General features: G+C 44.4%; 1 non-coding gene across 1 annotated transcript; it reads right to left on the bottom strand.

Moving 5' to 3' along the window:
- Nucleotides 1–137117: 137117 nt before the first annotated feature.
- On the bottom strand, nucleotides 137118–137219 carry LOC121292870. Its single transcript, XR_005946362.1, has one exon. It is a non-coding gene; the product is annotated as a U6 spliceosomal RNA (small nuclear RNA).
- Nucleotides 137220–144179: the final 6960 nt, after the last annotated feature.

Raw genomic sequence — 144179 nt, 5'->3', positions numbered from 1 at the left:
TCCCTGGATTTGGGATGGAGTAACTGGGAGGCTAAAGCAATGGCCCAAAGTTTTGTCCCTCTCTATTTCTAGGGGTGCAAACCTGCTTCTGGGACAATTCCATTTAATAAGTAAACTTATTTAATAAAAGTTCCCTATAAGTGGCAATGATTTTGCCACTCAGTAACTCAGTGCAATGATATGACTTCCCTGCCCTGCCTTACTCACTCCCTAATATTCCTGGCCCCATGTTTTCAGCTCCATCCATAGCCCCAATCCAAGCTCCAACCCCATGTTCTATTTAGCTGAGGTCAAATCTGACACTATCTTCTGAAAGCTGCCATTGGTACAGTGAATATTGCTGATCAGTGGGGATGTAGATCCATTTTAAGGGTAGTGTCCACCAAAGTTCCCTTTAAGATTTTGTTGATCTACACAACCCATTTTATCCAGTGCACAGTCTCTGTATAATGTATTACACAGCTGTGTAGGTGCATTATTTATTACAAAACAAGGCTTGCACAGTGGCTGGCTGCTGCACATCCGTGAAGGTTAGTGAAAACTTTGGTATCGAGCCTAACTTTCTGGCCAGGAAAAGAAGATTGCCTAATTTTAGACTCCAGAAGCACCAAAAATGGTATGACAGCACGATGGGGAAATATTTTTATTAATTCTAAAAGGGTTCATGACTGCAGGTTGAACAGATGGCCCTAAAACAGCAGGAGTGATACATATTTATCTCATTTCCGTGTTTATCTCCTTTTTTTACACTGATGATAAACTCATAACAATCACCTTTGCAAAACATTTATAATTTAAATGAAATGCTTGTGCTTAGAGCTGTAACTGCCAAAATTTTACATTGATGACTGTACAATTACCATTTATAGGGACATTTTTTCCTAGTCACTTATTTATGGTATTTTCTCTGCAGTCCCATGTTGATTTCCTAAAGAATTTAACTTTGCTGTGTTCAATGAGCCAAGATGGTTCTAAGCGTAAACTGCGGGTACATGTAAGATTTAAATTTCACACAAAGACAAATAGAATTCTTAAATATTCAAGTAGCTTGTTCCAACTACCATTCCTACTTTTAACTACAAATGGACATGCTGCATTTCCTTTTCTGATGCTGCCTGCAAACTGAGCCTGTTATTTTGGCTGCAGGCATCGCGTCTAAGTGGCCACCGGGTGAAATTGTCACTAAATTATCATGAGTCTTTATATTTCAGTCAGGCTTAAGAACTGTCATGGTTGAAAGTCCTTTACATGCAGCAGATGGTGGGTGCGTTGTAAAACGTGTGCAGCCAAGAGAGTAATGATGAATCTCTTTTTGCAGAACTGCTGGTCTGAAAGACAGAACCAATTCCTCAGGTGATGCTGAAGTGAATGGTATGGCTTGAATAAATCCCTGCCATATCATCACATTATATCATGCCCAGTTGCTTTAGGTTTTATTAATGGATAAAAAAAAACATGAACAGCACTATTGAAAGAAATAGGTAAAAATAAACATTTTTTTTTAAAATCGTTCAATACAGAGTGAAAATGTATATGTCAGAACTCATTGGTCTGTACAGGATAGATGATTGTATTTGTTCCAGTATTCAAAGCTATTGAATTCAGGTACGCTTACAATGTGACTACAGCTAAATTTCCCAAACAGATCAATATTTTATTTATATCTTTCTTTATTAGAAGTATAATTGTAAAACTGTATCGCTAAATCTTACCTTTTAACAGCTTCTACTAATATGGTTTCCAACCCTTAAATTTCCTTGCTTACCATCCGATGCAAGTTTGGCTTTAAAGTATAAATGGTTGTGTGAATTAATAACCTACCACAGCAATATAATTTCTATTAAACTTTAACATCTGGTAAAGCAAACATTTGAAACATTTAAAGTTAGATATATATTTCATGTTCTTTGTAATCAGTTCAACATTCTAATATTTATCTACTGAAAGCAGCATGGCACCTTTCAGCGATTGAATATGTCCTTCATATCCTCATGTCCTTGGCTTACCTTCAAAATCTTCAGGATTGTTTCTTGTTGACTTCCTCCCAACTCCATGTGGTGCTGAGCCCAGCATTTATTTTGTCAGCAATTCTTTCGCCAGGTCCTCCTAATGGGCAAATCAATAGTTGGTCAGGAGTACAATGCCTGCAATGGAGAAACAACCAGACACAGCTAGATGCCATCCCTTGGTCCCAGTTTCTGGCAGAGCTCCCATCCACCCCAAACATGCTGCATGGTGACAATGGCAGGGGGCCGTGGGGAGGGGGTTGGGGCACCAGTTCCTGAGGCCAAGAATTTCCTCAACTCTTTCCAGAGAACAGCTGGCACACTAAGAAGAATCATTTATACCAACACTGGGAAGCGTGTAAATGGGGACACACTGTGGGTCCAAGCCTGGATCCCAAAAATATCTGGCAGCATTTCTTATATATTAGACCCTTTCAAAGGGTTACGGATGAGCTGCTGGCTGCTTAAGCAGCTAACAATGGAATCATTTTTCACATACTTCTTTTGAGGTTATCAAAGATAGACCCAAATGACTGTTGGTCATATTGGATGATTTCTCCTTCACTCACGCATTCCTTGACACTTGCACTGCTGACACAGTTCAAATGTATTTCAAGGCCTATAACTTCCCACAGTTCTGGTTCTTCTCCTCTTCCAGAACAACATTACACTTTCATTTTGCTCCTCTAAGACAAGTAACAAGGTATGAACATCAACCATTAACTTGCTTCAATTGACAGCACTCTCCTCTCTGAGTCAGGATCCCAAGATGTATAATATAGGATGACATTTCAGTATAATGCCAGGGTAATGCTGAAATATCAGAAGTTTTTGGATAAGAGGTTGATATGCAGTCCTGTCTGCCTGTTCAGGTGGCCACAACAGATGCCAATGCAAAATGCTAAGAAGTGCAAAGAGTTCTAATGATGTGATCAGCATAATTTGCTCAACTGGGTGACATGGTGATGTAGTGGTAATATCACTGGGCTAGTGTTCTAGAAGTGCAGGCATGAGTTCAAATCTCACTTTGACAGCTGGTGAAATTTAAATGCAATTAGTTTATAAATCTGGAATTAAAAGGTACTCTTTGTATTACTGTACTAATTTGGATATTTCCAGAGTCTGCTGAGGTAAGGAAAACACAAACTTTTATTGGAACGTCTCTAATAGTGACTATGGGCGGGATTTTCTGCACCCGCCCACTGCTGGGATCTTCTGGTACCGCCACAAGTCAATGGACTTCTGGCTGGGGTGCTCCTTTGCCAGTGGTGGGTCCCGCGCGCGATGGGGCCAGAAAATCCCGCCCTATATCTCAACCACGAGGCTGCACAAGAGAGAGATCAAGATCATGTGACATTGCATCACTTCCTGCGATGATCTACACTGTGGCTAATTAGCATGCTACACAGTTAGAATTAACCCCTTATACTACAACTCCCCCAAGTGTCTGACTGTAACCCATTAAACTACAATTCTCAGTAATGGTGACCATGAAACCATCATCAATTGTCCTAAAAAAAGCCGGTTCGCTAACGTCCTTTAGGAAGGGAGATCTGTATCCTTACCCATTCTGGTCTATATGTGACTCCACAGGCTCTTAACTGCCTTATGAAACGACCTAGCAAGCTACCCAGTTGTGGAAAATAGGGATGGGCAACAAATGCTGGCCTGGCCAACTGACATTCACATCCGAGGAAAGAATTTTAAAAAAATTAACACCACAGAAAAAAAGTTAGTGTAAAACAGGCTATAGCAAGATATCAGCTTTTTCATGGAGGTCTCCCTCCTTGCCTTGTCCCACACTTGATGTGGAGTGGTGCCCCTCAAGCTGTGAATAACCAATTGTTTCTCTCTAATGGAAACAGTTACCTATGGCCCTTTCTGGGCAATAGCTAATTACCAAAGATTTAAAGTTGAGGATTTACTAATCTGATTCACTGGGGAAGAATTTCCACATGCTTTTCCTAATCTCCTACCATAACTTTGGCAGAAGAACTACAGAAACCCTGGGGTCAAGGCACCAACAGCCCTCTTTAACCTCCTGAGCTATTTCTCAAGGGATTCCAGCACTTGTCAGCTGAAATTATGTTTCAATAATTGTGGTAAATTGCCACTGCATTATGTTGCTATGTTAGAAATATTGATTTCTATTCCATTTTGGTGGTGTAATTGAAACCAGAAATTCTCTGATAATTATGTGTCCATACTACTGCCTGGTTAAGCCAGCTCCAATATATCTGTTTCTTCCTCACATCAAGTGGCATCTCCTACTCATTAACCAATCCAAGAAATCTCGAACGAGCTGGATAGAAAATGCTGGAAACATTCAGCAAGTCTGGCAGCAACTGTGGAAAGAACATGCAAGCTAACATTTCATGTATGAACCCTTTATCAGAACTCTTGCTGGTGATTTCACTCTGCGTTGATCAACTACCATTCAGATCACATATCCACTGTGGTCACATCTTCAATCCTCTTTCAGCACAATATAGAATCAAAGCATTCCGATCTTCTGCAGGCTCTTAAATGAGGCTGTGAAAATATTTGTTCTTTCGGTTCCCCAAAGATAAAACCTTGTTCATGTATGTGACAGGATTAACAAATAGCCATCTCCTACTGTAAGTAGCTCCACCCTTGCCTAAAACCACTCTCCAGCATCTCTTCTATTATAAAAATTAAGACCAAGAAGATCAGCTTCATTTTTTGTGCCCAAAACTCCTTTTCTCTCATCAGAGCTTAATGCTATATAAAGTCCAGTTCTTGTCCAGGACTTTGATATTTGCTCTTGTGGCTGGGGAGGCTGTTTTAGAATCTTTCTCTCTTTCCACATTTATTGCACACACATCCAATTATGCCTGTCAGTCCAATTCTCTCCACCACAGTGTTTTCCCTTGCTAACAGAAACTTTGTCTTTCATGCTCAGTTAATCGAGTGCTTTCAGTTCCCCTGAGGCAGCAGTAAGGCAAGAAGAGGCAGCCTGTGTGTGACTGCCAGGCGAGGAGCTGAGACAGTTCTAATTGTGAGAGTTGGCACATTGAATGGGCCAGCTTCAGCCTATGGGGGGGATTTTATGGAGCCCACAAGAGCTGGACACGCGGTGTGCTGGGTGACCCAGTTAGACGGGATGCAAAATTTTGATTTCCTGACAGTGGGTTGAGATGCAGAGATAGAGGCCTGGATTTTCACCGAGTCAGGATGACTCAGGAGCCCTTTAAGAATGGCAGCTGGGCCCCACTTTCGGCCTGAGAATCCCGAGGCTTCTGATTTTCGGCGGTGCCTTTAAAGGGTATGGACAGGTTCCTGACCTGGCCAGCTCTATTGTGGAGCTGGGCATGCTGTAGCCTTCCACAATTTTCATGGAGTCAGGCCAGGTTTACAATGAGTCATAGCTCACGCACCTTAGAGGTATTGTGATCCCTAATTTGCATGAAGGGGCTTTTTAAAAGCTAAGTTCAAAAGATCCTCCCCTTTTCCCCATGCCAAGGTATGACCCCCACCCACCCCCTAGGGCATACCTTGGCAAGGGGGCATGGAGAGCCACATGAGAGTATAGGGGGTGAGGGGTGAGGGCTGGAGGGCCTTTCCGTTTTTATTTTAACTGGGAGGAAGCCCCACAGCACCAAGGCGGGCCTTTCAAACAGCTCACCTCTGCACCCGGGAGCTCCTTTTTCGTTGGCTGGCCTGGCTGCAGCCTGCACCCAACCCCCACAATGAAAATCCCGTCCTTGGGGGTGGTTTCTCCTGAGGCAGGCGGGCCAAAAGGGAAATTTTCCCATCTCCCACTACCCGCTTTGAGGGTAAAAATCCAGGTCAAAGTCAGCAGTGTGTCAAGCCTCAGGCTGGCCTGTGGTGGGCTCATAGTTGTAAGATATTTGCATGCCATGAATATTCATTAGTGTAAAACTATTTTTAACAAAGCCCTATCACCATGATTAAGCCAGCAGCGCATGAGAATATAGTGGCACCTGGTTCATGTTTGTTTAAAGGCAGAGTGAGCAGGAGACTGGCAGCTTGCAGGGGGGTTCAGGGCCAGCAAAGGCGAGTCAGTGGTTGGTAGGGTGTAGTGTGGAGTGGGGTCAGGGGCATGGAGGGGTGGAAGAGGGATATAAGGGAGGACAGAGGGTGGGATCGGTGGCATGGAGCAGTGAAGTGAGAAGGGCCTGGCACCAGGAGTGTGGTGGGGGGAGTGGTGGTGGGGACATCCAATCAAGGCAAGAAAATGAAAGGCTGAAAGGGCAGTGTCAGTACTGTTCAAATGTGCATCCATCTCAAGATGTTGGCTGACAGAATCCTTACAGGACTTTGAGTTCATCTAAAGCTTTCCAATTATCCCCCTCTGAGAGTGACCTTGGACATTGTCCTTTACAATGCATGGATGGGAAGGCCAACTGAGCCTGCAAGTTCAACCATGTCCCACATAGTGGAAAATGCAACACTGGACACTAACACTAAAGGATGAACAAAAAAAAACACAGCATTATTTTTTCCATAATAAAAGAAATGTATCTAACTCCCTTGTAACCATGAATTCGTGCCAACCATGAGGCGTGCCAGTAATTTAGCCCTCTGACTAAGCTAGTCTCAACAAATAATGATGATGCACACATGAATAAAGTGAAACCAATGTAATGTGAAATATTTACATGTGAAATTTAATTTTGAAGAACGTTCTTGGTGCTCTGAAGATTTACGTTAATGGGCTGGAAAGCTAGTTGTGATCGTGGTGCAGAGCCTCCCTGTTTGTCCAGGAGGCTGTTTTGTAGCTCACCTGTACCTGCTGCTGCATTGTCAGCTGGCAGCAGGTTTCACCATTGAAAAACATCCCCCACCACTGAATTGTATTTCCCCTGCATGATGCTGGCACTTAAAATTTTCATTGTAATCACCTGGGAAATGGAAAAAGGCAAGAGACCATAAACGGCACGCAGTTCTGATTCTGCTGTTGGGAACAACGTGTCAATGATAAAATCCTGGCCTATATAATGAGGAACTGCCATGGTCCTTTCTGCTTTCAGGCTCCTATACTGTTGGGAAAGATGAAGGCGGGAGAGTGAGGACACTGGAAGCTGTGGGCGTGGAGACTTCTTGGGAAAGAGTGCTAACATTCGACAGTTTATTCAAACATTCACTTTCTCCATGCCTCTCTGCCACTCTCCAATCTACTGTTAATCTGGGTGTTGTCAGACTCCATGGAAGAATTGGCAGGATGCCCAGCGTGTGTCTGAGTCACCTGCTTCTCTGGACGATCATTTCAATGAGCCTGCCCACAGAGGCTGCCAGGGCACAGTCGAAACCCTGTATTGCAGCAGTCTAAACATTCATTCGCAGAATGCAAAATTAAAATAAAAACAAAAAACTGCGGATGTTGGAAATCCAAAACAAAAACAGAATTAACTGGAAAAACTCAGCAGGTCTGGCAGCATCGGCAGAGAAGAAAAGAGTTGACGTTTCGAGTCCTCATGACCCTTCAACAGAACTAGGTGAATCCAAGGAAGGGGTGAAATATAAGCTGGTTTAAGGTGTGTGTGTGTGTTGGGGAGGTGGGGGGGGGGGGGGGGGGGGGGGGGGGGGGGGTTGGGTGGGGGGAGAGAAGTGGAGGGGGGTGTGGTTGTAGGGACAAGCAAGCAGTGATAGAAGCAGATCATCAAAAGATGAAAGATGTCACAGACAACAGAACAAAAGAGCACAGAGGTGTTCAAGTTGGTGATATTATCTAAACAAATGTGCTAATTAGGAATGGATGGTAGGGCACTCAAGGTATAGCTCTTGTGGGGGTGGGGGGAGCATAAAAGATTTAAAAATATTTTAAAATAATGGAAATAGGTGGGAAAAGAAAAATCTATATAATTTATTGGAAAAAACAAAAGGAAGGGGGAAGAGACAGAAAGGGGGTGGGGATGGAGGAGGGAGTTCAAGGCCTAAAGTTGTTGAATTCAATATTCAGTCCGGAAGGCTGTAAAGTGCCTAGTCGGAAGATGAGGTGTTATTCCTCCAGTTTGCGTTGGACTTCACTGGAACAATGCAACAAGCCAAGGACAGACATGTGGGCAAGAGAGCAGGGTGGAGTGTTAAAATGGCAAGCGACAGGGAGGTTTGGGTCGTTCTTGCGAACAGACCGCAGGTGTTCTGCAAAGCGGTCGCCCAGTTTGCGTTTGGTCTCTCCAATGTAGAGGAGACCACATTGGGAGCAACGAATACAGTAGACTAAGTTGGGAGAAATGCAAGTGAAATGCTGCTTCACTTGAAAGGAATGTTTGGGCCCTTGGACGGTGAGGAGAGAGGAAGTGAAGGGGCAGGTGTTACATCTTTTGCGTGGACATGGGGTGGTGCCATAGGTGGGGGTTGAGGAGTAGGGGGTGATGGAGGAGTGGACCAGGGTGTCCCGGAGGGAACAATCCCTATGGAATGCCGACAGGGGGGGTGAAGGGAAGATGTGTTTGGTGGTGGCATCATGCTGGAGTTGGTGGAAATGGCGAAGGATGATATTTTGAATGAGGAGGCTGGTGGGGTGATAAGTGAGGACAAGGGGGACCCTATCATGTTTCTGGGAGGGAGGAGAAGGCGTAAGGGCGGATGTGCGGGAAATGGGCCGGACACAGTTGAGGGCCCTGTCAAAGACCATGGGTGGAAAACCTCGGTTACAGAAGAAGGAGGACATGTCAGAGGAACTGTTTTTGAAGGTAGCATCATCGCAACAGATGCGACGGAGGCAAAGGAACTGAGAGAATAGGATGGAGCCCTTACAGGAAGCGGGGTGTGAGGAGCTGTAGTCGAGGTAGCTGTGGGAGTCGGTAGGCTTGTAATGGATATTGGTGGACAGTCTATCACCAGAGATTGAGACAGAGGTCAAGGAAGGTAAGGGAAGTGTCAGAGATGGACCACGTGAAAATGATGGAGGATGGAGATTGGAAACAAAATTAATAAAATTTTCCAAGTCCCGACGAGAGCATGAAGCAGCACCGAAGTAATCATCGATGTACCGGAGAAAGAGTTGTGGAAGGGGGCCGGAGTAGGACTGGAACAAGGAATGCTCCACATACCCCATAAAGAGACAGGCATAGCTGGGGCTCATTTGGGTACCCATAGCCACACCTTTTATTTTGAGGAAGTGAGAGGAGTTGAAGGAGAAATTGTTCCAGTGAAGCCCAACGCAATATTGAATTCAACAACTTTAGGTCTTGTACTCCCTCTTCCATCCCCACCCCCTTTCTGTCTCTTCCCCCTTCCTTTTGTTTTTTTCCAATAAATTATATAGATTTTTCTTTTCCCACTTATTTCCATTATTTTAAAATATTTTAAAATCTTTTATGCTCCTCCCACCCCCACTAGAGGTATACCTTGAGTGCCCTACCATCTATTCTTAATTAGCACATTCGTTTAAATAATATCACCAACTTCAACACCTATGTGTTCTTTTGTTCTGTTGTCTGTGACATCTTTTGATGATCTGCTTCTATCACTGCTTGCTTGTCCCTACAACCACACCACCCCCTCTGCTTCTCTCTCCCCACCCAACACCCCCCACCCCTTCCCCCCCCCCACCACACACACACACACACACACACCCACACCTTAAACCAGCTTATATTTCACCCCTTCCTTGGATTCACCTAGTTCTGTTGAAGGGTCATGAGGACTCGAAATGTCAAGTCTTTTCTTCTCTGCCGATGCTGCCAGACCTGCTGAGTTTTTCCAGGTAATTCTGGGTTTGTTTTACAAAGCTAAGATGCCCGGTCTATGAGGAGCTGTACAGAAGATGACTGTCCAGCTGCCACTCACTCCAAAATATATCAGCAATCAGCAATCCAAACAAGAAGGGATGTGAGCTTCCTCACACTTGGTAGCGTGTTTCAAACGTTGGCAAATACATCAAATATTGATTTCCAACAATCCGTAATGTTCGTAAAAAGTTCAAAAGCAGAGATCGCATAGTCTCCGGATCCCTCAACCAACATCATTAAGAAAGTGCAGATTATTTGATCATTTATCTCTTTGCTGTTTGTCAGATCTTGTTGAGCACAAATTGGCTGCTCTGTTTCCCTTTCATGGCCTTCATGACCTTCCTTCATATTCGGGAACTTATGTTGCTTCCTGGAATTATTGCTCCATGGCTTTATCATCCAGGAATGAAGGAAAACATGATTTCAGTCTCAGAGCTTGATGACTTCTAACGCATGCTTGCATTAGTTGTATAATCATTGCTCCCGATTTAAGTGACATAACTGTGGTTGTGTAATACCTTTGAATATAAGATCAGCTCCTCAGCTGTCTATTTTCTATTTTCATCTTTTTCACAAGTAGTTTCAATAAAGCTGCATCTAATTACCAGCTGAAAATGTTTATTATGCATTGCTATGCACCTAAAAGTTGACAATTATTGCCTAAGTTCAGCAAACTTATATTCATGAGATTTATTTCCACTTGATGCCTAGCGACACATAAGAAGCCATATTCTTTTTGGCTGTCATCAATTAGCAGAAGTGCCAGAGGGGAGGTGAGAAGATTTTTTTTGAACAGAGCAAGTTGTTATGATCTGAGTTGCACTGCCTGACAGAGTGGTGATGGCAGATTCAACAGTAACCTTCAAAAGGCAATTGGCTAAAAACTCAAAGGGAAGAAAATTGCAAGGCTAAAGAGCAGGAAAGTGGGACTAACTGGTGAGCTCTTTCAAAGAGTAGACACAGGCACAAATGGGGCAAATGGCCACCTTCCATGCTGTCTCTTTCTATTCCATGTAATAAACAGAGGCATTGTTGGTATTTTCTCAGCCCTGCCGTAAATATTTGTGGTAACTGAGGATATAGTTCCTCCCTTCTGTCAAGGGCAGGGGCGGGCACGTGATTACTGCAAGGGCTCCAACAAATGAGCTTGTAGCGCAGGCAATCCTGGGGAGGCCGGAGCTTCCTGATGAGGGTCTTGCTCGAGCTTAAAAGCATCTGTAAATCTCTCTGTAATAAAGTTAACTGTTTCTTTATGAAACCTGTCTGCTCTGTCGAGTCATCACAATTGCTGACAAGGGTAAAACCAGCTCTGACCCTACACCTCACCCTGTCACTGTGAGTACCTTGAATTTTGAAAAAAAAAGCTACTCACTAGTCACGCTACTGTTTGGCAGAATTGACCCACGTGATGTGACAATGGAAGACTGGAGCAAGTATGTAGTGTGCCTCAGATTTTATGTCATAGCAAATAAGATGATCGGAGAGGAAAAGCAGAAAGCGATCCCCTTAGGTGTATGTGGCAGTAAAATACAACCTCATTCATAACCTGACAGCCCTTAGCACACCAAATTCCAACTCCTTTAATAAATTAGTGGACCTTGTGAAAACACACTTCCAGCCGAAGCCATCTGTAATAATGCAGCATTTTAAACTTAATTCAAGAGTTAGGGCCCCATGAAACTCTCAAGCAGCTAACAGGACACTGTGCCTTCAGGGACACATTAAACAATTTGCTGCGGGATCGATTGGTTTGTGGAGATAAGGACAATGCCATACAGCGCCATTTACTCACCGAGGTCAACACCAAGTTTAAGCGTGTCCTAGAAATCTCCCTCACCATGGAAAGTGCTGCGAGAGACTCACAGGCTTTGCAACACAATGGAAAATGATGCCATACTTCATGTTGGGTGGGGACCTGCCACTGAGCATGGCATGAAAGCCAGGCCTGCAGAATCGAAGCACGATTGAATGTCCACTGTGAGAAACATTAAAAAGCCTAGCAGAAACGCTTCACCAGCAACTTCAAAACAAAATTGTTATAGATGTGGGGGGGGGGACCACGGATCAGATACTTGTAAATCCAAAGAGGCAGAATGCCATTACTGTCGTAAGAAGGGTCACGTGGTTAGGCAATGCCGGACAAAGTTGAAGCAGACTGCAAAACAGCAAACAAACATGATAGGAGGAATGAGTGCAACAACTGCTGAAGCTGCTGCTCCTGATGTTTACTCCTTATATAATGTGACTGCTGTGAAGACTGAACCTATTACTGTAACACTACAAGTTAATGGGAAGCCACTGAAAATGGAAGTGGACACGGGTACCTCAACCATGGTGGTGGGGGAGCACACTTTCAGATGCCTTAATAAAGGAAGGCAGACAATAAACCTGGAGTGGATAACCGCTAAATTAAGAAAGTACACATGAGAATTCATTCAGATAAAGGGCATCGCCACAGTCCCAGTTTCTCACAAGCAACAGACAGCCCTGTAATAATTGTGAAAGGAGAAGGACCAAGTCTTTTAGGCTGAGGCTGGCTACAGAAGATCAAACTCAACTGGTCTGAGATATTTCACCTAAAACCAGATGGAGTTCCAGAACCTCTAAGAAAACACAACAAGGGTTCTCGGGGTAAGCTAGGAAAAAGGAAGGAGCTTCGCATGTTACACGGATCCCTCAGGTCCTCAGGTCAAAGTTTGTTCCTCTGGAAAATTATGAAAAGAATTTGAGGCCACTCTGAGCAAACTGAACAAACAGTTGGCAGGGGAGACTCAGCAATGTTTATTAGTCTAGAAAGAGATTGAAGAGACTGAAGAACCAGCTGAATGAAACAAAAGAGGCCTTGAAAGGAAAAGTCATGGAACTTTCCAAGATGCGAGTGGATAATGAAGCCATGAGTAGCACAATTACAGAGCTGAAGCAAGCTAAGAATTCACAGCAGAGAGACCTGGCCAACTGTGAAACCAAAGTGGAGGACAAGGACAAGCTCCACTACTGACAAAGAAAAGACAGAAGTAAGACTGGAAATGTAAATCTGACACTGAGGCTCAAGGAACTAAAATGGAAAGCATTGAATGCCTCATATATACTGAGAAACATTGAGTCATTAAAAAATGAAATGACTGAGATTGTGAAACTGTGGAAATAAAAGCTCCATTTTTGAAATATCACTGTCTCGTCGAACCAGGTTAATAACAAGTTTAACCATGACATGCAGTGTAAAGCTCACACTTTCAGTGTAAGTGACATGCTATACGTACGGAATTTTGGCAGTGAATTCTGTTGGGCTCCTGGAGCCATTGTCTGAGAGACTGGTCCACTATCTTACCAAGTACAAGTGGGAGATAAAATAGACCAAAAGCACAAAGGTCACATTCTTGCCAGAGAGACAGTCCAACAATGAACTGATTCACCTGCGATTAACATTGAACTGTCAATCCTGAGGTGTCTGCTCGACCTAGGATGGACATGCCAAATGCCTCTGAAGAGCTGTCAAATCCTGAACTGCCACATTCTGATGGTGTGTCTCACACTGCAGTTCCAGACCCTGTCGATCCCATTCAGGAACCTCCAGTGATAGAGCTACACTGTTGTAGCCATATGAGAAGAGCACCTCAGAGACTTGATTTATAATCATCTGAAATTGTATATTTGTTTGTAGGATTGTTCAAATGTTTTCCTGTAAATAGGAATTGTAAAAAACTAAAGGGGGAGGAAATGTGGTACTTGGGTGTATCGTCCCTAGCTTCCCTCAATCAGGGGTGACGTGATGTATTGTGGGGTTCCAATCAACACTCAGCTAACTTGGCTTGAACTCAAGGCACTATTGTTTTCCTTGTTTTAGTTAACTTTTTTTGGGTGAAAAAAAAGGTACCAGAGGGCCTTAGCAGTTAATGGATTTTGGAGGAAAGGAATAGGGGCCGATGTGAGTAAGACAATCACTTAGGCTGAACAAAAAGTCATTGGCATTGAGAGGAGGAATGGTGATGTGCTTCTGGAGATAATTATCATAACTGTGTCCAAATCATGGGAACACTAGGAAATCATGATTCATCGGCCCTACGGTTGGGGTGGGGGCTGGGGGGCGGTGGGGGGGGTGTATGGGTTTTGGAGGGGGGTTGGTGGTACATGGGTTATTGCAAGATGTGGACAAAGCCATTTCCTTTCTATGCACACAGCAATGACTCTGGGGTTGCTCTAGGATGAACACTGCTCTGGGCAACTGCATGCACTGGAAGTACATGATATGATGTGATCAAACTGAGGGGACACAGGTTACAAAGCTGGTAATTCAGTGCCAGTCCATTCACCCAAAGCCTAGAGCCACCTGACAGGTAGAGTTAGGGTATCCCATTTTGAGACCTGGGCCCACCAACAGGTTTGTGGTTGTTCCCACTGATACGATCCTCGACAATAACTTTCTTTTTTTAAAATTTATTCTTTCATGGGATGTGGGTGTCACTGGCAAGGCCAGCATTTGTTGCCCATCCCTAATTGCCCTTGAACTCAGAGGCTTGCTTGACCATTTCAGAGGGTATTTAAGAGTCAACCACATTACTGTAGATCTGGAACCACTTGTAGGCCAGACAAGGTAAAGATGTCAGATTTCCTTCCCTCAAGACATTAGTAAGCCCTTTACAACTATTGATGATAGTTTCATGGTCACCATTACTGAGACTAGCTTTCAAATCCAAATTTTTTTCGGAATTGAAAATTGAATTTGAAATTTGTTGTGGTGGGATGTGACCCCATGTCTCCGGAGCATTAAGCCTGGGCCTCTGGATTACCAGTCCAGTGGCATTACAGCCTCCGCTGCTAAGATTTACAAGACTGTCCCAGTCAGAGTCTTTCCCAGTCTTGCTTTGTCATTCAGGCCCCATTTGATGTGCAGGTGACCCCTGAGGAGCCTCTTCCAAGGTACAGTTATTTTCCCTTATAAGGGCATTAACACGTATGCAGTTCACTTGGCCTGCCCTGCTGGGCCTATAATACCAGACCCTCTATCTAAGATGCAGCCCGTACAATTCCTGCTTCCTTCATGATACTCCGTAGGCCATTCTACAGAATCCTTACATTACCTATGCTGCTTTCTACACTTAGAATATTAATCCTAGCCAAACCTCCCTGTCCTGACAGGATGCCATTCTGTACCAAATTGCACTTCCTTGATTACGCTCAGTACTACATTTGCTTTTAGTTAAGGGTGAAGGTGTGCTGGGTGTGGTGTTTTACATGATGGGACATTTTGGCGTCCTCATTTCCCATAGCCTATCCATTTTTTTCCCAAAAAGACTTGAAAAGCTGTTGTAGAATTTGCTTGTACAATCTTTCATCTTTTCCCTCATGCATGCAAGCATTCCAAGGGTGGTCAAATTTAGAAGGATTTGGTAAGTCTCATAATGTAAGTCATTGTGAAGGGAATAGCTATAAACCCATTTGTTGGCTAAATTGTCAGCCTGGATTATGTGGTCAAGTCTTTGGAATTGAACCCACAACCTTGACTCAGAGGCAAGAGTGTCATTACAGAGTCCAGGCAAAACCTAATAACTTAAGAGCTTGTTAATTGTTTAATGCTTTGTAACCAATATGAAAAACTCTTTCGAGCAGACTAAGAATATCTGCTGATATTAGAAGCAGAAAATACAAGGCTGAAATAGTATTAAAGGCAACGCTAAATCATTTAATGGGACCAATCCCACATGAATCCTGGTGAAACTGATGTAGATTAAATGTGAAAATTTTCTGCAGAGGTACCAACCTGCCACTAAGCATTCTTGTAATGGTACAGTGTTCCTTTGGCACAGGTCACTGAATTTTGAGGCAGAAATTCAGAATTTCCTCCTAACTACCAAAGATCATTTTGCACGCCTCAGAACACCTACAGCTCCCACTTTACTCAAATCAACGATTATTCAACTTCTTATACAAAAATTAAACAGTTATCTCTTCAGTCATGCTTCCTAAGCATTCCCCATACTTGAGGCTTGAGGAATTATTGAAGCCATGTTTGACCTTAGTCAATTATTTGAGATTACTTATTGCAATTTTGTTTTATTTCATTTGACATGATAGTTAATAATTTTCCTTATCTGTTTTTGTGCAATGAAGGACCAAAAAGATGATATAATTGACAATCAGTATCGCCAAACATTTTAGATTTGCTGACCTAGGTGGTGTAACTCAGCTTGCAATGCATCAATAAGAGGCAGGTATCCGGTTCTAATTCAAAAACTATCCAAAGCTGCCCAGCTTTCCAAATTTGGAACCATGCCTCTTGACGAATGAACACAGATCAACACGGATTCAAGATCCAGATGAAGATATAACAATGAGCAGGAAGAAAATAATGAGGATGGATGGAAAAAAATCAAAGTTACATTACATGGGCTAAAATGTATAATGACATCAGGAGTTTGTGGATGTGCTGCATTGAATTTTCCTCTTCTAATTCAGCAAGTCTTCATTTTAATCTTTCACATTTCACAGAAGGTGATTTTCTGTTGCCCATGTTTGACATTCACAAACGCTCATTTCTAGAGTATACAAGAATCTATCTATTACGTTTGGAAAGTGCCATTCAGGTTGCCTTGTCCTCCTGAGGGAAGTTATCAGCCTCCTCAGTTCTTTTTTCTGATAAGAGTCCTAACAATGGAGATGGATGTGTAAATGGCATCGCTGCTCTAGATGTTCTGGCTTTATCATAAGCACAGCATTGAAGATACAACAAGCATCCCCACGATAGTACAAAAGCAGGGAGCAAAAGAGAGGGAGAAACTTAGCAATCAGAATTTGCTAGATTAGGGACAAAAGCTAACAAATCCCTTGGATCTTATAAGATTATTAAGTTACTAAACAGAATACTAATTGTTAAAATCTAACTATTATTAGAGACTAGCACATGACTTTATTAGATACCCTTCTTTGTCGTGTAATAAAGTGGGACAGCTTAGAAACAGAGCACAGCATAGAAGAGATGCCAAGGTAGTGGGACCATGGGAAAATTACATAAAATTCTATGTAAAAAAAGAGCTTCCTTTCAGCAAAAAACCAGGACTTTGAGGCTTCCTATGGGAATTGCTTGTGAATGTAAAAAGATAAAATTGGAATGTCTTGTCCCTAATAGGAGATACAACCTTGGGGCCTTGAGATAAGAGACAGTTGAAAAAAGATAGGTGTGAAAAACATTGGGTAATGGTATGATGCTCACGTGAAAGAATCTTATTTGGTCAAGAAAAGTACAATCACCATGGAACTGAAGATGATTGGGGAGAGGGAGGGGTTAATTAGATAAAAGCCAGGATAAAAGAGATGCTGAATTTGGCCAGAATCTTCAATTCTGGGGTGTTGTGATACAATGGTTCATAAAGCTGAGTTATTTAAAAATCCCAGAGGGAAACTTTAAACAACTGTCATAACCTATATTTTTAAGCAGTATGTTTGAAATGCAGCTCTAAATTCGGGAATCAGATCACCAGTTCTCGAGAGGTTTTTATATCTTTGTTTCATGCCATCGCAAACCCAGTTTGCAATCACCCGCTCCACCGATCAATGGCAGGCCACATTTCCTGCCACTGCACATCAGAAGCCTAATTTCAATACTATACCATCTTATTAAATGCCCTGCTCACCAGAACCATCGACACACACTGAATCATCCAGGCAATCACGTATGTTTCAAAACTGTACATATGTGACACGCATCTGGCAAGCTGCACTTCGCTTAGGACTTTGAAGTTTGTTTGCCTACCTTGCTTCGTGCAGCATTCGCAGTCAGCATTGCCAGGCTTCGCATACAAACATATGAACAATGAGCAGGAGGAGGCTATTTGGCCCCTTGGGCCTGCTCTGCCATGTAATAAGATCATGGCTGATCTGATAGTAACCTGAAATCTGCATCCTGCCTATTCCCAATAACCTATCGCCCCCTTGCTTACCAAGAACCTATCCATCTCTGTCTTAAAAATATACAAAGACTCTGCTTCCACCGCCTTTTCAGGAAGAGAGTTCCAAAGACTCACGACCCTCTGAGAGAAAAAATTTCGCTTCATCTCTGTTTCAAATGGGCGACCTCTTATTTTTAAACAGTGGCTCCGAGTTCTAGATTCTTCCACAAGAGGAAAAATCCTCTCCACATCCATCCTGTCAAGACCCCTCAGGATCTTATATGTTTCAACCAAGTCACCTCTTACTCCCCTAAACTCCAGCGGATACAAGCCCAACTTTTCTTCATAAGACAATCCACCCATTCCAGGTATTAGCCTGGTAAACCTCTGAACTGCTTATTTACATCCTTCTTTAAATAAGGTGACCAATATTATAGAGAGTACTCCACCAGACTAGCTATAAGGCGGGGGTGGCTTTTCAATGGCTGCAGGGCTAGGGCTTGCTAGGGCAAGGGGGGGGACGTGGCCTGAGGCAAGGGAAGAGACTGTAGGGCGTGGGCTATACTGGGGAAGAGGGGTATCCCAAGGTGTATGTGGTGCACATGTTGATCTGTGCAAATGGCCTTAAGGTGGTGAGAGCTCAGGAGGAAGTCTTCAGGGGAGATGAGGCCAGATGGAGATGTGATGGTGTGTGTGAGAGAGTGAGTGGTGATGTCCCTTGAGCTGGCATTGAGCGAGATGCCAGTGAATGTGTGATAGATAGCCTTGTGAGTTTGGAGAGATAAGATACCGCCTTACCCTGGCGGTATGGATGAGATCATTCATCCTCTTTCTGCACTGGATGGCCAACCTCTTGTATGCAGCAATGGCACTGACCACCTCTGCCACCACCTCCCAAACTGGAGTGGTGAGCAGATGAGCCTCCTGCGGCCAGAGCCGGGGTAGATGACATTGCAGCGGGCTTCCACAGCACACAGAAGGCATCCCAGGGATGTGTCATTGTATCAGGAGGGCTGCCCTCTTCTTAGCTTTTGGGGCCATGCCTTCACCGGAGCAGTACTGGGCTGCAAGCATTGAGAAGTGTGCACATGGCTGTTTAAATATGGTGCAAGGAGGCAGCGAGGTAGCAGCATGGCTGGCAAATCGGAGGCTGCCCACCAGAAAGACGACCTGTCTCCTGGAGCTGCATAATTAATGAGGCAGAAATGGGATGATACAGCACCAAAAACCACCATTGTGGCCAATGGGTATAATGAATTTTTTCCTGCCCGGTCCCCAACTTTGTGCAAATCCTGCCTCGATATGATGGCGGGCGCAGCAGTGAGAGTGATTTCCACTGGAGGGGAGGGCAGCTGACAACACATGGTCTCGCACTGTTCAACATGTTACATGTACACCTGCGAGGATCTCGCTGATTCTTGTAGAGGGGCAGGCTGGAACTCATGGGGGGAAAGGTCTGGGTGCCATATTTAAAGGACACCCAGATTACCATTTGCTCAGTGCAGGCCAGGGGCATCAGCGTGCAAGATTCTGCCGAGACCAGAATGTTACAGAGAAGACAACGCTTGGCCCCACGGTTTAGCGCAGCTTCCGGGCACATTCTCCTCAAGGAAAGGCAGGAGGCGCTGTTTCCCAGGGATGGCAGCAAGAGGTCCTTCCACTTGACCATGGGGCCTTTGGGGGAACTGCCCAGCAATGCAGAAAAAGGATGAATGATCTGCTGAGCTTCACCAACATAAGTGGCACCTTCTACTCACTGCATAGTGGTACTCATAAGGGCATCCGAATGGCCTAGTCCTGCTCCTATCTTCCTAACTTCCTATCAGGCAGTGTAATTGCGCCGGTGCACATGGATTCGGACAGGAGTTTTGGTTACAGGACTTAGCAGCAGATGGGACACACTCTGAATGTATGGAAGCCACTTCATGCTCTCAATGTTCTATCAGTTGCAGGACATCCTGCATGTTAATCGCCTACAAGGGAGGGTTCAGGATCTGGCATGGGTATGCATGCTCCTAAACTGCTTATGCATCCATTGGGACGACATCAATCCTTCTGCCTTTCTGCAGGAGAAGAACTCGCATAACATGAGGGAATGGGCCGAGACCACCGGTGGCTTGCCCAACATCCTCCCTCCTGTCGAGGATGAGGCCAGCAAGCTAGCTGGGGAGGGGCAGGACCATGCCTATGCTGAAGGCAAGGTAGGACAGATAGCAGAGGCAAAGACAGCCAAGTTCCCTGACCCTCAGAGGACTGCTGGAGGCCACATGAACACCAGGCAGATGATGAGCTTCTAGACTTGGCCATAAGAGGCATGCTGAAGATGCAGAGACAGGCAGAGAACATCAGGTAGAGTTGCCAGAAGTCATGCAGAGACTGGACCGGAGGCTGGAGGAGTCTGTTCACGTACTGTCTGGTGTCACGGCTCTGGCATGCCAGCACCTGACTGCCTTCATGGAAAGTATGGTAGCTGCCTTGGAGGCCCAGGTTCAACAGAACAAAAAGTCAGACCTGTACTCCATTGCTCTAGCCATGGGCGCAGTGCAGCAGTGGCTAGGTGAAAGGAGAAGGGGCACCTGAACCTCCTTCCAGGTGCCCTTTCTCCTCAAGGAGTCAGGGAAATGTGATTGGGCACCCACAGGGAGGAGGAGCGCCAGTCAGGGACCCTGGGGGCTTCAGCTCAGGATACTCCAAGGATGCCCTGCCATTCCACCTCCCCTATGCCAGTGACCCCCATCATCTCCAGCAGGGCAAGCCGAGGAGGGTGTACCCGCACCAGAGCAGGAGACCCATAGCAGGCTGGGATCATCTAGGCTTCGGGCCACCAACAGACACCTGCCAAAGTCATCACAATCAACAGGGCATAGCAGTCAGCAGACTGCTTCCACTGTTGGGGCTGCACCTAGATGTATTAATAGAAAAAGAAAGATAAAGAAGTTTTGAAGGCACACAGATGGCATGGGCGTACAACCATTCTACATGCTTTTGTCAGTTGTAAATGTACATTCGCTTACACAGTTTGGAAGTGGCCTGGATCCCATCTTGCTGCCAATTACTTCAAAGGTTGTTGGCATTTAAGGATGTGGAATTTAGGCCCCCATCAGAGTCTGAAAATGAACTCCTTTAGATTCAGTTCTCCCGCATTATCAACTTAGTGATTATTCAATAATCCTATATGTGCATGTTTAAGCACTGGCCATTATTTGTGAAGGTGCGCCCTGGGCAGGCATCATGTAAGACATTACTTGCAGGTCACCATATTCTGACCTCTGAAAATGATGTCGGCACAGTGTTCAGCGAGGCGTAGCATCTCCTGCTGCGGTTGACCTGATACGAGATGTAGGCGGATGCACAGAGTACTCAGGGGGAGTTAAACATGCTGTGTGAGTGGCAAGCAACACTGTAGATGCAGTTTCAGGGTTGAAAGAGTGAAGCTCTAGCTATCTTTGTGACAATAGAAAACCAGAAGTATCCCTACATGTTTGGAGAAAGATGTGTTGAGCACGTCCAACCATTACTGGCTGTCCATTTTGAGCTAACATGCTGGTGAAGACTGCCAAGAAGGAGACAGCAGGAAAGTTAGCCTTGACTGCAAGAGGAATTGAATGTAGGATTAAAGAGGTGTGTGTGCAGTTCACTGAAGCCTTGTGAGACCTCACATGGAGATTTTTTTGGCCTGCTTGTCTTCTCCTCAAGTATTGCAGTGGGCCTCACATAAAAGGTTTGCAACCAAAGTGCACCAAACTTCATTGAAGAACCAGGGTAATAGTCTATGAGGGGAGAGAGAACAGAATGGGCCTGTGTGCTGGACCCTGCCAAGGACTGTGAGGCTATCCATGTGAAGCATCAGCAACTCTAACAGACTCTGCAGGGTCCATGCAGGAAAGGTGTTTGCCTTGGCTGGGGTATCCAGAATGATGAATCACAGTCTCACACTAATACAAAGGCCATCTAGGACTGAAACCTTTAGAAGTCCTACAATTGGAGGGTTCGGAGGGCCGCTACTCAACAACCCATAGAGCAGGTGAGGCACTATCAGTGAGTGGACTCCAAAGTAACCTCGAACATTTCAGCATAATAAAAATGTCAAGGGATATGGGTTTATTGTGGGCAAGTGGCGATCTGGGGGTAGGAATACGATCTTCCCAGATAAATCTGCATGGAGGAGCAACCTTGATGGGCCAAACAGTGTTCTCATGCTGCCCCTCCCTGTGGACCCACCTATCTGGTTCTGTCTGAAAGGGCTCTCTGCCAGGTTTGCCCCACCTTGGGAGCAGGTGTGAGGATGTCATGAGTGCATCCCTGCCGAGGTTAGGTTTGGTATTGTTTCCAAGTTTCCAGGCACACGGACTTGGTGAGGGCACGGGAAAAATCTCATTTCTTCTTTAAGATGGGGGAGGTTGGAATGCTTTGCAGCTTCTAATGCATGCATTTAGTGCCAGGGCTCAGAATATCAGCACAGTATGGCGCATGCAAAATTTAAACCACTGGAAGGGCAGACGTTAAGGTAGAGTAATTTAATTCAGCTATCATGAATCAAGGTTCACTAGAGCAAAGTATAATGTCTGTTATCAAAAAGGAGCTGGGACCAACGAGTCAGCAGAGGATAGAAAACCAAATAGTAAAGGAAGTGTCTCACAGCTTACTCTGCCTGCAACCTGTTAGCTTTCAGATTTATATGGGTCTCTCCGCCACATCGTACCCTTGCAGTGGCCTCTGCATGTGCCTCAGCGACATCCTGGCCCTCGGTATCACCATCCCCTTCACTGTCCACATCACCAGGGGAGACATCTTGGTCCTCCATGTCTCCCTCAGCCAAGACGTCCCCACTTTGTCGTGCAAGGCTGTGCAGGGTGCAGCAGATAACAATGATCCAGGACACTATCTGTGGTGAGCATTAAAGAGCCCCACCTGACTGATCCAAATATCTGAACCTCATCTTTAGGAAGCCTATCATTTATTCAATCAAAGACCTTGTGGAGGCCTGTGCGGTATTGTACATCTCCTCAGCGGCACACTGAAGATGGCAAACTGGCATCATCAACCAGGTCTTCTAGGAATATTCCTTGTCCCCATGGAGCTAGCTCTGGAACTGCAAGGTCCTTCAAAGTCCTGTGGCACTTGAGGGTGGTTCAGAATATAGGCATCATGAGAGGTCCCTGGGAACTGAGCACAAATGTGCAGGATTTGTATTCTGTGATCACATATCAGCTGCATGTTCAAAGAGTGGAAACGTTGCCAATCAATGAATGTAACTGGCTGTTGCCAGGGAGCTCTCAAGGCCACATGCGTGCAGTCAATAGCCACTTGCACTTGCGGAGAACATATGATTGCTGCAAAACCCAACGCTCTTGCAGCCTGGCTTTTGGGATCCAGGCGGAATTGAACAAAATCGGTGTGCTCTCCCGAACAGAGCTTCTGTCAACTCCCGGATGCACTTGTGTGTTGCTAACTGAGAGATACTGCTCAGGTCCCCAGTGCAGTCCTAGAAGCAACCACTAGCAAAGAAGCTTAAGACAGCTGTGATCTTTAATGCCACTGGCATGGGACTGCCTCCAAGTCCTTGCGGCCATAGGTCATTGTGGAGAAGCTGGGAGATTGGAGTGCTTTGCAGATTCTAATGCATGCATTTTGTGCCAGGGCTCAGTGTATCAATACAATATGGCGCATGCAAAGTTTAAACCACCAGAAGGGCAGAAGTTAAGGTAGAGTAGGCCCCAGCTCCTTTTTGATAACAGACATTATACTTTGCTCTAATGAGCAAACACATTCTGGGATGTCCTAAAGTACCACTGGCATTGCCCTTTGCTCATCTGTAGATAGGTGCACCGTCTGCAATATACCCTTGGTTGAGCCAGTGCTCGGTGTTGCACTGGCCCCTGATTACCAGCATCATGATCTTCTTGAGATCTCACTGCCTCTTGCGCTCAGACCATTGCTCCTCCTGGCACTCTCTCAATCTGCACCACTCCCTCCTCCTCCTCATCTAGACGAGAGCCAGTAAAAGGCCTGGAGCCTGCATCATCTAAGCCTGAGTGGATCTGTGAACAGGTTGCTGAAACCAATCTAATGTGCGTATTCTTTGCAGACTTGCCTCCATCTCAGAGCCAACAAATCAGTGCTAATCCCTGTGCCTGGCTCCTGTCTAGACCTGGTATCGCCACCCACCCCTTCCAGGTGAAGGACATCCTGGCGGAACAGAGATGAGTGTTCCTCCCTTTGATACATGATTGTGCATGAAGACATTGCTCTTTCACTGGGGTGATAACAGCCATGTGTGAGAACCCTCCCTCAGACACTATTCAGTTTGCCTCCATTACCCACGAGACTCAGCAGCCTGGTGACTATTCACCTGGGAGGATGGAGGTTTGGGGTCACGAATTGGCTGCTGTCCACCAGCAATGCCCCTTGGAGGCATCCATCTCCCTCCCTCCCTTCATCCCTGCCTCTGACAGCAGCCAAAGGCAAATGGCACAGAAAGAATGGGAGCTGCACATCTTGCTGGGATCTCGATGTTATGAGTCAGGGAGAAAACCTGCTGCAATGAGGGCTTAACCATAGAAAGGAGAACAAAAGCGAGCATGGTTCTTGTCCAGTTGCCTCATCATCATCAGGGTGTTCCTTTAGTCCGCCAATTGTGTTCACCTTGAACTCCACCCACCTGAAAAGACCCTCCTCTCGCTTTGAGGATTCACATGTACAGAGCATTTGTGTTTTGAGGAAGACCCTTGAAAAAATGGTGTGTGTCACTTTCTAGTCATGCTCCAACACCTTATACCCTCCCACTGTCGCCCACCAAATTCCCCCCATCACCCTTGACCAACCAAATTCCTCTCCCCTCTGTCACCCTTGAATCTCCTCCCATTAGCCTTGCACATATAACTATCATCCTCCACATGCCTTCTCTCCACTCTGAGCGTATTCCTGTTACCGTCCCCATACCCACCCTAACCCCTCACATTTTCTGAGCCACTTGTTTTGTGCATTACCGTGACCTCACCCCACCATGAAAGCTTCAGCTACCCAACTATTACCTGGACCTACTACCCTGCTACATTCCACTCCCTGCTCTCACTGTGATTGTTCCTTCCGCCACCCAGTACCTTCAGTTCAAACTCAGGACCCCACCATAGCCAGCAATGACCCTACCCTCTAAGGCCACCATCTCTACCATCATCCCTGCCTGGAAAAGCCCTCTCCCACCCAACCACAGTACCCCAGACCCAACAAGCAAGGCCCTTCACTCTACCCACATCCCTACACGCTTGCATGCTCTCACTGCCTCCCAGCTTTCCCCGGGCAGTCTGTCTTCCCTCCTTGGACAGCTTCCCTCCTCAGGTAGCCTCCCAGCCTTAGCCTGCCTCCTATGTCCAGCCTCCACTGAACCCTTGAACCTTTCCCCATTGGTCAAGCCTCCCATATCCAGCCTTCGTGCAGCTGGCCTACCAGTGCCCAATCTAAATCAAGGGGCTGACATTTGTCCCCAGGAAGGCCAAAGCAGCAGCTACTCACCTCAAAGTCGTGGAAGAAGTCAACCTCACCAGGTGTACAGCCTAATTCTAATTTCTTGCTAGTGGGGCTCTTAATTTGGAGGGAGAACTTAATTCTGGTGAGCGGGCCATGTATGACATGCTGAAGCATGCAAAAGAACTTCCTGACATTGTTCATCAGGAATCTCAACCTGCCTTTAAAGTCCCGAGAACAGAATTACAGACATTCGTCCCGCTATCGGGAAACTGATTTTTGGAATCACGCCAAATTAAGATCCTCTGCCCGCCAAGCCTGCCGCTTCTGGCAGACCGAACAATTCCACCCTCTGTCTCATGTGGCCGAGAAAACTAGAAATGAGTAAAGAAGACAAGAGACAAAGGAAAGAAAGAGAGAGAGAGAGAGAAGCTTGAAGACCAAAAAACCAAAAGCTGCAAGAAGAGAGGTCATCATGCGCTCACCGTCCATTCATAACTCAGGCAGTGCATATTCTGCGTTACACCGTAAATCATTGCCTGTGTTTAATGCCCTCGTATACCTGAAAACTTAGGCCTGAATTTTCAGCTCGATGGGCAGGCGCGATCGGTGAGCCTGGGAGCAGTCAGGGAATGGACCGCCGACCACGATCAGCCCCCGAGAGCAATTTCATGCTGGCTCACCAATTAACAGCCAGCGAGCCTGAAAGGCGCACTGAAATGCTCAGTGCTGCCGAGGTGAGGGTGGGAGGAGGGCGAGCACTGAAGTAAGCGCAGGCATGGGGGAACACTCACAGAAAGCTCTCTAAATGCAGGGAGCTGCCTCAGGGAGCTGAAGAATTCAAATCCATTAAAAACTGATATTAAAATCCAGAAAAAAATGCCCATGCATCAGAAACAGTCACCTGAGCATATGCAACATGAACATCATGTGCAAACAATTTTTTTAAATTAATATCGGAAACTTCATCCCACCCTTGGATGATGTTTCCTCAAATGGCAAAGTCCGCCTGCTGATTCTCTCACCAGCCAATCAGGCAACGAAAAGTCATAGTTGATTAACACGTCAATGGCCTTAACAGGCCTCTTAATTGTTGACAGGTGTGCTGGCAACTCTCCCATGCGCCCGCCACCTGAAATAGTGTGCGAGTGCACAATGACATCAGGACGCTCGCCCAAAATCATCACGCGCTATTTCACGCTCAAGCATGTTGGGCACACATCCGCGCACCAAGCAAAGAATTCTGCCCTGAATAAACTTGTTCTGACATTATCTCTTTATCAGGCAGATTCAACATGAGTTTTTTGATAGCAAAATTGTTTATGACAATTTTATTAGAGTTCTTTGAGGATGTAACAAGCAGGGTGGATAAAGTGGGACCAGTAGGTGTAGTATTTTGATTTCTAAAAGGCATTTGATATGGTGCCATATAAAAGATTACAACACAAGATAAGAGCTCATGATGTTGGGGTGATATATTAGCATTGATAGTGGAATGACTAACTACCAGGAAGCAGAGAGTTGAGAAACATGGTTCATTTTCAGGTTGGCAAACTGTAATAAGTGGAGTGCCACAAAGATTAGTGCTGGGGCCTCAACTATTTACAATCTATATTGTTGAATTGAATGAAGGGACCAACTGTGTCATAATAAAATTTGCTGACAATAAGTAGATAGGTAGGTGTAGTAACTATGGTTTTATTTAGTCTGTAATGTACCTTTAAGAATAATACTTGTTAAGGAAGATCACATAATCTATTGTAACCAATAGGAGAGGAGCGCAGGCTACCTCAGTAGTCAGTGTAGAGATAGAGCAGGAGTTGAAAGCACACATGTAATTGCAGCTGAGTACATTGTAAATAAACTTACTGTTATCACCCAAGAAGTGTCTGCAGATCAACTGTTTCACTAATGGTACAACTCAACCACCCTACAACTAACTGGTGACGAGGATAAAACAGGATTGAACAGAAGAAATCAAGTTAGAAAGAAATCGGCACTGTACCCCAACCAGTGATTGTTAGTATCAAGCTCCGTAAAAATTGAAGTTGTTATCCCCTCTCAAAATGCAACAGTTTGGGAGAATTGATCCTTTTGAACCAGCCACAGATGATTAGTTTCAATACATAAAACGCTTCACATTCTTTTTTTCAAGCAAACGAGGTGCGGGGGAAGAGAAGAGGTGAGCAATCCTCCTGAGCACTTGTGCGAGCAAAATCTACGGTTTGATTCGAAGTTTGATGGTACCCTCAACCAGATTCCAAAAATTTTGAGGAATTGGTGGACCTCGTGAAGGGTAACTTTCAACCCAAACCCTCAATCACGATGTAGATGTTCAGTTTTAATTCACAAAATAGAACCCCAGGTGAGCCAATTGCATACTACGTGGCAAATTTGTAGCAGTTAATGGAATATTTTGAGTTCAGTACGACTCTGAACAACATGCTCAGAGATCGTTTAGTGTGTGGTGTGGAAGAGGACACTATTCAGATAAGATTATTGTCCGAAGTGAATCTGTATTTCAAGAAGACGCTGGAGATAGCGCTAGCCATGGAAAATGCAGTAAGAGATTCACAAGCCATACAGGGTGTGCAAAATGGTGCCACCCTCCACATCGGGTGGAAAAGCTCAGCTGAAAGCGGGGCGAAAAGCAAGACTCTGCCGAGAAGCGGAAAACATCCCCAGCTAGCCAAGGAATGAAGAAAAATAACTTAGCAGCGAGATCGAAGAATACTTTTAAAAGAGATGGAAACAATCAGTCTTTTAGTGATTAGAAGTTTAAAAAAAATCAAATGCTACTATTGTCACAGAAATGAACATATATTGAGGCAGCACAAGGGAAGAATGAAGCAGGCTTGTAAACAAAAGAAGAAGCTCAATGAAATCTACAATGTAGAAGAGCCTGAAAAAACAACTTCTGACATTTACTCACTGTTTAACCTGAAAGTTGGAAAGACAGGACCAATATTTGTCACAGCAAAAATAAATGGCAAACCTATTAAAATGGAAGTAGACATGGGAGCTTCCACTACTGTAATTGGGGAACATACTTTTAGGCATTTGAATAATGGTGAACATCAATTAAGTTTGGAGTGAACAGCAGCCAAGTTAAAAACTTATACAGGTGAAGACATTCAAGTAAAAGGCATAAGCAGAGTAACTGCCCATTATGAAAGCCATTCGGCAAAGCTACCAGTGTTACTGTTGAGAGGCAAAGGACCAAGGCTTGTAGGGCGAAATTGGCTAAGGGAAATCAACCTTGATTGGCCACTGGGATTCCAAAAGGAACCTGAAACTGTCCCAATTCTGAAAAAGGAGTGTGTAAGGACTCAGCAACCTGAAGAAATGCAGGCTGTCTTAAGACAAACCATGAAAGAACTGCAGAAGAAACCTGAAGAGATCCTGCTTGATGACAGAGTTCGAGACGAGGTGAGCAATCTTTGAAGGGAAAAAGAAAGCCTGCTGAAAGACCTTCACACACTGCAAGATTCCCTCAGGTCAAAGTTTGTACCTCTGGAAAAGTATGAAGAGAAACAGAAAGAAGTCACCACTTCTCTGAACAAACTGAAGGGCAATGAGTTGGCAGAGAAGATGCAACAATGCTCAATTTTCCAGGAGGCAGCAAACAAATACAAAAAACAGACAGAAGAGCTGAAGAATCAGCTAAATGAAGCCAAAGAGGCTTTGGAAGCAAAAGTCGCAGAATTTTCCAAGAAGCAGACAGATAATGAAATTTTGGGAGACTCAGCTCAGCCACTGAGCTCAGATAAATTGAGCTGGCATCTGAGAGAAGTCTGGCCAATTGTTAAGTCAAAAATAAGGCCAAGATTAAAGTCTGTGTTAGAAAGAAGGCGGTATGTAGGAAGAAGATACAGAAATACTAATAGGGCCTTAATTCTGGCAGCATACGAATACACTTTCGTACATAGGCCTGGCAATCAAATCACAAGCGCCGGCACCCTTAGTCATTTGCCTTTACAAGAAAATGAAGTAAGGAACTTGCTTATTGTTAAATTTCTTAGATTCCTCATCAGTATATGTTTGACAGATCAGAGGCTGGACGAGTCGGAACCCAGTCCTATCTCAAGTACAAGAACAAGTGCTGCATGGTTGGTCTCAGGAGCCCGTATCTGATTAAATGAAACTGTACTTCAATAGGAGACATGAAATAACCAACCAGGATGGTATCTTATTGTGGAAAGCATGAGTGGTAGTTCCTCCAAAAGGAAGGAAGCCATTTTTAATTGAGCTACACAGTGCCCATCCAAGGATTTTCCAAATGAAGAGCATAGCACACAGGTATCTATGGTGGCCAGGGATGGATGGCGAAATAGAGAGTTTAGTAAAGCAGTGTGCAATGTCAGCAACTGTAAAAGTTGCCAGTGACAGCTCCATTATACCCATGGGCATGGCCAGGTAGATAGACCCTGGGTGCAGTTACACATTGACTATGTTAAACCTTTCCTGGGAACAATGGTTCTGCTCATTGTCGATGCCCATTCAAACTGGTTGGACATATGTGAGGTGAAGTCACCAACGTTGGCTGCTACAATTGAGAAACTACTTCAGAGATTTGCCATTCACAAACTACCAGAAGTAGTTGTTCCCAGTAATGGCACGGCATTTACAAGTGCTGAGTTTGAACTGTTTATCAATGGTATCAGTCATGTGAAAATTGCACTGTACCACCCTTCCTCAAACGGATTGGCTGAAAGGGCAGTTCAAACATTCAAGGCAGGAATGAAAAGGCTAACTGGCGATTCCTTGGCAACTAAGCTAGCACGCTTTCCTTTTCATCACAGGACTACCCCTCACACAAGTGCCACACCTATGGGAAGCAGAAAACTAGACATGACTGGCATAGTTGCGAGAGGAAATTTACCGTGGGGGAGCCAGTATAAGTGAAAAATTTAGGGGAAGGACCAAAGTGGTTACTGGGTGAAATAATTGCCGGGACTGGACTTCTATCTTACCACGTGTAGGTGGAAGGCTGGATCATCTGTAAACATGTGGACCATTTAAGGAAGAGAGAAATAAATCACCAAGATTTGGCTCCACCAGTAACCATGACTGGGCCTGTGTTTCCTGTTGAAGATACTCAACCCAGGATTGACATGTCTGATGTTTCTGTAACGGTTGAGGATACAAATCTGTAAGTGCCCACTGAAGCACCTGATGTTCAGGCATTCCGGAAAAGGAGGTTCCTGACAAAGCATCTGAAGTTGTGGAGCTGCAATATTCCACACACACCAGGAAACCACCTGAAAGACTGAACTTGTAAATTCCTTACCCAGTGTAAATATTATGTTGTCTTGAAAAAATATGTACTTGTGAATATAATATGTATAGCTAAGTTAAAGGGGGAGGAATGCAATAATTATGGTTTTATTTAGTGTGTGATGTACCTTTAAGAATAATACTTGTTAAGGGAGATCAAATGATCTGTAGTAACCAATAGGAGAGTGGCGCAGGCTACCTCAGCAGTCAGTATAGAGATAGAGTTGGATTTGAAAGCACACATGTAGTTTGTGCTGAGTACATTGTAAATAAACTTACTGTTTCCACCCAAGAAGTGTCTGCAGATCAACTCTATCACTAATAGCACCAGGAAACCACCTGAAACTCAGTACAACTCAGCCACCCTACAACAGTAGGAAAGCAAGTTGTGAGAAGGATACAAGAGTTTGCAAAGTGATATAGACGGTTAAAGGAGTGGGAAAAATATTGGCAGATGGAGTACAATGGGGGTAAATGTGAGGTTGTCCACTTTGGCAGGAAGAATAGTAAAGTAGAATTTATTTAAATGGAGGGAGACTGCAGAATGCTGTGGTACAGAGGGATCTGTATATCCTTGTACATGAATCACAAAAGGTTATCCTGCAGGTCCAGCAAGTAATTAGGAAGGCAAACGGAATGTTGCTCTTTATTGCAAGGTGAAGGGAGAATAAAAGTAGGGAAGTCTTGCTACGACTGTACAGCACATTGGTGTGATCACATCTAGAATATTGTGAACAGTTTTAGTCTCCTTACTTATGGAGGGATATACTTGAATTGGAAGCAATTCATAGAAGGTTCACTTGGCTGGAATAAAGGGGTTGTCATTTGAGGAAAGGTTGAGCAAGTCGGGCCCATACTTATTGGAGTTTAGAAGAATGAGAGGTCATCTTCTTGGATCATACAAGCTTCTGAGGGGACTTGACAGGGTAGCTGTTGAAGGGATGTTTCCCCTCATGAAGGAAATCTACAACCAGGAGGCACAGTTTAAAAATGTGTCTGTCATTTAAGATGGAGATGGGGAAGAATTTCTTCTCTCAGAGGGTTATCGGTCTTTGGAATTCTCTTCCACAGAGAGCAATGAACGCTGGGTCACTGAATATATTCAAGGCTGAGTTAGATAGGTTTTGACCTATATATCAGTCAAGGTAATGGGGGGGGGGGGCAGGCAAGGAAGTGGAATTAAGGCTACAATCAGCTGGACTATGATCTTATTGAATGGAGGAATAGCTCCATGAGCCAAATGGCCCATTCCTGCGCCTATTTCTTATGATCTTATGTCGACAAAAATTGGATTCCTGCAAAGGCATCTGTCAACTCTATCACTTCAATGTTTTTACTCTGCATGACTGCTTTTCAGATTTCTCAAAAGTATAGCATCTTGCAGTCAAGTGACACTCGATAGACAGCATGACTGCATAGTTCAAAACCCAAGCAGAACTTCTGTTATCCAATTATAACAAAAGAACATTACATTTCCTGCAAAAAAATGAATCATACTTCCATCAGTCCATGTACATCGCTGTGTGATGTATCTGTAAATGAATAAATTCAAAGTGACAAAATATTCACCGTAACTGATGTAATATGCACCAGTCAAATTCTCATAATAGGACTGTAATAGTTTGTCATAATGTAATGTGTAAAGAATGCAAAAGAGAGATAAATATAGAGGCTGGGATAAAAAAGAAAAAGTTAAAGTTTAAATATAATGAAATGTTGTTTATTTAAATTTCGAGGCAGTAACAGAAAAGTTACTGAGTAAATATAACAGTTTGTCAATATGTTGAGATGAAGATTGTAGAGAGGAGGAAGAACTCATTGTGAGACCAGTCATGGGTGTAGACTGTGTAGTGGAGTGTCATTTTGTCATTGGAAGAAAGTCATGTCAAGCAAAGGGATGCTGAGATTAAATATTTGTGCTGCAGTGCTTTGCAGAGAAAATAAGGAAGATGTGAAGAGGTATCTTACCTTGGTAGTCCTGATAAGGTTATTAAAATTCCTGAACTGTAACCTTGAACTATGGGTGAAATCATCCCAGATTTGCATTAAGCGTAGTAGCAGGTGGGAAAAAGGACATTTTACCCACCAGCTGCAATGGTGGTTTTTCGTGCTATATCGTCTCATTCCCACCTAACTAATTATGCAGCCACAGGAAACACACCACTCGCTGGCAGCCAGCCTCTGATTTGCCCACCACGCTGTTACCTCGATGTTGCCTCAGACAGGGTGTCATATTTAAACTGTAAATGCATGTATATTTCTCAATGCTTGAAGCCCAGGACTGCTCCGGTGAAGGCATGGCCCGAAAAGCCAAAAAGGGTGTGCCCCCAGTTCAGTGATACATCCCTGGGACACCTTCTGGACACCATGAAGGCCCGCCACAAAATCCTCTACCTCCGCTTTGGCCACAGGAGGCCCATCAGTCTCACCACTTCAGCTTTGGAGGCGGTGATAGAAGTGGTCAGTGCCAATGCTGCAAACAAGAGGTTAGCCATTCAATGCAGGTAGAGGATGAACAAATTCATCCATGCTGCCAGGGTAAGGAAACCATCTCATCACTTTAAACTCACACACTCACAAGGCCACACATTCATTGACATCTCACTCACTGCCAGCTCAAGGCACATCAGCACTCATTCTTTCACACAAATCTTCACACCACCATCTGGCCTCATCTCCTCTGGAGACTGCCTTCTCAGCCCTCAACCTCTTGAGGCCACTTGCACAGATCACCACGTGCCCCACACACACCCTGGGATACCCCCCTTCCCCAGTACAGCCTTTGCCCTGCAGCCTCTTCCTTGCCTGAGGCCACTTCTCCTCCTTCCACAAGCAAGGCCTAGCTTTTCAGCGGCTGCAGGGCCACCCCCGCCTTACAGCTGGTCTGGTAGATAAAGACCTGTTCGTGACCCCCCCAAAAAGTGATATAGTGCTGTTTGAGAAGCCTGGTGCTAATGACCGCGAGTGCTGCCTGAAGCAAGGTAGGCAAACAAACCTCGAAGTCCCAAGCAAAGTGCAGCTCGCCAGGTGCAAGTTGCTTCTGTACAGTTGTGAAACACAGTTATAATTACACGCCAATGTACCCAAATGATCCAACGTAGGGGGATGATTCTGGCAAGCAGGGCTTATAATTAGATGCAAATGTATTAAAACGACATTCCCGAAATCCAGTGGCGGGAAATGCAGCCCACCATTGTCAGGCAGAGTGGACGATTGCAAACTGGTTTCACAATGGCACAAAACTGATTTTTGGTCTTCTCACCATATTGCCTGCTCACACCCACCATGACGCCCAACACCAACAGGTGTGCAAAATTCCAGCCTATGTGGCTGCCATTGACCTGCTCAGCCATCTCTCTCTCTACTAAAGCTGGCTAATTTTTGAGGGCATTCATTAGATATTTGGGAAAAAAAAGACCTTCTTCCTCCTCAACAGTTAGACCAGGAGGACCTCCATGATAACTGGGGAAATCTGATTATTGACATTCTGTCTGCAGCCTCAGCAATCTCCTCACTCGTCTTCACTGCTATTTGCAACACAATTCACCCAATTCAGTACAAATGACCAAGGAATTTCAAGTGTAAATTGTGTTTTACCACAAACTTTTGGCCTCAATTAAATAATATCATGCTGAAAATTGACCCTGCTCATAAAAATGCTCAAACCCCCAAATCAAATAAATCACCGTGGCAAATTTTTGCTAATTGTGCTCATTTGCAGTTTTTCGAAAAACCTTTTAAAGTTAAGCTTTTTATAGGCCTGAGGGTACAAATTGATACCTTTTAACTACTCTACTCCAACGTAGCTATTAAATGGCTGTGTATAGTTTTTTTTAAAAATCGTTGAGTTATTTAAAATCAGAAATTCAAAGATGGTGGACTAGATACTCTGATTAAAAATTATTCTCTTTTGTGATATACCCATTTTCTCCTGCATTAATAAAACTGTACCTGGTTACCATTTCAATATATTATGGAATATATTTAATGCATCGTCCAGTAATTATCACATTGCTGTTTGTGGAAGCTTATTGTCAGTTTATTGACTGGTGCATTTCCTACACTAAAACAGTTACTGCACTTCAGAAAGTGCTTCATTGGTTGTAAAGTGAAATCCTGAGGTTGTGAAAGGTGATATATAATTACAAGTTTTTTTGGTTTGATATTAGTGTTACACCTGGTGTATAGCATTTGACTTGCCAGGAGTATCAGGAACCAGAATCTAGCGAAGGGTTACTGACCATCATTACTGTGCCAGCAATTAAATTCCTTGCTCTGAGTTCCTCTATCTTTTTGTCTATTCGAATGGTTGAAGGTGCTTTAAGTAAAGACTGACAAGATGATCGTGCAGGTTCAGCAATAAAGCATCCATCATCTGTCATGGTCATCTATTGCCAAGTACTTTGTCCACTGACCAAGAGATCCTGTTTGCTACATCCATCAGCAATGTTGCTGAATAAATTTTAAATGCTGCCTTAAAATGAAACATTTGCTGAGATTGTAAATTTTCTCTACTCCCAAAGGTTTACTATTGAAATCTACAATACATTGTTCAATTCTTCAGCACTCCTCATGTGTCAAGTTCCTTTATTTTTATATTCATTTAAGGGATGTGGGCAGCCCTGGCTAGGCCAACATTCATTGCCCATCCCTAATTCCCCATGAGGAGCTGGTGATGAGCTGCCTCCTTGAACTGCTACAGTCCACATACACCCACAATGCTGTTAGGGAGAAAGTTCCAGGATTTTGACCCAGCGACAGTGAAGGAACGGCGATATATTTCCAAGTCAGGATGGTGAGCAGCTTGGAGGGGAGCTTCCAGGTGGTGGTTTTCCCATCAGTCTGCTGCCCTTGTCCTTCTAGATAGTATCCGTCGTGGGTTAAGAAGGTGCTGCCTAAGAATCCTGAGGGTTTTATGTTCAGAAAACAGGGGCAAATAAAACAGGATCATAGTCAGGGTTCAATATCCTGTACCCAAAGTGCCTGGAAAAAACACAACTCCATTTTGAGCTGGGCAATATTCAGATATCCCTGCCAGGTTCCTGAAATAGGCTTTGGATCCCTTAACTACATTATAGTGTCAATACTCTCTCCTCTGAGTCCCAAGGTCTAGGTCCAAGTTCCACTCCATGGCTTGAGTACAAAAATCAAAGACAACACTTTAGTGCAGTGTAAGGGAATGCTGCATTGCTGGAGTTGCCAACTTTTGCATGAGATGTTAAACTGAGACCCTATCTGCCTAGGCGGATGATGTAAAATATCCCATGCACTTTTTAAAGAAGAGCAAGGGAGTTCTCCCCAGTGTCCTGGCCAATATTTATCCCTCAATCAACATCACAAGAAAAAGCAGATTAACTAGTCATTATCACTTGGCATTTGTGGGAATTTACTGTGTGTATATTAGCTGATATATTCCCTACATTATAACAGTGACTACACTTCAGAAAGTGCTTAATTGGCTGTAAAGCCCTCTGAGATATTCAGTTGTCAGGAAAAGCACTGTACAAATGCATATCTTTCTTCTAGTTGCTTGATAGTACAGAACTTGAGTGTTGCTGACAAAAGAGACATGCTGTCAAAGCTTTTCATCTTACACTCATCAGGACAGATGCAAGAAACCCAAACTCAAAGGAAGCAACAATTTATCAGGAAAGGATGCTGATTGATTGGTAAGTCAACTCTGATTGGCCAAAGCCTTGCCATGGAAAATGCACCAGGGAATTACTGTCCCCCACATTTTTGTTTAATTCAAAAGAGGCCATGGAAGGGGCATGTGGGGTTCCCTAGGGGCATGGAGGGGTCATGGTGGGAGTATGGGAACATGGAAGCGAAATGGAGGGGGAATCGGCCAGACCTCTTAAGAATATCTTTCAAAAGGTTTCTGAATCCAGGTTATGGTTCATGACTCCTTTGAGGAACCATGTGTCCTCCAGAAGCTGGCCCAAACCCATGGCCAGTATCTTTAGGTCAGTGAGCAGGGGGGGTGGGGGAGGTGGGGCCCACTCACCGATGCCTAAAATGACGTGGTATGAGGTCGAGTGGAACTCCTGATGTCACCCCGTGTCATTTCAATTTTCAGGTCAGCGGGGGCACAGCCAAATCAGCTGGACGCCCGCTGACCTGTCAACGGCCAATTGACGCCATTTAGAAAGTAATTGACATAATCAATGGACCTGCCTGTCCAACCTTCAGGTTGGTGGGCAGGCCGGGAGCCCAGGCGGGCTTCAGAAAAAGCATGAAACCTCATCCACAGGCGGGATGAGATTTCATGAGGGTTTTTAAAAATTTAATAAAGGTTAGAGTTAAAGTGATGGACATGTCCCAATTCAGACGACAGTGTCACATGAGGGGACATGTCAAGGAAATTTTGCTTTTGTTCCTTTACTATTTTTAAATGTGGAGTTGATCTCCCTGAGGCAGCATTTAGCCTCAGGGAGGTGAGTGTGCTCTTTTGCACGCATGCGCGAAAGAGCACACTCTCAGCTGAGGGAATCTCCCCCCCACCCACCCCGCCCCGCCCGCACAGGGTGCGCATAGCGCTTCCGGGCTGACATCACGCTGGGTGGGCCTTAATTAGTCGATCAGAGGTGTGCCTGCTGGCGCCCGCTCCTGCACTTCCCCCCAACAGGGGGAAAATTCTTCCCCATGAAAATTGTGCAGGGGTGGGTGGAGTTGGGGAATGAGACACCAATCCCTGCAAATAGACTTGTCCATGTTGGGAGTCCGGGGTGTTGGCTCACCAGCCACACCCTTATCCTGCGCCGATGAGAATTGCCGATGTCAGGAATAGGGGCGGAAACCACAATCAATTTTAAAGCACTGCAATCAGCCTGGCTGCATGAAAGTCCAGCCCTAAGTTCACTCTGCATGCCACGTTTCCTCAAATCTTTCAAGGTCACGTTGCCTTTATGAGCAAATGCATTGAATTGCCAAAAGCACCTGATACACCTGGCGTGTGGCACTGTTAAAGGAATGTTAAAAGCTAATGATGATACACTATGCTGGCGACAGAATCATTCTTGTGTCCCGCACAGCACTATAACGATGGGGTTTTCATTTTTATTATTAATAGTACATTTTATCATCTCAAAGTTTTGTTACGATTTGTACATCTTCCACTGTTTCTACAAAATTAACCTTTCACATAACGAGAAGCAGATGAACTTTCTCACAGATTTGCTGTTGTCACACTACGATTAATAACTGTCAGTGAGCAGCAAAGACCTCTTTTTCTATAAACTAAGGTAATATAATGAGCGAACCTTAGTTAATCCATCAACATCTACACTTATGACCCTATGAAACAATTAACAATCTCACTCCTTTATTTCAGTCACTCCAGCACTGGATGAGTCCCTTTTCCTGCAGCTACTTGAAATCTCAAAGAACACACTGCTGGCTTTACCTACCTGACTGAAACCCTCCCCAGTGGCACCTTGACTCCATCACACCACTGAGAAGAATTTCCATTGCCTGGTAGGACCACACCATCCTTACTGACTAAAATTTCATGTGTTGGTGCCAGTGTACAACCTGCTCAGATGTAAATCTGGGGCACCCACCGCTGCTGTGGAAATAATTTTATTTGGTTTCTGCACACCCCCTCCCTCTCACTTCTCTCCTCATGCTCCTCTCCTCTTCCCTCCCCACATTCCATCACCGCCCCGCCCATCCCCTCCTTCTTCTCCCCTTTCCTTCTATCCAATTTTTTTCCAGGTAACCGCCACCTTGTCTCTAGAGTTGCCAGCCCTCCAGGATTATCCGGAAGTCTCCCAGAATTGAGGACCAATCACATGCAATGCAATGATGGAAGCCTAGAGAATAATCTACATAATCAACAAAACTCCACCATCCCGTGTCCAGGGTTAGTAGGAGGACGGACAATGAGGGGTGGACACAGTCTTTGTGTGTTGAGACATCAGTTAGTACTCCTGTTGCTGAAAAAGCTAAATAAAAGTGTCGGGGTGTGTAGTGGAATTCCCATTGAGAAATTGATGGAATTACATAGAATTTTACAGTGCAATATCTTATACATGGTTATGAATTCAACCTAGACTTTAAAATAATCTAAGCAGGTGCATAACTCCCATTTTAATATGACTATTAAATGGATTCATAGAATAGTTACTGTACAGAAGGAAGCTATTTGACTCGTTGTGCCCATGCTGGCTTTATGCAGGAACAGTTCGCCTACTGCCACTCTCCCATCTTTTCCCCATGGCCCTGCACACTTTTCCTTTCAGATAATGGTCCAATTCTCTTTTGAATCCCTCAATTGAACCTGCCTCCAACCCACCCTCAGGCAGCGCATTCCAGATCCTAACCAAAGGCCGAAAAAAATGTTTTTCCTCATATCATCATTGCTTCTTTTGTTAATTACCTTAAATCTGTGCCCTCTGGTTCTCAATCCTTTCAGGAGTGGGAACAGTTTCCCTCTATCTACTCTGTCCAGACACCTCATGATTCTCAATACCTCTATCAAATCTCCTCTCAACCTTCTCTCCTCCGAAAGGAGAACAGTCCCAGTTTCTCTAATCTATCTCCTAACTGAAGTCTCTCATCCCTGGAACTATTCTCATGAACCTTTTCAGTACTTTTCCTAATACCTTCATATCTTTCCCAAAGTATGGTGCCCAGAACTGGACCCAATTCTCCAGTTGAGGCTGTTTTTACAGGTTTAACATAACTTCCTTGCTTTTGTATTCTATGTCCCTGTTTGTAAAGCCTAGGATGCCATATGCTTTATTAACTGCTCTCTTAACCTGTCTTGCCACGTTCAATGATTTGTACACATATACCCCTGGGTCCCTCTGTTCCTGCACTCTCTTTAGAATTGTACCCTTTAATTTATACGGCCTTTTCTCATTCTCCCTATAAAAATGAACCACCCTTTTACAATTTATGTGCCGACATAAGATTTTTGGATTCCCTTTTATATTTGCTGCTAATTGGTTTTTATATAATGCTAATTCCTCCTCCTTATCAAATTTAAAGACTTCAAGCGCCTGAACTCTTCAAGTGTTCTCTTTCACCATGAATTAGACAGCATTTTTTTCCTTGGTAAAGACAGACTACTATATTGATTTATATAAAAATGATACAGTTTGCTATTGAGTTGCACTTATTAAGCCCAATATCACTACATAGCATTTTATTCCAGAGCAACAGGCTATTCAGCCTAACAGGTCAATTGACCACATGCTTTATGCTCTACTTAAGCCTTCCCCAACCTTTCTTCATTCCATCTTATCAATGTATCCTACAATTTCTTTCTCCTGCATGTAGTTATCTAGCTTCCCCTTAGCTACATCTATGCTAATTGTCTCAACCATTCCACGTGGCAGTTAGTTCTACTTTCTAACACTCTGAGTAAAGGTTTTCTCCTGACATCCTTATTGGATTTATTATTGACTATTTTACACATCTGAACAAAAGAACATCAGAACAAGGAGCAGGAACAGACCATCCATCCCCTTGAGTCTGCTCCGCCATCCAATAAGGTCATTGTTGATTTGATCATGGCAAAACATATCAGAGGCTTTACACCTTGGAAACCTGCAGACGTGGTACTGCCTAACGCGAGGTTTATGTCATCTCCCCTAGATTTTCAATGAGAGCTCACCGGCTGCTGCTGAAACCACAATGCTTTCCAAGGCTGCTGGTTTTGTACTCCGCAGAAGTAGAAATATATTTTTTACATCTATTCTATCGAACCTCTCCATAATTTTAAAGACCTCTATCAGGTCGCCTCTCATTCCTCCTTTTTCTACAGAAAACAATCCCATAATGTTCATCCAAGGGCAGGAATAATGATTGTGATAATTAGTTTTAGCAACGGTTGGGTTGACTTGCCTTATCCAATTGCCAAAATATATTTACCAACACTCAGGAGGGAGAATCTATCCTTCTAAGCCAGCAGGATTATTCTCATTCCAACAAGATCAGTACATATACCTGTTTATCTATGCACCTCACACTTGCTCCCAAGTGTGTTCAGTTTATCTTCCAGAAACACAAGAAGAAGAACAAATGACCCTTCTAAGTAGTATTGTTTTTAGTGTCTTACAGATTGAGGTTGTGAATTATTTTGGATTATTTCCATCTATAACAGATACAGAGCAACTTCCCCCACATCCTGGATGAATTTCAGAAGAGTAATCACCATTAGAGAATCATAAGTAGCCATTGCAACCTTATACACACTGAAAATCAAATCTCCATCCTCCTAAATTGGATCCAATGAGTTGTCGATGGATAAAGATTAATCTGTAATAAAATAGCGAATAATCAGCGGGTCAGGCACTATCTGTGCAGAGAAACAGAGTTAAAGGGTAGAATTTAATGTAGGTGATGAGGGATTCGCCCACTGGCTGGAGAACTGGCAAGGGCTATGCGTCTGCTCTTTTCACGAAGGCTTGCTGAATGCTAATCAGGCACTTAACTGAAGTGGCGGGCCTTCCCCAGGATCAAGGACCCTGGGAGCAGAAATTCCCGCCCTGGGAACTGCCAGCCAATCAGAGGCTGGCAGCTCTTTAGTGCCACTGAGGAGGTATGGCTGCTGCCAGTATTACACCCACCCGAGACCCGGAATCACTGAGGGACCCAAGCCACAGATGAGTGATGGCCAGAAGGGGCACACGGGGCAGGGGTCCCGGGGGGAAGGAGGTCAGCAGCAAGGGCAGGGGTATGGCTCAGCAGACAACCACCACCACCCTCCTGCCCCGCAACTTACCCGATGCTGGGTCTAACAGGCAAAGAGTGCTTTTCAACGAGGGACCTCCTGGGGAGCCTACAAACAATGCCAACAGTGTTTGTTATTCAGATTTCCCATTGCCATGCCCTCTGCTGAGTGAATGCCAGTGGCTGCAGTATGAGGTCCTTATGGGCCTTAATTGGCAGCAGGACAGAAAAGCCGTGCTCAAGTCTTCCTGCCACGGACTTAATCAGGTCCAAGGTGGGAAGAAGGCGAGGTCTCACCCTCCACCCCCTCCACTGATTAATTTGCTCTGTGCCACCAAATCCTCTGCAGGGCAGGATATTAAATTTAGCCCAAAGTTTCAGGTAGATGGATCTTCATCAGAATTGAGGAAAGATAGAAATGTAAAAGATTTTGAGCAAGTGAAAAGTAAGTGAAGGGAGGAAGAACAAAAGAGAAGGTCTGTGATAGAGCAGAGGCCTGGAGAGATTAAATGACCACGGGTTTCATGGTAAAAAAAGGCAAAAGGAGCGGAAATGGGTGCAGTAAAGAAACAAAGCTGTTTCCAGATGAAGTGTGAATGGCTGGTTAGCAGCCATCTGAATGCAAAGGAATAAAAGAAGAAATGAGAAAAAAAAGAATTAACTATGCTTATTTATCATGGTTTTCAGTTAGTAAGATTCATGTGAATATAACAACAAACTTGAACAACATACAGGAGTGCAACAAGTTCTATATAACAAGAAATGTAATCAATTAATTTTTAAGCTATCTGGGTGAGATATTTCCTAACTGTACCTCTATCCTGTGGTTTTCCCTTTTCCTGTGTGTTAAGTTTCTGCTATACCAATTTCTGGCGACAATTTATATGAAATGGGTGATCCCCATATTAGATATAAATAACTAACAATATCTGAAGTTCCTTCACAGAAGCAAATTGGCTTTAGTGCTTCTGGACTGGAGAAGTGGGAGAAGAAAATATAATTCCCACGCCTGATTGCTGACTATTACTTATTGTTCGGAGGCACATATGTGTAGGTGTCAGATCGAAGCAGGATATGTTTGAATATGATGCTTTCTCCAGTAAAATAGCCTGCTACATATCTCTTCTCCCACAACAAGAATGGACATTTGGGTTAGGTACTTGATGTGGGTGGTATCCATGAAACTGTACCCGAACACCAGTTATTACTGTGAGGAAAAGTGGGGTAAATAAAAGGAAAATATAGCATTGCTTCTCTCTCTTTATCATTATTTTCTTCCTGTGTAATTCCTACTACAACTTATATTAATGCTGCGCATTTAACATAATAAAATATCCCAAGGCACTTCACGGGCATGCTACAAAGCAAAGTTAGACACCAAGCCACATAAAAGGATATTAGGGCAGATGACCTAAGGTCAAAGAGATAAGTTTTAAGAAGTGGCTTGAAAGAAGAAAGGGAGGTGGAGAGATGGAAAGGTTTAGGGAAGGAATTCCAGAGCTTGGGGCCTAGGCACCAGAAGGCAAGGTCATCTACAGTGGAGCAATTAAAATTGGGGGGTCCTCAAGGGACCAGAATTGGAGGAGTATAGATATCTCGGATGATTGTGGGGGGGCCGGAGCTAGAGGAGATACAGAGGTAGGGAGGGCTAAGACCATGGAGAGATTTGAATACTAGGATTAGAATTGTAAAATCAAGGTGTTTCTTGAGTGGGAGCGGGAGCCAATGTATGCCAGCAAGTACCGAGGTAGGGGTGGAATGTGACTTGGTGTGAGTTAAAGCGAGGGCAGCAGACTTTTGGATGGCCTCAAGTTTACAGAGGACCGAATACGACAGAGCAGCCAGGGGTGCATTGGTCAAAACCTGAAGGAACTGGAGCTCATGAGAGAAATTTTAACAGCAACAACGGGGTTGGCTTTGGATTGGATTGGGGGATTAATCTCCCCAGGATTAAAAATTTCAATCCTGACCCCAACATGGCCCCACCTCCCCCACACCTGGTTTTAATGGAGGTGGGATGCGGGGTGTGGGCAGGCAGAAAGAATTGGTTAATCAAATGTTAGAATGAATCTAAGTGCCTTATTGTACTCACCATTTGAAATTTAACCTGCCAGCTAAACTAACGGAAAGGCCAGCTGGATCAGCAGACAAGTGCCTTTCCATTTACTTGCTGGATCCAGCATGCCTACCTAAAGAGATCCCACAATCGGCACCCCTCCCTGCCAACTCTTATAACCTTCCCAGGTCTTCCCACCCACACTCCCACCACCCGCCACCCTCCCCCCCCCACCCCCACCCCACCCCCACCCCACCAAAGCCTCCGATCTCCCCACCCACCCCAACTCCCACCCCAAAATCGAATCCACCCTCTGCTACTCGGGGCACAAACCTATTTGATCCTGTGGCTTCCTTTGGCCTGCTTCCCACCCCACTGGAAGCCAAGCCTGTCCATCAGGCTGATTTCCAAGCAGGGAAACTATTGGTAAGGCCACATGCACGCAGTGGAGTCAAACCTCCACAGCATTCCAGGAGAACACCAATTTCTAGTTTTTTGACCCGCAACTGGGCCAGCCATGAAGGGCAAGATAGTTAAAATCCTGCTGGCCCTAGCCCCGTTTCCCTACCATGTCTCAGCTCTATTAAAGTAAGCAGATAATTGCTCAGCAAATAGGGTCACAATTACGCAATATTTCATGATGTGCTGCATATAAGACACTTCTGAAAAGCTGCTTGTCTCCTGATGAATACATTGTAGACACACACAACAAACATCTAGACAATGCCAAAAGTGGATAATGTGACATCCTTTGCAATGCTGTTGACTTCTTGTGTGGGAGGATGCAGCACTGAATCATCAGACATGGCTCAAGTCCATGTATTCACTGGGGCAAAACACTAATGCAAATAGTTTTTCAAAAAATAATCTTATTTCAGAACATTACGAAGCTAATCATGCTCATTTATAAACTACCCATCTCAAAGTAAACAGGAATTACAAGCGCAGAACTAATGACATAATACTGGCACGAGCCTTTCAGATTTTCCCATCAGATTGCACCCGGTGAAGTGTGTCAACTTCAACCTACTTCAAGTCGATTGCGACCAGGGTCTGAAGTTTGTCACCAAGACAGAAGCATCCATCTGTGATTTCTGCTGTAACTGAAGCAAATGGTGTAATGATGGCAAAAAGGCATCTTTTTAATACAACTGGAAATCCAAGGGCAGGTTTTTCTCCCCGTCGGGGGATGAAATTGAATGGCGGGCGCACACAGGCGCACCTCCAATCAGCGCCCCCAATCAGGGGCGCGGTGCTATTTTACGTGGGCTGGCTAATTAAGGCCCGCCCAGTGCAATGTCCGCACAGAAGTGCTATGGGCTCCCTGTGTGGGCAGGGGGGTGGGGGGGGGGGAGTCCCTAAATCAAGAGTGTGCTCTTTCACGCATGCACATGAAAGAGCGCACTCCTCTCCCTGAGGCTAAGTGCTGCCTCAGGGAGATCGGCTGTACTCTCAAAAATATTAAAAATAGAAAAAAAAATTCCCTGACATGTCCCCTCATGTGACACTGTCACATGAGTTGGGACTTGTCCATAATTTTTACAAAAACTTTAATAAAATGTTTTAAACCCTACACGAAATCTCATCCCGCCCGTGGAGGAGGTTTAATGCTTTTTCTAATTCCCGCTGGGGCTCCTGGCCTGCCCGCCAACCTTAAGGTTGGACGGGCACACAGCTGATTTTGCTGCACCCCCACCTACCTGAAAATTTAAATGGTGCGCGGAGATGCGTCGGCAAGTGGGCTCAGTCCCCGCTCGCTACAGGAAAACCCTGCCCCAAGATTTGAATACCACTTTGAGGACAAAAGAAAATGCCAAAAAGTGTAAAAGAGACAAGCATCTGAAACCAGCAGTCAAACTATACTCATACTACTGTCTGGTGTCCAATGTGCCATTTCTTTGCACATTAACAGCTTTTCTTATTCAATCTGAAATCTACCTCCAATTATTAAATATGAGCAACTTGCAAGGTGAAAAAGTAGTTAATTAAAATGTGGCAATCTCGCTCTACTTTTATTTTTCCCTCCATTTACTTTGGATTAAAAACTATTTAATGGTTTGCTTCTGCCCTCTACCACCCTCCCCACATATTTCTATAACGTGCGTGGGCATCATTGGAATTCACCAAAAGTGATCTAAGTCAAGTTTAGACTTTTTGAAGAATTGCAAAAGAAGATCGACATCAACTTATAAGGTTACAAAATATGTTATTATTTCATTGAAGACTACAACAGCAGGCAGTCTAATACCAGCAATAATCTCAAAAGTACAACTCCTTCTGATGATTTTGTGGTGAAGTCGATTGTGCACTGGGAGCCTAGATCTTCTATTCAGACAGCAGCATTGCATACAAGCTTATTTTTAACTGTTATGCTACAACATGCAGCAGATTTTGACTTTTTTTTAGCTAGTTTGTAATTTTATAACAATAGTACTGCTCTCCCTTAAATATTTCTAAAGAATTCTTCAAATAAATGTGACTGAAGGAAAAATGACCAGCTGGCCCTGTGTCTGTAGTTTTAATGTTTGTAGTTATATCTCAAAATGGCAAAATTCAATACTGTATACTACAGAATTACTGTTTAATTGTCAACAGATGTATGAACACCGGAACAACTATTCAGCTAATTTAAACTATAAAAAAAAGCCACAAGTGCTACTGAAGTAGTTTTCCATCTCATTTCTAAAGGTTTAATTCTAATCTGGTATCCTAAGTAATGCTTGCCCAGGCCTGAAGGCAATTTTTAATAATATTGGAGTGAGTATTCTAAAAGCTTAGATGTTGGTTTTCATACAAATATATGTATAATTTTTCTCTCTAATTACCCAGAATTTACCTTATCTTTAATCAACTAAATGGATCAGGTCAAATGATGGCTAAAATTATTTTTTTCCTATATTCACAATTCTTGCTGTTTGTAAAATGTTGAACAATCGTTACCACATTTGCAGACATAACAATAAACACCACACTTTAAAAAAATAATTCATATTTTGGGAATCTGGTTGAAATCTAGGACTGGCTGATGGGATGAAATTCCCCCCTATATGGAACACTGCTAAGTAAAATGAGGTTGAGCAGTCTCAATCCAATTCCTACTGGGCAGAAAACTACACCCAATTTGGCACTAATTGGCAATGTCACTAAGAAAAAGGCTAAAGATGTTTTATGTAGGAAATGGAAACAAAAAATAGTGCATCTCTGCATTAGGATGCATGGAATTCCTCTGTATTAGTACTTTGCACACATCATACATTTCAACATCAATGCTTGAATAAATCTATATGAAATGTATTCACTCCTTTAACAAATGCATTAAAGAAAACCAAGTATCTTTGTAAAAGTAGTGAATAAATTGCATATAGATTCATTCATGCTTTGGTATTGAAATATATATTAGTAACTGGTGTGGTGGTACAGCGTCATGAATTAACAGTTACTAATATTGAACAAAGTAATTTCATTCCAAACATGTAATATATTTTCTGCCAAAGATATTGACGTTTCTGTTCAATCCCTGTATATATCTCTGAACCATACAACAACAGCAACTTGTACTAATACAGTACCTTTAACATAATAAAACCTCACAGGACACTTTGCATTATGAAGCCAAATTTGACACTGAGCCATATAAGGGGAGACTAAAGCAGATGACCAAAAGCTTGGTCATAGAGGTAGTTTTTAAGGAGTGTGTTACAGGAAGAAAGTGAATAGAGAGGCAGGGCAGTTTAGGGACTGAAAGAAAAATAAACAAATTGACATAATTTTCCATATGGCCATGTATCCAGCATGCTTTGGGGAAAATGCATTGCTGGGAGCAACATTAGTTTTTCTTTTGAAAAGTTGCTAGACTGTAAGACATTTCAGACAGCACCATCAGAAAGCAGTGAGGCTTTTGTTGTGGTTAAAAACTATAAACCAACATCATGAGTCTGTGAGCTTCAAGTAAGTAAAGATATTAGTTCAAGCATATGCTGGGAGAGATGAATCCTGGTTGAGCTTCAGGGTCTCTCTCCCCGATACAAAGTCCGTCTAACTAATTTATAGCTTTTAGATATCACATTTCACTACACAGCTTAGTAGATCCTTTAATTATTTTTAACACATACATCACAAAACCTATTTAATGAACTGGACAATTCAAGCTCGCAGATGTTCCCTGTTATCTCACACTTTAGCCCCGGGAGACTGTCAGTGTCTCTGGTCTAACAGCAAGCCCCTCTGTCTGTTCTCTTATCACCCTAACATTTGTTTACTCAGCCTGTGAACATCATTAAATTTTACAACTTTTATTGACAGCCAATTTCTCACAGTACTGGCTATATATCCCATCTTGCCTCCAATATTGGTTACATTTCCTAAAATACTTAGATTAAAAAGTGCTCTCATAACTACATTTGCATATTCTAAAGCTATTAATAAACTTATTAATATCAATCTTAATAACAATCATTTCAATTGTCTGACTTCACCTTGTAGTAGGCTTTGGTGGCTCTGCTACTAAAAACAAGAATGACTTCACCTCAGACTAAATAATAGTTTGCAGTTTCATATCTGGAAGATTGTCAGCTCAGCCAATTTGAGTCGAAGGAACACTTGCAGCTTCGGACACAATGGAAAATTACTGAAAGAGACTTTAACTGTATAAAAAACATTGCAGTACTGCAGTCAAGGAAAGAATAGCATGGTGGACTATTGGAAGGAGATCTCAGAGGGACTAGATCATCAGGACTAAAATCTATAAGCTGGCCACTTGGGGGTAGTTGTATGAACATTAAATTCTGTCAGGGCATTATGTTGCTAGATTATGGTACTACTAGGCAGAGGGAAGTGGTAATATTGTACTGCCAGAGCATTATATAACAGGCGATTGTGTTGCAGTTTAAAAGGTATAATCATGTATTCAGGTAAATAAACCTTACCGAGCACACTAACCTTTCAGTGAATCATTAATTTATTCTCTTATAATATTTGGGTCAAAATGAACTACAAGCCTGGGTGTAAAAAGATAAAAACAAAAAACTGCAGATGCTGGAAATCCAAAACAAAAATAGAATTACCTGGAAAAACTCAGCAGGTCTGGCAGCATCGGCAGAGAAGAGAGGAGTTGACGTTTCGAGTCCTCATGACACTTCAACAGAACTGAGCGAATATAAGTAGAGGGGTGAAATATAAGCTGGTTTAATGTGGGGGGGGGTGGGGGGGGGAGAGAAGTTGGGAGGGCAGTGGTGATGTGATTGTAGGGACAAGCAAGCAGTGATAGGAGCAGATAATCAAAAGATGTCACAGACAAAAGAACAAAAGAACACAGAGGTGTTGAAGTTGGTGATATTATCTTAACGAATGTGCTAATTAAGAATGGATGGTAGGGCACTCAAGGTACAGCTCTAATGGGGGTGGGGTGGAAAGACTAGTGGGGCATAAAAGATTTAAAAATAATGGAAATAGGTGGGAAAAGAAAAATCTATATAATTTATTGGAAAAAACAAAAGGAAGGGGGAAGAAACAGAAAGGGGGTGGGGATGGAGGAGGGAGTTTAAGATCTAAAGTTGTTGAATTCAATATTCAGTCCAGAAGGCTGTAAAGTGCCTAGTCGGAAGATGAGGTGCTGTTCCTCCAGTTTGCATTGGGCTTCACTGGAACAATGCAGCAAGCCAAGGACAGACATGTGGGCAAGAGAGCAGGGTGGAGTGTTAAAATGGCAAGCGACAGGGAGGTTTGGATCATTCTTGCGGACAGACCGAAGGTGTTTTGCAAAGCGGTTGCCCAGTTTACGCTTGGTCTCTCCAATGTAGAGGAGACCACATTGGGAGCAACGAATGCAGTAGACTAAGTTGGGGGAAATGCAAGTGAAATGCTGCTTCACTTGAAAGGAGTGTTTGGGCCCTTGGACGGTGAGGAGAGAGGAAGTGAAGGGGCAGGTGTTGCATCTTTTGTGTGGGCATGGGGAGGTGCCATAGCTGGGGGTTGAGGGGTAGGAGTGATGGAGGAGTGAACCAGGGTGTAACGGAGGGAACGATCCCTACGTAATGCCGCCAGAGGGGTGAAGGCAAGATGTGTTTGGTGTTGGCATCATGCTGGAGTTGGCGGAAATGGCGGAGGATGATCCTTTGAATGCGGAGGCTGGTGGGGTGATAAGTGAGGACAAGGGGGACCCTATCATGTTTCTGGGAGGGAGGAGAAGGCATGAGGGCGGATGCGCGGGAGATGGGCCGGACACGGTTGAGGGCCCTGTCAACGACCGTGGATGGAAAAACTCGGTTAAGGAAGAAGGAGGACATGTCAGAGGAACTGTTTTTGAAGGTAGCATCATCAGAACAGATGTGACAGAGGCGAAGGGACTGAGAGAATGGGATGGAGTCCTTACAGGAAGCGGGGTGTGAGGATCTGTAGTCGAGGCAGCTGTGGGAGTCAGTAGGCTTGTAATGGATATTGGTGGACAGTCTATCACCAGAGATTGAGATAGAGAGGTCAAGGAAGGGAAGGGAAGTGTCAGAGATGGACCACGTGAAAATGATAGAGAGATGGAGATTGGAAGCAAAATTAATCAATTTTTCCAAGTCCCGACGAGAGTATGAAGCAGCACCGAAGTAATCATCGATGTACTGGAGAAAGAGTTGTGGGAGGGGGCCGGAGTAGGACTGGAACAAAGAATGTTCCACATATCCCATAAAGAGACAGGCATAGCTGGGGCCCATGAGGGTACCCATGGCCACACCTTTTATTTTGAGGAAGTGAGAGGAGTTAAAGGAGAAATTGTTTAGTGTGAGAACAAGTTCAGCCAGACGGAGGAGAGTAGTGGTGGATGGGGATTGTTCGGGCCTCTGTTCGACGAAGAAGCTGGTGGGGTATGGAGGTGTAGAGAGATTGGACGTCCATGGTGAAGAGGAAGCGGTTGGGGCCAGGGAAATGGAAATTATTGATGTGACGTAAGGTGTCAGAGGAATCACGGATGTAGGTGGGAAGGGACTGGACAAGGGAGAGAGAAGGGAGTCAAGGTAACGAGAAATGAGTTCCGTCGGGCAGGAGCAGGCTGACATGAGTGTGAAAAGGCTTACAGGATGGAATTCCAGTGCTTAGGGCCTAAGCAGCTGAAAGCACCAACACCGATGATGGAGCAATTAAAATTGGAAATACTCAAGATGTTCGGGTTGGATGAGTGCTAATATCTTGAAGGGTCATGGGGCTGATGAGAAAACAGAGATGGGGAGGGGTGAGCAAAGGAAGAACTTTAAAACAGGGTTAAGAATTTCAAAATTGCTGCCTGGATGATATTGCATTAGTAGTTAAGAATCAACTGACTGGGTGCAGGGTATCCTTAATCTGGATTCCTAGACTGTATCTGGAATTCCCAGAATCTGTTGAGATTATCTACTGCATGATCCATCAGCTGTGGGCTAGAATATGAGGACCAACACTTTAGTCCTGAAGTGAATGTTGCCAGGATCACATCAGTTTCTCTGCTGCCAACAGAGTGGGAAGTTGAGCTCACTGGATATTTCAAGCCCACTCATTCAGATACTTTAAATAAGCTCCACCAGGACGTGGGAACAGTTGCAGGAGAAGATGGCACATATGGAGGTGTACAAAGCAGATGGCACAAGATTCCATGCCACAAATCTGTTTTGCTCATCCATGCCAAGCCCCTTCGAATAATCTGACAACCCTGTCACTGCATATCATGTTCACCCAAACTTAGCAGTGGAGACAGCCAAGGTGCAACATACAGAAAAAGCTTTGCTGCACCTTTATGTTCAGACATCAGTGCATTAAAATATGGCTGTGTGCCAAATCATTCACAGAGAAACAGGTTGGTCCACAGCTTAGGCATATGCCTGTCAATGTGAATGTGTTCTTTCAACTTACAACATCTCAAGAATTTTCTATTGCCCATCATGGTGGCATAACATTCAATGGAATAGGTCCCAGCTGGGGATAGGCTCACTGATCACAAGAACCTCCCAGCATCCAATAACACAAAGGGACTAGAGAATGGTGAACATGGCAGACCTCTTCCAATGCCAGGCCTAGTACTGCCCATGTCACAAACAGAGTTGGGGTCTTAAGAACCTGTTTAATGTTAATATTTAAATTGACATAGCACATGACTGATTTAAAGGATATGCTCCCATGGGCAGTATTTTACAGCACTGTCATGGTGGGGGCGGGGCCGTAAAATGCAGCGAGCCATTCAAAAGTCCATTAACTTTTGTGGGACCGTAAAATGCTGCCAGTGTAAAATTCCGCCCGATGTTCTGGACCCTCCCAACAAAGCAAATAGTTTCTCTCTCTTTACCCTATCAAATCTTTTAATCAGCTCAAAGACGATCACCCCTTCATCCTTTTCATTCTAGGGAATATGAGCATGGCCTATGCAAACTGCCTGCAGAATTTAACAACAACAACAACTCGTATTTATAAAGAACCTGTAATAAAACATCCCAAGGTACTTCACAGGAGAATTATGAAACAAAACTTGACACCAGCCTACAAAAGGATATGTAGGGCCAGATGACCAAAGGCTTGTTCAGAAAAGAAGGTTTTAAGGAGTGATTTAAAAGAGGAAAGAGAGGAAAGGAAATGGAGAGATATATGGAGGGAATTCTAGAGCTTAGGCCTCTAGGAGCTGAGGGTACAGCTGCCAATGGTGGAATGATTCCAACTATGAATGTTCAATAAGCTAGAATTCTCGGTGCAGAGATCTCAGGGTTGTGGGGCTGAAGGGGTTACAGGGATGGGGAGAATAAGGATGAATGATTTGAAAACAAGGTTGAAAATTTTAAAATCGAGTTGTTGCTTCAGCATGAGCCAATGTAGATTAATGAACACAAAAGGAGATGGATGAGCAGGACTGGTGTAAGTTAGGACATGGGTAGTTTGGAATGACCTCAAGCTTGCTGAGACTGGTGAAGAGTACGTTGGAATAATCAAATCTAGTGGTAACAAAGACCTGGATGAGGGTTGCAGCAGCAGGCAAGTCCAAAGCCGGATGATGTTACGGAAATGAAAATAGACGGTATTAGTGATGGTGTGAATGTAGGATAGGGAGATCATCTCGGGGTCAAATATAATATCAAGATTATGAAAAGTCTGCTTCAGCCTCGACCAGTTGCCAGGGAGAGGGAAGGTGTCAGTAGGAAGGGAACAAAGTTTGTGATGGGGACTGAAAGCATTGTCTTCCATTTTCCTAATATTTAATTGGAGGAAATGAGACAGAGGATCAAAAGAAGTGAATCATTTTAATGACTCTGGACTGCACTTACTCTAGGGCCAATATATCCTTCCTGAGGCATGGCGCCCAGAGCAGAACACAGTACTGTAGCGATAGTGGAGCAGGGTGGAAGGATCCCTCACTGTTCCCCTCCCTCGGTTATCAGAATTTCCGGCAGAGTTTATGTGGAAGCATGAACCTCTGGCCAGGAGAGACTGACTTTTCGCTGCCCACTAAATGAGTAATATACCTGAAAACTAGCCCCAATGTCTTCCTGTACAACAGACTAAACTAAATATGTAAATGCAACTTATCTCTTTTTTCAAAATTTCAAGCACCATGCTGTGTCTTAGCGCTGGAACCATAATAAAGTTAGGCCTAGTGCAATCCTGAGGTCACAATCATAATTATTATCTGTGAATTCCACTGTCTGTGAAACTTGAAACTGACAATTGGAGATAATAGCCTTCATCACTGTACTGACAAAAGCAGTGATGTGATTTATATTCAGCCGCATTTGGTTAGAATTGAAAGATGATGACTGATATTCTGAAATGAATGTTGGCATGCGGTAATAGTGAAGAGTGGTAATAAAGACCAATAACTAGAGCTGCAAGAGATGCTGGTTCAACTGACAGATTCTTTCAACTTCAGAATGTGGAAAACAAATTGAGTGATGGGAGATTCTGAGATAATAGACAAAGTAAGGATAATCATGGGGCTGAAGTGCTTGGAAAAACATATAAAAAACAATAGCCTGGCAATTACTGTCAAGACATTGGCAGTCTTGAAACATTATGAACATGTAATATCGAGAGTGCCCATTAATGTGCACTCCTCACCTGTGTCTTGGACTGTAGGACATTTCTGGTGTTTGCAGTTTAAACCTGAGTACTGCTGAACTCTGAATATCCAGGTCATTGTTGCCATTGATGATCTCATCTGAGGAGTATCCTGCATTCCATTACACATTTAAAACATCACTGGCCCTCATACATGCATTGCTGTGGAAACTGCAGTCCATAACCTGTAATGAACAGTGGTTGCGTAGGGTAGTCAAAGATGCTGTGTGTTTAAATGAAAACCTTAATTGATTGGACCCAGTGGTACGGGGCAGAACCAGCAACAGCAAGAATGAGTTGTTGGGGAACTGTAATGTCTCACTGCTCCATTACACAGTGAGATTTCTGTATGAGACAAAGGCTACCTGTCGCAGTACAGTTGTGCTTGAAATTTGACAGGAATTCAGTGATTGAACTGTGCTATCTCTGCTAAGGAGATAACACGTAACATCAAAAATCAGTGGGGCCCAACAATTTTAGGCATTAAGCTTCTTCTAAATTAGCACTGGAGTCGTTCACAATGTTAGTCTGTTTGCTGTCCATATATATCAGGAGGTCACACTTTTTTCACTCAGCAGGTACAACAGAATAATTTTGTTCATCAACACCTAACACCCAGTATAGAAAGCCAACACAAACCAGAATTCAGGGGTCATTGAGTCTATCAACATTGCCCTTCAGGCCCTATGGATGATGCTGAACCTTATATGAAAGGAAATGGACTCTATCCTGTCAATAAGGACATAGTATGCCCCCACCAGCACCAAGCCATAAAGACTGTCTGCTTCCCCAGAAGCTCACAAAATGCTTTCATTTAAATTCAAACATCCCATCTCATTCGAAGAGAAATGAAGAGTTAGGGTTACCGTGGTTACATTATGCAGCAATGGGTTATGAGAATCAAATACTAACTGTGACAGATGCCGAGTGCAGATACAATTAAGCTCATGCTAATACCAGAATTATTATCAAACATTTCAGTAGGAAAATGAAGCATCACGTCACGTGTTCAAATCCACAAGATCACAAGATAATTACAATTGAAAAAATCATTTGGCCGTTCTTAATTCATCCATTCAAGTGATCCTAACATTCCCCTGCTAAAGTATCCAATTATTTCTTAAATGGGTTTCCAGGTATTTGCCCCACTACTCTATCTGAATGTTTTCTATTGTTTTTTAATGTGCTCAAAGCTGTACAAAATATTCTAACTCTGGTCTAATAGAGTCATACTGGATTTTATACCCCTGCACCCACCCCACCTCACCAGTATATTTGCAGCTTGTAAGGTGGGCTTGTAAAATAAAACAGGTGGCCTTGCTGCAGCCTTCCCACCCACCCGCAACCTATCTCCAATTAATGACCACTTAAGGGCCTCATTCCATCTCCATAGGAGGGAAGGCAGAAGCAAGGTGGGCAGCTTTTACTGCATAGGCTGCTGTTGGGCAGGAGGAGGGGGTACTTCTTTAGCGGTCCCTTATATCCATCGGAGGCAATCCCTTACCCCCAAAATCGTACCTCCCCCCTTTAAGCTTTCCTGCCCAGCCTCTAAAAACCCAGCTCCCCAAAGACCTTCCCTCCACTCATTGGGGTTTGCCAGGCTGGCCTGTTCAAAATCCCCAGACTTACCTGAAGTCCGGGATTCATGTCACCCCTTCTTTGGGGACTGCTTGTAGTCCCAGCAGTGGCCAGTGCTCGATTTTGATGCAGCTGGGAGTACAGAGCTGCTGGCCAATCAGATTGCCCAGCAGCTTCCTTGGGTGTGACTCCCTCCTAGATGATGTTGGAAGTGCCATTCTGAAACAAATAAGGTTGCCTCCAGGGTAATATTGCTGCGGAGTAGCTGGGCTTTGAGTGGATGGCCTGATGATGGACCTTTTGGTCGGGGGTTGGGGAGAAATCCGCCCCACTGTAAAATCTGGCCCATAAAGTCAAAGGCCTAGATTTTCATCACACCGGAGAGTCTGTCCATCATGCTGAAAATAGTGAAAATGGCCAGAAATCTTAAGACCCACCCCCAAACACAGCGCTTACTATTTTCGCAGGGCGGGGAATGGAGCTCGGCCTGGGTTTGTGCATGCACTGTTTATGTTTAGTTGTCTGGTCGGGTTCTAGATAGGGGTTTTGGGGATTGTCTATTCTCCTAAAGCATGCTGCTCGAGTCTGTAGTTTCTCAAAACCATTCATCTTTATTTACACATTTGGACCTCTACACAAGGTTGGAACTTATCCTTCTTCCAGATCTCTTACTTCTCAGTCATGTGCTATGTCATCATTATTACATCTGGATCATGTATGCTGCTGATGTTAACCCTTTACTCTGCATCTCCTCACAAGTCTGTATCCCTGTCATATTTACATTCTCCTACATCTCCTCCCCAAGTCTCAGACTTAGTTTCTGAGGTGCCTTGACCAATCTCCCTGATTGCGTTCTGAGCTTTTTGACTTTTCTTGACCTTTTGAGGTCAAGGATATACAGTACTCTCCCTTCTAATTCAGTGAGAGTTCTTCTTCTGAGTGACTGTAGAGTTTTGTTTTACTTCCTCTTATTTTTCTTCAGGACCTGAGTAGTATGCCCATATTTCTACTGACTTTCTTTCCAAGGATATTAAGGTGCTGTGGTTTCTCCTTATAGTTCCTTGGTCTGTCTCAATCCTGTATGATCTTGGTTGTGGAATCCTTTTGATGTTTGTGCTCTCTCTGTAGGCCTCAGACCCATACTGTCTCCCCAGGCTTCAGCACTGGTAGCGTGTGTGCTCTATGCTATGGTTACAGTTACAAGCTTGTTTGTTCCTTTATTCTTCCTCAAGCTGTTTTACCCTCGTGTATCATTCATGGTGGTATTGGGTTTAAGTTTCTGTGTCAGAGATGAAAATTGTGCTCTCAATCTCCTTCCCGTCAGTAACTCAGGTGTTGGGAAACCATTTTGTAGTGGTGAGGTTTGGTAGCTCAGAAGAACTGGATTAAGTTCTTCCGTCTTCTTCAGCAAATCTTTGACAGTTCGTACACTTCTCTCAGCTTTTCCATTTGCTGGAGGACAATGAGGTAACCTGAGCAAATCCATATTCCTTTGCAAAATTTTGGAATAACTCATTAGCAAATTGCGGCCTGTTGCCTGACACTACAATGTCCGGAGTGCCTTGTGTTGTATAAATTCTCTTCAGTGATTGAATGACTCCTTCTGCTGCAATGTTACACAATCTTTCTACTTCAATCCACCTGGAGTGGTAATCATTGACAATAAGGAATGTTTTCCCCTTAAAACCAAATAAGTCTTTTCCCAGGTGCTCTCATGACCTTCATGGAAATATAAAAGGTGACAGTGGTTCTCCTTGCTTTTGGTTGTTTACTGCACATGTAAGACAATTAGAAATCATTTTGTCTCTAGAGCAAGTAATGCCTGGCCAACAGTCTGATTGCAGTGCTCTTGCACAACATTTTTCTATCCATAATGACCTAGGTGAAGTCTTTGAAGAATATTAAGCCGAAGTGCTCTCAGTATGACTATCCTCTCATTGAAGACTAATAAATTGTTAATGACTGTGAGGTGCTTGTACAGTTCAAAGCATTGGCATAGTAATAGATTACTAGGGATACAGTCTGGCCGTGCTTCTAGGCAGTATTCTCTTATCTAGATACATTCGTCATCTTGCTGTTGGGCTTTTTTGCAGCAGCTGTTAAGTGTTAAGTAATTCAGGACGTATATGCTTCCACATCCTTGATGGTGTAAATCGTCATGTTTGGTTCCTTCTGCTGGCATCCACAACAGTGGCCCATATTTTCAGTACCATATAGAAGCTGTCCATCATGGCAAAAATCCAAGAGATGGAGGAATTTCTAAGCTCCACACCCCTCGTACACAGCATTTCCCCTATACGCACGGGTGGGACTCTTGTCAGGCTGCGGTTCATGCATGCATGATTCACAAAGGCAGCTGACCATTTAAATCATCAATTGCCTCCATTGACATCTGACTTCTGAAACCTAGCTACATGAATCCCGGAGTGTGCAGAGCAGATCAGATAAGAGGAAATCTGCATTTGGTGGATTCTTTGAATAGCTAGGGTATCCATTAGGAGAGGTAAGGTGCCCATTTGGATAGGGTGCCAGGACACAATAGGGAAAGGTAAGGCAACCTTTGGGAGACATAAGGCATCCTTTGGGATTGTTATAATTAAACATGATCATTCACTTTTTACACACAAACTCATTGGTGCTGTCAAGATGTCCAGGAAGTGTCAAGCAATCAAGAAACTGTCTAGCTGTTCAAGAAATGTCAATCTGTCAAGGGACTGTCAAGCTGTCAAGGAAGTGTCAAGCTATCAAGGAATGGTCAAACTGTCCAGGAAGTGACAAAGCTGTCCGGGAAGTGATGAAGTATACTAGGTGAATTGAGTTGGAGGGGGAAAGGGCAAAGGGTGGTTGGTGGTGGTGAATGGCGTGACATAAGTTGGCACTGAGTTGGAATAGAGGGTATGAGGGGCTATAGGGGTGTGGGTTTAGGAGCATAGGATGGCACAGAGGGTATGAGGGACCATGGGGGTGGGTGGATGGGCATGGGTTGACATGGGAGTATGAGCAGCCACAGGGTGGGTGGGGCTAAGATTGGCATAGAGCATAGGTCGGCATGAATGTGGCATAGGAAGAGTATGGTTGGGTGCCAGAGCACAGAGGCAGACCCTGTGCCCAGTCCATCTCTGCACCTGGCAGCCTCTGCATTCAATCCAGGATTGCCCACTCCAGCTCTTATTTCAGCCCATCCTGCCTGACCAAAAATCTGACACATAGGTGAACATTTTGAAAGGCCGGGATCACCGACCAGGGAAAATCTCCTGATTCTGTGAACACGGCCCAGCGACAACAATCTGGGCCAATGTGTCTACTGTCATTTGATGTTTCCCTTGAACATACTCTGTTATGGAGTCATATCTCATTCATTTTAATCTGAGCCGCTGGATTCTGGGAGACATCTTTGCAATTTCTTTCATGTTCAGAAGAGTGATTAGTAGCTCATGGTCTGTTTCAATTTTGAGCCGCAATCCTATAACATAGTCTGAGAATTTTTTGCATGCCCACATTGCTGCCAATGCTTTTTTTTTTGATTGTGACATATCTTTATTTTGTTTCTAATAATGACCTTAAGACTTAGTAAACTGGATGATGTTTTCCATTTCTCTGCACTTGAAATAATACTCCCATAGAGCTGTTGATGATGCATCTGCTGCTACTATGGTCAGTAGTTCTGGGTCGTAATGTGTCAAAACCTCAGAGAGGATTAAAAGTTGTTTAATCTTTTCAAAAGTATTTTGCTGGTCCACATTCTAGCACCACTGTTGATCCTGTCTCACCGGCTGTCTCAAGGGCTCATTGACCTCTGCTAAATTTGGTGGAACTTGCCTACTTGCTTGACCATCCTGAGGAATTTCTGATGCTCAGTTATGTTCTTGGGTTGTGGAAATTCTCTATTTACTTTTGTTTTCTGTGCATCAATATTGGCTTGTACTATCTAACCTAGAAACTTGATTGTAAGTTTGGCAAACTCATATTTTTCATTCAATGCTAGGCCTGCATTCTGTAAAATTCTTAGGACTGATCTAACTCTGTGATCATGCTCTTATCTCATGGAACCATGAACAAGTACGTGGCCATTTGGGACATTATTCCTTCCATGCCGCTTTGGGTTTGAGGCATTGTTGTCTGGAAAATTTCAGGACATGGCGCAATTCCAAATGACCAAATGGTGTTATGAATGTAGTCAGCAATCAGGCTTCTTTGTCCAGAGGCAACTGCCAAGATCTAATTTGGTAAATAGAGTATATTTGATGATTTTGGCAAGGCTCTCATCCAGAAGCCATTGGGTGGATCTCACATTCCACTGATTTGTTTAGTTGATTTAAATGCACAGATTCTTATAGAGCCATTTGGCTTTGGGAGTGTAACCATTCCTGATTGCCATTTTGTTGGCATGGTGACTGCTGAGATAATCCTTTGCTGTTACATCTTCTCAATTTCACCCTTGACTTTGTCCAAGAGTGGGCGAGGGACTTTTCTTTTTGTAAATAGGCAAATTGATTTAGCATCAGCTCATAGTGTGACATGGTATTTGGTCTTTAGTTTCCCTAGGCCTGTATATGGTTTTGGAAGTTGGTCCCTGAATATATTGCTTTAATGCTCATCAGCAGCTTTATCTATTTCATAGGTTAGCTTCAATTTTAAGCATGCCTTTCTGCTCAGTAGAGAGCATTCTTGATTTTGAATGACATAGAGAAGTTCAAGGATTTCTCAACTTCAATTTTGCCATGGGTTGGCCGTTGACTTTCAAGATAGTCCCACCAGGACTGTAATTTGATAGATAAGGGTTGTGATGTAATCTGCTTGAGCCATTTTACTTCACCTGATGAAGCAGAAACTCCTGCTCATGTGTCTAAATTTAAAATCTGTGGGGTAACCATCTACTTCTAGTTTGATACTCCTGTATTTGTTTTTACTATCACTTACCTCCTCCAGGAAGGTTACTTCCATTTTCTGTGGGTCTCCCACTTCTTGTATGTGGCTCTGCTTTAATATTTTCTCTCTCATTTTACAGGTTGTCAGTGTTGTCAATAACAGACAGTTTTGAAGTGACCTATTTTTCTACAGTTCTGGCACTCTGCTCCCCTGCTGGGTATTCTCCTTGCTTGTGCAGTTCCTGCCACATCTGAAACATTTCCAGATGGCGGCTGGTGCATTTTCCCCATTTTGACAGGCTTAGCCTTTGGCACACTTTCTTTCTTATGGCCTAAAAACTGATTGGTCACACTCAATCATCCTCATGGGACCTTACTTTCTCTGAGAATAAACACCCAATTTTGTTTTCGAAGATCAATTTGCCTTGCAAATGGCACTGCCTTGACTAATGTCAAATTCTCTCTTTCCTGTAAGAGATCTGATAATGCTTCATTGAAGAACCCTGCTGCAATTCTGTCACAAATCAACTCATCCCTTATGATTCCATAATTGCACCTCCTTGCCAGCGTCTATAGTTCATTGATGAACTAATTCATGTTTTCACCTGGCCGTTGCTTTCTCTAATTAAATTTTGCCCTTTCTATAATTAAGTTTCTGCAGACACTGAAATATGAAACAAATGCTTGCAGGGCTTCTTTGTAAGAAGTTGACACCTCATCAGCTCCTTGTCTTGCTATCACATTATCAGCAGTTGTTCCAACTGCATAAAGTAGTGTACTGACCTGATTTTTTTTATGTAAGCCAAAAGCAGTTCTATAGCTTGTGAAATTAATTTTCATCTAATTTCCATTTGTGGGAACTTGCTGTGTGCAATTTAGCTCTCATGTTTTCCTTTAGAATAAGATGCTTAAACTTCAAAAGTTATCTGGTACCTTATCAAATAATTTTTGAAAGGCCATGTTGTTATGGACCCCAGAAATGGAAAAGAAATAAAAACTTGCCTTTTAAAAGTGAAGCTTGTGGCCTTGGAGGCTATAAACCCCTGTTCCTAGTTTGCCTCAGTAGTTTCTGCGCATGCGCAGCCCTGGAATGACTGCACATGTGCAGATAATTCTTTTTTATGATCTTCAGGGTCTGCAGATTTGCCGATCGGAGAATGGCCACACGTGTGCAGTTAGCAGGGTTCTCATCTTCAAGCCAGTGATTGGCCTTGCGCCCATGTACTTTTTCTGTTTTTTTTATTTAAAGGGAGCCCTTCACCTGCAGAAGAAGAAATAAAACAAAAATGAAATGGCAAAAAGAAGATCAGATGACTCAGATGAAAAACCCCATTACACAGAGGCACAGAAGAAACTGGTCACAAGAGCAGGAGCTGCAGGGAGCAGATTTCCCAAAAGGAAAGAAGAAAGTTCCAAAAACCAGGGAGTGGGACAGAAGTTTATCCCATAAAGACAGTGAAATCAAGGAACAAGGACAGGAATTGGAAAAAGGAGCAGAGGCAAAGGCTCGGAATTAAAGAAAGAAAGCTGTGGGGTGCAGAATTAAGGCAGAGTGGTCTTACGATAAGCCAGAAGAGCCAAGATGACAGCCAAGGGTGGGTGACTCCTCACTACAGACCTGTGAAGCAGTGATGTCTTTTGGCACTGCTGAGTAGCTGTGACAATGCATGGAAGGTGAAACTTGAATGCACCTGGCGATCCAGGGGAGAGGAATGTCAGAAGGAGAGATCGAAATCCTGGAGATGGATCCTTGTTGAAGATGAGTTATTTGAGAAAACTTTAAGGTAAGTTCTTTGAGAGTGGAGATTGGAAACTTTCATGTGAAAGACAGAGCTACTTGAGACCAGTTGGCTCACAGTGTGAGGGGTGTCTGGGGGAGTTGCTCAGAGAACCATAGCACTTGCTTTGGGTGGCATCTGTCACCTGATCTTGGAGTGTGATGTGTCTGACCACAGTTCACCTATTGGTTTAGATGGACTGTATACTTACTGTGAATATTAGAGTATAAGATAGATTTTGTAATTTGTGTTATTCTTACGAATCTGTATACATCTATAAAGGTATGGTTGTGGGTGAGGAGTAATGTAATATAGTTAAGCTTTTTCCTTGTTAAATGAACGTTTTAATCTTTTGTTAAAACTTCATCAGAAGACTCCTGTGACTCTGTTCCGTAGCCATCCTTCACGTTTCTAAACAAAAAATAGAAGTTAGGATCTATTAAATCAGGTTCCACCCAGGGATCTGACTTATCCAGTAATAACATCAGCTGGGATCATAACAATATAAACCACATCCATATTGAGTCCCACTTAGATATTTCTTTCAAAAAATTTTATCAAATCAATCAAGCCTGACCTGCCCTTTAGCAATCTGCCCTGACTGGCCCTGATTAATTCATCTTTCTCCAAGTGCTGTTAATTGCATCCTGTTTTATAGACTTAAAGCTGAACATTTTGCATTCCTACTTTCGTCAGTCTGTTTTTCTACTCAATAAAGTGAATGGATAGAGAATCATTGGCTGGCCAGCACAGGGGCATAAATTCTCCAGACAACAATTAACCAACAACTGAAGCAAGACTAACTGGTCTATAATTCTCATGAATAAAATAAATTCTAAGAATTTGATCACCTGCCTGCATGTTATAAACACAAGTATTATTTACTTTTGAGCAACAACATTCACATTTCTCTCTAAACACAGAACACAGACCTATCATATTACTGTTTGTCTAACTGTAAACCTTTAGAAGGGCTTGGTCTCTGAGGTGTTGACTCGTATAACAGAATAGGTATTCCCTATTGTAATTTTCTTCTGCACACCAGTTGCTAAATAGCTCCTAGACTGGTGTACAAAAAAATCAACAATCCAAAAACATGTGCCAATAGGAGTGAAACAGAAGTCACTCAAAAATCAGACAAAGTGGAAGGAATGAAGCCAATTTAAAGTCGTCAGTGTGCCTACATACAACTCATGTAAATGTCCACTGAGAACTTACACTCTTGCTTTCACGGTTCTTTTCTAATCCAATTTACATATTTAGCTCTAGGCTCCTGACAACCAAAAGGGGAAACATAACACTCATTTTTGCAATTATGCAGATTAACCTCAACGGTTTTCTTTTTTCTCGTGTCAATGATGACAAGAACATGGAATTAGTGAATCTTTCTAACTAAATAGATAGTTACATTAAATCCTGTAACCTGTTCCAAAATATGTTTCTGAATATTAGAACGTATGCTATTTTTTCACAGAGAACGGTTGAGGATTTTGTAACAGCTGTCATATTTCTTCTAATTTGGTTTAACATGAAATTATAGAAATACTGCTGATATTAGGGTTGCTGTTTAAATGCTAGCTAACATGCTACAGGACTTTCAAATGAGAACTTCAAACGGACTCTACAGCAGTTCATAAAACCAGCAAAAACCTAATGAGGTCTGACAGCATCTGTGGAGAGAGAAAAAGAGTTAACATTTCGAGTCTGTTTCTCTCTCCATAGATGCTGTCAGACCTGCTGAGTGTTTTCCAGCATTTTCTGTTTTTATTTCAGATTTCCAGCATCCGCAGTATTTTGCTTATAAAAACCTAATTAGAATCAATGTGAATCAGGGTGGTATCACCGGACATCATCAACCGGATTCTGAGCAATGAAATCATCACTTCCAGGACAATTTGGCTTTGATCTTAATGAATCTGCAAACCTGAACCTCAGCAGATTTGCTTTTCAATTTTATTTTACTAGACATATTGGGATTAACAAAAACACATTACCCCAGAGATTTACGTGCTGCTTTTCAAAGCACAATTCAATATAAAATACCATAATATAGCTATTGTACAGGGGAATAAATAAGTATGGAATAGAAATGAGACAATTTTAAGAAACAGGACTTGATCTAGCAGAAAGCAATCAAACTTATCCAGTCTTGGACAAAATCCTCTGTCTTCCTCTCCACATCTTCAAGGATATAAACTCCTTCAACATACTGGATTTCATTATCTTGCTTCACTTCCTATTTTCCCACCTTATCAGAGTAAGATTAGGTAAGCAATGCTTGTGTATAGTTCTTTGTTGGCAAAAATGTGCCAGTTGAAGCTAGTGAGTCTCTGCTGTCCAATTCGTATTGCTGTTTAGCATAATCGTCAACACGAGGAAGATCTCTACTGCTTTTAATAAATTCTAGTGTGGTGCATTGTGCTGATTTTTACACTGAAGAAGGTAAATACATGTATAAAACAAATAATAAAGTGAAAGTGTGTATCAGTTCTTAGGGAGTGTGAATGAAGTGTTATTAAGGGTAATGGCTAACTGTGCATTTAGTAAATTCAATAACTGTACAGTAACAAATACTTATCAAATTATTAACATTACTAATTACTAATACTAACAAACCATTATGATTATGAACAGCTCAGAAAGGTCTTACTAAAAGCTAATTACCTGGAATTTCTGTCTAATACTCATACCTTAGGTTAAACATCCGATTCCTGGGGAAATGGAGAAAACGGTCTTTTACAGGAGTTCCCATCTCTTTCTCTGATCATGTGCTGAAGTTACAGCAGGTCAGTGGGAGTATCCCAAGAAAATTTTTCTTTTATGTATATATATAATACATATATATAAAACAAATTCAATACACCTTTTTTTTTCACTGGGCATTGATGATTGGAGTCTTATAAATATTGCCTAAATGCCAATCAACAAATGCATTTGAAGTTATGAAGAAAACTGATTAGACAATATTTTTAACCGTGCTGGATTTCTGTGTTGAACAAAGGAAGATACATGTTGCATCATAAAAAATAGATTCCATTGCAACCACAAGTAATATTGATTTTATATGGAAATTTAGCAGCTAATAACTGTCAATACCATTTGTGACTTCTCAGATGCAGAAGCAGCTGTGTCCATATGCAGCAACACCTGGACAACATTCAGGTTTGGGCTGATAAGTGGAAAATAACATTCATGCCACACAAGGTCCCAAGCAATGACCACCTCCTGCAAGACAGAATCTAACCACCTCCCTTTGACATTCAATGGCATTGCCATCACTGAATCCCCCACCATCAATATCCTTGGCACTACAATTGGCTCAAAACTTAACTGGACTAGCCACATAAATACTGTGGATACAAGAGCAGGTTAAAGGCTGTGAATTCTGCAGAGAGTAACTTACCTCTTGAATTCCCAAAGCCTGTACATCATCTACAAGGTACAAGTTAGGCATGTGATGGAATACTTCCACTTGCCTGGATGACTGTATATCCAACAACACTCAAGAAGCTTGATGACATGCAGGACAAAGCAGCCCATTTGTTCGGAACCCCATCCACCTCCTTAAAATTTCACTCCCTCCACCACCAACGCACATTGGCAGCAGTGTATGCCATCTACAAGATGCACTGCAGCAGCTCACCAAGGCTCCTTCAACAGCAGCTTCCGAACTCGTGACCTCAACCACCTAGAAAGACAAGGGCAGCTGATGCTTGGGAACACTACTACCTGCAGGTTCCCCTCCAAGTTACACAGTATCCTGACTCGGAACTATTTCGCAGTTCCTTCACTGTCTTATGACCTGTAAGGATACATGCCAGGACTTGGCATTTCTTTCCCATTTCACGATTGATCAGGATGGGGTATTTTGTAATTTATAAGGATGAAGGTTTAATTCAGTGTTTGTACTTAACCATTTACCTGCTGAATTCAAAGAACTCAGTCTGACAGGTTTTCTTGTGCTAAAACCCACCCAGGTAAAGATAGAAAGATATTTAAAAAGGTAAACAAATGTCTCGACCTTTGCAATGCACACACATGCTCGCAAGCATGTAAAATTACAAGTTATATAGCGGAGGAGGTTAAAATCCCATTATATAAAGCAAAAAATAGAGAGTTCACTATGAATCTTTTGCTGGTATTTGCGGCTGAGGCAGGATTTTTTCCATGGTGGTCTTAAAATTCCAGTGGGATTGAGGAACTGCAGTTTCTGCAAACAGTCTCTTTTAAACCATAATCTGTCATTCCCAAAAGGCAATGATATTGTACCTGAGGTCCCTTTCAATTGAACTTCTCTATCTCTGTGATGGATTCCACAATGTAACAGAAATAGGGCTCTGAACTTGAGGATAGGGGAGAGAGATGGTGTTACTGCTCCATTGGCAGATTTCTTCTAGACTGCTTTCAGCAGATTGGGTGTTGTAATAAAAGCCATTTTGAAATGGCTATTTTGGTCACATAACCTCTCTCCCCATGGGTGGAGTATTCCACAGATGGTAATTGATTAGCTCATATCTGCACAGACCTTGACCATTGTGTTACAGACTAGGTGGTTCTATTACTTCTGAATGGACCATTCTTCCCTGTGATGAGCTAGGAAGAACATGTCAATTCCTTCTATATATTCATTGTTCTTGTAGACTTTCTGTCTTTGCCTGAAGGGTAACTTTAGAGAAATGTAAATGGTAAAAGCCAGTTACAAGTTTCAGTAAATCCTGGTAAAACTCAGCAGGTCTAGCAGCATCTGTGGAGAGAGAAACAGAGTTAACGTTTTGAGTCCGTATGACCCTTCTTTAGAGCCCTTCTGAGAAAGAGTCATATGGATTCAAAACATTAGCCCTGTTTCTCTCTCCACAGCTGCTGCTAGACCTGCTGAGTTTTTCCACATTTTCTGTTTTTGTTTCAGATTTCCAGCATCTGCAGTATTTTGCTTTTATACAAATTTCAGTACAAGTTTGAAATAATTCTTGACATCAGCAGGTGTGAAATTCCATAGGGGGTTGTCTTGGCATGTCCTAATTGTAATCTACATTGAAAACTTCCAGAAGCTGGCCAACTTGTAATACCAGACATGTCAAGTGGCCTGTGGCATCCATCTTAAGTCAATGTCTTTACTTGTTTCTCTAAAAGTCCTTTTAAAGCATATATATATATTTGACCAGCCAATTAAATTAAAGATTAATATTACACATGCATTTCATCACAACACTGTCTGGAAGACATCCTGGATCTCCTTCCCTAGCAGCACTGTGGGTGAACTGCAGCGGTTCAAGAAGGCAGCTCACCACCATCTTCCCAAGGGCAATTAGGGATGAGCACCAAATGCTGGCCTTGCCAGCAATGCCCACATTCCATCAAAGAATCAAAAAGATTAAGTCAAAAAGATTGAATATATACATAAAAATGTCAGCTTTGGACACCCATTGTGTAAGAATCCTACGTTTATTCACATGCAGACAGTTGAGGCTTACAGAAACCTATGTAAGAAAATCTTTTGGGAATCAAACATCCATTTTAAAGCATTAAAAAAGGAAAATCAGTAGAATTATTCATTCTCGGAGAACGAATGTTCATTATGAAAAGAGAAAGGAAAGGATCTGTCTCTTTGTATTTTTTAGACTGATAGTTTTATGTTAATGTGGGCACTGTCAGTTTAATGGATTAAGTAAGAACATATCTTTTAATTCTCTCCAGATATGTGTTCTGATGATAATACCATATTGATCTATTGCATAACATAGATAGCTGCAGATCAGATTTTTGGATGTAAGAGCTTTCTTTGTCCTAACTGATAGATTCCTGCGACAAATCTAATTGTATCTTATCCCATGGCCAAAATTAAAACAAAATTAAGTACAGCATTCAAAGTTGAAAATAAAGAGAACAAGATTCTACAATAGAATCACGGAAATATATGGTTATAGCACAGAAGGAGGCCATTTGGCCCATTGTTTCTGTGCAAGCATTCTGCAACTGTCACTCAGCTAGTCCCACTACCCCTGCCTTTTCATAGTCCTCCCACCTTCAGATAATTATCCAATTCCCTTTTTGAAAGTCACGACTGAGCCTGCTCCACCATACTCTCAGGCAATGCATTCCAGATCTTAACCACTCGCTGAGTAAAAAAGGCTATTCCTCATGTTGTTTGCGGTTCTTTTCCCTTAAATCAGTGTCCTCTGGTTCCAAACCCTTCTGCCAATGGGAATAGTTTCTCTCTATCTGCTCTACCAACCCCCTCATGGTGTTGAAAATCAGCACACTTTAACAATATGGGCCGGGATTTTATGTGGAGAGCTGCAGTGCAGCCACCAGGACTGGAAGCAAGTGCTGCCGACACTCACAGCCGGACACTCAATTCCACCGCTATTTCATGCTGGGCAGGCAAGGTGGCCAAACATTCCCAGGACAGGAATGGGCAGTTAGGTGGTGACCTCAGGTGATGCTAATGGATGTGTTTGCAATATCTTAAGGGCTATCAAAGCTCTTAGATCATAGCTGAAGACTTCCTGAAGACCCAATCTACCCTGAAGGTCCATTCTGTCCCAAAGGCCTGGTCCGTCATAAAGGCTGTTATGTCCCGAAGGCCTGGTTTGTCCTGAAGGCTCAGCCTGTCCCGAAGGCCCAGTCTGTCCTGAAGGCCTGGTCTGTCCTAAAGGCCCAGCCTGCCCCGAAGGCCCTGTCTGTCCCAACGGCCCGGTTTGTCCCGAAGGCCCAATCTATCCTGAAGGCCCAATCTGTCCCGAAGGCCTGGTCTGTCCCGAAGGCCCAGACTTCCCCAAAGGCCCAGACTTCCCCAAAGGCCCAGAATGCCCCAAAGGCCCAGTCTGTCCTGAAGGCCCAGACTGCCCCGAAGGTCCAGTCTGTCCCAAAAGCTCAGACTGCCCTGAAGGCCCAGTCTGCAGTGCAGTTTTACTAGTGTGAGAAGGCCAACTGGTCAGTGAAGCCGGCATTGTCTCCAGAGAACCTGGCTGCAGTGCCATAAGCATGTAAATGTCCTTATTCATTCCACCAAAGTGAGTATCCCTCACCTTGGTCCCCTTAGAGGTTTTCAAATAGATAAATATGAGAGTACGGTTGTTAGGGAGCGAAAGTCCACCCACTCAGTGGCAATAGGCTCAGACCACAGCAACTTCAGTAAGAAGAGTGGATGCAAATCAGCCAACAAGCCCTCAGTAATCCTTGCTAGGTCGCTCCAGGGTGTTGGAATAGAGGAGGTAGGGTGCCACCTGCTTAAGCATCATGACTGTCTTTGTCATACCCTAGCATTCCTTTTCTTACTTCACAAGAAGAGAGCCCGCAATGCAAAATAAAGATCCAGGCAGGTGGCGGAGTGCCATTATTTACCATACTCATGCCCATGGAAGAGGAGGCCTGGAGCTGGTGATGTGTCTTTGGAGTCTTCAATCAGGCAGCAGATGCTGGAAGGTGCATGAAGATCTGACAGAGATACCAGGGATTGTCCGTGCCCTAGCTTGGGCAGTGGAATAGTCTATTCAAGCTATGAATGCTGCAAACTTGGCTTCCTCCATTTAAAGATTTACAACTCTCATGGAGAATCACATCCAGTAGGCCAGTCAGTAGGTATCAGAGATGCGCACAGACCCAGATGCCATCACCTTGTCCATGAGCTCAAGGCAAGAGAGGGATGAGACACCTGAGGCCTCCACCAGGACCTCATCCTTAAGGTCAACAAGGAGCTAAAAGTGTGCCTTGTGAGGGAGGAGAAGAGACTGCCTTACATATCTAGGGGATCCTCTCAGGGCCTCAAAAGACAGAGGGGACTCCTTACCTGTGCAGGAGCCCCACAACATGCCTGGGCCCTTCAGGCCTCAGGCAACAAGAGGATAACCACCAAGGTCATTATCCCAGGCCATAGGGCAACAAGGTCAGTCTGCTGCCTCTACATTAGCTGACATTGGAAGGGGAAAACCATGTAGGAGCAGGGTTAAAAGAATTAAGGAAACACACTAGATGCACTTAGGCTTCATGGGTGAATAGATTGTTAAGCAATTGCTACTTATGTCTGCTTATGTTATAATAAAGATGTCATCTATTATATCGACATTGCCATGGTAGCCCTCTTGAAATACAGGAGTACCCTGGCTCACCACAAGGGACCATAGCGCCTGTGATCGTCAAATTTCCAGAAGGTTCAAGTGTCACTGGATACAGCAACCTTTGCTTTTAACCAAGATAAACAGCAACAGTGCAGGGTGAAGGTGAACCTTTATTCTGTTGGAAGGATGAAGTTAGAGGGGTCATCTGAAACGTGCCTGTATGAGCACCTCCCAAGCCTACCCAGAGTCCCATGTCATTGTGCCTTCCATGTAGTCCCTCATGCCTTTCCAATACTGTGGCTGGTCATCAGCTTCTTCACCATCCTACTCATTTGAGGATGCCTCAGGCTCTGTTAGTTATATTCTCATTGGCCAGGGCCTCCAACTCTGCTGTGCCAAGTTGTGCAAACACAGCAGACCATCACAATCTGGGAAACCCTTACTGGGGCATATTGGAGTGCTCTACCAGAATGATCCAGGCACCTAAATTTCATCTTCAGGAGACCTATACCCTGCTCAATGGTGACTTGGGTCACCTCATGGTTGGTATTGTATTTTTCCTCTGCTTCTGTCCTAGGATTCCTCACTGGAGACAGCAGCCATTTCTTTAATACGTAGCCCTTGTCACCATGAATCCAACTTGAAGTCACTCAGGTGAATGGAAAAACTCAGGCACCTGGGAGTGCCTGAGCTTGTAGGCATCATGGCTGCTTCCAGGATACTGAGCCCATACCTGCAGGATCCATTGGCAGTGGTCACGGACCAGTTGGCTGCTGATGAAATGGAATCCCTTCCTGTTGATGGCTGCTGGCTGGCCTATGGGAACCCTGGTGGCCACCTGCGTGCAGTCTATCACACTTTGCAATGGGGGGAATCCAGGGATAGTCCTGAACCCTTTGGCTCTCTCAGGCTGACTGACTGGATCAGTGTGATAATGGATGTGTGAGCATTTCCTCCTGAAGAGGTAATTGGGTCACAACGTTGATGTAATGATGTGCCACTGATTGGGAAATACTACACATGTCTCCAGTGGGTCCCTGGAATGAACCAGAGGCGTAGATGTAAAGGCCCAGGGTGACCTTCAATGTCACTGACATGAGGTGATCACCAATGCTAACGGGGCTTAGTTCGCCTGTCATCATGGTACAAAGATCTGTGATGGCCTCTTAGGAGAGGTACAACCTTCCGCAACACTATCACTCTGATATCTGGAGGTAGCTCACCTTCTGTATATCCTAGCCACAAGGTGCCTATTATGTGCTGGAACCTGTTCACAGTCCCCTCTTCCACCATCTCCCATATCCCCATGTAGAGGTTGCCTCTGCAGGTGGCCATGAGGTAGCTGCTGTCCAGATCCCTGTGGCTACAGCTCCCTCCCTCTCAATGGCTCCTCCTTATTGAAGGTTCTGCCTCCTCAGTGGACGATGCCCATGGCCACTCCTGGTCTGAAGGGCCACTTACCTGGATGCTTCTTCCAGCCATCCCACTGTAATGTATTAAAAATTGCACTGTGCATTTTGTCCATTTAAGGCTATACAAATATACCAGAAGGAGGATAAAGAAATCCAGGTTTTAACAGCACGGACTGCTCTGATTCTGAATTCTTCTTACTGAATCCTACTGTTTCTTCCCAAGAACTTAACAATGGTGACGAACAGGGTGAAAATATGAAACATTGCTTTCAGATAAATTTGTCTACTTTCCAGAGACAGCATTTTAAGGAGCTTTAGGGAACAGATTGAAGCTGTACCCTGTTGTATGACACATATTGAGTCACTCCAGCTAGAAGAAGACCTGCATAGTATACATGGACACTGACCTTGCAAACGTAGCCATCCAATCAAAAAATAAAGAATCCCAGATCATTACAGGTTGTTCTTCTTTGGAATGAATGTGATCCTGGACGCTTGACCATGCACCATCACTGCATTGCTGATCAATATGGCATTGTCAATGCCCAATCTACCATGTTTGAATGTGCCTTTGGAGCCATCATCCATATTCCCACATTGGCAAAAGTAGCTACAATATTTTGAAGGTGCAATTACAGGTGACAAAAGGAGGTGAAGAATTGGAATTTTTGAGACACTTAGGTCTGAGCAAAACAAATACAATCAGCAAAAATACAGTAACAAGTTATTTCACACCCAAGAAAACTATACTATGCACTAAGCAAGAAGCAAGTGGGACAATTGACAAATATTGCATGAGATTAAAGCAACTGGCAAGCAAATGTGACTTTGGTGATGTTGAACGTGCTAAATGGGAAACCAAAACATAAATAATCAAAGGTTGCCTCTCTTCGTCAACCATGCCAAAAAGCACTTCAGAAAGATAGAAAGCTGTCAGAGCTACTGAAGTTTAGGCTGTCAACGGTAACTATCACAATCTAGTTTCAACTGTGAACATTGTTCATTGTTCGCCTGCCAGGAGACCACCTGCAAAGCAACAGCAGTGGTCTCATAAACAAAGTTGCAACTTGTCCAAAGAATGTTTCTACCGTGGCAGTGCTTGCCCACTCCTGCTTCTGACAAGCAGTGTAAAGCCTGTGGAAAACTCAACCACTATGCTCATGTTTGTTGCTCTTCAGCAAAATCAACTCCTAAGACCTATACCACCAGAAGGGTGCCACATGCAAAAAGGATGGAAAGAATGAAGCCAATGACCCTGAATATATTTTATATCTTGGGTAAATGATTATGTTGGCCACCCTAATCATCTTCCTATGTTCTCATCAATTGCTGCTTGCAATCAATAACAGGGAGAGATTGATGTAAGAATAAACAGTAATGGTTTATTGAGACATAGGGCAGAGCAACAGATCATACATGCTCACTCAGAAACCTCCAGAATTAGACTTACAGTTCCCAGTTGCCCATGCTGTACAGTGATTCGCCACTGCTATCACATGAGCAGTACACATGCATTCTTTTAAAGGGACAGGGTACCTCACTTTTCCACAATATACTTTTTTGCTCTCTTTCAGACACAGCAACCAGCCACATATGACAGTGACTACTGGCTGCTCGGACATCGATATTCTCATAGAAACAATGTTATGGGAGACAAAATGTTTAACAAACTTCAGAATTGCTGCATTCTTTGCAAACCAGGGAATACCTCTCTTCAGTTCCAAAGGAGAGTCATGTTGGACTCAAAACATTAACTCTGTTTCTCTCTCCACAGATGCTACCAGGCCTGCTGAGTATTTCCAGCACTTTCTGATTTTATTTAAGATCTCCAGCATCTGCTTTTATTTTAATACGAATATTTTCCCTTACAACAGTGACAAACCACCAAAGATTCTCCAGACTGAAATGCCAGTCTCATTCAAAGACACTAGAACAAATGCATTCTATGTCAGATCTGGAGAATGTGACGCACTTGTCAGTTTACACACAGCGACCAATCTGCACATCACAGAAGTATTACGGCACAGAAGGAGCCATTTGGCCCATCATGTCTGCACTGGCTCTCAGAATGAGCAAGATTGGCGTCACATATGTGATTCCTAAGCATGCCAACAACAAGCTCGAATTGGATGTTGACTGCTTCATTCGTATCAGCAAACTGAAAGGTCTTACACGAAAGCTGCATGTAGACTCTAATGTGCCCCAAGTTGCACATCAATGATGATGAATATCCTTTTATGCAAAAGAGCAGTAATTTCCTTGCTTAAAATATAATGAGTTTTTTTTAATGTTATTTTTAATTGACCAATATAAAATGAGACTTACACTCTAAAAGGGAACAAAATTAAATCTTATTAAATAAACTTATATGTGCCTTAATCTCACAAGTGTAATTGAATTACACATACAGAAATTTATAAACGACCTAGTGAACCATCAAATGGTGAAATTCTAGTCTTTCCTGATGACTGAAACTGCTGGTTTATTTGTCACTTCTCACCTTTAGCTGCAGCAAGCTGGTGAACAAGTGTATTAGTGAAACCCCCGAGTGACACCCTCCAAGACAATTCTATCTGTTTTTAGCTGTCTAAATAATCTTAGCATTTGTCTTCCTTTCAGTTTTCCACTTTTGCTTTTCTACCAGACAAATCTAATTCTCAGCGATTCTTTCAAATCCATTGGAATGGACCAGGCAACCTCTTCTTTGAAATTGACATGAAGCAAATTCATAAGTCACATCCTGAAGATTAATAAAATGATTCTGCAACACAAATCTAATGAGCAAGGCTAGAGGTCATAAATATAAGCTTAGGGACCATAAGTTTAAGGTAGCTGCTAATAAATATAGTAATTCAATAGGAACTTCTTTAGCCAGAGAGTGTTTAGAATGGGGAACTAGAACGGGGAGTAGTTGAGGCAAATAACATAGATAGATTAAGGGGAAGCTCGATTAGTACATGAGGGATAAAGGAGGAGAAAGATGTGCTGATAGGTTTAGATGAAGGGCTTTTTTACATAAAAGGGACAAAGCTCTATCGGCCTATTGGATCTGTTGTTGTGCGGTAAATACTATGTGACAATGTAGCTTTTGCAGTCACTATGGCTGCTAGGTTAAAGGTTACTGGAGCCATTTTTGTTATTATCTGCTGCATCAGTGTTTTGAATCCATGATATGAAGGAACAAAAATCAGCAGCAAATAACCATGTCTGTGGAAAACATATCCTGAATTGTTGGAAACTAAATGAGAGAAGCACACACAATGGCCTGAATTTTTTGGATGGCAGAGTCTCATTTCCCGTCATCTGAAGATTAGGCAGGGACTCCTAGACCCCATAGCCATTTTACGCTCGAATGAGTGTTGAGTCACTGAGGGCAGGACTTCTACCCCTCACTCGGGGGGAAGTGCCAATCCGATTGGCTAGCAGCTCTCCAGTTCCTGCAGTGACAAGAGTTGCAGTGGACAGAAGATGGATTGCATGAGAATGCCTGAGACCAAGGGCTGAATCATCCCAGATCTGCACTAAGTGCAGGAGCAGGCAGGTAAAACAAAGTTTTACTCGCCAGCCGCAACGGCGGCTTTTCACGCCATATCGTCCGAAACCCACTGCATTAATTATGCATTCTCGGGAAACACACCGTTTCCATGGCTCTCATTCGCCCACCACATCATCACCTCACTGCTTCATCACGCCAGACGCCTTATTTAAAGTACAGCCGCGTGCACATCTCTCAGTACTTCCAGCCCACGACTGCTGCAAAGGAGACTGCAGCCCCCAGGTTCAATGACACATCCCTCAAGTGCCTCTTGGATGTAGCGGAGGCCAGCCGAGACGCCCTGGCCACAGGAGGGACAGCAACCTCCCTAATCCAACTTGGAAGGCGGTGACATCGGTGGTCAGCGCCAATGCCCTGCAAAAGAGGACAGCCACCCAGTGCCACTACAGGATGAATGGTCTCATCCGTTCCACCAGGGTAAGTCACTCTTCTCATCACTCTCAACTCACACACTCACAAACCCATCACACATCCACAGGGATCTCACACCTCAAGGGAGAACACCACTAACTCTCACACACCCGCGCACATCTCCTTCAGGCTCATACCCTCTCGATCTCACATCCTCATTCCTGTCCATGGCTCCGCTCACCACACAAACAACCCACGCAGTGACGTGTGTCCTGCTCACACTCCCTCCATCTGTTTTCATGCAGGGAAAGGTCCCAGGCCAGGGGTGGAGTGGCCCACTTTGAAGAATGTGCACCCACCCAATGATCACACTCCCATGCAGCACCTGATCTCGCCCGCTACGATTGTCGTTTCACTTTCGATTTGGACAGCGTGGTCTGGAGTCGGTTTCCCATTCACACCCCTGTCTTTCCCCTCCCCCAATCACCCATTTCCCCTCCCCCAATCACCCATTTCCTTTCCCCCAATCACCCATTTCCTTTCCCCCATTACAGGTGGCCCCCATCCCGGCATCACCTTCCACCTCGTCTCCGTGACCTACCAGCCACAGCCCTTTTCTTTTGGGGATGTCCAGGTGAACATGTACGTTTCCTTCTTTCCCGAAAATCTCAACCCCTCCACATTAACCTCTCTGACCGCCTCTTTCTATCCTCAGTGTCCATGTCCGGTCCGAGACCCCAACAACCCCCCCGTGCTGCCCTTCTACAGCCACCATCGAACCCTCACCCTCCCGCCCTACCACCTCACTCTGCCCTCATTCATTCCCTCATACCACGCCCACCTTCAGATCGCTCCTCAGGAGGCAGGCATGGACCTATCAGATCCCTCCATTGCACATTCACCTGGGCATTCCCCCCTCCCAACCCCTTCCCCCTGCTGGGTCTCCTTCCCCTCTCTGGACCCCTTCAACCGGGAACCTTTTTCCCCTCTGGACATCTTCACCCCGGAATCACCCCCCCATACCCCCTCCAGAACCCCTTCCCCCTCCCCTCCCACCGGGCTCACCCCCAACTTAGTCCATTCCCCTTCCTGACTCTCTCAGACACCCTTACTAGTTCTGCCACCCTTAGACCTTCCCTCCTCCCAACTTCTTCCTCCACCGTTACTCCCTCCCCTCTCCACATTCCTTCCTCCCCTCGGACTCACTCCCCTCTCTGCACTCCTCCCTCCTCCTGGACTCCTTCCCTCATCCGAATGCCCTCCCCCCTCCAAACTCCTTCCCTTACATCTTCCCCCACTGTGCAGCTACCTCCACAGCTGCCATCTTCTCCCCGTTAGCCCCTCCTGCCCCAGTAGTCCCTGCACTCTTCCAACCTCACTCCCCCGACACCTTCATTCCCCCATTGCCAACCTCACCTCTGACACCTTTTCCTCTCCCAGCCATTGCTAGACCTTCCTCTCCCACCCCCTCAACCATAATCCATTGTGAGCATCAACCATGACTATCCAACTTCCATGAGCTGCTTCACAGCAGAGCCTTGTCCATGAGAATCCACCCAGCATTCCATGGATGTTCCTCCAGTGTGCCATTGCCTTCAGGCTCTAGTGTCTTCTGCTCCTCAGATGTCCGCGATGTGAGCAAGGCCCTGGCAGTAAGTCCCGACTTCTGCGTGTCACGCTTGTCAAGATGTGTTCTGCACTGGCGTGTTTTCCCGCCGACGTGGCAGACAATCCAGTGGTGGGGGGGATGAGTCCGGCGAGCTGGCCTTATAATGATGTGCTGATGGATTACAGTGAAGTTCCCGATGTCCGACGGTGGGAAACGCAGACCTCTGTTGACAGATGACAAGACCGGTCGTAAACTGGTTTCATGACGTCGTGAAACTAATTTTTGGCCTTCTTGCCATATTGTCCATTCACACTTCATTGCAATATTTAAACCAGATGGATTTTGATAAACGTGTCTACATAGCAGCAAAGTTCTTGCCAGCGGGCACGGCAAGACCCGGCCTAAGTCCGAGCACCGGAGGCCAAGATAAGTTTTAGAGGTCCCAGGATGGGGAAGGTAGGGAAAGCCTGAGGGGGGTGGGGGGGCAGGGTGTGCGAAGAGGGCGATCAGAGTCTCATGAGAGTGGCCAGTTGGGGAGGGAGACCTGGAGGCCACTGGGCCTTAAGGGGAGGAGCACCCGACTTCAGAAGGGGGCTTCTGATGAAGACCTTCCCACCCGAGATCAAAGTCCATTGATTTTCAGGCTGCCCCCGCGCAATTTCAATCCTTCCCCAGCCTAAAAATTGAGCCTAGGTGGGAAATGGCCCTTTAAGTGGCAACAGTGAGGTTGGCGGCAAACACAAATGTGAGGATACTGCACCACATCATCTTTCTCTCATGGCAGCTGTGAGTGCTCTCCCTCTTGCTCTTGACTCTGCTGCCATGCACTAATTATCTCTACTTTGGTTCACAGGGAGCTCTGCCAAGCGACCGACAGCCAGCCAGTCCCTCAGCTCCATCCAGGTCCTCACCTCCAGCGAAGAAGACATCTCCTCCATTGAAATGCTGGAAATAATCAGTCTGGAAAACCAGTCACAGTGCTCACCCACACCCTCCACCAGCGCAGAGACACGTACCTCAGTGGGACCTAAATCTACAGCAGGCTTGGGTTCACAATCTGGTGGTCACTGTACTGCCACATGTCCGCAGCAGGAGAAGGCAGGTTCAGCTGTGCTCCCTGGCACTTGGGGGGGCTGCTGGAGAAGAGGCATCTGTGAAATCCGGGTCAGATGATAGTCCTCTGGATTCGGCCTTCCAACTCATTGTGGAGAGTCAGCAGAAGGCAAGGGAACATCACACAGAGTTGTTGGAAGCCCTCAACAGAGTGTCATGCAAGTCAGAGAAGTGTGCCTGTCTGCCCTCTGATGAAGAAGCGCCCACACGTACATGTACAGAGGCCTCCATGGGGAGGATTGTGGATGCCATGGAGACCCTGGTCCAGCAGAATGCAGCGATGCGCGCAGACCTGCACTCCATCGTGGTAGCCATGGGTGAGTTCCTGCAGTGGCAACACGAGAGGGAAACGGAGCACTTCAATGTCCCTCCAGGTGCTCCTTCCCCTCAAGGAGTCAGGCTGGGGCCCTCGAGCATCTGAAGGGAGGAGGGGCAGCCCGAATCTTCGTTCCCCCCCTCAGCCCTCACACCCCTCCAACATCTTCATCTCTCCCCAATGTCACCCCTTCCGACGGCTTCATCCCCCATCCCGACCTCAATATACCCTCGACATCTTCATTTCCACAGCCACCCCCCAACTCACCCCTGCATGATACCCATTCCTCTCCCACTCACAGTTGAACCTTCCTCTCCCCCTCCTCGACGATCATCCGTACAGCCCACGGCCAAGGCCCTGATGTTCCGAAGCAGGCCCGAAGCATCAGTGGAGATGTCCCACTTTCTGTGAGCTGCTTCGCAGTGGAACCATGTCCATGAGAACCCACCCAGCATATGATGCATGTGCTCCTCCAGGGTCTGGTAGCTGTAGGGCTCCAGCATCTTCTGCTCCTTGGATGTCCGTGATCTGAGCAAGGCCCTAATGGTAAGTCCTGACTTCTGCACGTCACACCTTGTCCAGACACGTTCTGAGTCAATGTATTATCCCATCGGCATAACGTAAATCTAGTGTTGGGGGATAATTCCAGTCAGGCCTTACTTTGCAACCGTCACCAGGATGCAAATCGGGTTCACGCCGACCTCCAGTGGGATTCATGTTCCGCCATGGCTGACACTATTGGATGATCCCACTGGGCTTCCACACTGGCATGAAACCGATTTCTGCCCCTCATGCCAAATTTTTCCCCACCCCCCCCCACCCCCCATGACACCCAACACCAATGGCACTGGACAATTCCGCCCATAGTCTTACTGGTATTGCTACTGAAAAAAGCCAGCACAATGTCGTGCTTCTTAGGTCCATTCATCAGGAGGGGAAATTTGATGACCTGCTGTACTCTTCTGCTGGTTATGTTGAACGCACAACATATGGGCCATGAACTTCCTAAAATTTGGCTTGTGTTCTACTAAGCCACACTAAGCACATAATGGGAATAATTTCTCTCATCCCAACCCTGTGGTATTTAACTCTTGACATATGAGGTGTCAGAAAATTCACCCACTGTAATTTAAAGGGTGTTGCAAATAAAGACGAACCCCAGAGAAGCCACATTTTGCCTCAAATTTCTGGGTAGGAAATTTGCTTTCCCTTTGTCTATGACCCCAGGAATTTCAAAGGCCTTGACTTTACTTTGCACTATTGGATGCCCTAGTTGTTTGTTATATTCTGCAGCGAGGGGCTATAAGGTCAGAAGCATAACATCATGAGGAAGAGAAAATAAGTCTAACTGGGGGACTTAGAAAGGAAATAAATTACAGGAAAGCTTCCATGAGCTTCCATGAAAGCCAGTCAGGCCTTACTTTGCATCCCATTACCGGGATGCAAATTAGGTTCATGCCGGCCTCCAACGGGATTCATGTTCCACCATGGCTGACACCATTGGATGGAGAGGAATCTTCTGCAGAACTCCCTTATAACTGATGGATACACGGAAATTTCAAGCTCCAGGCATCAAGAAAGGGCGTAGGTGAACATTGTAGAGGGGCATATATAAGTGAGGCCGCTGAAATTTCTTTTATATAATTATTATGCTCATGCAAGTGTTTATGTACCAAATGGACACAGACATCTTTTGTTCAGTGTTCTTTGGTGCGTACCAGTGCATTTTTTTTTAAATTATGGGATGCCTAGTAATGGTAATGGTAATAGTAATACTCTGCTGATTGAATCCTGCATATATATACCCATTCTGCTAATAGGGAGCACAAACCAGCTAGGAGATAGATGAAATGATGAGGGAATAAGATAGAGAGAGATATATATATATATAATACATAAAGAGAGACTTTAATTCTTCTGGCAGTAATAACAACATGGCTTGCCATTTATTCCTCAACTAACCATGTTGATATATCTCAATAAGAAAGAAAAACAAAACTCTTGCATTCATATAGAGACTTTAATGATCACCAGACATCCCAAAGCGCTTTACAACCAAGTGTAGAAATATAACAAACCGTGTCAACTAGTTTGTACACAGCCAGATCTCACAAACAGCAGTGTGAACATGACCAGGTAATCGGTTTTTGTGTTGCTGCTTGAGAGATACATATTAACCCAGATGCCAGGGATAACTCCCCTTCTCTTCATCAAAACAGTTCTCTGGGATATTTTACATCTATCAGAGAGGGCGGACCTCAGTTTAACATCTCAGTTTGATATCTGAAATGTCAGCCTTGATTTCTGCGCTCAAGTCATGGAGCTAGACTTGAACCCACACCTCGGGACTCAGAGTTAAGAGTCCTTCCAACAAAACCATAGCTGACACTATGCAAATTCAGTGATGAGAAAGAAGAGAATCTGATTTTGACAATGAAACAAAGTGGATTTAAAAATTGATGTGTTATAAAAAATGTCAAGAAGATTGGGATATGGAAATATTTTAAAAAGATATCTGAAACCTTAAGCAACATTATTTTTCATTTCTTAGATACAACAGTTTAGCTGTAATGAGCAGGATTTTTTATTCTCCAGCTGGGCACTGGTGACCACTCTCTGTGTTTAATCTTTAAAAGTCTGCAAAACTGGAACACTTGCCAAGTGCTGAATGTTGTCAAAAAGAAGAGAAAAAACACATTAAAGCAAGAAGGATTTCCTTGTTCTCACTTGGGAAAGAAATTCAAATGACAAACAACAAGTAATCATTTGAAGATGGCCATGCATCACCCTGAGAAAACCTTCGTATAAGATTGGTGCCCAGTAATTTAAATAAGATGTTAACCCATTTACCTTAAATTAGTTAACACTGCCGTAAAGTACTGAGTAAAATAATTTCATTTGAATGTATTAAGCAGACTTTAATATTGAACAGTTTAATATCTGGGCCCTGACAACATCCAGGCTTCATTTTTGAATTAATTGCATTAATTCTGTGCTCCAGAATTAGCCAAGCTGTTCCAGTACAGATACAACACTGGCATCCACCAGACCATGTGGAAAATTGTCCAATGTGTTCTGTCCACAAGAAAAAGCAAATCCAATCTGGCCAATTACCACAGCATCAGTCTACCCTAAATCATCAGCAAAGTGATGGAAGGTGTCATCAACAGTGCTACCGAGTGGCACTTACACAGCAATAACCTGCTCACTAATGCTTAGTTTGGGTTCTGCCAGGGCCACTCAGCTTCTGACCTCATTACAGTCTAGGTCCAAACATGGACAAAAGAGCTGAACTCAAGAGGTGAGGTGAGAGTGACAGCCCTTGACATCAAGGCAGCATTCAACTGAGTGTGGCATCCTAGCAAAACTGGAGTCAATGGGATTCAGGGAGAAAACTCTCTACTGGTTGGTGTCATGCCTAGCACAAAGGATGATGGTTGTGGTTGTTGGAGTCCAATCATCTCAGTTCCAGGACATCAGTGCAGTTGTTCCTCAGAGTAGTTTCCTAGACCCAACCACATTCAGCTGTTGCATCAATGACCTTCCTTCCATCATAAGGTCAGGAGTGGGGATATTCGCTGATGATTGCACAATGTTCAGCACCACTCGTGACTCCTCAGATACTGAAGCAGTCCATGTCCAAGTGCAGCAAGACCTGGATAATATCCAGGCTTGGGTTGGCAAGTGTCAAGTAACATTCACGCCAGGCAATGATCATCTCCAACAAGAGAGAATCTAACCATCACCCCTTGACATTCAATTGTATTGTCTTCACTGAATCGCCCACTATCAACATCCTGGGGTTACCATTGACCAGAAACTGAACTGGACTAGCCATATAAATACTGTGGCTACAAGAGTAGGTTAGTCAAGGAAGCTTGCGGTGAGTAACTCACCTCCTGACTCCATAAAATCTTTCCACCGCCTGTAAGGCACAAATCAGGAGTGTGATGGATTACTCTCCACTTGCCTGGATGGGTGCAACTCCAAAAACACTCAAGAAGCTGAACACCATCTAAGACAAAGCATCCCACTTGATCAGTACCCCATCCACCACCTTAAACATTCACTCTCTCTACCACCAATGCACAGTAGCAACATTGTGCCATCTATAAGATGCACTGCAACAACGTACCATGGCTCCTTTGGCAGCATCTTCCAAACCTGCAACCTCCAGCACATAGGTCAACAAACACATGAGAACACCACCATCTGAAAGTTCCATTCCAATTCACTCACCATCCTGACATGGAAATATATCACCCTTCCTTCACTGTCACTGGGTCAAAATCCCGGAACTCCCTAACAGCACTGTGGATGCACCTACACAACACCGACTGCAGTGCTTCAAGAAGTGGGCTCACCACCACCTTCTCAAGGGAAATTAGGGAGAGATCGTAGAGTGCTGGTAATGTCACTGATTTAGCAATCTAGAGGGCCCAGGGGTTCAAATCCCACCTTGGCAGCTGGTTTTATTTAAATTAAATTAAATTAATAAATCTTGAATTGACAGCTAGTTTCAGTAATGGTGACCATGAAACTATCATCAACAGTTGTAAAAAAACCACCTAGTTCAACAATGTCCTTCAGGAAAGGAAATCTGCTGCTCTTACCTGCGGACTGACATACACATAAAACATACAGCATAATTCGTAGTCTAACAACATCCCAGGTTCCAAGAGCTTTAATGAATTGGTAAATCTTGTAAAAAGCCATTTTCAGCTGAAACCCTCAGTAACAACGTAACATAGCGTTTTAAATTTAATTCGAGATGTCGCGCCCCTGGAGAGATAGTTGCTTGCTATGTAGAAGCCTTAAGACAACTGACAGAGCACTGTGAGTTCAGGATGTCGATTAACAACATTATAAGAGACCGATTAGTATGTGGCATTAATGAAGACGCCATTCAAAAAAGGTTGTTGTCAGAAATGAATATAGACTTCAGCAAGGCTCTGGAGTTGGCACTCGCAATGGAGACACAGTCAGGGATTCAGAAACAATCAAGGGAGCACAAAGTGGCGACATCCTTTGCGTCGGGAGGGAAGAGCCGGTTAGAAATGGTGCAGAAGTGCTGGGCTCCGTGGAAAAGCGGCAAACAGCCATCAGTAACAAACCAGCAAAAAGCAATGGTTGAACAAAGAAAACCCACAATAATAGTGGCAGAAATGGAATCAGGCAGCCTGCAAGCAAACGACAATTTAAAAGAATGGATTGTTTCTCCTGCCATTGTAATGGGCACATGATGCGATATTGTAAAGGCCGATTAAGACAAAACTTTAAGAAAAAAGGTAGAAATCATGAAATCTACATAATAGAGGAACCAGAAGAAACAGAGTCAGATATTTATTCACTACACAACTTAAAAATGGGTAAAACAGAGCCAATCTACACGACATTGGAAGTCAATGGGAAACCCATCCGAATGGAGGCAGATACAGAGGCATCCACAGTTATAGGGGAACATACATTCAAATATCTGAATGGAGGAGACCACTCATTAAATCTGGAAAATTCAGATGCTAAATTAAAGACATATACTGGTGAAGACATACGAGTAAGAGGTATAGGTAGGGTTCCAGTACAGTATGGAAATCTGTCTGTTAATTTACCCCTGATAGTGGTAGCAGGGGAGGATCCAAGTCTACTTGATCAGAACTGGCTTAAGAAAATAAAGTTGGAGCGGGCTGAAAGATCTGCAAGAATTATTACAGAAATATGCCACCATTTTCAGGGATGAGCTTGTGAAGATTCAGGGGCTGCCAGCTAAAATCCATGTGGATCCTGGAACAACCCTCAGATTCATATAGGAGATGCCAGTCTCCTATGCATTATGAGAAAAAGTTGATGTTGAATTAGACAGGCTGGAAAGGTTGGGATAAAAACAAAAAACTGCGGATGCTGGAAATCGAAAACAAAAACAGAATTACCTGGAAAAACTCAGCAGGTCTGGCAGCATCGGCGGAGAAGAAAAAAGTTGACGTTTCGAGTCCTCATGACCCTTCAACAGAACTGAGTAAAATTAGGAGAGGGGTGAAATATAAGTTGGTTTAAGATGGGGGGTGGTGGGGGGAGAGAAGTGGGGGGGTGGTGTGGTTGTAGGGACAAGCAAGCAGTGATAGGAGCAGATAATCAAAAGATGTCACAGACAAAAGAACACAGAAGTGTTGAAGGTGGTGATATTATCTAAACGAATGTGCTAACTAAGAATGGATGGCAGGACACACAAGGTACAGCTCTAGTGGGGGTGGGGTAGAATAAGACTAACAGGGCATAGAAAGATTTAAAAATAATGGAAATAGGTGGGAAAAAAATCTATATAACTCATTGGAAAAAACAAAAGGGAGGGGGAAGAAACAGAAAGGGGGTGGGGATGGAGGAGGGAGTTTAAGATCTAAAGTTGTTGAATTCAATATTCAGTCCGGAAGGCTGTAAAGTGCCTAGTCGGAAGATGAGGTGTTGTTCCTCCAGTTTGCATTGGGCTTCACTGGAACAATGCAACAAGCCAAGGACAGACATGTGGGCAAGAAAGCAGGGTGGAGTGTTAAAATGGCAAGCAACAGGGAGGATTGGGTCATTCTTGCGGACAGACCGCAGGTGTTCTGCAAAGTGGTCACCCAGTTTACGTTTGGTCTCTCCAATGTAGAGGAGACCACATTGGGAGCAACGAATGCTCAGACTAAGTTGGGGGAAATTTTGAACTGCAATGTATCCCCTTACGGAATAGGGGAGTACTCTCCCACCAGATGACCAATGACTCTGAACGACCCATTGGTAACGCCTCAAGAACACTCAGTGTTGCTGAATGAAGATACTCACAAATAGAGAAAGAAGGCTTATCCATCATATTTGGTATTAAGGAGTTCCACCAATACATCCATGGTCACCACTTTTCCATTGTATTCAACCACAAGCCACTACTAGGCTTGTTTGGGGAAGATAAGACAATACCCCCAATTGCCTCCGCACGCACCCAAGGGTAGGCACTGATTCTAGCTGCTTACGAATATACTTCTATCCACCGGCCAAGAAGCCAGATTGCAAATGCTGTCGCACTGAGCAGATTACCTAAAAGACAGCAGTGTGAATGTCCAATTCCCCAAGAACTTGTCTTATTAAATTTTCTGGATTTGTTACCAGTACATGGCAAACAAATAAGAGAGCAGACAGACCATGATCCAGATTGTCTCACATAAGGGAATAAGTCTTACAGCGATGGTCTATTGAACCAAATGCTAATGAAATAAAGCCCTATTTTACCAGATAATAGCTCATCTACCAGGATGGCATCTTGCTTTGGGGAGCAAGGATCATTGTGCCTCCAAGGGGAAGAGAGCCATTACTGACCCAATTGCATAGTGTTCAGCCCGGCATCTCTAGAATGAAAATGTTGGTGCACAGCTACTTATGGTGGCCAGGGGTAGATACCAGAAATCGAAAACTTAGTCCGGAGCTGCAAAGAGTGCCAACAGCTACAGAAATCGCCCCCTTCTGCTCCATTGCATCCCTGGGAATGGCTTGGGTCCACCTCCATGTTGCCTACGTGGAGCCTTTTTTGGGCACAATGTTCCTCTTGATTATAGACGCTCACTTGAAGTGGATGGATGTATACGAGGTGAGATCACCCACATCTGCCGCCACCGAAGAAACATTGCGCCAGAGTTTTGTGATATACATGTTACCTGAGATTTTAGTGTCTGACAATGGAACGGCATTCACCAGTGGGGAATTCCAAAGACTTACAACTCTTAATGGAATTACACACGTTAAGACCTCGCCATATTGCCCTGCATCCAATGGTTTGGCCGAGAGGGCAGTCCAGGTCTTCAAGTTTGGAATGAAAAAACTGGATGGAGATTCTTTTGCAACTAGATTATCATGTTTCCTACTCAGCTATAGGACTACACCACACACCACCACTGGTATTGCCCCTGCACAGTTATTGATGAAGATCAGGACACATCTGAGTCTCATTAGGCCGGATTTAGGGGGGAGGATAGAGAGAAGTCAGAGGGCCCAGAAAAATGGACACAATTACCACAGTCGTGAAAGAAATGTCACTGTTGGAGACACAGCTTTTGCAAAGAACTTTGGAGATGGGCCCAAATGGCTATCAGGTGAAGTTAGTGCAGTAATAGGGCCCATTTCCTTTCACATATTGTTGAAGGTCGGATAATTAGGAGACATGTAGATCACCTCAGGAAAAGGGAGACAAACCTACAAGAAAGGATGCACCAAGCTTTCCTATTGGAGTCTACACCATATGTGGAAGGAACTCCACTTGGTTTGGAAGTGCCTATAGGATCAGTTGAGCCTGAGAGAGTTAATGAAACAAACTTACAGGTTCCTACTGGACAGTCTAGTGGACAGATGACTCCTTAGAGGGAGGCTTTGAATAAACTACCCGGAGTCGTAGAACTACGATGTCCGACGCGTTTGAGGAAGCCTCCAGACAGGCTGAATTTGTAAATAAAAACAGAATTACCTGGAAAAACTCAGCAGGTCTGGCAGCATCGGCGCAGAAGAAAAGAGTTGACGTTTCGACTGTTCAGTTTCAACTCTTTTCTTCTCCGCCGATGCTGCCAGACCTGCTGAGTTTTTCCAGATAATTCTGTTTTTGTTTTGGATTTCCAGCATCCGCAGTTTTTTTGTTTTTATCTGAATTTGTAAATAGTTTATTTACGTAAGTAGTTGATATGGTGTAAAGATTGTAAATTGTACTTTTGAGTAAAGGGGGATGGAGGTGGTAACCTGAGGTGCAATACACCTTTAAGAGAATGTGAGCAGATTGGCCATGTGATTGTATTACCCAATTGCTGTGTCGCGCAGGCTACAACGTTAACCAGTAGTTTAGAATAGGGTCTGGTTGGAGGAGCACATATTGTGTTAGTGCTCTGTGACTTGTGTTAATAAACATCATGCGCTTCATCTTACATTGGTCTCTGCAACTGCAGTATCTTGTTTACCAACTCACTCACTGGTAGATAGTTGTGCAACCTTGTTTGCTGAGCTAAGCGAACCGACAGAAGGAACATAACAGCGTGATGTGCTGGCATTAAATCCTGATCAAGTGTGACAGTCAGGCTCAACTGAATGTTCCTGCTTTCGAGCTTAGTTGTTGAATTCAGTCTTGCTTTAGTCATTGAGAATTGAACATGGTAAAATCGCTATTCTTAGTGAGAAACATGTTTGTTTTCCTCTAACTTGGGATGAATTGGAGCAGGGATAAAAATGGGAGTGTTGTATCATTTCAAACACAATGGCCTCAAACATTGTCTCCGTAATGTTGGTAGTTTCAGCTCTATGTGTTCTGCTTAGCAGAAAATAGCAACCATACCATATCCATCCACTTTGAGCATGGCCCAAGCTGAATGCCATCTTGAATGTTGCATGTGTGCACAAGAAGTTTGCAGAGCAAGCAGATTGTGATGCTAATCAGCATTTAATAGTGATTTGACACCCATCCTACCGCTTTCAACCTCATCACTCTAGTTTAAGTCATCTCTTAAGCACACACAGCTGAAGATACTGTTGTAGTATGATGGACACACACCTTCCCCCTCACCAGCACCTTTTAAAGACATCATCACCCAACATGCAGGTTAGTTGCTTATTACTTTCTACTGGCTCCTGCTGAGTTTTTGGAAATAATAGTTTTGAGGAGCTCATAAAAGTTGGCAAAGTCTGCAGGGAGTTGTGCTGCAAGTGGAGAAGATATTAATTGCTAATGTAAGTGGTCTTAGCACACCAATTGCTTCAAGCCATGGGGCGATATTAGCAGACCCCTTAGGCCACAGCACCAGAGGGAGGAAGAGCAGAGGCAGCAGTAAAGGCATGGTGCTGGTAGAGGGAGGAGAGAAGGGTATGAAGGTTCTCAGTAGGGAACACTTCACCCACTTCCATTAAGTCAAGAGCAGTATTTAACAGCTGTATTTCACCAGGGATGTGGTCACAGAACTGTGCTTTCTCTTGGAACTGGACTGACAGCCTCAGAGTCAGGGTCAGAACAGTGCTGCCAGACGCTGTGAAGGTGAACATGGCCTTGAACTTTCTTGTGGGTAGATCCTTCCAGGCTAGAACAGGTGACATAGCAAGCATCTCAGTGTTCAGCATTTACATCTGCATCCAGGAGGTAACAGGCACTCCCAGGCAAGGGGATTGCATAACCTTCTCTCTGAACAGCGAGAAGCAGAAGGAGTATGCGCATGGCTTTGCCAGGATCCTCCCCCATGGTGCAGGGTACCATTGACTGCACACATGTTTGTGCCACATCTAAATGATGAGATGGACCAAAACTGCAAAGGATACCTCGCACTGAATGCGCAGTTGGTGCGCGACCCTGTCCAGCACATAAATCTGGTGAATGCTCACAATCCTAGTAGCAGTTATTGCATAATTTTCCTCATGTTTCCATTGGTTCTTTCACCCATCACCTTAGATTTGTGTTCTCTGGTTGTCAATTTACTCACTGACCTTGACCACTCACTCGAGTGAAGTCAATGCATCTGCATCCTGGCTTGATTCGCCCTATCAGTTCCTATTACCTTCTGAATAAGTGCCTGGAGGGCCTCCTGACCCCTGTAGATGCAGGGCATCTCTCCTCCTCTGTACATGCTCCATCAGGACCTCTACTGCAGCATCCAAAAACCTTTTGGCTACTCTCTCCCACTTGGTGCTCTTATTCTGCCTTTTCCAAGTGAAAATCAGTAGGAGAAAGAGTTCCAGAACTGGCTCCAAACTGTCCCCTCTATGAGGTGCAGGCCATTTTTAAGTAACGAAGGCTAGCTTTAATTGGGCTAGCCTCTCACAGTATTGGGTGCCCTGCTAAAGTGTGCAGCCACTCAATAGCACAGTTTGTCATGGCTATACACTGAAGTAGTGTTAATCAGCAAGTAGTGCAAAATTGGTATGTCCCTTGCATCACATTGAACGTGGTGGGTTAATCCCTCATCATGATCCCTGAATCTGTTTTGGGGCATTTCGAACTGAGGCCTCATCCTCTAAAGAAAATGGTGGAAGGAGATGAAATTGTAATAGAGTTGCCATTTTCTTTATTGAGATGTTCTATGTGATTTATGACCTTTAGACATCACATTATTGATTTGACTATTGAAAATAGATGATTTATAATTGTTAGGAAGACATTATTTTAAGAGTTCACTGATTCAATGTGAATAATGAAGCGAAATGGTAGAAAGTAATTGATGTGTAACTAATACATAAAACCTGTCATTTTAAACTATATTGTAAAACCTTACAGTGAAGGTGCTGAGTTACAAAGGAGCATTGTTTATATATTTTTGGAAAACATGACATTTCTTTTAATAGCTAATCATTCTTATTTAATGGGAAACATCTTATGGCCAAAATTCAATTGAATGCAAGCACTGTGTCCAGTCTAATATTTATCCCTCGCTCAACATCAGCAAGCAGGTTGCCTGGTCGTTATCACTTTGCAGTTTGTGAAATCTTCGGTGCACTAATCAGCTGCCATGTTTTGTACTTTGCAGCAGTGACTGTGGCTGAAACCATTTGATCCTGCTGGCGGCAGGAGCTGTAGCAGGCATGGCGGAGAACTCAGTGGGAAGGACAGAAACCGGTTCGAAATCACAGCAGGATCATCCAATGGTGTCCGCCATGGGGGATCATGAATCACACTAGAGGTCGGCACAAACCGGATTTGTATCCCGCTCATGAGATGCTAAGCAAGACCCGACCGATATTGTCCCCTCCATGCCCAATTTACTGTCATGCCAGCAGGAAAGCATACCGGCCCAGAACACGTCTGGATAAGCATGACGTGCCGAAGTCAGGACTTACTGTTAGGGCCTTGTTCAGATCGTGGGCATCCAAGGAGGAGAAGATGCTGGAGCCTGACAGCTAATGGACCCTGGGGAAACATGTGCATCACATGCCGGATGGATATGGCTCCACCGCGAAGCAGCCCTCGGAAGGTGGTAGGTCTCCACACTGCAGCTTTGGCTTTGCTGAGGCTTTAGACCTTCACAGGCTTCGCCTTGGGCTCGCACCATCTCCCATGGTCTCTGTTGATGCTTCGGGCCTGCTTCGGAACCACACAGACTTCACCATAGACTGGTATAGACAATCAACGTTGGGAAGATGGGGTGAATTTGGGAGCGGGCGGGCTGGATAAGGATGTACTGGGGGGGAGGTGGTGTTGAAAGGGGGAGGATGAAGATGTCAGGGGGGCGTGAGGGTCGACAGGAGGTTGAAGGTATTGGGGGGATGAGGTTGGGGGGGGGAGCAAAGGTGTCAGGGGGTGTGAGGTTGGGAGGGGGGGAAACTAAGGTGTCAAGGATGGTGAGGTTGGGATGGGAGGAATGAAGGTGTCAGTGGGGTTGGTGGGGGGAACGAAGGTGTCAGGGAGAGTGAGGTTGGGAGCGGGGAACAAAGGTGTTGGCGGGTGAGTTTGGGAGGGGGAAAGAGGGTGTTTGGAGGGAGTGTGGGGTGGAGGAGGGTGTAATGGGGAGAATGCCACAAGTGGTAGGCGTTAGGGGGGAGGAAGGTGTAAGGGAGAGAACTCAGAGAGGGGGGAAGGTGTCCGGGGAGAGGAGGGAGATTGGAGGGGGGAAGGTGTACAGGGAGAGGAGGGAGATTGGAGGGGGGAAGGTGTACAGGGAGAGGAGGGAGATTGGAGGGGGGAAGGTGTACAGGGAGAGGAGGGAGATTGGAGGGGGGAAGGTGTACAGGGAGAGGAGGGAGATTGGAGGGGGGAAGGTGTACAGGGAGAGGAGGGAGATTGGAGGGGGGAAGGTGTACAGGGAGAGGAGGGAGATTGGAGGGGGGAAGGTGTACAGGGAGAGGAGGGAGATTGGAGGGGGGAAGGTGTACAGGGAGAGGAGGGAGATTGGAGGGGGGAAGGTGTACAGGGAGAGGAGGGAGATTGGAGGGGGGAAGGTGTACAGGGAGAGGAGGGAGATTGGAGGGGGGAAGGTGTACAGGGAGAGGAGGGAGATTGGAGGGGGGAAGGTGTACAGGGAGAGGAGGGAGATTGGAGGGGGGAAGGTGTACAGGGAGAGGAGGGAGATTGGAGGGGGGAAGGTGTACAGGGAGAGGAGGGAGATTGGAGGGGGGAAGGTGTACAGGGAGAGGAGGGAGATTGGAGGGGGGAAGGTGTACAGGGAGAGGAGGGAGATTGGAGGGGGGAAGGTGTACAGGGAGAGGAGGGAGATTGGAGGGGGGAAGGTGTACAGGGAGAGGAGGGAGATTGGAGGGGGGAAGGTGTACAGGGAGAGGAGGGAGATTGGAGGGGGGAAGGTGTACAGGGAGAGGAGGGAGATTGGAGGGGGGAAGGTGTACAGGGAGAGGAGGGAGATTGGAGGGGGGAAGGTGTACAGGGAGAGGAGGGAGATTGGAGGGGGGAAGGTGTACAGGGAGAGGAGGGAGATTGGAGGGGGGAAGGTGTACAGGGAGAGGAGGGAGATTGGAGGGGGGAAGGTGTACAGGGAGAGGAGGGAGATTGGAGGGGGGAAGGTGTACAGGGAGAGGAGGGAGATTGGAGGGGGGAAGGTGTACAGGGAGAGGAGGGAGATTGGAGGGGGGAAGGTGTACAGGGAGAGGAGGGAGATTGGAGGGGGGAAGGTGTACAGGGAGAGGAGGGAGATTGGAGGGGGGAAGGTGTACAGGGAGAGGAGGGAGATTGGAGGGGGGAAGGTGTACAGGGAGAGGAGGGAGATTGGAGGGGGGAAGGTGTATAGGGAGAGGTGGGAGTTTGGAGGTGGGAAAGGTGTCCGGTGGGGAGGAGGGGGATTGGAGAGGGAAAGATGTCTGGGGGGAGGAGGGAGTAAGGGTAGGGGAAGGAGTAAGGTAGGGTGGAATGTCCAGGTGAACCTGCAAGGGAGGGGGTCTATGGAGTCAATGACTGTCGGCTGATAAGCAAACTCAGGGTGGGTGTGGTAGGAGTGAATTGTGAGTATGAGAGGGGCAGAGGGAGCCTATAGGGTGGGAGGGTGAGGATGCGTTGGTACCAATAGAAGGGATGGCAGGGGTGGTTGGTGGGGCCATGGAGGCAAACATGGACCCCTGGGGGTGGGAAGGAGAAGGTTGGGGAGGTCAATGTGGTTGGAGGGGGATTTTCAGGAAGATAGGGAACATGCACATTTGCCTGGACATCCTGGAATGACAATGGTTCGGGCTATAGGGTAACCATGGGGAAGTGAAAGGTGACCCCAAGGGGGTGACTATGATGGGAGAAAGGACATAGGTAACTGGGAGAGGGGAAATGACAGGGAATCTAATCAAAAACTTGACTCCAATCATGATTTTCAAATCGAAAGTGAGCGGAGCCTCATTTTAGACGGGCACAGGTGCTGCATGGGAGTGCGATCAGTGGGTGGGTGGAGATGCAGGTCAGCTCAGGTGGACAACAGAAAGAGAACCCCATCATGCAGCATTGAAAATGCTCGGGACAGCGAGATAAGTGTGGTGGAGGAAGGCGCTGGGTATGTGGGAGAGTGCTTGCACGAGGCTCCAAAAGGCCCCACCACACACACACTTCTCCCTCCAGAATTACTCGTGGCTTAGTTACGTGCAGCTGAACAGCGAGTTGGGGGGATACAGGGGGAGAAGCCTGTAGATGAAGCTTAAAGACGACATTACGCATTATTCAGTGAAAGTGAAAGTGACAAAATATGTTCACACGTGCAACCACTTGTGATCAGAATTTCTTGACTTTTCTAGGTGCTACCCTGACATCCGCAGCAGGAGTGGAGACAGCATATGCAATGTTTGGCCCTGTTTCCTCTGATGACTTCAGCATCTGGAGAGCTGAGGCCTTGAGGCTGTCCTCCCATGGTCCAACTGCTCCCTCTGTGTTGACAGAGGACGAGGTTGAGGGGGCGACAGGCAAAGGGGACTCCGAGGGAGAGGACAGGCTCTGAGATTCTTGAGTGGATGACACATGGGTGTCCAGCTACTGCCCCTCCTCCCTTCGGATGCCCGAGGGTCCCGGCCTGACTCCTTAATGGGAAGGAGCTCCTTGGGGGAATATTGAGGTGCCCATTTTCCTCTCGTGTTGCCATTGCAGGAACTCACCCATGGCTACTGCTATGGAGTGCAGGTCTACACATCTCCACATTCTGCTGGACCAGGGTCTCCATGGCATCCACCATCCTCCCCTTGGAGATCTCCATACACAGATATGTGGGCACTACTTCTTCAGAGAGCTGGAAGATGCACTCTTCTGACTCATGTGCCACTCTGTTGAAGGCTTCCAACAGCTCTGAATGATGTTCCCACGCCTTCTGTTGACTCTCCACAATGAGTTGGAAGGCCAAATACAGAGGCTTGCATCTGACTCAGACCTCACAGATGCCTCTTCCCCAACAGTCCTCTGAGTGCCAGAGGGCATGGCTGAACCTGCCTCCTCCTGCTGCAGACATGTGTCCATGCAGTTACCACCAGATAGTGAACCCGAGACTGCTCTAGATCTAGGTCCCATCAAGGTGTGCATCTCTGCGCTGGTGGAGGGTGTGGGTAAGAGCTGTGATGGGTCTTCCAGGCTGCATATTTCCAGCTCTTCAATGGAGGAGGTGTCCTCTTGGCAAGAGGTGAGGGACTGGCTGGCTGCAGGTGTCAGTCGCTTTGAAAGCTCCCTGTGAGCCAAAGTAGAGATAATTAGAGTCAAAAGCAGGAGAGAGACCCCTGACATTTGTGTTGAGGGAGGGATGATGTGGTGCAGGATCCTCACATGGGTGTTCACTGCCGACCTCAGCATCGCCGCAGGCACAGTCCACACCCTCACCAGTCAGCGCGATGGCACACTCCTCCAAGCGAGTGAGGGGCCTAATATAGGCCACTCCATCCCCCTCTGTGACCTCTCCCTGCTGTTGTGAGTCAGCTCCTCCTGCATGAAAACAGATGGAGATGGTGTGAAGCAGGACACATGGTACTGAGTGGATGATTGTGGGGTGAGTGGAGCCATGGATGGGATGAGGAAACGAGTCCCAAAGGCTTTGAACCTGATGGAGATGTGAAGCTGTGTGTGAGAGTTATTGATGTCGTCCGTTGTGGTGAGATCCCTGTGAATGTGTGATGGTTTTGTGAATTGAGAGTGATGAGGTGGTTGACTTACCCTGCCTGAACAGATGAGAGCATTCATCCTCTTCCCGCACTGGTTGGCTGACCTCCTCTGTGCTCCAGTGGTGCTGACCACCACTGTCACCACCTCCCTGGCTGGATTGGTGACTCTGGTGGACCTCCTGAGGACAGAGTGGGTAGAGGACATTGTGGCAGCCTTCCACTGTATCCAGCAAATGCCCCAGAGAGGCATCTCTAAATTTAGGGGCTGCCGTCACCTTTGCTTTCAGGGCCATCTGGTTGCCTGGAGCAGCCCTGCTCTGTAGACATGAAGTAGGCTGCGCTGTAGTGCGCTTTAAATATGGCGTCCAGAGCAAGTGAGCACTGAAGTCATGATGTGGCGGGCAAACTCAAGCCTGCCCACCAGCGAGCCAGCGTGTTTTCCATGAATACATTATTAATGAGGCGGGATGCGTCGGGTAGGAGATGATAAGGCGCAAAAATCTGCCAATGCTGCTAGCAGGTAAAACGTCTTTATTCACACCCACTACTGCACTTAGTGGAAATCTGGGCCAGTTCCACTCTAGTTTTCAAAAGTACTCATTGACTGTAACATGCTTTGGGACATCCTGAGGTCATGAATGGTGCTATAGAAATGCAAACCTTTCTTTTTATCGGGCAGAATATTAGGCTCGGCGTGTGGGTGTACGATGACGCACGATGACATTGGGGGTGTGTCCCAACATCATCGCACAGTCTCACAATATTTTGTTCGGTGGGCGCAGGCTGGAGTCAGCTGAGCTCCTGTCGATAATTAAAAGGCCTATTAAGGCCATTAAAAATCTAATTAAATTCAAATTTAAGCTGCCCATCCAACCTAACGGTTGGTAGGCAGGCAAAAAGGCCAAGCGGCTTTTACATTTTTAGGACACCTCATCCTCAAGCGGGATGAGGTTTCCTAAAGCAAATAAACACAAAATAAAGACTTTATTTTTGAATCAAAAACATGCCCCAGCTCATGTGACAGAGTCACATGAGGGATCATGTTTTATTAAGTTTTCGTCCTCTTTATTTTTTTTATGCAGTGCTTCAATCTCCCTAAGGCACGGAGCTGTCTCAGGGCGATCGAAGTGCTCTTGCTCATGTGTGCACAAACTGCGCACTAGGCCCGGCTCTCCCTCCTCCTGCTGCCTGCACAGGCAGTGCTCAGCTCTGCTGCTCGCAGTCCACGCAGGCCGAGCCTTAATTGGCCTGCCCGCGTGAAATCGTGATGTGGAGCCGATCACGGGCGGCAGTCAGCCTCCTGACCATGCCCACCAAGCAACCCCGCCAAAGGGCAAAATCTTGCCCATCATATACAACAGCTGCCCAGACACTCCAGATCCTACCATTAATTTCTTTTGACGCTTCCAGGACACTACTCTCTCCTTTTCTGGCCCAGGTCTTCCTGAGTTGGATAGTCGGAAGTTTGCAGGTATTTGAAAGCAAAAAGAGTAATCAAAGTAAGCATTGGTTTCCTTTGCAGACTGAATCTGGGGACTTAATAATGGAAAATAAGGAAATGGCAGTTGAATCGATCAGATATTTTGCATCTGTCTTCACTGTAGAGGATAGAAGTAGCATCCCAGAAATAATTGTGAATCTGAGGGTGAAAAATAGGGAGGAACGAAAAACAATTACAATCATCAGGGCAAGGGTACTAAAAAAATATTAGAACTAAAGGCTGATGGTTCCCCAGGCCCTGATGGACTTCATTACAGGCTCTTAAAAGAAGTGGCTGCTGGGATGGTAGATGCACTGATTTTAATTTTCCAAAATTCCCTAGATTCTGGAAAGGACCCACTGGATTGGAAAGTACTGAATCTGACTCTTTTATTCAAGAGAGGAGAGAGACAGAAAAAAGGGAACTACAGATCAGTTAGCTTAACATCTGTAATTGGGAAAATGCTGGAATCTATTACTAAGGAGGTTGTTGCAAAGTACATCGAAAATCTCAATGCAATCAGTCTGAGTAAACATAGATTTGTGAAAGGTAAACCATGTTTATTGGGGTTCTTTGAGGAAGTAACAAGCAGCATGGATAAAGGAGAACCTGTGAATGTGCTGTACTTAGATTTCCAGAAGACATTTGACAAGGTGCCACATTAAAGGTGCAAAATATGCAAAATAAGAGCTTGTGGTGTAGGGGGTAACACATTAGCATGGACAGAGGATTGGTTAGCTAATAGGAAACAGAGTGGGCATAAATGGGTCATTTTCTGTTGGCAAGATTTGACGAGCAGAGTGCCACAGGGATCAGCGTTGGGGCCTTAGCTATTTGCAATTTATACAATAAATTTGCTGATAACACAGAGATATGTAGGAAAGTAAGTTGTGAAGAGAATGTAAGGAATCTGTAAAGGGATATAGATAGATTAAGCAAGTGGACAAAAATTTGGAGGTAGAGTATAATGTGAAAAATGTGAAATTGTCCACTTTGGCCGGAAGAGTAAAAAAGTAGTGTACTACTTTAATAGAGAGAGATTGCAGTACTCAGTGTTGCAGAGGGGTCTGGATGTCCTGGTATATAAATCACAAAAAGTTAGTACGCAAGTACAGCAAGTGTTAGGAGGCAAATGGAATGTTGTTGTTTTATTGCAAGGGAAATGGAATATAAAATTAGGGATGTTTTGCTACAGTTGTATAGGGTGTTCATGAGGCCATCTGGAGTACTGTGTGCAGTTTTGCTCTCTTTATTTAATCAAGAATATAAATGCTTTGGAAAAAGTTCAGAGAAGGTTCATTCAGCTGACACCTGGGATGCGGGAGGTTGGACAGGTTGGACCTGTATCCTTTGGAGTTTAGAAGAATGGGAGGTGACCTTATTGAAACATATAAAATCCTGTTTGTATGTATTTATGTTCCTATGTCCCAACACCACAACTCCATGCGAATTGTCCTAAAGTTTGAACTTGTGATGGGCAATTGCCTTCTCCCCAGGATCCTCCGAAAAGCTCTCCAAGTTTGAGTTGGATTCAAAGAATTCAAACAATTCTGACTTACCTGGATACTTACCCAGGAAATGTTAGAGAGATTAAACCCTGGTTTAACACCTGGGTGACTATGCAGCTCACCCCCCAATCACTCACACTGACAACCCCCCCGACTCCCCACTTTCAAACTCCCCCAACCCGACCTGACCAGTCCCCACCAACCAACTAATCCCCAACCCACCTGACTTTGCCCGAACCCTCTGACACCCCCAGTCCACCCTCAACCCCCCTGACCTAACCTGATAGCCCCCTCCACCTGACTACCCCCACAACCTCCTGATTCCTCCCGACTACCCGATCCCCCAACTCCCCCATTGACCTGACCTGAGCATGGGGACTGTGACAGTGATGGGCTCGAGGGTGATGGGGGGAGGTTCAACAGTGACAGATAGGAGGGTTAAGGGACGTTGATGATGATAAGTGGGGATGGGTTGTGTTACAGTAGGAGGGTGGAAGGTGTTGGAAACAGATTGGAATGTGATCCACAACATCCTCATTTGAAGGCAGATAAGGGCGTTGATGCCCTTGATGTCCAATAGAAAAATTGTGAGTGGAGGAGGGCTATTGGGTGGGTGAAGCTGAAGATCAGCTCAACTGGACAACTGAAGGAGAATCCTGATAATCTAAAACAAAAACAGAATTACCTGGAAAAACTCAGCAGGTCTGGCAGCATCGGCGGAGAAGAAAAGAGTTGACGTTTCGAGTCCTCATGACCCTTCAACAGTTCTGTTGAAGGGTCATGAGGACTCGAAACTTCAACTCTTTTCTTCTCCGCCGATGCTGCCAGACCTGCTGAGTTTTTCCAGGTAATTCTGTTTTTGTTTTAGATTTCCAGCATCCGCAGTTTTTTGTTTTTATCCTGATAATCTATCCTGACAAGACAAAGGTCTCTACACACTCCAAAGGGCAGTGGAGGCAAAGGAGTATTGTGACTGTGGAGGCTTCTTGCACATGGCTCACAAGAGCCTTGGCAAAGACCGTTGCCTCCATAGGTGTAGTCATGATTCAGGGGGACACAGGGTGGAGTGTAAACAGGCAATAACACAGGCAACATCAAGAAAAACAAGAGAACCTCCATGAAATGCAATAAGTAATATATTTACAAGGTGCAATAACTACTTACAATGATTGTACAGTCGTGCAACCAGTGTGAATGTAATACTTCTTAATTTTTCTTACCCTATCACTACATCTAGGTGCTTCCCCAACATCCATTGCAGAGGTGGAGGCAGCCTGCTAACCACTATGCCCTCTTGTCTCTGATGACTTTGGTGGGTGTCCTCTGGAGGGCCCCGGACTTCTTTGGGTCTCCTGCTCTGGGGCAGGTGCACCTCAGCAGTCCCAGAGGTTGGAGCTGATGGAGGTCACTGGCAGAGGAGACTCGGAACGCATGGACACACTTGGTGAGTCCTGGGTGAAAGGGGCTGTTCCCCCGATTCTCCTCCTCCCTTCGGGTGCCTGAGAGACCCTCCCAGACTCCTGGAGAAGAAGGGGTACCTGGACGGAGGTCGAGGTGCTCCACCACCCCCTCGCATAGCCACTGCAAAAGCTCGCTCAGAGCTGCGGTGATGGAACGCAGGTTTGAGTAATCTCTGGCAGAAACTGGGCTTGCTGCTGGGCCAGGGTCTCCATAGCGTCTGACATCCTCCCCATGGAGACTTTGATGAGCTCACATGTTGGAGCCACTACATCAGAGAGCACGCGGATTTGCTCCTCCACCTCGGGTGCCACTCTGTTGAGGACCCTTGACATGTCTGCCTGATGTCCCCCTGCGTCTTGCTGATACTCCGGCATCTTCTCCCAGAGGCTCATCATCTGACTCAGAATTAGCAGGGCCCTCTTCTCCACCAGTCCTCTGAGTGCCAGAGGACCTGGCTGTCACTGCTTCTTCCTCCAGTGGACATGTGTCTGTGAAGTGGCCACCAGTGTGTGAGCCCGTGCCTCAAGTTGACTATGAGCCACTGAGGTGTGTGTCTCTGGGCTGGTGGGGGATGCAGGTGAAATCTGTGACAGCAGTACAGGTAAGAAGTCATCCTCGTCCTCCTCCCAGGTCTTCTGCTGGCTAGGGCTGATTTCAGGTGTGGGGACTCTTCCTACTGGCACATAGAATGGAAAGAGGATAGAACGAGTTACTGTCTAGGCTGGCTCCTGCATTGCACATAGTATCACCCTCAGGTTCCGATTTGCAGAGATTAAGCATGCTTCCTTACTGGATGCTTGGAGGAGGCTGACCTTGCCCTCAGCACAGACACGGTCACAGTGCTCCCCTGCCAGCTCAGCAACCCATTGCTCATATTTTGTGAGGGGAAAATGTCGGGCATGCCCCCCTCTCTAGCCTGTTGTGCACTGTCCTCTCCTGCGTAAAGATAGAGAGATGGATCCTGAGTACTTCTGATGCGGGAGCAGGTCACATGCCGCTAATTCTGTGGCTGAGAAGTGACCTTGTGACTCCTCAAAGCAGGCCCACCCTCTGTAAGGCACGAGTGAGGGGTTTGAGGGAATACTTTCCATTTGCCTGAATAGGTATATCTCTAAAAGCACTCAGGAAGCTGGCCGCCATACAGGACTACTCAGGCCACTTGATTAACACCCCATCCAGCACCCTCAACTTTGAGCCACTCTGCTACTGACCCACTGCAGCTGTGCGTGCTATGTGAAGGATACACTGCTGTTGGTCCCCAGGGCTACTTTGGCAACCCCCTCCAGACCCATGAGCTCTACTAGCTAGAAGGACAAGGGCAGCAAAGGCATGGCATCAGCAGCATCTGCAAGCTGCCTCTACTCCAACTCCCCCACCATCCCAACCCACCAAATGGCTATGCCTTCAATTTGACTGGGTCAGCAACCTGAAGTTGCCTCCCTACCAGCAGACCACATGGATAGCAGTGGGGCAATGACCCAGCAGCCCAGTATCTTCTCAAGGGCTTTTAGAGATGGGCAGCACAGATACTGGCCTTGCCATTGATGCCCATGTCCCATGATAGATTCAGAAAATGGTGCAGAGAATGTGGACCGTAGAGGGTTCGCTTACTCCAGTGGTGTGGATTAAGTCATTCATGCATTTTCTGCACTGCAGGGCGTTCCTCCTCTGCACCCCTGTGGCACTGACAACCCTGGCAACCTCCCTCCTGGCCACTTTGCTGAGTTGGGTGGGCCTCCTGCTCCCATACCTGGCAAAGAGGACATCCCTCCTGTCCTCCATGGTGTGGAGGAGGTTCTCCAGCAAGGCATCACTGAGCTGTGGGGCTAGTGCTGGCTGTTTTCTGGAAGCCACCTCAAGGTTCTGGACTCCTGGCACGATGGATTGCTTGCTGTTCCATTGCCTTTTAAATATGGTGCCCGGAAATGATGCACAGCTTCCTGCCTTCCCCATCACGTTATGCGATGTAATCCTCCCGGCTGTATAATTAATTAGGTGAGCAGTGCACGATTCAATGTGCTCACCTGCCCAGCTTTCCAACTCCGACTCCCTGCTCCCGCCACTGGATTTAGGCCTGAAGCAGAAAATCCTGGCCAATATTTCAGGCCTGCAACCTCTCGTTAGAACTTCATCAGTAGTTCCAGCTTTTTACGTTGTCAATCAGTCCTTTGCCTGCTGGCTGCAACAGATGGCTGCTTTCAGTGGGGATGGTTCTTATAAGTTCAAATATCTCATGCATTGTACCTCACTGAGACTCAAGTAGGAGAGTTGCTCCCTGAGCACCCCGGAAAAATATGGCCTCTTGCAGAGAATTCTTCTCTCACTCACCCTCCTCCCTCTTTCATCAGCTTGTCCTGCTCTTCATGCCCTCTCCTTATTTTCCAGGCCATGCTGTATTCCAAAAGGAATGCCTTCTGGTGTACCCATGCTTATTTTATCCTGGTTGGCATCAAGTTTCTTGAATGCTGTTGGAGCTGCACTCATCAAGGCAAGCGGAGAATATTCCAGCATACTCCTGACTTGTGCCTTATAGATGGTGAAAAGGCTTTGGAGAGTCAAGAGGTGAGTTACTCACTGCAGAATTCCCAGGCTCTGGCCTTTCTCATGTAATCACAGTACATGTGGCTGGTCCAGTTAAGTTTCTGGTCAGTGGTCACTCCCTGATGCTGTTGATAGGGGGGGATTCAGCAAATGGTAATGTTGTTAAATGTCAAGGGAGGTGGTTAGATTCTCTCTTGCTGGAGATGGTCATTGCCTGGCACTTGTGTGGCACAAATATTACTTGCCACTTATCAGCCCAAGCCTGAATGTTGTCCAGGTCTTGCTTCATGTGGGATGGATTGGTTCAGTATCTGAGGAATTGCAAATGGAAAGAACACTGTGCAATAATCAGAGAACACCCCCACTTCTTTTGCAATTTGAAACAACAATGGAAAGCAGCAACACTTTTAGAATTGTAACAACAGCCAGAAGAAATTAACCAGCAACTAGCATGTAAGTAGTTGACCAGCCCTTTAAATAACACTAGAGATGGGGTCCTTCCTGTTGTTAAATGTGTGCCCAGCAATACGTGACTAAGAAGCGGTGTTTGCTGTGAGGCAGAGCTTCAAAATGGTCGCATTGACATCAAATCAGCATTGTGCACTGATTGGCATCATGATCTGCCAACTCTGCATACTTCTGGAAGAGGTTCACCATGCCAGTAATGCCCTCACCAATGTCAAGCAGCATTTGCCCCAGAAGTGTGCGAATGTGTCTCGGATACCATTTTGGCCCTCACCCAGCATCTGCAGTGCCCAGACAACAGGAGCTACCAATCTGAATTTCACACCTGATATCTTAAAATTCATAGCTGTAAATCAACTGCCAATATCAGGCCAAACTAATTGACCAAAATCAGATATAAATGTTTCCCTACTGTGACTCTAGTAATGTTTAATCACCTGTAAGATTGGGCTCACTGAATAATAACAAATGTTCAGAAATTCAGCCTTTAAATTCATAAACTCATGGACTACACCTCAATTCATAAATATCATAGGGTCAATGTCCCATTTTAATTTTAATCCTAACATTCAACTACGTGGAAAGTGGCAGTTTGGGCACTCATTAGCTTGGGTTGTGTGCGCTACTTTGACAATCATGATTCAGCTTTAATATGACAGTAGAAGAAAAAAAGAAAGATAACACTATTTCTTAAGGTGTTACATGGCCTCCTAATGCTCATAAGTGGCGTCCTTGATGCAGTGAACATCTGACGGGAAGAGTGTGACACAGCATCTTGGTAAAGGGTTTTGCACACTGGCAGTTGGCAGCTCAGGCAGATTATGATGTTAATCAATGTGCCACATTGATTTAATGCCAATGCTATCATTCTTAAACTCCACACTCCAGCCTACACCCTGTCTTAACCTCAGACAGCTGAAAAAAAAGCATTAAACAACATGAAGGAATGCCCACCAAGCGCTACTTAAAGTGATCATGAATTACGTATAAGATAATTATTCTTATGTTGTAGGATTGCATGTAGGATGTTTATCATTACTTATAGGATATTTATTCATTTGTTTATATATGCTCTGCCTGAGGGCAAGTATTTGGCTCATTGCCTACTAATGTTTCATCCTAGCTTTATCTTTGGCAGATTTGTCAGGGATGGTTTGCCGTTGCCTTCAACTCTGAGGGGCAAGGCAAGGAGGCAGGAGCTCAGTCTACCTCAGCCAAAACAGGAATCAAAACTGTGCTGTTGACAGCCACACGCCAGCCATCTAATTGGCCCTCACATATCAGATAGTTGCTAGATTATTTCTTCTGGCTGCTGGTGTTTCTGGAGTTTTCCTATACTTGACTAAAGTTCCAACCGTGAAAAGGGAGAGATCTGGCTGGTGCGGTAGCATTTTTTTTGTTGATTTAAAAGTTAGACTGAAACAATTTGCTTCAGACATGGTGTAGGCCACCTTCCTGGAATCCAGCATGACCAGGAGAATGAGAAGTCACACGGAGCAGCACAGGTGGCCAGTACAGGGAGAAAGAGAAGGACGGGGAGGAGGGTTCCCAGCATGACGCCATATCCCCACTGAGGATCTTTACGGAAAAATTCTCTTCCCTCAACGTCAGCGAGGATTGAATTGACTTTATTAAATAGGGCGTGACTAAAATCTGCCAACTGCTGCAGCCACAACTGCGAAGGCTATTGGTAGATAAGACCTGTTTGTGATTAGCCCGTACCTGTTTCAAGGCAGTGGGGTGAATTGGTGTTATCAGCTGTTTTACACGATTGCTGTGTGCAGCCAATGTTACCAACCCTGTTCATGGGCTCAGTTGCCAGCATCTCACAAGAGCCCGAGGTGGCAGACACACACTGCTGCAGAGGACCAAGATGATGTCCGCGATGGGGTGGCATACAGGAGAGTGCTGAATGAGCATGCACAGTGAAATGCTGTTTGCATTGGCAGGCTTGCCAGGTGGCCTCTCGTCACTTGCAATGAGCACGGAGGAGTTTAGCTCCAAATTGGCAGAGGGGTAGCACAGAGCTAGCCCACTCTGCAGCCTCTGCTCTATCTTCCTATCATGTTGCAGACTAATTGTTGCAATTGTTTCAGTCTTTGTGTGAACTCTGCCAATTTTCCACCACTCCATCTCTGAGAAAGTGGCAACAATCTGGCCTATCCAGGAACTCACCAAAACACCTGCAAAAACACTCTGGAGTATTTTTCAGACACTGCAATAGAGAAAGTTCCAAAAAAAAATCACCCTACACCAATTTGGGTGCCTGCCCCTTTAAGTACCGCTTGTGCAGCATCCATCTTGCATCTATGTGGCTATTCTTGCAGGGTGATGGAGCAATATGTTGCCTCCACATACATTGCCCAAATTAGGAATCATGGTGGCATATTGGACGGTTGGGCTATGTGGCACCAGGATAGCGGCCATTCACAATCTTTCAGTTCACACATGAATGCCTACGTGAGCAACATCCCAGCAGAATGCTGGGAAAGGACCATGGAGTAAGAAGCTGGTGGCATAGGATTGCATGGAGACTGGTGTGAGGTCTCTGTATGTTCACCGCAAGCATCACTATGTGAGGCAATTTCTCGCCCATGCTATGCATAACATAAACCACATAAGATTAGCAATTAAGGTCACTGTTAATGAAGGTATTATACTTAAGTAATATTCACAGAGATATGAGAAAGAACTCAACATTAAAAGGATTATTGGAGCTAGTGTCTGCATGCATTAAAATAAAAGGCCCCGATATTCTGCGTCCTGTGATCCACCACTAGAACCATGACAGGATGGAATTTTTGCCCCTCCTAGATCTCCAACAGGAGCACCGATGACACAAACAGCTCTGTCCTAGATGGTGCCGAGTTTCTTGAGTGCTCTTGTAACTGCACCCATCCAGACAGATGTGATTATTCCATCGCACTCATTCGCTGAGACATATAGATGGCTGTGGGGTTAGGAAATGAGCCAGGGTCCATTACAGTCAGTGGTTCATTTCAGTCCATGGTGACAATCCAGATCTATATGGTGTGGTCTCATTGATGGTAAAGCCGTTTCTGGTGAAGAGGAGTTTGCCACACTTCGTCATGTCTGAGATGGCCACTAGTGAGCAGTAACAAAGGTTACCTGCCACTTGTCTGCCCAGGCTTGGATGTTATCTCAGACCCTGCTGTAGGCTGGCATGGGCTGCTTTATTATTGGAGAAATTGTGAATGGGGCCATATGCTGTAGAATTGGCAGCATACAAATGGACTCCTGACCTTATCACAACCCAATCCTGCTTCAAATATAATGAAAATGGTTACCTTGGTGAACAGGCCATTAAACACTTATGCAAGAATAGACACCAAACTGGCTGATATGCAGCTGTCACATTTTAGCCCATTGAATGTTCCAATGGTTAGGAAATGAGGCATTGTCAGTAAATCTGGGACTCAGTGCGTGTTACTCCAGTTCTTGAGCAAGTTGAAAGATCTCCCTGTTAGATGGAGCAAAACTCTTCCAGGACTTCTCCGATGAACCACCGCCCCATAAATCCAAGGTGTTATTAAAATAGGATCTTTTGAGTCTATACATCCTGGTGGCTGGGTACACCCAGAAAATTTGAATCTCCTGCAATGTTCTCTTATAAGTTTAGCATCTCCCTTCTCAGCTGTTCCGCCTCCAAAATATATATCATAAAGATCGGGGCTCGTCGTCATTGGGAAACATATGCTGCACACTTACAACATAGTTTAGAGAGATCTCCCAAGCAATAGAGCCTCAAAGGAAAATCCAAATAAACCAGCCGGTGAGAGATTTCCTTCTCTTTCCTTTTATTTGCAATGTTTTCCTTCCTTAGCATTTATTTTTGGAATATTAAGTGCAAAGAAAATGTTATGTTCTGGGCAGCACCAAATGCAGCAGTGGGTATGAAAAGGCAGCCACAATGGCAGATTACAATGGCTTCCTCACACCAGGCGCCATATTTAAACTGCATCCGCACTCACAGTTCTCAATACTTGAAGTCCAGGACTTCTCCGGTGAAGACATGGTGCCAAAAACCAGGAGGAGTGCAGCCCTCTGATTCAGTGACATATCCCTGGGACGCCTTCTGGACACCATGTAAGCCCACCGTGATGTCCTCTATCCCAGCCCTGGCTGCAAGAGGCCCTTCAGTCTCACCACTCCGGCTTGGGAGGTGGTGGCAGAGGTGGTCAGTGCCAATGCTGCACACAAAAGGTCGGCCATCCAGTGCAGAAAAAGGATGAATAATCTCATCCATGCAGCCAGGGTAATCAAGCATCTCATCACTCTCAAATCACACACCCACAAGCCCATCACACATTCATTGGCATCTCACTCACTGCCAGCTCAAGGGACATCACCACTCACTCCCTCATACACAACCTCACATCTCCATCTGGCCTCATCTCCTCCGGAGACCACCTCCTCTTCCCATCCATGGCTGCATTCAGCACACACGCACGCCTGGCATTCACATTGCTCACACTCTCTCCATCTGTCTCTATGCAGGACAAGATCGCGCACAATCGCTGGGAGAGGTCCCAGGCTGGGGGTGAAGTGCCTGACATCAAGGTCCTCACTCCATTCGAGAGTCACACATTGGAGCTGACCAGAGAGGAGTTCAATCAGCTCGGCGGTGGACACCCATGTGAGGATCCTGCACCATATGATTACTCTCTCAATGCTACTCTAAGTCCACTGTTCTGTGTTCAACACAGCTGCGAAGCACTAATAATCTCCAAGCCACATCTGACACATCTCCTTTAGCAACCTTGACCTCGACCCCAGTGCTGAGTGAACCACGGATAAAAACCCTGAGGATTGCACCATTGAAGACTCGTCATGGCACCCATCCACACCTTCCACCAACGCAGCCACATACACATCGGTGGGACCTAGATGTAGAGCAGCCTTGGGATCACAATCTGGTGAGTACAGCACACAATCTGTTTCACAGCAGGCGGAGGCAGGGGTATCCGCTATCACCAGCAGTCGAAGGGCTGCTGGAGGCAAGGAATCAGCTGAGTCCAAGTCAGATGATGAGCCACTGGGCTTGGTCCTCAGTCAGTTGCTGGAGCTGCAAAGACAATCACAGGGACATCAGGAAGGGATGTCTGGTGCATTCCTCAGATTGCAAGGGCTGATGGAGGGGTCCATCCGCCTTCACAATGAGGTGATAGTACTGGCATGCCGATGCACCAAGGTCAACACTAGCAGGGTGGCAGCCGCCATGGAGACCTTGGCCCAGGACATCGGCCCTGCGTGGCTGTGCAAGCTGAACTCCATCGCTGATGCCATAGTTGGCCTCCAACAGTTGGGGGATGCGGGGCAGCTTGATCTCATTCCAGCTTCCCCTTATCCTCAAGGAGTCAGCCAGGGGCCATCAAATACTTATAGGGAGGAGGACCAGCAGCTCAACACCCCGGGCCGTCCACCCAAGTGATTCTGGGAATGTACAGCGACCCAAATCCCCTCTTCCTGTGACCCCATCATCTCCAGCTCCACAGGCCGAGGAGGGTGCACCTGACCCACAACAGGATACTCAAAAGCAGGCCGGGGCCCTCCAGAGGACACATGCTGAAGTCATTATGGACAGGGCCTAGCAGTCAGCAGGCTGCCTCCACCTCCACTGTGGATGTTGGGGAGCACCAAGACATAGCGGCTGAGTTAGGAAGGTTAAGAAGATGTAGTTGTACAGCCTGGGTACAGGTGTCAATCAATGTTCACTGTTGTAAATAAACTCCCAAGAATGGCTCCCTGTCTATGGCTCCTTGTTCTGATGAGCCGTGTTTGTGTCACTCAGATGTGAAACCTTGGTTCCTGAACAAGGTAAAGGCAGATGTCTCGGTCAAGGGCCTCTTCCCTGTGCAGTTTGTAACATTCAGACCAGAGTGATGGTGCACACTCACTGGACACATATGTGATGCCTGCACCTCGATGATGCTCGTCATTGCTGCCAGAATGTCGTGGACAGGCACCACAAAGTTCACTCATTCACTGTGTGTGTTCTCAGCACCTTTGAGGTGGAGCTGGCCCCCATCTCTTCAGCATCTATGTCTGGTGACACTGTGTACCTGAAGGGGTCAGGTGCTGAAGACTGACAAAAGATCATGTGCACTTGAAGTTTCACAGCTGCGTCTCCATGATATGACCCTGATCACAGAGTGCAAGCGAGCTGCCCTCAGCCAGACATGAGTCAGACATTCATAGAGGCAATGTTACGACCTATGGAATGACCTTACTGCATGTTATCATCATCCTCCTGGAATCTAGTGGCTATTAGGGCCTCCGCTGCATCTCCATGACATGAGCCTGAGCACTGGGGGTACGTGCGCTGCCAACAGCCACACAGAAATCAAACTTACACTGATGCAAGGTGAGGATGTCAAGACTGTCCTCACTGCATCTCACCATCATCCTCCACGAATCTTGCGGCCATAAAGCAGTGCAGAGTTTGGTGAGAGAGAGCCCATAAGGTAGCGTGGAGTTGAGAGAGAGAGCCCATAAGGAGACCGGACTTGAGTGAAAAGGGCAGTGGCGGCGGGTGATAAAAATTGGTGGCAGAGAGCCCCTTCCAGCTGTTTCCAGCTGTCAGGGCCAAAGTGTGACTTCAAAGGAAAACAGGTAGGTGATGGTCGATATCTCTTTCATGTCTCTTTTGATTGGCCAAGTGGTTTCAATCAGGACATGTTATTATCACTGAAGTGTACAGTTAAGAAATTCACTTATAAAATATTTAACATCCACATTAAGAAAATAGAATAGAGATGGCTGGGCAGGCGATGTGTTGCAGCTTTAGTAAGTGAGATCTGGTGGATGCCGGTGTGATCTACGGTGACCACATCTGCAGCAAGTGTTGGCTGCTTGAGGAACTTTGGCTCAGAGTTGATGAGCTGGAGTCCAAGCTGTGGACCCCGCGATGCATTAGGGAGGGGGAGAGTTACCCAGGCATGGTGTTTCAGGAGGCAGTCACACCCTTTAGATTAATTACATCAAATTTGGACCATGGTCAGGGACAGGAGGGTGGGACTGCGAATGAGGAAAGCATGGGGATCCAGAATTTAGCTTTGGAGGAGCCTCAGTCAGTGCCCTTGTCCAATAGATATGAGGCTCTTGCTCCCAGTGTGGATGAGGGCACAGACTGCAGGGAGGATGAGCAAACTGACCAGAGAACCTTAGTACAGTGTGCCAATCAAGTGGGGGCAGAAAAGAAAAATGTAGTAATAATAGGGAATAGCATAGTTAGGGGAATAGATACTGTTCTCTACAGCAAAGACAGAGAGACCCGAAGGCTATGTTGCCTACCTGGTGCCAAGGTTAAGGACATCTTTTCTGGGCTGGAGAGGAACTTGGAGTGGGTGGGGAAGGATCCAGTTCTCGTGGTCCACGTAGGTACCAACAACATAGGTAGAACTAGGAAAGAGGTTTTGCTGAGGGACTCTAATCTCTAATCTCCAGATTACTACCTGAGCCATGTGCAAATTGGCATAGGTTAAATAAGATTAGAGAGCTAAATGCATGGCTCAATGAATGGTGTGGGAGAAATGAGTTCTAAATCATTGGGCACTGGCACCTGTACTGGGGAAGGAGAGATCAGTTCCATTGGGATGGGCTTCATTTGAACCACGCTGGAGCTAGTGTCCTGGCAAACCATATAACTAGGGTTGTAGATAGGACTTCAAACTAATTAGTGGGGGGCTGGAGGGTTCAACTGAAGGGAAGTTTAAAAAATCAGAAAGAAATGAGAGAGCAGAGGTGCAGGGTAGTGAAGAGGAAAAAGTGTGGAGGAAGGAGCAGAAAACATAAGCAGAAGAGTGCAGCAGAAATTAGAACCAGAATGAGTAATAATGGTAAAAAGTCAAAGTTTAAGACTCTTATCTGAACGCACTCAGCATTTGTAACAAGATAGATGAGTTGATGGCACAAATAGAAATCAATGAATATGACTTGATAGCCATTACAGAGATGCGGTTGCAGGTTGACCAAGACTAGGAACTCAATATTCAAGGGTATTCGACATTCCGGGGAAATAGACAAAAAGGAAAAGGAGGTGAGGTAGCTTTGTTAATAAAGGAAGATATTAGTGTGGTGGTGAGTAGTGATACAGGTGGAAATATAGGAGGAAATAAATACAATAACTATCATGAGAGAAAAAGTACTAGGGAAACTAATGGGGCTAAAGGCCAATAAGTCCCCTTGACCTGATGGGGTGCAACCTAAGATATTAAAGGAAGTAGCTACAGAGATAATGGATGTACTGGTAGTAATCTTCCAAGAATTGGTAGATTCTGGAAAAGTCCCAGAGGATTGGAGAATGGCCAATGTAACACCCTTATTCAAAAAGGGAGGGAGACAAAAAACAGGCAACTGTAGGCCAGTTAGCTTAACATCTGTCATTGGGAAAATGTTGGAGTCTATTATAAAGAATGTAATAGCAGAGCATTTAGAAATACATAATCTAATCAAGCAGACTCAGCATGGCTTCATGAAGGGGAAATCATGCCTAACAAAGTTATTAGAATTCTTGAGGAGGTAACAAGCAGAATAGATAAAAGGAAACCAGTAGATGTAATATATCTGGATTTCTAAAAGAGTTCGATAATGTCCCGCACACAAGGCTACTTAATAAGATAAGGGCACAGGATTTTGGGCGTAGTATATTAGCATGAATAGAGGATTGGCTAACTAATAGGAGACAGAGAGTTGGGATAACGGGAGCACTTTCAGGATGGTAACCTGTAACTAGTGGAGTGCCACAGGGATCAGTGCTGGGTCCTCATTTATATACAATATATTAATGACTTAGATGAGGGAAATGAATGTACTATCGTCAAGTTTGCGGATGACACAAAAATAGGTGGGAAGGCAAGTGGTGAGGATGACACAAGGAGTCTACAGAGGGTTGTAGACAGATTAAGTGAGTGAGCTAAAACTTGGCAGATGGAATAAAATGTGGGAAAATGAGAGGTTATGCACTTTGGCAGGAAGAATAGAGGAGCTGAATATTATTTAAATGGAGAAAGACTGCAGAAAGCTGGAGCACCAAGGGATTTGGCAGTCCTTGTGCATGAATCCCAAAAAGCTAACACACATTTCAACAGGTAATAGGAAAGGCAAATGGAATGTTGGCCTTTATTTCAAAGGGAATGGGGTATAAAATTAGGGAAGTCTTGCTAAAACTATACAAGGCTCTAGTTAGATCACACCTAGAATACTGTGAATAGTTTTGGTCCCCTCATCTAAGGAAAGATAAACTGGCATTGGAGGCAGTCCAGAGAAAGTTCACTAGGTTGATTCCAGGTATGGAGGAATTTTCTTATGAGGAGAGGTTGAGTAGGTTGGGCCTGTACTCACTGGAGTTTAGAAGAATGAGAGGTGACCTTATTGAAACATATAAGATTCTTAGGGGGCTTGACAGGGTAGATACTGACAGGTTACTTCCCCTTGTGGGAGAGGCTAGGACCAGAGAGCATAAACTTAGAGAAAAGGGTGGGGGAGAGGGGGGGGTGCCCATTTAAAACAGAGTTGAGGAGGAATTTCTTCTCTCAGAGGGTAGTCAATCTGTGGAATTCTTTACCGCAGAGGGCTGTAGAGGTTGGACCATTAAGTATATTCAAGGCTGAGGTAGATTTTTATCAGTAAAGGAATCAAGGGTTATGCGGAAAAGGCAGGGAAGTGGAATTGAAGAATTTCAGATCAGCCATGATCTCATTGAAAGGTGGAGCAGACTCGAAGGGCCAAATGGCCTACTTCTTCTCCAAAGTCTTATGGTCTTATAGGTGCAATAGATTGTGATGTGAAATCATTTTGGGTGGAAATAAGGAATAGCAAGAGGAAGAAGTCACGGGTGGGAGTGGTGTAAAGGCCCCCCAAAGAGTTGCCACACTGTAAGGCAAATTATAAACTGGGAAATAGTGGACGCATGTAAGAAGGGTGCTACAATTGTCATGGATGATTTTAAGCTTCATATGGACTAGACAAATCATGGAAGACAAATTTTTACAGTGCATCAGGGATTGTTTTTTAGAGCAATATGTTGCAGAACCTACCCAGGAACAGGCTATTTTAAATCTAGTGATGTGTAATGAGGTGGGATTAATAAGAGATATAATAGTTAAGGATCCTCTAGGGGGTAGCGATCACAACATGGTAGAATTTCAAATTCAGTTTGAGGGCGAGCAACTCAGGCTCAAACCAGTGTCCTCAACTTAAATGAGGGCAATTACAGAGGTATGAAGAAAGAGTTGTCTAAAGCGAGCTGGGAAAATAGACTAAGGGGAAGGTCAGTGGATGAGCAGCAGCAGATATGTAAGCAGATATTTCATTACACTCAGCAAAAATTTATCCCAGTTAAAAAGAAGGGCTTGATAAGAAGGATGAACCACACATGGTTAACAAGGGTGGTCATGGAGAGTATCCAATCAAAACTAAGGTATACAAAGCAGCAAAAACTAATGGTAGGCCAGAGGTTTGGTAATTTTTTAGGAACCAGCAGCTGATGACTAAAAAGCTAATAAAGAGGGAAAAAATTGATTATGAAAGTAAATTGGCAAGAAATATAAAAACAAACAACAAGAACTTCTACAGGAATATAAAAAGAAAGAGAGTAACTAAAGGTGAGCGTGGGACCCTTAGAGGATGCGACTGGAGAATTGATAATGGGGAACAGGGAAACGGCAGATGATTTAAACCAATATTTTGCATTGGTCTTGACGGTGGAGGACACTATAAACATCCAAAAAATGTCAGATAAGCATGGAGCTAATGGGAGGAAAGATCTTGTAACAGTCTCTATCACGATGGACAAAGTATTTGACAAACTAATGGGACTGAAGGCAGACACGTCGCCAGGACCTGATGGCCTGCATCCAAGTGTTTAGAAAGAAGTGGCTGCAGAGATGATGGAGGCATTGATCGAAATATTCCAGAACTCACTGGGTTCCGGGAGGGTCCCAGTGGATTGGAAAACCGCTAACATGATGCCCCTGTTCAAGAAGGGAGGGAGACGACAAACAGGAAACTATAGACCAGTCAGCCTAACATCTGCCATTGGGAAAATGCTAGAGCCCATTATTAAGGAAGAAATAGCAGGACATTTAGAAAAGCTTAACGCAATCAAACGGAGTCAGCATGGTTTTGTGAAAGGGAAATCATGTTTGACAAAATTGCTAGACTTCCTTGAGGATATAGCAAGCAGAGTTAATAAAGGGGAACTGGCGAATTACCAGAAGACATTCGATAAGGTGCCACATAAAAGGTTATTGCACAAGGTAGGAGCTCATGGGATTGGGGGTAATGTATTAGTATGGATTGAGGATTGGCTAACACACAGAAGAAGGAAAGTCGAGATTAATGGGTCTTTTTCAGGTTGGAAAGATGTAACTAGTGGAGTGTCACAAGGGACAGTCCCAGGGCCTCAATTATTTACTATCTATATTACTGGCTTGGAGGAGGGGGCAGAGGGTAATATATCCAGATTTGCTGATGATACAAAAATAGGTGGGAGGGCATGTTATGATGAGGACGTAAGGAATCTGCATGGGGATATAGGTAGGTTGAGTGAGTGGGCAAAAACGTGGCAGATGGAGTTTAATTTAGGAAAGTATGAGGTCATGCGTTTTGATAGGAAGAATTAAAAGGCAGACTATTATTTAAATGGAGAGAGAATCCAAAAAAAGTGCAGCACAGAAGGATCTGGGTGTTCTTGTGCATAAAACTCAAAAAATTAGCATGCAGGTGCAGCAAGTAATTAAGAAGGCAAATGGAATTTTGGCCTGTATTGCTAGGGCGTTGGAATTTAAAAATAGGGAAGTCTTGTAACAACTGTACAGGGTGTTGGTGAGGCCACACCTGCAGTACTGTGTACAGTTTTGGTCCCTGTATTTAAGAAAGGATACATTGGCATTGGAGGCATTTCAAAAGAGATTCACTAGGCTGATTCCTGAGAATGAAGGGATTGCCTTATCAAGAACAGCTAAACAGGTTAGTCCTTTATTCATTAGAGTTTAGAAGAATGAGGGGTAATCTTATTGAAACGTATAAGATTCTGAGGGGGCTTGACAAGACAGATGTTAAGAAGATGTTTTCAATAACGGGGGAATCTCGGACTAGGCGACATAATTACAGAATAAGGCGATACTCATTTAAAACTGAGATGCGAAGGAATTTCTTCTCTCAGAGGGGCATGAATGTCTGGAATTCTCTACCCAGAGAGTTGTGGAGACTAGATCACTGAAATTATTTAAAGAGGAGTTAGGTAGATCTTTGAAATATCAGGGAGTTGAGGGCTAAAAGGAGCTGGCACAAAAGAGGAGTTGAGGCCTGGGGCAGATCAATCATGATCTTATTGAATGGCGGGGCAGGCTTGAGGGGCTGAATGGCCTACTCCTGCTCATATTTCTTATGTTCTTATGTACTAGGGCTTCCTGAGCACAACTGCCTCAACTGGCCAATGCGATGGCCTCATCACCAGCATCATCACCTTCGAGGACCTCATCACCATCATCTCCTTCGACGTCCTCCTTATCAGAGGAGACATGCAGCTCTTCTATCTACCTGCGGTCTGTCCGCAAGTATGACCCAAACCTCCCTGTCGCTTGCCATTTTAACACTCCACCCTGCTCTCTTGCCCACATGCCTGTCCTTGGCTTGCTGCATTGTTCCAGTGAAGCCCAACGCAAACTGGAGGAACAACACCTCATCTTCCGACTAGGCACTTTACATCCTTCCGGAATATTGAATTCAATAACTTTAGATCTTGAACTCCCTCCTCCATCCCCACCCCCTTCTGTTTCTTCCCCCTTCCTTTTGTTTTTTCCAATAATTTATATAGATTTTTCTTTTCCCACCTATTTCCATTATTTTTAAATCTTTTATGCCCCCCCACCCCCACTAGAGCTGTACCTTGAGTGCCCTACCATTCGTTTAGATAATATCACCACCTTCAATGCCTCTATGTTCTTTTGTTCTTTTGTCTGTGACATCTTTTGATTATCTGCTCCTATCACTGCTTGCTTGTTCCTACAACCACACCACCACCCACCCCCCGCCACTGCTCTCGCCCCACCCAACCACCCCCCCACCTTAAACCAGCTTATATTTCACCCCGTCCTTAGATTCACTCAGTTCTGTTGAAGAGTCATGAGCACTCGAAACATCAACTCTTTTCTTCTCCACCGATGCTGCCAGACCTGCTGAGTTTTTCCAGGCAATTCTGTTTTTGTTTTGGATTTCCAGCATCCGCAGTTTTTTGTTTTTACCTTTTTTTTTAGCTCTTCCATCTCCTCCTCATACAGGTCCTCCCCCATTGCAGTGCCAGGTTGTATAGCACACAGCAAGCTACAATGATGTGCAACACCCTCAGGGCACCGGAGCCTCATTTTCAAGATGCTTACCGTTTGCTCCACCATGGTCCAGGCCACGGCATGAGCCTCGTTATACCGTCGCTCAGCTGCAGTCTGAGGCTGCCGCACGGACATCATCAGCCACATCCTCTGTGGGTAGCCCTTGTCCCCAAGGAGCCAACCCTGCAGCCTCTCTGGTTCCTGGAAGCTGCCAGGGATCTGAAACCTGCTAAGGATGTAGGAGTCATGGATGCTCCCTGGGAATCATGCGCAGACCTGGAGGATGTGTTTGTGGTGGTCACAAACCATCTGAACATTCAGCAAGTGGAAGTTCTTGTGGGTGATGTAGTTGACTATTTGTTGCCATGGAGATTTAACTGCCACAAGGGTGCAGTCGAAGGCACCCTGCACCAATGGAAAACCAGAGATCTGCACAAATCCCAGTGCTTTTGCTTCCTGGCTTTCCTTATCCAGGTGGAAATATACAAATTTCTGTGCCTTCATAAAGATGGTGTCCATGACTTCCTGGATACACTTGTGTGTGGATGCTTGAAATATTCTGGACAGGTCACTGTGGAGCCCTGGAAGGAGCCATTGCCATAAGAATTGAGTGCCGTGGTCACTTTCACGGCCACTGTTAGTGGATACTCTCCATGTCCCTGTGGTGCCAAATCCTGCAGCAGGTGGCAGTCTACGGTGACACTGGTTCTCAATCATCTGCAGGAATGACAAGCATATGTGGCCCACCAGTCTATAGACCCTGGATCTAGCAAAGCACCTGGGAGTAATGGCTCTCTGTGGATCTTCAGCTGGGTGTGCAGCAGGCCCTGCTGCCCCTTCATCTTGAGGGAAGTGTTCCTTCCTTTGCTGAGCCAGGTGCCTCTGCTGCTCTCTTCTTCTTCTCTGGTCTCTGTAAGCCATGAGGCATATCGTTAAATCACCAGGCCCCATAATCCTGATGTTGTCCTCTTGCAGGATCAGAGAGAGAGATGCGTGGGTTAACATGGGTGTATTAATAACCACTCTTGTTTAAGTCTGAAGGCCCTTTCATACTTGCCAGAGAGTGCTGGCCACCAATTGGATGGCCAGTGTGCAGTGCACTCATTGGCTGTCCGAAACCCCACCCACCTCTGCCCCCTCCACTTGACTAAATGGCGGCAGTTTTGGCCACTAGACTGCATGCTGTGCTCTCAGCTCAGGCACAGGCATTCTCCTAACCCACAATGCAAGGCTGCACTGTTAGCTTGAACCATAATGGATACTGGCCAAACCTGAAAAAAGACATTGCAAGAGGCTGAGAGCACCTCTACCAGTAACTGCGCCATGGCCACTTCGGCAAGAGGATTGTACAACTTGCCCAGTCATCCAATTGTTCCTCAACCTCCTAAAATGCACATTAATTTGCAGTCTGCACCCAAGGGTTGAAGTGTTCTGGAGCATTTGGAGGCACTTTCATGCTTTTACGTTGCTTGAATGGGCAGAAAAACTTCAGAGGCCCTACTCCAAGCATGTCAATGGAGCTGCTGGTGAACAGTCTCAGCTGCAGAAGAATGCTCGTTTTTTACAAGCCTTTCCAAGTGTGTGGCTGCTTCCCTCATCACCCACCATGCACCCCCCCCACCCAGCCTCCCCATCCCCCCAGCATGCGCTGGTGTACTTCCTTCAGTCTGTGCTGCCTTGTCCTCACACCCCTGGCCTCACCCGCACTGGAGCCCTTGCCCTCGCACTGCACTGAAAGCCAGCCGGGAAATAGCGACTTGCCTATGCCACCCCCTGAATGCATGGTGCCTGTTCCTTGATGTCCTACGGGCGATGTCCATGAGCGCCGAGCTCCCTCGAAGTTCAGCTCGCCAGCTGCACACAGCTCTGAAGTCATGTCGACATGGGCAGTAAATTTAACATGGGGGACAATTCTGGCATGAGGACACAATAACGAGATACACATGGGTTAGAATTAAGTTCCCAGTATTGGACGGCAGGAAACGTGGCCCGCCGTTGACGGGCAGAGCGGACAATCGCAAACTGGCTTCTTGATGGCGTGAAACCGATTTTTGGTCTTCTCGCCATATTGTCTGCTCATGCCAGCCACCAACAGGACCAAACGATTCCACCCTCTAAAACACTGCAATTCACATTTAAGGATCCAGTGTTATCCTTTCAAAGCTGCCAATATAAGTTCCAACATCTGGGAAACCTTTTCGTTATTACAGACTTCAATGGAGCATGTGAAAGTTTCACTATACAGTCTGCAACTGTTCTCCCCCCTTCTCCCAGGGAACTGTCCCAGGACAAGTCAATACTTCCTTATTGGAAGTACAGACTATACCCTTAGAAATCCCTAGGGTTACATTCGAAGAGCATCTGTATTCCAGTTTTCCAATGCTTGGGCTGGGAGACACTGAAAACAAATGTGATCTCAGGTCACAAGCTACACATTTTAAGCTAAGTTTTATTTACACTCCTGGTGTGTCAGGAGGAACAGGACTGCTCCTTTAAGCCTCACAAGGAAAGGCCTAACCAGGTAGGTTCCTGAGGTGTAATACATCTTTAAGAGAATGTGAGCAGATTGACCACGTGACTGTAAGACCCAATAGCTGTGTAGTGCGGGCTACCATGTTAATGTTATTCTAGAGTAAGGTCAGTTTGGAGAAGCACACATTATGTTAGTGCTCTGTTGTCTGTGTAAATTAATAGCACATGCTTCATTTTATATTGGCCTCTGCGACTGCAGTATGTTGTAGTCAACTCACCTGCTGACAGATAAGCGTGCAACGGGTTTGCGAGCAAAACGACCCAGTAGCAGAACAGTTCCATACTGCGAGATCCCCCTTGAACTCCTTTCTCCGTTTGGTAATGAGCAACAATGGGCCACATGATTTTCTGCAAATGGATGCAAGGAACCTGATTGATTAGAAGGAGAATTAATTTGAATCGGCAATGAGCCATTCCACTCTTGTTCCTAAAAACCTTCCAGTTCCATCCATCTTTAGCCACCTTTTTTAATATAAGATTAAATGTATGCAGAGACAAACCAATGTTCCCCTGAGTGGATATGAAGTTCCTTTCCATGTGTTATGATTAGTTTCACTTTTGGCTACAATCCTGAGCTAAAGTCTTGCTCATTATATTAAGCTCATTTTCTTCTGAATCAGAAAGATGTTTCCTTTTCCCTTATAGGGGGTGCTGTGTGTGTCAGCTTTGCCTCTGACTTCTGAGCAGCCCAAATCGCTCCCACTCCCTGGGTTCTAGACCTTGGATTATTTGTGGGTTGTGATAAAGTGCAGCAGACAAATGGTTTTGGTGCAAGGGGAAAAAAACTGAGTTTATTGAAGTCACAAATGAATTTATAACATTAGGATTACATTGAAATTATACAGACCTACAAATTACACTTAGTTCAGGATGGGGAACACACGGCATAACAAGAGAAAACCATGCTACTAATCCCTTTACCCTTGTCCCACCCCCAAAATCTAACTAAATTGAACTAGGAGAGGTCAGGGATCATACTCACCAAGCAGGGTTCCTTGACAGTTCGAAATCCAGCCAGGTAAGCCGGTTGCAATTTTGGGGTACGCTCTTTGTGTCCTCTGGGGCCTGCCGTCCCCACATGGTCCTGATGTGTGAATCTGCAAAGGTTCTTCAGTTGGGTGGAGGGCATGGTTGTGGGTGGTCGATCTTCGTGGAGGGTTGTGGTTGCGGCCTTGTTGTCTTCAGTTGAGCCTGCCACCCCGTGCCCCTCGCTGTGATGTTGCCTGTGGGCCTGCAAACCTCCAGATCTCCTTCCTCCGCTTGGCTCAGCTACTCCTCCCTGCTTAAGTTCTGCTCCAACCGCTCCATACTGCTCACCCTCCCGTGACCGCTTCACCTTCATAAATGGTGGCCCCCAATTATACTGTTTTGTTCTCATTTCTTATCTGAAACCAAATCAAGGTTAGTTCTTTGTCTGATTTGGGCTTCTTCAGGTGATTGGTGTCTTGTTTTTTTTAATGGGCTTGCATAATGTTGATCGTTGTCTTCCTGTCCCCGTAACTAGTCTTGAATTGAAAGCCATTGTAAACATGGAGGATTGATGGGTTCGCATAATTGCATTGATTACTGCCTTCCTGCCTTAGTAGTTAGTAGTGATTATTTATGCAAGATTTTGATGGACATTAGTTTCATGTAAGATGAAGTCTTTCTCTGGGTTGACTGTTTTAAAGGGAAGAATGCATATCTGTCTCCTCTCATTGCCTGGTTACAGGCAACAATCCACACTGCACTCAACAAGCCCAGGCATGTCCGTTCCCTGGCCTTCATGGGTTGCAGGGTTCTATACTTAACTCAACAGTTGGGTCCTCGGCCTTAAAAGTCCAAAAGTCATACCCGTGTTGATATGAAAAATGTGAGAATTTTGAGAACCTTCAGCTCCACCCCACACCCCCCCCCCCCACCCTCCATGATACTTAAACCTTGCTTCAAGTTTCAGACTGGAAAAAAAAACAAAATTCCTGACCCTCCATAGTCAATCTTCCCCTGTAATTACCTATCTAAGATCTCATGACACGAACATTCCCCATCCTTTAAAATGTGGTGTACATAAGCATGCATAGGCAAAATACAGTTATTTACATAATCCAAACATTTAGGGGGTCCAACACCCCACTTGGTGCACATACAGCTTTATTAAAAGAAAACAACACATAAGGGTCTTTCTTAAAAATAACCGAACACAAAAAAAACAATCTTTATTCAGGAACACAAAAAATATATATATGAAAGGTTCAAACAGGTGCATCTCTCTCTACTTTAGCATAATGCTTCTTCCAGGACCTTTCATTTTGGAACTTTAGGATTTTGCCTCTTCCCTTGCACTGAGAGCACAACAGGTACAACATTACTCCCAGCTGGCAAACCACGAGGATGTGGGAAGCCATTCTGACCCATGAAGGGACCTCTATGTTTTCGAAAATGTCCCAGCAGGTGGGATTGTGATACCTTGAATCTCTCCCTCTAACTCGTGTGTTTTCTGTTCCAAAGTATAGAAATACTTTTGTGATGACTCTACAGCTTTTAGTAGTTTAGTAAGATGTTCTGGTAGAGGGGAAATTTTGTAAGCAAAATGTGTGACAGAGCTCTGCAAGTTGGTAATGTTTTCCCTAACAGTGAGGTGAACAGTGGAGGGTTCAGAAATGGGGACAATCCGTTCCTGGGCCACTTGAACTTCTGCCTCAGGTTTAAAACAAAAACTGCTGTCACTTACCGGACACCTGATGTGCTGTCCAAGCTGGTAGTGGGGCGCACTTGTGGTGACACAATATGTCCCCTCCCCTATATATGCTACCTGTGGGGGAGCATGGCCTTGTGCCATTACCTCCATGGTATAGTTTATAGGCCATTCACCAGCAGTTTAAACCTGCCGCACTGTGTTCTGGAATAGGCATTTAAGTGCTGGGAACACAGCACCACGTGTGCACCCCAGCTCCAGCACCCAGAGAGGTCTGTACCTGTCATCATGCGTTCCCACTTTATGGCGTAAGGTGGGACCCATGCAAAACGGACGTTTGCAAATGGATGCAAGGAACCTGATTGATTAGAAGGAGAATTAATTTGAATCGGCAATGAGCCATCCCATTCATGTTCCTAAAAACATTCCAGTTCCAACCATCTTTAGCCACCTTTTTTAATTTAAGATAAAATGTATACAGAGACAAACCAATGTTCCCCTGAGTGGATATGAAGTTCCTTTCCATGTGTTATGATTAGTTTCACTTTTGGCTACAATTCTGAACTAAAGTCTTATATTAAGCTCATTTTCTTCTGAATCAGAAAGATGTTTCCTTTTCCCTTGTAGGGGGTGGTAGTGTGTGTCAGCTTCACCTCTGACTTCTGAGCGGTTCGAATCGCTCCCACTCCCTGGGTTTTAGACCTTGGACTTATTTGGGGGTTGTAACAAAGTGAAGCAGACAACTGGTTTTGGTGCAAGGGAGAAAAAACTGAGTTTATTGAAGTCACAAATGAACTTATAACATTAGGATTACACTGAGATTATACAGACCTACAAAGTACACTTAGTTCAGGATGGGGAACCCACGGCATAATGAGGGAAAATCACCCTACTAATCCCCTCACCCTTGTCCCACCTCCAAAACCTAACTAAATTGAAGTAGGAGAGGTCAGGGATCATGCTCACCAACCAGGGTTCCTTGACAGTTCGAAATCCAGCCAGGTGAGCTGGTTGCAGTTTTGGGGTACGCTCTTTGTGTCCTCTGGGGCCTGCCGGCCCCACATGGTCCTGGTCTGTGGGATCCGCAAAGGTTCTTCAACTGGGTGGAGGGCGTGGTTGTGGGTGGTCGATCTTCGTGGAGGGTTGTGGTTGCGGCCTTGTTGTCTTCGGTTAAGCCTGCCACCCCGTGCCCCTCGCTGTGATGTTGCCTGTGGGCCTGCAAACCTCCAGATCTCCTTCCTCCGCTTGGCTCAGCTACTCCTCCCTGCTTAAACTCTGCATCAACCGCTCCATACTGCTCACCCTCCCGTGACCGCTTCACCTTCATAATTAGTGGCCCATTTATACTGTTTTTTTCTCATTTCTTATCTGAAACCAAATCAAGGTTAGTTCTTTGTCTGATTTGGGCTTCTTCAGGTGATTGGTGTCTCATTGTTTTAATGGGCTCGCATGATGATTATCAATGTCTTCCTGTCCCTGTAACTAGTCTTGAACTGAAAGCCATTGTATATGTAGAGGATTGATGGATTCACATAATTGCATTGATTGCTGCCTTCCTGCCTCAGTAGTTAGTAGCGATTATTTATGCAAGATTTTGATGGACTTTAGTTTGTGTAAGATGAAGTCTTTCTCTGGGTTGATTGTTTTAAAGGGAAGAATGCGTATTCTGTCTCCTCTCATTGCCTGGTTACAGGCAACAATCCACACTGCACTCAACAAGCCTGGGCATATTCATTCCCAGGCCTTCATGGGCAGGGCTTCCTGTCTGCAGGGTTCTACACTTAACAGTTGGGTCCTCTGCCATAAAAGTCCAAAAGTCATATCCTTATTGATGATATGAAAAATGTGGGAATTTTGAGAACACTTCAACCCCCCTCCCCCCCACAATGATATTTAAACCTTGCTTCAAGTTTCATACTGAAAAAAAAACAAAATTCCTGACCCTCCATTGTCAATCTTCCCCTGTAATTACCTATCTAAGATCTCATGACACGTACATTCCCCATTCTTTAAAATGTGGTGTACATAAGCATGCCTAGGCAAAATACTGTTATTTACATAATCCAAACATTTAGGGGGTCCAACACCCCACTTGGTGCACATACATCTTTATTAAGAGAAAACAACATGTAAAAGTCTTTCTTAAAAATGACTGAACACAAAAAAAACAATCTTTATTCAGGAACACAAAAAAAAATATGAAAGGTTCAAACAGGTGTATCTCTCTCTACTTTAGCATAATGCTTCTTCCAGGTCCTTTCATTTTGGAACTCTAGGATTTTGCCTTTTCCCTTGCACTGAGAGCACAACAGGTACAACACTACTCCCAGCTGGCAAACCACGAGGATGTGGGAAGCCATTCTGACCCATGAAGGGACTTCTATGTTTTTGAAAATGTCCCAGCAGGTGGGATTGTGATACCTTGAATCTCTCCCTCTATCTCGTGTGCTTTCTGTTCCAAAGTATAGAAATACTTTTGTGATGACTCTACAGCTTTTAGTAGTTTAGTAAGATGTTCTGGTAGAGGGGAAATTTTGTAACCGAAATGTGTGACAGAGCTTTGAAGGTTGGTAATGTTTTCCCTAACAGTGAGGTGAACTGTGGAGGGTTCAGAAATGGGGACAATCCGTTCCTGGGCCACTTGAACTTCTGCCTCGGTTTAAAACAAAAACTGCTGTCACTTACCGGACACCAGATGTGCTGTCCAAGCTGGTAGTGGGGTGCACTTGTGGTGACACAATATGTCGCACCCCCTATATATGCTACCTGTGGGGCAGCATGGCCTTATGCCATTACCTCCATGGTACAGTTTATAGGCCGTTCACCAGCAGTTTAAACCTGCTGCAATGTGGTCTGGAATAGGCGTTTAAGTGCTGGGAATACAGCACTATTTGTGCACCCCGGCTCCAACACCCAGAGAAGTCTGTACCTGTCATGCACTCCCACTTTATGGCATAAGGTGGGACCCATGCAAAACGGACGTTTGCAAATGGATGCAAGGAACCTGATTGATTAGAAGGAGAATTAATTTGAATCGGCAATGAGCCATTCCACTCTTGTTGCTAAAAACCTTCCAGTTCCATCCATCTTTAGTCACCTTTTTTAATATAAGATGAAACGTATGCAGATACAAGCCAATGTTCCCCTGAGTGGATATGAAGTTCCTTTCCATGTGTTATGATTATTTTCACTTTTGGCTACAATCCTGAACTAAAGTCTTGCTCATTATATTAAGCTCGTTTTCTTCTGAATCAGAAAGATGTTTCCTTTTCCCTTTAGTTGCCATGTTTTCCTTCCTCAGGGTTTACTTTGGAATAGGAAGCATTCCATCTCTCACAGCAGGAGTTATGTAGTTGATTCCCTCGCTGTAATGGTTAGCTGATTAGTCCAACAGAGGATTGTGTGGAGGTGAAAGTCCAGCTATAGTCCATAATAGTGTTTCTGCAGCAAGGATGCCAATATTACTTTATGGCCTCTGGAGGCTCTCATATTGATCTGAAGTACTGGAATCAGGTCATTCTTAACTTTGCAAAACTTAAATTGTGTAGATGCTACAATGAAAACTGGAAAAGCAAACACCCTATAGGATACATGGAGGGAACGAGAGAGAAAGAATTCCATGTCATCATCAGATAACAAGGTCTTCAACTTTTTTCAGAGAAACACCAAACACAGTATGTTTGTAGGACAGTTTATATGTAGAAATAACCAGGAACAATGATTTAAATCAGTAACCAAACAGCACATCACCTTTTCCCTCTATTCTGCCCTTTACACACAGCAATCTGAATTTGCTTTAAATACCCAAATTCTGCCTTCATTCTCTTCCTCTTCTCTTCCACAGGGATGTGGGGAGCCACAAGTCCCCTTTTCCATTGATTTATAATTGTTACTTTCCTCCCACTCATTTTCTGACAGCTCATCAGTATTTAATACTGAGATACCCACATGACAATTCTGACAAACAAGTGTGAATAGGCTTAACAACAAACATTGTACAGATAACTGTCATAAACAGTTTGGGAGTAATTTTATCCTTTGCATTTTTGACACATGAGGGCCATTTTATGAGTCTGTGCTTCTTATCACATGCACCTAATTTTAGCAGTGCATCCTTACTGACACTCAAGTAATTTTACGAGTTCATGTTTCTTGTGGCTGAGGCTATAAAGAAACTGATTTACCTGTTCCTGCACCTAGGTTGCTGGATTAAATAAAGGAAGTTTAGGTGGAAGGCTCACATAGTCTTAAGTGAGCCTGAAAGATTTTCCATACATTATTTTCAGTGAACAGAAATTTGGGTGCGCTACTACACAATGTGCAGCCCCCTAAGTGCAGCACCTCTTAGACCTTTGTGCAGAAATGGGAAAATCTACCCTCTTGTGAGGCAAACTGGGTTCATTCAAAATGGTTGTAAATCATTCTCTTCCCACAGCTAATTCAATTTCTTTAACCCCTTTCCAAATCAAATACCATAATGAGTTAAAGGGAGTTTAGTTAAATTTTCCTGAAATTTTTCAAATATCTTGTGGAGCATGAAGATTCAGACGACATCTTAAAACCCTCTACATGAATGTCAAACTGTTTTATATTCCTTTGCACTCAAGTGACGTTAAGAAACTGCCATTACACATCCCATTGGGATGAATCTGTTATAGAAAGACCACATACAATTCAGAACCGCACTGTACCATTTGGCAGTCTTAGCTGAAGGAGAGTTAGACAAGCTATTTCTTAGCCTTGAAAGAGCATGACAAGAGAATGAATAGCTGTTAGTGTTCACATATAAAGCTGCATATTCTGAAAAGGAAATATGAAAACTTGGAAGCTTTGCTAAATGACACCACCATTGCTTTGTAAAATTAACAATGAGCTTAATTTGTATCTAAGGGAAGCGCACAAAAACAAAAAACAACAATGTCCAAGCATGACAGTCACCTGAATATTTACATTACAAAAATTCTGCCCAAAGATTTTTATTTAATAATGGAAGCCTCATCCTACCCTTGGATGGGTTTTCACGAAAAATGCAACGGCCACCTAGCTGATTCACCCATCCGCCAACCATGAGGTTGGACAGATCATGAAAAATCAGGGGCAATTACAACTTTAATGGGCTTAATTGCCCTCTTAATTGTCAGCGGGCGTGCTTCTGGCTTATGTGCCTGCCGAGCAAAATGTTGCACGAGCGCGGAATGACGTCGGGATACTCGCCCAACGTCATCACACGCTGTTTTACACTCGAGTGGGTCAGGTGCTTGCCTGCACACCAACCTGAAAATTCTGCCCCGGGGAGTTGATATTCCCATGACATTGATGCTGTTCTTTTTAATGGAAACAGTTGAAGGACTGGGAGGTGTTGTTGAAGGAAATTTGGTGAGGTTCTGCAGTGCACCATCTATCTGGTGCATACTAGAGCCACACTGCTGTTCTGGTGGAGGGATTGCAGATTGATGCCAGCGACAGGAATGCCAATCAAGTACTGATCTAATGACTGCATCTCAATGTTTTAAGTCCAAATGATGCACATAAAACTCAGCTTTGCCTTTAATTCTAATCTTGGAAAATAACTAGCTCAACTGAACAAGGGAAAAAGGAGAGCAGCACAATGAAGCTTGCATCTATATCACTGCGAGGGAAATAAGCAAGAGCTAATGGCTTCCAAATAGGCAAAAATTTTGCACCTGATGTTTATACATGCATTGTCCAGTAGGGATTTCTGGATTTAGAATCTGGAGCATGAATGTTGTCTGAGTTTCTGCCCCCAGGGGAGCTCCAATCTTGCACAAAAGTTTGAAAATCCTCACTCTGTGTAACTGCAGCAGCCCCGAGATGGCTCAGATCATCTTTCTGAGTGGCAGCCAAGGTTCATGGGTAACTAATTTAAGGGCAGTTGTTAAGTTATAACTGTGAGGAAGACTATAGTGCCAGCATAACATCTAAAGAATAAATCAGTTTATCTCTGACTCTCATCACCTTTGCCCTTCTTGTCTGTATTTCTCCGAATAACCACCAAAATTAAAAATGCACTGTCAGAGTCTGTGAACTATTTCTCCAACCCATTGGCACTTTCTTGATAACATTTTATATGCATGTGAGCTCATTAATAATGAACAGTATTCACACTAACACTAGTACTTGTTATTTGGTTTGGCACATGTCTATAACTTTGTTGATTACTGAATCTTTAATTTGAAACAAAAGGCAATGCTCTTTCTGACAGCACCAAGTATATTACAAAGAAAGTGCCAGCATTCTCTGCCTTAAAGTGATCCATTCCCATGGCAGTACAGAAAAATAAAATTAAAATGACAGTGTACAGCAAATTCATTATTAAAGACCATCTTTTTCAATATTTGCCAGTGCAGCAAAAATCTATATTGGCTCTTATCCAAGGATTTGCAAACATACCATGACTGCTTCAATGCCTTCAACCTGAAAACAAAGGAAATAACGTTATTTTAGCAAACAGAAAACCTTTGCCAATAAATCTTCCATTTAATAGCCTTAGCTTTTAGCTCAGAGCCGGTAATGATTATGCCCCTTGGCTTTGACACTTAGGCTATAGATCAAGCTACGTATTTTCTTATAAATGACTAAATACATTACACGTTTATTTATCAGATCAAGAGTTATTTTGCATTCTGGATCGTGCAGTCTGGGGGACACATCGCAGAACTTATTTCTAATAAAATTTGACAGCTGACTTAACAATATCAGTAATATTAATAAATATGCAATCCTTAGCCACTATCAACCCTTAAATCATATCCAATGTTCTTTCTAAGCTGCATAGCCTTGCAGTAATCTGAATGTATCACACAGTGGAATAAACTAGCTATACAAAACTAATGTTCCCTCTGTTATGATTCAGTTAGGGAGAATTAACATTTAAAAAGAGATCTGAATACCTTGCTTAAACCAATAGAACTATGCCACAAGATTTCGCTTTTTTTAACAAAACAAACTTTATTGGATATGAAAGGCTTGAACAAAATAAACACTATTCTGATTTACACACCTGTGCAGTGAAGTGATAGAAAGATAAATCATTTTTTGGAACTGCAAAAGTTAGGCTTTCCAATTATCTCTACAAAAATATGAAATGTTTATTCAACTTTCACTTTGTTATTGCATCAAGCAATGTAAGATTGGGAGTATTTATAAGGATGTTAGAAATTGCACGTGAGATCACCAAATGTTGTAATGCCATTGCGGCTCTCGACGTTTCAGCGTTCACCACTATTAGAACCACAAAACCTGAGTCATTGAACATACAACACAAAATAAGCCATTCATCTCACTAAACTCCATGGGCAGGATTTCCCCGTCGGCGTGTGGGAGGCAGGACCCTATCGCTGATGCGTAAAATAACGCGGGATGATGTCGGGTGGAACTCCCAATGTCACCCCGCATCATTTCATTTTTCAGGTCGGCAGGGGCGGAGCCGAATCAGATGTGTGCCCGCCGACCTGTCAACAGCCTATTGGGGCCATTTAAAAAATAATTGCAGTAGTTAAAGGACCTGCCCATCCAACCTTAAGGTTGGCGGGCAGGCCGTAAGCCCTGGCAGGCTTCAGAGAAAACATGGAACCTCACCCACAGGCGGGATGAGGGTTTATGTAGGTTTTTAAAAATTTAATAAAAGTTTAACTAAAAGTGCTGGACATGCCTCAACTCATGTGACAGTGTCACATAAGGGGACATGTCAGGGAAATGTTATTTTTCTATTTTTAACATTTTTAAATTTGGAGCCGATCTCCCTGAGGCAGCACTTAGCCCCAGGGAGATGAGTGCGCTCTTTTGCATGCATGCGTGAGAAAGTGCACTCTTGGCTTAGGGAATCTCCCCCGCCTGCACAGGGAGCACATAGCACTTCCTGGCGGATGTCACGCAGGGAGCGCCCTAACTGGACCGCCCACGTAAAATAGCGGTGCACCCCCAATTGGGGGCGCAAATTGGAGGCACATCTGCATGCACCCGCTCCCGCACTTCCCCCCCCAATGGGGGGAGAAAATTCTGCCCCACGTGTTTATACTCCACATGGTATCTCCTCCCGTTCCATGCATCTCATCCGAAAATCTCAGCATATTGTTCGATTCCCCCTCTCTCACATAATCATCCAATTTCCTTTTGTGAGCATCGAAGCTATTTGCCTCAGCTACTTCCTGGGATAGTGAACTCCACATTCTAATCACTCTTTGAGTAACAAAATTTCTCCTCATTTTCATTTTGGATTTAGTGGTGCCTGTCACTTTTGTGCATGATCCTTTCACTCCGCAGGCTGTGTAATTCAGCTTAAAGATAACAGTGTTGCATTTTAGACAGCCGTTCTGTGTAACATACAGACTTGTTTACAAACAGAAACATTGGCTAGAATTTTTAGCTCGGCATGTGGGTGCGCTCCCGACACGCCCGAGCGTGAAATAAAGCGTGTTAATGTCAGCTGAGCGTGCCAACGTCAACAAGAACACTCGCAATATTTCGGTAGGTGGGCGCATGATGAAAACGGAGGTGCGCCCGCCATTAATAAAGTTGCCAGTTAAGGCCCCTGAGACATCAATTGTCTCGGGTTTTACGTAACCCGTGCAATTTTCAGGCCGTCGCATGGGCTAAATGGGCAGGCGGGCAGGCCACAATTTCAAAAACCTCATCCACGGACAGGATAAGAGGGGTCACTGGGAATGGGGATTGTGGTCTCCTCTGGTGGCACCTCCTCTGAGGCGGAAGAGAGGGCCAGAAGGGGGAGGAGGCCAGGGGAGTGACCTGTGGGAGGAGAGGTGCAGGCACAAGGGGAACAGGGCCAACGGGAAACCCAAGATGGAAGGGGACACAGAAGACGCCTTTGTGCCGCTGCCAGGGTTTGCAGGCAGTGATACAGCTACCTCAATATGTCTGAGGTACAATGCTGAAGGAGGCTCCGCCCCTCAAGGGAGACAGTGACCTCCATTTGTCAGAGGATCGGCCCTGAGATCAGTTACGACTGTGTGGATGGACACCCCATGCCAGTGGCTTTGAAGGTCACAGTGGCTCTCAACTTCTATGCCTCTGGCTCTTTCCAGGGCTTGGTGTGAGATCCATATGGAGTCTGCCAATTAGCTGTGCACGGTTGTGTCAAGCAGGTGACAGACGCACTGTTCAGGCGTGCATTGACTTTCATTCACTAGCGCATGGACTAGGCCAGGCAGGCTGAGCGAGCTAGAGGCTCTGTGGTGATTGCTGGGTTCCCCTACATCCAGGAATCAATGACTGCACACATGTGGCCATCAAAGCACCAGTGGGTGAGCCGGATGCCTTCGTCAACAGGAAGGGCTTCCACTCCATGAACGTGCAGATAGTGTGTGATCACAAGATGCTGATTCTGCAAGTCTTTGCAAGGTACCCAGGCAGCTCCCACGATGCCTACATCCTCAGACACTCCCATATGCTGAGATTCTTCCATGCTCCAGCCTGACTGGATGGATGGCTGCTGGGTGACAAAGGCTATCCACCAAAATGTGGCTCATGATGCCCCTCTGACACCCAAATATAGAGGCAGTGATACAATGGGTGGTGTTAGAGAGAACCATAGGTCTTCTCAAAATGCGCTTCCAATAACTGGACCATTCAGGGGGTGCATTCCAATACCCCCCAGATCGAGTGTCACTGATAGTGGTTGCATGCTGCATTCTCCAGAATCTGGCACAGGAAATGGGGGACGCAGTGGAGGAAGAAGATCTTGACACAGCTGCACAGGCAACAGTTGATGAGTCCAGTAGTGAGTCCAAAAATGAGTATGGTGAGGAGAACGCTGAGGGGATAGACACCGACCTGGGCAACCTCCAGGGAGGCAGGGACACCTAGGATGCTTTGATCCAATGCTCCTTCAGCTCATCATTGATGGATGGGCACCTAGCTGGGATACTGGGTGCCTCATCCATCTCCCATACTGGCACTGACCACCTGAGGTCATTGCCGGTGTGAGGACTAGCAGGTCCAAGCGCATACCCAGGAACCTCTAATTTAATTCCTGGAGGACCCTCTCCATGAGCCTCCCAACTCTCTCCATGGAGGAAGCATTGCGCTCAGCCATGAGGGTCAATGCATTGCTCTTGCTTTGCAAGGACTCCTTCACAACAGAGACCATAGCACACATTCCCACATGTATCCCTCCACACCCTGATGGGTGTCCAGCATCTGCTGCCTCATGGATGACTCCAGAGGCACATCATCTGCCATCGACGGAGCATTGTCCTGGTACCCAGCTGTCCTCCAACTGCCAGTGCCCTGGGCACTCTCTGTCTCCGCCTCAAGCGAGTGTGAAGTGCCCTCGCTTAAGGTGCACCGAGATAGTAGCCGGTGATCTAAAGCCCACCAAGGTGCTGGTATCTGTGTTGTTGCCTGCATGAGAGAGTGGGTGCAACGCGGGTGTGTTCTGATCAGTGTGGTCCTCAGTGGTCGGGGGTGGACCTTCAAGATCCTCATCCGAAACAGAGTCACAGGAGTCAGTTGATGAACTTATAACAAAAGAATAAAACATTTATTGAACAAGAAAGGGTGAACTTTATTACATTACTCCTTCACCCACAAGTATATCTTTTCACCCACAAGTATATCTTTACAGGTATTTATAGATTTGCAAGGATAACACAAGTTATGAAAGCAATTTTATACTTTAATGTTCACAGTAAGTACATAGTCCATGTAAACCAATAGGTGTCCTGTGGTCAGACACAACACACTCTGAAACCAAGTGACAGATGCCACTTCAACCAAATGCTATGGATCTCTTCTCAAGTCCCACAGACGCTTGTCATATCATGAGTCAACTGGTCTTTCACACGAGGGTTTCCAATCACCGCTCTCTCAGACCTCGCTTTGGAATTTTCACCCAAACTCAAACTCTTTCTCTCAGATGCCTTTCACAAGGATTTGCCTCCAGGGTTTCGAACTCTCCATCCGATGTACCTCTTCCCTGGGTCACCACATGCATTCAAGCTGTTTTCCACTCACTCTCTCTCACTGACTCAGTGTTAACAACACACCACTGCTTCACAAGCCTATAGCAAGGAGTTCCAGACCTTCAGTTGTCTCTTTGGGCCTTCTTGCCTCTTGCAAGCTGTTCTCACTTTAGATCTGCTTTCTGCAGCTTTTGTCTCTTTAAATCTGAACCTTGGAACCTTTCTCTCTTGCCCTCACTCTTAACTTCACTTAACAGGGCTTTTTCCAGGTTCCTGTCCTTCCTTTGGCTGGATGGTCTTCTTGAGACTTTTCCCTTTTTCTGTCTAACTCATTTGGCCTTAGGACCTTTTGGTTCTTCTGGGAACTCTGCCTGTAAGCTATGTTTGCCTCTGTAATTTGGTTTGTGCAGCAACATGGTTGTAACAATACCCAATTTCTCCCAACCCCATCTTCTCCCTTTTCGCAGGAAAAGTTGAGGCCCTGCAGGAGAGGGTGAAAAGATGGGAGAACGCTGGCATGACCTCAAGAACCTTACTGAGTTCAAGGAGTGGGCAGTCCAGATGGCAGAGGAGGAACTAGACTTAGTGTGTGCACATGGAGAGGTTGTCGGGCAGCCTCCATCCAGGAAGGATCCATGCATAATGCATAGTCACATAGAAAACTAAGGACTATGAATTCCTCCATGTTGAAGGCAGCTCATACGGTAACTTGCTCTTTCCTCTCTCAATTACAGGTGCCAACAGGAAGAGGGCAAGGAAGTGCAAACCCTATCCAGCAATTCATTTGCCCACAGAGGACAAGGAAATTGTGGGGAGGAAGAAAGTGGACCTATAGAACAGCAGTCCCATGCACCTTCCACCAGAGTGATATACCAAGAAACCCCTGACTGCATAATTAATTAGGCCAGCATCACACAATTTGCCATGAATTCCCACCAGTCTCCACGACGGGAAACACTCTTGGGTCCTGCCCCAGCCAGGGGACTTTTGCCTGGAATGGAAAATTCTGCCCACAATCTGCTCAATCTTTCCCAATAGCTGCAATAGTGGGGGTCAGATACTGTTTGATGCAGCCGTAACCAGGGGTTCGGGAGGTTGTGTTATCTACTGGGTGCCAAAGTTAAAGACATCTCCTCATAGCTGCAGAAGAACTTCGAGCAAAAAGAGAAGGATCCAATTGTCGTGGTCCACATGGGAATGAGGAAGCCCTAGGTGCAATCAGGAATGAGATTCTGCTGAGAGCTTTTGAGGAATTATGGTCTAAACTATAATGCAGAACCTCATAGATAATAATCTCTGGATTGTTACTTGGACCACATGCAAATTGGCACAGGAATAAACAAATTAGAATATTAAATGCCTGGTTGGAAGAGCAGTGTGGGAAGTAAGAGTTTCAATTCATGGGGCATTGGCATCATTACTGAGGAAAGGGGAAATAGGCTAGAGCCAGTGTCCTGGCAAATCAAATCACTCGGGCAATAAACCAATGGAAGGGCTGTGGGGTTGGTGGTGGGAGAATTGAGGAAAAGGTAAATTCAAAACAAGTAAGAGAAATGACAAAGCTATAGAGCAGAGTAAAGAATTGGGTAAAAATAAGGAGAATGGGTGATGAAGGGATAAAGAACTTCACAAACATTATAGAACATCAGTGACTAATGTGATGTCAGAGAAAAGCAGAAAAAAGTTCAAGCTAAAGACAGTATGGGCTGAATTTTACAGTTCCCCCACAGGGCTGGAATGTCAAGGGAGCATTGGTCATAAAATTGGGTACCTGCCTCCATCCCCCGCTGCAATTTTATCAATTTTACTGATAATTTGTCGTAATTGACGTTTAATTCACCTATGGAAAATTGGTTTGGGGGCCGGATGGTAACAGCAAACTGGCAGCTGACTGGCAGAGTAAAATTATGCGCTGACCTGCCTTTGACACACTTCCAGATTAGAGCATAAATTCTGCTCATGGTTACAAAGTAACCAAAGTTGGGAACGCAATATTTTAGAATATTTGACTTTTAGAAGAGACAGGTAAAATGGAAAAGGAGGGGCGATATGGTGACAATAAAGGATGGGATAAAGGCAGTAGAGAGAAATGATCTTAGTTCAGAAAATCAAAATGAAGGATTAGTTTATGTGGAGATAAAAAAAAGAAAGGGCAGAAATCACTAATAGAGTAGTTTAGAGCCTCCCTAACAGTAAATGTAGTGTTGGGCAGAGTATGAATCAGGAAATTAGAGGCAATGCAAGAAGGTTAATCTTGGGAGATTTTAATCTTTTTATGGACTGAACAAACCAAATTTACCACAATAGCCCATTCAGCCCAAAGCATGGAGGACAACTTCATGGGATAAAACAATGTAAGTTTTTAATCAATATATTAAGAAACAAATGGGTAAACAGGTTTTTTTATACCTAGTATTGTGTAATGAGAAAGGGTTAGTTAATAACCCTGTAGTAAAGGGACCTCTCGGGAAGATTAATCATATTATAACAGAATTTTATTTTGAATTTGAAAATTATTTATCTAAGTCTAAAACTAGAGTCTTAAATCTAAACAAAACAAACAAGTTACATATGCATGAGTGGCGAGTTAGCAAAGGTCAATTGGGAACCTACATTAAAAGATATGTCAAAAGGTGAGCAATGGCAAACATTTAAAGTGTTAATTCATAGTCTGCAATAAATATCAATTCCCATGGGAAAAATCATCCAACTGTGGCTAATGAGAGAAGTTAAAGATGGTATTAGATTAACTGAAGAAGCTAATAATATTGCGAGAAAGAATAGTAAGCAAGGGGATGGGGAGGGCTTTAGAATTCAGCAAAGGATGACCAATAAATTGATAAAGAAAGAGAAAAGAGAATATGAGGACATTTAAGAGTCAACCATATTGCTGTGGGTCTGGAGTCACATGTAGGCCACAGCAGATTTCCTTCCCCAAAGGACATTAGTGAACCAGATGGGTTTTTATAACAATCGGCAAATGTTTCATGCTCATCATTAAACTTCTAATTCCAGATTTTTATTGAATTCAAATTCTACCATCTACCGTGATGGTGCATGACCCAGGGTCACTAGTCCACTGACAATACCACTTCACAACTACCTCCCCTATATAATGAGGAATATCAAAATGGCAGAGACAGATTGAGTGATACTGCATTTTCAGGAAGGCTGGTGTTTTCTTCTTTAAGTATCACAGATGCCTCAATATTTTCAGCACCTGAAATGAGAGAGAGAAATTTGGATTAACGTTTACTGTAAAGTAAGAGCAAAGAGAGAAATGAGCAGCTGGGGAAATCAACTGGGTTTGTTCTGCAGAGTGTGTAAGGTGAGATAAAAGTAAGAAGATAAGGATGATTGGAAAAGAAACTCTATGTACTATTTCCCCCAGTAATGCCATCCACATAGCCTTGACCCCAGCTCTTTCCGTAATGACCAAAGTAGAAAGGATGTGCAGATGTTTCCTCTGATCACAGCCTCCTGTCGCAGGTTGTGCATGACATTCTCCTGAAAGAAAGAAGTTGGTGACAGCCTTGTGAGATGTTTCGAGAATGTTCCTGTCATGGTTGAATGGTTCATATGTTGTGTGGAAAATATGAGGCCTGGGGAAGTGAGGGTTGCAATGTTGTTGAGGTTTGGACCTTCAGAGTGTGCTAGTAGAAAGCTAAGGAGGTGGAGTGAATTGTGGTGCAGTGATTGTAGGAAGGTAAAAGGCAGAGAGAAAGGGGGGAGTTGTGAGTACTGTGGCTGCCGGAGGAGAAGGTAATTGAGGTCAGAGGTATGATTCTTACCTTGACAACTCTGGTAAGTTAATTTAACTTTTTTGTGCATTGCATTCATGCCCTGGGAGCTAAGCTCCTGATATTACCCTCCCCTGCAACCTCTTTCCACTGGCAACAGAGGTGTTACATCTAGAGCTTTCTGGTCCAAAGCACAGGAAGGCAAGCTGCAAGCTTGATATAAAGAGCTGGCAGCACCAATTTCATGTGGTCCCTGCAGCCAGGTGAACAAGCACATAAACTGCATGCCCTGTTGCCTGTATGCTCATTTCTTGGCATGATTGAATTTCTATGCCATTTATTTTTGAATAACTGGCTATATTTTCTGTGAAGAAGCATTTGGTTGCTACACAATCAACTCTTTAATTTTGTAAATGTCTTTGACAAACCTAATATATCTGATGAGTTGTAATTGTAATTTGACCAGATCATCCTATTAGATGCAGAGGTAATTAGTAATTTATAGCACTAACAGACTTTAGCTCCTAAGGCTCCATATTTAATTAATGAGTCCTGCACAAATTAAATGGATAATTAAATTCATCACTGTGTCTCAGTGGTACAGGCTTCGAGACACAGGTAATCGTGACAAAAATCTTTTCTGGGATATTTTAATGCAGGAAACTGATTTTTTATTCTGTTTCACTCTAAATTTCCTGTTTCTCAGCAGGCACTTTATAGTTTTCAGAAGCATCAAAGAAAATGCTATACTCCACACCTGGATGGCATTATATTTTTTCAATTATTAACTAAAAAGCATCATTGTGTAAAAGTATGAAGGCTCATAGTTTTTTGAGTTAAAATACCAAGAATTATGGGAACTAAAACGAACAATATATTCTTATCAGGAGCTTTGTTTGGATAAATACCTTTGTACATTGTGGCTTGTCATATTCGTGTGACCACTAATGTCATGATATATAAAAAAAGGCTTTAGGGTTGTAGCCATTTTAAAAACCACACGGAACAAGCTTACTGTCATTCCTGTTGTCTGATTTTAGGGAAAGAAACACATCACTAGGAGATTCACAGACATTCTTATACCTGGTTAAACTTTCTTAAAGCCCATTTGATCCTCCCCGGCCTGTTTTTTGAAAGAAAAGAAATTAAATAAAAGAAAACAGAATAAAATTATTCCCAAAACAAACACAGGAAAACTGGGGAAAAAACACAAACTTGCTCACTGCAACATGGTTGGGTACAACATTCCATACACCATCTGTATTAATAAATATGGAACCTTAATGAGCGAATGTCATTGAAATGTCCATAGTCAGAAAATTTGCCATCTTTTGATCAATCAGTTGGATAGAACATTGTGTGATAGGGGGCCATTATACAGGAATTAGACCTGTTGTTAAAGATGTTGCTCCTTTGATAGCATTGACAATAAGAGCTCTCTGCTTCAAGATTAAAGATTTCAGTTTGCTTTATTGTTACTTACTGTTAATGGAAATCCTTCATCGTAAAACTAGCACTGCTGACAGAATGTCTCTGAAATATGTCTCTGAAATATTATGGGCAGAAATTGCATTTTATAGCAATGGTTTTGAGGGTGAAAATGAGAGCTATGGGGGTTTATTTAAAAATGGCCTGTGCCTAAAAGATATTTGACTTGATATTGGAATGGGACAATTTACAGGTGTCCCTGATGGCTGTTAAAACATACCTTCCATGTGTAAATAAGCAGTCTGATGGCTGTTTTAGGCTTTCTTGCAGGTATTGTTATTGGGTTGGCTCCATTCAAGATTCTTCAGCTGCTGTGGCCTAAGAAATACCCTTCAACAACTGGTAAGATTTAAAATAATTTTCTGAAAATGTTGTTGTGGAAACATGGTTAATCAGAGCTTACTCAATTCCATTGTACTTGCATTGTCAGCCCTCCCTCATTACCACTGCATTTCTCCTCCAGGATTCACCTTTGGGATAACTGCAATTCATCTATTCAAATGGTGAGCTACTGGGCCTCCCATATGGCTTCACGGACAAGGAATGTAAATGAAACTTGAGGCCCAGTATTGGGGCAGCCTTGGGCCTCTTGGTTCAAGCCCATGCTGACAGTGCTCAAAAACATACCATACCCAAATATTACTCCGAGGGAGTTGTTGGAACAAATTATTGTGGTAAATATTGTATTTTAATGTCTTAATTAAGCAAAAACAATATCCTAAATTGATGAATGACAACTTTGGAAATTGAATATTTGAGTAATGTGTGCGAAAAATGCAGACTAACTCTACTAAGATAATTAAGTTAGTATTTTGAAATGCAACAGTGATGAAATTCATTTTCAGAATCCTTATCAAATTTAGTGGTTTGCTTAATGAACCATTCTGGGAAATTCTGTGTTTGTGAAAGAAAATGTCACACATTACAGGCTTACTGCTGTCATAGTATATCAGAAATCCTACTGAGAGGACCTGTTTTGAATCATTAATAGAAAGTTAGAAGTGAGCCTACATTGGGCCCAATAAGTGAATGGGTTTTGTGTGGATTGAAATGGTTTCAAATAAAAGCACCCAAATAGCTCCCATTTCCTTAAAATACTTACAAAATGAGATATATCTGAACCATGGAACGCTTCACAAATTTGCGTGTCATCCTTGCGCAGGGGCCATGCTAATCTTCTCTGTATCGTTGCAATTTTAGTATAACCATGATTGCACAGATCACCACATGGCTGTAATGACTTGATGTACCAGACAGATTTCAACAAGAAACAGGTAAACTTCATTACAAAGAGATTTTCAGATTCTACATGCTTGAACAGGACCCTCAACAGGAAATTCCACCCCTAGATTACACGCACTAAGGGCTCATTGGTCGGACCCTCCAAGAACATCATGTGACTCCTGATAGACAGTAGGAGATGTTATGCCTTCAGGAACTACATTTCCTCTCTTTTAGTTTTTTACAGTGTCCATCTACAGAGAACATTTGAATATCCAACAATGTGCACATATATACAACTCAGGCAATTAAAGGTTAAGTCTCTGAGGTGCTTTCCTTATTTAGTTAGAGCAGCGTAGCTCTACCACTTGAGGTTCTTCCACAGGATAAACATGATCAGGAATTGCAGTACCAGGTACATCATTAGAAAGTGGGGCAGTTCAGGGTTTGGCAACTCTACAGAGACATCTGGCATGTCTATTCTAGGTCAATCTGTCGTCTCAGAGATTAATAGTTCAATATTAATCACAGGCAGAATGGTTGGTTGTTGGAATGCCACTCTATCCCAAAGATGGTCCACATGTTTTTGAATAATTCTGTCTTCCACTTCCACCTGAAAGGATAAGGGAGCAGTTTCTGAGATAATGGTTCCAGGAACCCAACAAGGTCCTCTTCCGAAATTCCGTACGACGACTGTGACTCCTACAGTGAATCTGCAAGTTTTGCTATGGATATCGTGATTCAATTTTTGATTACTTCAATCCCTCTCTACATTCCCCTCTAAGTTTAGAAACACCAGACTTAACCTTTTACGTAGGTGGCGTTTCATCAATAATTCAGATGGCGTTGAACCCGTAGTTGAAAGAGGCGTCATACGATAATTGAGAAGAAAGTAGAAAGTCAAGTTTCTAGAGCACGTTCTGATAACCTTTTCATTCCAGATTTGGAAATTTGCACATCTCTCTCAGCTAAACTATTTGATGGGGGATATATGGGGCTGTTTTAATATGTCTGATTCAATTTAACCTCATGAATCCCTGAAACTCTGTACCAGTGAAGACTGGTAATCAGGAACAATGATTTCCTGTAGGCCATCTATACTAAAACAATGACTCAGCTTTTCGATAGTTGCAGTCAAGGTTGGTGATCTGACTGCATACACATCCGTCCATTTAGAATGTGCATCTACAATCAATAAAAACATGGTATCTAAGAATGGTACCTAATTATTGATCCATAGTCAATATGTAGTCAACCAGGGTTGACCAGGCCACTCCCACAGATGCAGTGGAGCTGAAATAGGCAAATTCTGTTGTTGCTCACAATGGAGACAGTGCTTGACCATGCTCTTAATGTCACTGTCAATGCCTGGCCGCCAGACATAACTTTGCACAAGCATTTTCATCTTTGATATGCCTGGATGCGCACATTGAAGCTGCGTCAAGAGTGGTTCTCTTCCTTGCGAAATGACGACAACTCTTGATCCCCACAACAAGATTCCAACTTGACAACTTACCTCTGTTTTTCGTGCATGGAATGGTCTCACCTCTTCAGACACTGGTGAATTTGGCCACCCTTGCAAAACAAGGTCTCTGATTTTCGACAATATTGGATCTCTGTTCATTCAGTTTCTAATTTGCTTCACACACACAGGCAAAGAATCCAAGAAATTCAGTGAAAGCACAACTTGTGGCACTGGAACATGTACAATATTATCTGAAAACGGGAGATGACTGAATGCATCCACATTTGCAATATGCAAACCAGAACATTGCGTAAAGGTATAATCATATGCAGACAATATCAAAGCCCAACGTTGAATTCTTGCTGATGCTATGGCGGAATGTCCTTATGCTCATTGAATAAAGCCATGAATGGTTTATAGTCCGACACAATGGTGAAATATCATCCATGCAAATACTGGTGGAATTTCTTCACTCCTAACATCACCGATAAACCTTCCTTTTCTAGTTGGGAATAACCCTTCTAGGCTGTGGAGAGGGCTCTCGAGTCAACCAATTGGCCTTTCTGATCTGATTTCTGGCTTTTCTTTTTCTGTTTGCCACAGTGTTTTGCCTTGTCCTTCATTTTGGTTTCACAGTCGAGCAAGTTTCTCTCTGGTGAAATCTTAACTTGTTTCAGTTTGGTAGTTGAGCTACCCATGGCTTCATTACCCACTTGGATCTTGGAAAGTTCCACGACTTTTCCTTCTAATGCATCTTTTGTTTCATTCAGCTGATTCTTCAGCTCTTCTGTCTTTCTTGTATCTTTTGGCTTCTCCTGGGGTATTGAACAGTGTTGAGTCTTCCCTGCCAACTGTTTCTTCAGTTTGTTCAGAATGACACTAAATTCATTTTGTTTCTCTTTATGATTTTCCAGAGGAACCAATTCTGACCTGAGGGATCCACCTCTGACCTGAGAGATCCTTGCAGCACCTGAAGGTCGTTCAATTCTCCTAACTCATTCCAAAATACACTGTTGTATTTCCTTAGCAGTTCAGGAACTCATCCTGTTATCAAGTGAAATATTTCAGAGCAGTCAAGCTTGATTTTTTGTAACCAGTCTCAGCCTAGAAGACTAGGCTGTCTGTTGCCAATAGGACAGTGGAACTGTGGCAATGCCCTTTACCTATATAGATTCTCCAGTGTATGTCTTCAATTTAGCGGCTGTCCACTCCAGATTCAGTGGCTGTGTACATTCGTTTAAGTATTTAAATGTGTGCTTTGCCACCACTGTGGTTGAAATTCCTGCATCTCCCTCCATTATCAATGGCTTTCCATTAACTTGGATTGTGACAGTGATAGGTTCAGTTTTTACAGCAGTGACATTGTACAGGGAATAGGTGTCAGCATCAGCTGCTTCAGGTTCTGTTGTATTTCTCAATTCAATCATGTTGGTTGGCTGCTTTATGGACTATTTCGACTTCGCCCTGCATGCCTTACTACGTGACCTTTCTTGTGGCAGTAATGACATTCTGCCTCCTTGAATCTACAGGTGTCCGGTACATGGTCACCCCCAAATCTATAACAGATTAACCTCGGAGACACTGCTGAAATGCTTCCACTAGGCCTTTTTGTGTTTCTGACAGTGGACTTTGCCTCTCACTTCGCTGCTGTGTCTCTGGTTTTCATGGCAGCCCAGTGTGAGTTTCCCACGCCACATGAAGAACAGTGCCATGTTGTACATGTTGTAAAGCCTGCGAGTCTCTCGCAGCACTTTCCATGGTGAGTGATTTTTCCATGGTGCGCTTCAAATCGATGTCGACTTCTGTGAGTAAACGGCGCTGAATGGCATCGTCATGAACTCCATAAACTGATCGGTCCTGCAGCATATCATTTAGTGTGTCCCCAAAGACACAGTGTTCTGTCAACTGCTTCAACTTCACAATATCGATTGCGATGGACTCTCCTGGAGCCTTAACTCTGGAATTAAACTTGAACCTCTGCATTATTACGGATGGCTTCAGCTGGAAATGCGTTTTCATGAGGTCTGTTAATTGAGTAAAGACTTAGAATTGGGCGCTTTCGGGGCCATCAGGCTATGGATGAGATTGTATGTCTTGCTACCACATACACGCAAAAGAATTGCTTTCTGCTTTTCTTCTGCATCTTTTAACATGCAAATTAGGGTTCTATGACAGATTCAGGCCCAGCCAATGCTGCCCTGAACTGAATCTTTTGAACGGCATCCAGACTCCTGTTTTGCTCAATGGTTCTTTTTAAAATGAGGCACAAGCCTCAAAATGGTTCTGACTTCTTTTTTGCTGGAATGGGTAGGCTGCTGGCATGCTTTGTCATCTGACAGTTAATATTGAGCGCTATAGATCAGTTATTATGCAGAAATGATAAAAGGGGCAATGAAAATTCAACCATGAACATTCTAGTAATTGAGACAGAAAACCATAGAACAAAAAAGGTGATTTTGCATTTTCTTGCACCTTCAGCCAGGAAGTATTGAATTATTGAATATAAAATTTTCATTCGTTCTACATGAAACATTGATTTAAGCTTGACATTTTTCCTACGTTACAAGAGTCACATTATATTAATTCTTCCTACATTACAACAGTACCTACTCTTCAAATGTACATCAGTTGCTGTAAAGTGGCCTGAGGTCAGGAAAGGTGCTGTAGCAATGCAAGTCTTTCGTTTTTGACAATATTAGGTGTGGACTTCTCAACTGCCTTAGGATAGCTTATTACAATCTGTAACTTATTTTGAATTCCATCCTGGCCTTTTGGAGGTGCTCTGTGCCCCTCTGCAGTTATTACTGAGATTAGGGTTTGGCTGGAATTTGAACACTAATAGATAGCAATTCTCTTGTTATTCTCTCGTTATTCTCCAGTTACAGAGGAGGTTATAATCCAAGCGCCCATTATAACAGAACAGTGGCTTCACTGAGGAAGTTGTGAACCATGTTTTAAAGTTCTAGTAAGAAAGCAGCAAAGCTTCATCAGATTAACAGTTGATTTATGGTTCTATTGCATGTTCCTTTAACGCTAATGGGGGAAAATGACAAATTTTGCTCAAATAAGCCTTAAATCTGCCACTTTTTTGATATGTAACCCTATACCACCACACAGTTGCAAATGGGGATCATGACTGAGGAAAGTGGGTTGGAATTCGCATGGACACAGAAGGCTGGGTGAAAGTATTATCCACTGTGCCAAACTCCATCCCAAGAGGATGTATGCCATGTGCCGTGGATGCTTTCAATCCCTTTCTGAAATAAGAATAGAAAACTGGTTTGAAAAGAAAACCACTGGAGAAAGGAATCATCAGACAATTGTTTAGCTAGTTAACCAGGTACATTTTAATGATAAGTTAATATAATTGGAGTATTTTCAAATGTATAGCTGTAAAAATACAATTAATTTTGACAGCCTTTCACTGTAAATGAAGATGTTAAATTTGTTGCGGTTTTAAGTAGTTTTCTGTGCTTTCTGCGACCTGTAACAAAGATTAACCCAGATGCGTCTGTAAATCATGATGGTTCTGGCACTCAACTGATGGAAAATGATCTTTGGGAGCTGGTTTTCAGCTGATGACAGGGCAGTTTTTTCTCAAAATTGATCCTAACTCCAAAATGGGTGGTGGAATATAGGAGGCACAGAAAATATGGGAAAAAAATAATCTTAAAGTATTGTTTTTGAAACAAAATGGATGCAAAAATAATTAATAGTAAAAAACAAAGAGCGAAAGAAATGAAAAAATCAAGGGAGCAATGTGCTCACAATTTATTTTTGTTTTAAAAAGTTAGTGCGATGATTTGCTGTTATTGCTGTGTCTAATAATATTAGATACGCTTTTTGAAAGCCTTTACAAAAATGCTACATAAAGCATGCACAACTATTCTTTCCCCTTTGTAATTAACTTAGTGTTGCAGGAGTACAGCATTTCCACAGCTCTAGTGAAACCCGTTTAGGTTCCAGTTTTGGAAAATAACATACGAGTTAACCTAAAAACCTATAAATAATACCAGGACTTTTCTGAGAGGATTTTCGTGAGATTGACAGTAAAATGATGGCTGAGACATCTGACTGTCTGTGCCATCTCACTGATATCTGATCATATTTTCTTTGTGGGCCAGTTGAATAAGCTCGGCTTGTAATCTTTAAGTAGAAAAGGTTGAGGGTTGATCTAATGGAGGTGTTTAAAATGGTGAGGGGATTCAATAGAGTATATGGGGACGATTTTCCCCTCGTCGGGTGGGCTTGGTGGGTGGGCCTGGGAGTGGCTGTGCAATGGTCTGCCACCTGTGATCAAGCCCCCACTGCAATTTCATGCTGGCTGGCCAATTAACGGCTAGCCAATGTGAAACGCTCGCTGATAACCAGGGGTGCGCTCAGTGAAAACTCCCTGAAGACACAGAGCTGCCTCAGGGAGCTGAAGAATTCAGAAATAAGGAAAACATGTCGCCTCGTGTGACTCTGTCAAAAATGAGTTTTAAAAATATTTATTTTTAAATTCACTGTTCGAAACCTCATCCCGCCAATAGATAAGGTTTCGCAAAAAATGCAAAGGCCACTTGGACTATTCGCCCGCCCACCAACCATAAGGTTGGATGGGCAGTGAAAATTTCACGTTATTTAATTAATTAATGGGTTTAATAGCCCTCTTAATTGTTGACAGGCGTGCTGCCGACTCCCGTGCATGCCTGCCGACCGAAATATCACACAAGTGCACAATGACATCAGGACACTCGTTCAACATCATGCACTATTTCACGCTTGTGCTGTCAGGCACGGACCCTCATGCCAAGCTGAAAATCCTGGCCTATGTATTGGGCCCATGATAATTCTGAAGCCAGACCTAACTTAAATGAACCTAGCACAAAAAGAGTTCCCTTTAGTTACCTCAGTGATCTAAGGGTGGGAAATATGGCTGGATGATCAATTTTGAAGGCTCAAAATCCATTAGCGATGGCAGTTATAATGAGTGTTTCGTTTCCACCAAGCGCTGAGTGTTAAAATAATCCCTAAAACATCCTCTCACAAATAGTATTAATGCAGTTTCTGAATATACAGTCACACTGAAGACTAAATGGATCCTTGACCAACAGTGGATATTGTCACAGAAGAGCACAACTACTGTATAAAGCTGCTTTTGTAATCATTGGGATAAAATCCAGGTCACAGAAGCCAGCAGCAGTTTTTTTAAACCTACAGTCAAAAAATTAAAACAGCGGCAAACTGGTTAGAAAAATCATTTGGTTTCTCACCAAGTGATCTGTTTGCTAAATGTTGATTGGTATTCATATAATTAAATTGATCCTAGAGTGGCAAAATACTGATTTTCCTATTATGTTGCACATTTGGATTCACATGCAGCAATGGATTTATTGACACATGCACTTAAAGGCAACATCAATAAATGAAAGAGAGGTATTTCTTCTGCACTGTAACTGTTACATTATTACAATTATGGTTAATTGCATGTTATAATGACCTTTCTCTTGT

The sequence above is a fragment of the Carcharodon carcharias genome, chromosome 20 (assembly GCF_017639515.1).
Source record: "Carcharodon carcharias isolate sCarCar2 chromosome 20, sCarCar2.pri, whole genome shotgun sequence".
NCBI lineage: Eukaryota > Metazoa > Chordata > Chondrichthyes > Lamniformes > Lamnidae > Carcharodon > Carcharodon carcharias.
This window is presented reverse-complemented; position numbering and strand designations above follow the sequence as displayed.